General features: G+C 41.1%; 21 protein-coding genes, 1 long non-coding RNA gene and 1 pseudogene across 36 annotated transcripts; 14 read left to right on the top strand and 9 right to left on the bottom strand.

Annotated features, from left to right (window-relative positions):
* The first annotated feature begins 648 nt into the window (after positions 1-648).
* LOC135645939 (uncharacterized) lies at positions 649-3,853 on the top strand. 10 transcript variants are annotated; one of them, XM_065164870.1, is made up of 6 exons: positions 652-832; positions 998-1,084; positions 1,312-1,488; positions 2,452-2,550; positions 2,640-2,882; positions 3,196-3,853. In XM_065164870.1, the coding sequence occupies exons 2-6, from the start codon at positions 1,016-1,018 to the stop codon at positions 3,652-3,654; spliced, it is 1,047 nt and encodes a 348-aa protein (XP_065020942.1). In that variant the 5' UTR covers positions 652-832; positions 998-1,015; the 3' UTR covers positions 3,655-3,853. The 10 variants fall into 10 exon arrangements, with proteins under 10 accessions (XP_065020947.1, XP_065020944.1, XP_065020946.1 ...); XM_065164869.1 differs by having other exon boundaries at positions 652-905; XM_065164867.1 differs by having other exon boundaries at positions 653-832; positions 987-1,084.
* A 613-nt stretch (positions 3,854-4,466) lies between these two features.
* LOC103994393 (pyruvate kinase, cytosolic isozyme-like) lies at positions 4,467-10,032 on the bottom strand (annotated as a pseudogene).
* A 5,711-nt stretch (positions 10,033-15,743) lies between these two features.
* LOC135645941 (WUSCHEL-related homeobox 11-like) lies at positions 15,744-17,341 on the bottom strand. Its single transcript, XM_065164876.1, has 3 exons — positions 16,740-17,341; positions 16,123-16,298; positions 15,744-15,975 (listed from the first exon to the last, which is right to left on the bottom strand). Exons 1-3 carry the CDS (start codon positions 17,269-17,271, stop codon positions 15,958-15,960), a joined length of 726 nt encoding a protein of 241 aa, XP_065020948.1. The 5' UTR covers positions 17,272-17,341; the 3' UTR covers positions 15,744-15,957.
* An 8,045-nt stretch (positions 17,342-25,386) lies between these two features.
* LOC135644717 (L-ascorbate oxidase homolog) lies at positions 25,387-27,575 on the top strand. The gene is made up of 3 exons (XM_065162576.1): positions 25,387-25,768; positions 25,849-26,946; positions 27,036-27,575. The coding sequence occupies exons 1-3, from the start codon at positions 25,527-25,529 to the stop codon at positions 27,331-27,333; spliced, it is 1,638 nt and encodes a 545-aa protein (XP_065018648.1). The 5' UTR covers positions 25,387-25,526; the 3' UTR covers positions 27,334-27,575.
* Positions 27,576-31,256: 3,681 nt separating this feature from the next.
* LOC103994094 (probable calcium-binding protein CML32) lies at positions 31,257-32,037 on the bottom strand. Its single transcript, XM_009414384.3, has one exon. It carries the CDS (start codon positions 31,987-31,989, stop codon positions 31,432-31,434), a length of 558 nt encoding a protein of 185 aa, XP_009412659.2. The 5' UTR covers positions 31,990-32,037; the 3' UTR covers positions 31,257-31,431.
* Positions 32,038-32,938: 901 nt separating this feature from the next.
* Positions 32,939-35,431, bottom strand: LOC135646205 (uncharacterized). Its single transcript, XM_065165491.1, has 8 exons — positions 34,787-35,431; positions 34,614-34,690; positions 34,281-34,449; positions 34,064-34,152; positions 33,780-33,944; positions 33,539-33,619; positions 33,254-33,357; positions 32,939-33,047 (listed from the first exon to the last, which is right to left on the bottom strand). The coding sequence occupies exons 1-8, from the start codon at positions 35,358-35,360 to the stop codon at positions 32,939-32,941; spliced, it is 1,368 nt and encodes a 455-aa protein (XP_065021563.1). The 5' UTR covers positions 35,361-35,431.
* Positions 35,432-37,617: 2,186 nt separating this feature from the next.
* LOC103994095 (large ribosomal subunit protein uL16) lies at positions 37,618-40,343 on the bottom strand. The gene is made up of 4 exons (XM_009414385.3): positions 40,201-40,343; positions 38,850-39,351; positions 38,513-38,594; positions 37,618-37,891 (listed from the first exon to the last, which is right to left on the bottom strand). Exons 1-4 carry the CDS (start codon positions 40,208-40,210, stop codon positions 37,808-37,810), a joined length of 678 nt encoding a protein of 225 aa, XP_009412660.1. The 5' UTR covers positions 40,211-40,343; the 3' UTR covers positions 37,618-37,807.
* Positions 40,344-40,518: 175 nt separating this feature from the next.
* Positions 40,519-43,682, bottom strand: LOC135645314 (nucleoporin alm1-like). The gene is made up of 3 exons (XM_065163583.1): positions 43,163-43,682; positions 42,483-42,617; positions 40,519-42,380 (listed from the first exon to the last, which is right to left on the bottom strand). The coding sequence occupies exons 1-3, from the start codon at positions 43,547-43,549 to the stop codon at positions 40,803-40,805; spliced, it is 2,100 nt and encodes a 699-aa protein (XP_065019655.1). The 5' UTR covers positions 43,550-43,682; the 3' UTR covers positions 40,519-40,802.
* On the top strand, positions 40,915-43,260 carry LOC135645315 (uncharacterized). The gene is made up of 4 exons (XR_010498733.1): positions 40,915-41,048; positions 41,284-42,798; positions 42,882-43,051; positions 43,126-43,260. It is a non-coding gene; the product is annotated as an uncharacterized LOC135645315 (long non-coding RNA).
* A 3,071-nt stretch (positions 43,683-46,753) lies between the features above and the next one.
* LOC135583529 (FHA domain-containing protein DDL-like) lies at positions 46,754-54,144 on the bottom strand. Of its 4 annotated transcripts, none has more exons than XM_065164943.1 (12): positions 53,986-54,144; positions 53,102-53,748; positions 52,219-52,886; positions 51,327-51,361; positions 51,050-51,116; positions 50,542-50,599; positions 50,239-50,331; positions 47,786-47,900; positions 47,664-47,711; positions 47,516-47,561; positions 47,319-47,389; positions 46,754-47,035 (listed from the first exon to the last, which is right to left on the bottom strand). In XM_065164943.1, the coding sequence occupies exons 3-12, from the start codon at positions 52,786-52,788 to the stop codon at positions 46,996-46,998; spliced, it is 1,143 nt and encodes a 380-aa protein (XP_065021015.1). In that variant the 5' UTR covers positions 52,789-52,886; positions 53,102-53,748; positions 53,986-54,144; the 3' UTR covers positions 46,754-46,995. The 4 variants fall into 4 exon arrangements, with proteins under 4 accessions (XP_065021015.1, XP_065021014.1, XP_065021012.1 ...); XM_065164942.1 differs by having other exon boundaries at positions 52,219-52,861; XM_065164940.1 differs by having other exon boundaries at positions 52,219-52,813.
* A 3,166-nt stretch (positions 54,145-57,310) lies between these two features.
* Positions 57,311-59,287, top strand: LOC135645924 (polyubiquitin). Its single transcript, XM_065164828.1, has 2 exons — positions 57,311-57,441; positions 57,942-59,287. The coding sequence occupies exon 2, from the start codon at positions 57,942-57,944 to the stop codon at positions 59,085-59,087; it is 1,146 nt and encodes a 381-aa protein (XP_065020900.1). The 5' UTR covers positions 57,311-57,441; the 3' UTR covers positions 59,088-59,287.
* Positions 59,288-59,855: 568 nt separating this feature from the next.
* LOC135645925 (uclacyanin 1-like) lies at positions 59,856-60,664 on the top strand. The gene is made up of 2 exons (XM_065164829.1): positions 59,856-60,085; positions 60,163-60,664. The coding sequence occupies exons 1-2, from the start codon at positions 59,935-59,937 to the stop codon at positions 60,525-60,527; spliced, it is 516 nt and encodes a 171-aa protein (XP_065020901.1). The 5' UTR covers positions 59,856-59,934; the 3' UTR covers positions 60,528-60,664.
* A 2,205-nt stretch (positions 60,665-62,869) lies between these two features.
* Positions 62,870-64,615, top strand: LOC135646266 (anthocyanidin reductase ((2S)-flavan-3-ol-forming)-like). The gene is made up of 6 exons (XM_065165622.1): positions 62,870-63,058; positions 63,130-63,296; positions 63,386-63,586; positions 63,660-63,819; positions 63,899-64,112; positions 64,194-64,615. Exons 1-6 carry the CDS (start codon positions 62,938-62,940, stop codon positions 64,384-64,386), a joined length of 1,056 nt encoding a protein of 351 aa, XP_065021694.1. The 5' UTR covers positions 62,870-62,937; the 3' UTR covers positions 64,387-64,615.
* Positions 64,616-65,109: 494 nt separating this feature from the next.
* Positions 65,110-71,722, top strand: LOC135644415 (mRNA cap guanine-N7 methyltransferase 1-like). Its single transcript, XM_065161960.1, has 13 exons — positions 65,110-65,263; positions 65,380-65,516; positions 66,010-66,078; positions 66,285-66,356; positions 67,176-67,277; positions 67,989-68,045; positions 68,255-68,393; positions 69,307-69,371; positions 69,500-69,550; positions 70,076-70,138; positions 71,003-71,126; positions 71,199-71,260; positions 71,324-71,722. The coding sequence occupies exons 1-13, from the start codon at positions 65,188-65,190 to the stop codon at positions 71,414-71,416; spliced, it is 1,110 nt and encodes a 369-aa protein (XP_065018032.1). The 5' UTR covers positions 65,110-65,187; the 3' UTR covers positions 71,417-71,722.
* A 2,651-nt stretch (positions 71,723-74,373) lies between these two features.
* LOC135644929 (calcium-binding protein PBP1-like) lies at positions 74,374-74,884 on the top strand. Its single transcript, XM_065162909.1, has one exon. The coding sequence runs from the start codon at positions 74,397-74,399 to the stop codon at positions 74,733-74,735; it is 339 nt and encodes a 112-aa protein (XP_065018981.1). The 5' UTR covers positions 74,374-74,396; the 3' UTR covers positions 74,736-74,884.
* Positions 74,885-75,137: 253 nt separating this feature from the next.
* On the top strand, positions 75,138-77,065 carry LOC103994107 (sugar transport protein MST8-like). The gene is made up of 4 exons (XM_009414399.3): positions 75,138-75,323; positions 75,419-75,741; positions 75,815-76,444; positions 76,516-77,065. The coding sequence occupies exons 1-4, from the start codon at positions 75,191-75,193 to the stop codon at positions 76,966-76,968; spliced, it is 1,539 nt and encodes a 512-aa protein (XP_009412674.2). The 5' UTR covers positions 75,138-75,190; the 3' UTR covers positions 76,969-77,065.
* A 224-nt stretch (positions 77,066-77,289) lies between these two features.
* LOC135645215 (histone deacetylase HDT2-like) lies at positions 77,290-80,787 on the bottom strand. Of its 2 annotated transcripts, none has more exons than XM_065163383.1 (10): positions 80,657-80,787; positions 79,266-79,336; positions 78,965-79,185; positions 78,815-78,831; positions 78,676-78,726; positions 78,403-78,578; positions 78,089-78,169; positions 77,841-77,949; positions 77,627-77,765; positions 77,290-77,543 (listed from the first exon to the last, which is right to left on the bottom strand). In XM_065163383.1, the coding sequence occupies exons 1-10, from the start codon at positions 80,667-80,669 to the stop codon at positions 77,480-77,482; spliced, it is 942 nt and encodes a 313-aa protein (XP_065019455.1). In that variant the 5' UTR covers positions 80,670-80,787; the 3' UTR covers positions 77,290-77,479. The 2 variants fall into 2 exon arrangements, with proteins under 2 accessions (XP_065019455.1, XP_065019456.1); XM_065163384.1 differs by having other exon boundaries at positions 78,676-78,714.
* Positions 80,788-90,267: 9,480 nt separating this feature from the next.
* On the top strand, positions 90,268-91,367 carry LOC103994108 (NAC domain-containing protein 90-like). The gene is made up of 3 exons (XM_009414400.3): positions 90,268-90,500; positions 90,583-90,881; positions 90,976-91,367. Exons 1-3 carry the CDS (start codon positions 90,344-90,346, stop codon positions 91,225-91,227), a joined length of 708 nt encoding a protein of 235 aa, XP_009412675.2. The 5' UTR covers positions 90,268-90,343; the 3' UTR covers positions 91,228-91,367.
* A 5,362-nt stretch (positions 91,368-96,729) lies between these two features.
* LOC103994109 (myb-related protein 306-like) lies at positions 96,730-97,998 on the top strand. The gene is made up of 3 exons (XM_009414401.3): positions 96,730-96,966; positions 97,058-97,187; positions 97,262-97,998. Exons 1-3 carry the CDS (start codon positions 96,834-96,836, stop codon positions 97,806-97,808), a joined length of 810 nt encoding a protein of 269 aa, XP_009412676.2. The 5' UTR covers positions 96,730-96,833; the 3' UTR covers positions 97,809-97,998.
* A 2,267-nt stretch (positions 97,999-100,265) lies between these two features.
* On the top strand, positions 100,266-101,245 carry LOC103994110 (sphinganine C4-monooxygenase 1). The gene is made up of 2 exons (XM_009414402.3): positions 100,266-100,508; positions 100,593-101,245. The coding sequence occupies exons 1-2, from the start codon at positions 100,287-100,289 to the stop codon at positions 101,136-101,138; spliced, it is 768 nt and encodes a 255-aa protein (XP_009412677.1). The 5' UTR covers positions 100,266-100,286; the 3' UTR covers positions 101,139-101,245.
* Positions 101,246-104,220: 2,975 nt separating this feature from the next.
* LOC103994111 (F-box/kelch-repeat protein SKIP11) lies at positions 104,221-106,936 on the bottom strand. 2 transcript variants are annotated; one of them, XM_009414403.3, is made up of 2 exons: positions 106,332-106,936; positions 104,221-106,180 (listed from the first exon to the last, which is right to left on the bottom strand). In XM_009414403.3, the coding sequence occupies exon 2, from the start codon at positions 105,709-105,711 to the stop codon at positions 104,437-104,439; it is 1,275 nt and encodes a 424-aa protein (XP_009412678.2). In that variant the 5' UTR covers positions 105,712-106,180; positions 106,332-106,936; the 3' UTR covers positions 104,221-104,436. The 2 variants fall into 2 exon arrangements, with proteins under 2 accessions (XP_009412678.2, XP_065020475.1); XM_065164403.1 differs by having other exon boundaries at positions 106,692-106,879.
* An 8,395-nt stretch (positions 106,937-115,331) lies between these two features.
* On the top strand, positions 115,332-120,024 carry LOC103994112 (transcription factor bHLH128). Its single transcript, XM_009414404.3, has 6 exons — positions 115,332-115,741; positions 118,268-118,605; positions 118,910-119,041; positions 119,272-119,337; positions 119,439-119,507; positions 119,792-120,024. The coding sequence occupies exons 1-6, from the start codon at positions 115,432-115,434 to the stop codon at positions 119,846-119,848; spliced, it is 972 nt and encodes a 323-aa protein (XP_009412679.1). The 5' UTR covers positions 115,332-115,431; the 3' UTR covers positions 119,849-120,024.
* Positions 120,025-120,137: 113 nt separating this feature from the next.
* LOC135645621 (uncharacterized) lies at positions 120,138-121,892 on the top strand. Its single transcript, XM_065164193.1, has 2 exons — positions 120,138-120,968; positions 121,046-121,892. Exons 1-2 carry the CDS (start codon positions 120,936-120,938, stop codon positions 121,757-121,759), a joined length of 747 nt encoding a protein of 248 aa, XP_065020265.1. The 5' UTR covers positions 120,138-120,935; the 3' UTR covers positions 121,760-121,892.
* Positions 121,893-121,896: the final 4 nt, after the last annotated feature.

Here is a 121,896-nt window from a genome sequence, read left to right as displayed (position 1 = left end):
TACCATGCGGCAGTTCAGTTCTCCACGCAACGCCAATGGCAATGTCAGACGCCATCAGAGGTACGGTCCTGCCCCTGCAGACAAGCACATCAGGTAACACTAAACTTACCTATAAATACCCCAAAGTTCTAAATGAAAGGGGAGGACACTTCTTCATACAAAAAAATCCCCTCCGCATCCACTGACTTGATTATCGGAGGGGTCGGGCCGAGCTTCCGACCCGACCTGTGTGCAGGTGCGAGAACGTGGTCGTCCCTTCCCGGTGCCGCGGCAAAAGCTTCCCTCCCGACGCGACATCCCGACCGGACCACCGCAATCGGCCACCGAGATATCTCGAGGGACGCTGCGCGAGATCCCCGCCATTCGGACTCCCGACCAAGTCGCGTCGGTCTCGAGGCCACGGCATAAAGTTGTTTACGGCATAAACTCAGGTTAATTATGATCGATAATAGTGAATACTAATTAAATTTGGGTTTTAATGTTCTTGCTATCGGGCATAATCGTGAGACAAAGTCTGGTAATACTATTACCCAAGTCGTTGGCGTGGGAAAGAAATGTCCACCAAGTTTCATGTAAATTAATGCCTTCCATAAAGCATATGATTTCCGGGAAATTATGGCCACCAGCCGGTCAAACACGCATGCGGACTCTCTCTCTCTCTCTCTCTCTCTCTCTCAATACTTTATCCACCCACCCAGTCTTCCAATTCTTCTTCTTCCTCTTCATCTTCCACCACACCACACCACACCACACCACATTTTCTTGTTGTCGGTGTAGATTCAACCTCCTGGCTTTATAGGGAGGGTGAGGAGAGACCAGAACAACTCAAGTGGTAATTATTTATATTCAGTCTCTTTCTTGGCGATCTTTTGCTGCTGCTGCTGCTGCTGCTTGATTTCTTACAGGTCGTCTCGCATGGGCTGTAGTGATGCAAATTCTTCGGAATTCGCTTCAGAAAAATCTCACTGTTTCTCCTCATCATTTAGTTGAGTTGCAGATCCTGTTTTATGCCGGGATGTACTCGAGAAGGTCCAAATCTAGCGGTGCCGAGAAATCCTTGTCGCATGAAGAGCAGCAAGCAAAGGTCATCATCATACTGTATCTACTCACTCAACAGATTCACTTCAATTTCGATCTAATATATATGTCTCCCAATTCCTCTCATAATACCTTTTGATGAGACGTAATCTATTAATTTACATTCTTACTTATTAACTGTTATTATATTCAAAGATTTTAAAGTTATTAGATGAGATCTATCTATCTATCTATCTATCTATTTATTTATAATTTCGATTTCCTTATGTTCAGATAAACGAAGTCCGTCGCGCGTTGGGTCCATTGGCAGATAAGCTGCCAAACTTGTGTTGGGATGGTTCGATACTGAGGTATCTCCGTGCGAGAAATTGGGATGCTGACAAGGCAACTAAAATGCTCAAGGAGACACTCAAGTGGAGATTGGAATATAAACCCGAATCCATTCGTTGGGTGTGCACTTCCACCATCTTTTTCTTTGTTTCCTTTTCCTTTTCTCCGAAAACAAGAAATTACCATTAGCTTTCAGAATGTGGAATCAATCAGTACATAGTTTTGACACCCCCATATCATATTAATATGACTAAATTCGACAATACTTTGACCTCATTGGCCACCAACCTCAAATTGTCTCTCAATGGTGGACACAAGATACCAAGTTCATCTCCTTTATCGAGTCGGAGCATAACCAGATGTTGACCATTTTACAAGTTCTTTCATCCACTCCATGGAGTCCGAGAGTCCGATGTGAGACTATCATGTATACAAGTTCATCTCATCCACTCCGTTGAGTCCGATCATAACCAGATGTTGACCATTTACAAGTTCATCCGCTCCACTGAGTCCGATGTTTCTGTCTGTCGCTAGTGCGGATCAGGCTAACATCATCATACATTGCCTTTTGATTTGTTTTCGAGAGGGCCGGCATTGCACTGGGCACATCTGTCACCGCCATCACTCTATTTAGTTGATTCTTGATTAGGTAAACCGGTACCTGCAAAAGAATTCATGAGAACCATCACAATCTATCATAACTTCACAAGCAGTAGGATTAAAAAGTGTTGTTATCTATGATACCGGTCTTCGAAGCTGGGCATGCATTGTTATTTACTGCTGCGACTTCTGTACAATGACTCGACAAAACTCTTGTGATCAAATAAGGTTTTGAAAGGAATTCTGTATCTACTGAATAATGTTGCTCCAAATATATACCTAACCTTGCAGAATATGAAGGCTTCTACAGGAACGAGAAGTGCAAGCAAAACTGGGTTATCAAGTTTATAATGCTATTTGAAAGTTTTGCTAAACCATAAGAGTCCGGAAAGATTATAATAACTAATCAAATACAAGTTTCTCATGTCCATATTAGTGTACTAAGGTCAGATCCTTGTTCACTTTCTTATCTTTATCATACAGGAAGATGTTGCCCATGAAGCTGAGACCGGAAAAATCTACAGAGCTAACTACCTTGACAAGTATGGAAGAACTATTCTCATTCTGAGACCTGGATTTCAGGTTCGACGCACAAAACATGCTGTTTCTAAGGCATTTAGTGCTAACAGTGGTTTTGATTGGTGACTCTTCTGCATTCTCAACTTGATCAGAATACAAGCTCAACCAAGGGGCAGATCAGATACCTGGTATACTGCATGGAGAATGCAATTCTAAACTTGGCAGCAGATCAAGAACAGATGGTTTGGCTTATAGATTTTCAGGGTTGGACCATGGCAAGTATAACGATCAAGGTGACCCGTGAAACAGCTCATGTTTTGCAGGATTATTACCCTGAAAGACTGGCTCTAGCAATCCTCCATAACCCCCCGAGGATCTTTGAGTCCTTCTGGAAGGTGCCATCTAATTTTCTGTCAATTCGATATTGTTGTTGTGTGATGCCAGCAACAAGTTTTATCAATTTTGAAGGACTCACACAAAAATTTCACATAACAAATGCCAAAGAATTGGTCTTCAAAATCAGGAATATGTTGATATGCATATAAACAGTCAATTGTTTATGCCATGCACATAATCTTAAATCATGTAGATAAGCAACTTGCTAAAAGAATTAACTACCAGATTGAACAGAGAGTCTGAGAGAGCTATATATACCTTCAGCTTAATGTGAGGCACAAAGCTTCATCTCATTGGTTTTGGATTTTGTAGGTGGTGAAGCCTTTTCTGGACCAGAAGACATACAAGAAGGTAAAATTTGTTTACTCTGATGACACCGACAGCCAGAAGATTATGACAGACATTTTTGACATAAATAGTCTGGAATCTGCATTTGGGGGACATAATCAAGTTGGATTTGATTTCAACAAGTATGGTGAACAAATGAAAGAGGATGATAAGAAAATGTCTGCTATCATAAACTCAGCTGGTTCCGTACTCTCCCAAGATCCATCCCTTGCGTCTATTCTCCAGCAACCAGAGCCATCTACATCTGAAGCTCTATCACAAGGCTCATCAGATTCATCTTCCTCGAGTGATCCAGAATCCACAAAGTCAGTTCATACCAAAAACTCAAAAGAAAATAAAGAGAAACTGAATCAAAATTATGACAGTGGATCTGCTAAATTAGATGTTCAACCTGAGCCGGTTAAAATGAGGGAGTCGGCCTAGTTGATGCAAAACCTATGTCATGAGGTTATGAAGCACATGTAGTAGTCTATGCCCGCAATGAAAATGTAACAGCTATTCTTGACGATGGCAGATAACTAGATACTAATGAGAATTTGCCTAAAATTGGGCTGACAAATGGATGGGTATCAATTTTATACCCTGAATTATGTTTTCTAGTATCAAATTATGCTTTTTTTCACCCTGCTATGGCCTTCAGACAGGATTTTGTTGACATAGAGAACAAGCCATATGGTAATACAGTAACACATGCTTCTTTGTGACAAGTCACAAACAATTTGCAGAAGATCTTTAACCCTAATGTAGGATTTCTCTGCAACAATGCCAGGGACCCCCAATAAGAAGTTTGGGAATCTTATTGCTTGGAAGTAATCACTTCATGTGTATTCTGTCACCTGACAGCAGTCTGAGCTGCAAAACTGGAGAATCACGCACCCAGGAAATATGATCACAGAAGAACATCTGGGGATGTACCCTTATCTTTCTAGACAGTAAGTAAAACAATGTATGATAAATCAGCTTTTTTTATTAACTCAAGAAGGTCTTGTCAAAAAGGGTGAAAGAGTATAACTGTATGTTGAAGCAAAGGGATGGATTGAGGTTTCATTCAATAGGCAATGCCAAATCTGAACCTTGGAATCGTGTTCAGAATCATTTGGATGGAAGAATTGTACAAGAATGGTGATGGAAAATCTCAGATCACAAAGGTGATGTAGGCGCAGAAGTGTACCTTACTTTTGTCATTGCTGCCTGTGGGCCTGTGGCTCGATTGATCTTTCTCTTCATGTTTCAGGATCCTGGAGAGACAAGTATCTGAAATCAGATCAATATCAAGGCACACTTAGATGCAGAATGGAGATAAATTGCAGACAGAATTTAATAAGACCAAACAGAATGAATTTAAGGTAGCAGTCATTTGATGTGATTAATGATACTCAAACCCTAGATTTGTCTTTATTTTCAAGCTATACACAAGAGTGGAAACTTGTTGCAACAAAAGAGAAGACAAGACAGATGTGGCAAAAGCAGATGAGCATGAGAGGGTAGAGGGAAAGCTTTCTGACAACCACATGTATCACAGCAGATATCATTAAGTTGTGACAGAAATTTGAATAAAGCGCATACTTCACCAGTATATGGCTGCATTATACCAACTTCAACTGTTCACAGTAGAAGATGCAAGACAAAAGAGAGAAGCTCTTCCAAAACAAAATACTCAAAAACTCCATCCTCCTGAAGACTCCATGAATCCCAACCCAAACAACAAAATTCCTATAATCACTTTCCTGAAAAATAACCTGTACTTTAGTGAGATAACATATTAAAGACAAAGTCCATAAAGTTGAAATAGAGACTTGGGTACTAATTAGCAAAAATGCCTCCAGAAGAGGTCTTAGGTGGTACAATAAAATTGTCGCCTTTGATCATTGAACTGTCAGGATCTTGATTACAGATGCAACTCCAACTCTATGCAGTGCCACAACCGATTCTCCAGGTTTGCATAGGCCAGCTGCTTTTGCATGCTGAATAGCAAATTCAATGGCTTCGTCGGTGGACTCGGTGTCTGAGGACTTTGCTGTCGCACAGCTTAAAACTGGAATCAATCCTCTAAATATAAGGCTGTGCCTTGCAGGAGCCTCGTCGCTGCAGAACCAATCAAGGAATCTGTCTTCAATTCTGGTACCACTACTGACAATATTGGCATCGCTGGCATGTACTTTGCCACTAGTTTTGCGGTGCTTCCCCCTCTCGTCAGGACCAAGATGAGAGATGCCTTGGCAGAGTTGGCAGTTCGAACAGCTGATGATGCAAGGCTCTCTATAGGGCTCATAGGAACCAGTGCTGTTGCCAGGATTCCTTTAAAGACAGCTCCATAGTCCGAATAAGACTCTGCTTCCAGGCATATCTGAGCCATTGTCTGAACTGCTAGCTCCGGGTAAGCACCTGCAGCTGTTTCACCACTAAGCATCACACAGTCGGTGCCATCAAGAACTGTATTAGCAACATCAGTTGCTTCTGCTCGAGTGGGCCGAGGAGATTTAATCATCGATTCCAACATCTGAGTTGCGGTTACAACAGGTTTTCCTTTCATATTGCACTTGAAAATCATCACCTTTAGGGAGTAAAATATCTTCTCAATGGGAATTTCCATTCCTAAATCTCCCCGTGCCACCATGAAAGCATCTGAATTTGCAAGAATATCATCAAAGTTGGCTACCACCATGAAAACATCTGAATTTGCAAGAATATCATTAAAGTTGGCTACCCCTTCTTGACTCTCAACCTGCAAATATTTATAGTGAATAAGACTTTGGTCTCTACAAAAACAAGTCAATTTAGGCACATCAACATACCTTCGACATCAGCACGATTGACTTGGCATGTTTTCCAAGAACCTTTCTGACCTCCACAAGATCAGAACCTTTGCATACAAAGGTGTTGTGGCAAACAACTTTGAGCCGTTGCATCGGGGCCGACACGGTTCGATTCGGGTCCGGACGACGGGGATCTCCCTGGAGCATTCCTCGAGCCTGCTGGGATGGTCGGAGGCAATGGTCCGATCGAGACAGTGTAGCCATCTCCTCCGGGCAGGAACTCCTCGCCTGCGCGTCCGACGGGGACCTTCGACTTCGCACCTGCACAAAGGTCGGGCCGGGGTGCTCGACCCGACCCCTCCGACGATCAAGTCCGATGATAGTAGAGGGGGTTTCAGATAAAGAAATGTTTTTGTGTGTCTTTCCCTCTCTCTGATGAATGAGATGATATTTATAAGGAAGCTTACTGCTTTCTGAACTACCCGCTTGCAGGGGGCAGGATGATAGCGTCTGAAGCTTGGGTTGGTATGACGTGAAGAACGAAACTTGAGCAGAGTGTTTAATGTGCCTCGATCGACATTCCGATCTGCATTAACCATGTGCTATCACGTCGATCGAGACGTGTCTCGGGGAGCATGGAGCCAAGGAGCACGACACAGGCAGGCTGCGCAGGCGTGTTTTGGTAAGGATGGAGCCAAGGAGCACGACGAATGCGGGCTGGCAACGCAGGCGTGTCTTGGGGAGCATGGAGCCAAGGAGCACGATGCAAGCAGGCTGGCCGCGCAGGCGTATCTCGGGAAGCATGGAGCAAAGGAGCATGACGCAGGCGGGTTGGCCACGTAGGTGTGATCTCAGGAAGCATGGAGCCGAGGAGCACGACGCAAGCGGACTGACCGCACAGGTGTGATCTCAAAAAGCATAGAGCCGAGGAGCACAACGCAGGCAGGCTGATCGCGCAGGTGTGTCTCGAGGAAAATGGAGTCGAGGAGCCGAGGAGCATAATGCAGGCAGGCTAGCCACGCAGGTGTGATCTCAGGAAGCATGGAGCCGAGGAACACGACGCAGGCGGGCTAACCGCGCAAGTGTGATCTCGGGGAGCATGGAGCCGAGGAGCACGACGCAGGCGGGCTAGCCACGTAGGTATCTCGGGGAGCATGGAGCCGAGGAGCACGACGCAAGCGGGTTGACCGCGCAGGTGTGTCTCGAGAAGCATGGAGCTGAGGAGCACGACGCAGGCGGGCTAACCGCGCAGGTGTGTCTCAGGAAGCATGGAGCTGAGGAGCACGACGCAGGCGGGCTGACCGCGCAGGTGTGTCTCGGGGAGCATGAGGCCGAGGAGCACGACGCAGGCGGGCAGGCCGCGCAGGTGTGGTCTCGGGCATCATGCAACCAAGGAGCACGACGCAGGCGGGCAGGCCGCACAGGTGTGGTCTCGGGCATCATGCAGCCGAAGAGCACGACGCAGGCGGGCAGGCCGCACAGGTGTGATCTCGGGCATCACGCAACCGAGCACGACGCAGGCGAACAGGTCACGCAGGCGTGGTCTCGGGCATCATGGTCGAGGTGTATGGCTCGGGCGACAGGTCGCCCGAAGAGGGGCTCGACAGTTTATGACCGAGAGATATGGCGAAGGTCGAGGGACACAACTCAGGCGGACAAGCCACCCTGAGGTGGACTCGACAGTCTACGACCGAAGGACACGACTCAGGCGGGCAGGCCGCGATGAGGTGGACTCGGGCAATCTACGACCGAGGGACACGACTCAGGCGGGCAGGCCGCGCTGAGGTGGACTCGGGCAGTCTATGGCCGAGGGACATGGCTCGACCAGATAGGCCACCCTGAGAGGGAATCAGCAATCTAGGACTGAGGGATATAACAAAGGACGAGGGACACGACTCAAGCGGGTATGCCGTCCTGAGGTGGACTCGACAGTCTACGACCGAGGGACACGACTCAGGCGAGCAGGCCGCGCTAAGGTGGCCTCGGGCAATCTACTATCGAGGAATATGGCAAAGGCCGAGGATCACGACTCAGGCGGGCAGGCCGCGCTGAGGTGGACTCGGGCAGTCTATGGCCGAGGGACATGGCTCGGGCCGAGAGGCCGCCCTAGCCCTAAGGGGGGCTCGACAGTCTCCTCCGGGAAGAAACTCCTCGCCTGCGCATCCGACGAGGACCTTCGGCTTCGCACCTGCACAAAGGTCGGGCCGAGATGCTCGGCCCGACCCCTCCGACGATCAAATCAGATGATAGTGGAGAGGGTTTCAGATAAAGAAGTGTTTTTATGTCCTTCCCTCTCTCTGATGAACGAGAGGATATTTATAGGGAAGCTTACAGCTTCCTGAGCTCAGGCTGGTAGTGTCTGACGATTGACGCTGGGGTTGGCGTGATGTGAAGAACGAAGCTTGAGCAAGGTGTTTAATGTGCCTTGATCGACGTTTCGATCTGCATTGATCAAGTGCTGTCGCGTCGATCAATGCATGAGGCGTCATCTGACGTAGTCTTATCATAATTACTATCCTCATCAAAAGGATAGGGCAATTTTGTTTGGGATGCCCCATTTCATGATATCCTCCTTGTCCTACTCTGTTAGAGTTGGAAGATCGACGATAACACCGGGAAGATTGACATTTTTCCTCTCACCAAGGACTGCAGAATTCTCGCAGCGGCAGCGAACCAGTCCTGACTCCTTGTCGCAAGCAAGCACCGTAAGTGTAATAGTCCCGTCAGCACATAAAATGGCACTGTTTGGCTTCAAATCCTCTGCTAGCTTTTTTAGCTCATTGATATCATGTTTTCATCACCATTTATGCTGTAATCTGCAGTGACAGTGATTTCTTCGCCCTTTTGTAGATGGATAGGTTTGCCATCTTTCAAAAACCCAGTCCGGATCTCAGGGCCCTGTGAGCAATAAAAGAAAAAAGGGAGTCTAAGATAAGAATTCCATGACATTTGCACAAGGATGGAACACAGTAAACAAATAAGATCAAGTGTTCAGATCATTAACGAGTCCCTGATGACATTACAAAAGAAATTAATGTCCACACAAATTCCCAAAAAGTATAGTTTAATCTATAGAGTGCAATTTTCTGTTCGGTATCAGTTTGACAAACTCTTTCATATTAAATTGCCGAAGTTGTTATTTTCTGTTGCTGTCAATTTCTTATCTATATCACATCATGTACTCCTCTTGCATCCCAAATCACACCTGAGTTTTCTCTTTGATTCTTCAAATGTTAGGGCATGTCAAATCACACACGGAACAACAAAGCATCCTCTAGGCGTTCAAAATTTAAAGATCATAGATATACAGACATGGCCTCAAAATAAATAAATGCCTGGAAATATCACCACACAATGTGATCTAAGCATATCAACATTCCAGCAAAATTAATTCACACGGTCTCACAATGCCTAAACTTCATCAAATAATAGAATTGATTATTGAGATTTCTGCAATAGCAAATGGCAAGGTAGTGTGGATAAACCGAATAAACATATACCTGACGAAATCAACATCAAAAACCAAAAATAAATTAAAAGGCCAAATTTCCGATTGAAAACCACGACATCTGAAACCGTAAAAGATCACCGGAAGGTGAGATATTAACATCGTAAACCCATCTTAGGAATCCAAAATTTCTTAAACGAGAAGATGGATATAGGAAAGAAACCAGTCCGAGGAAGTGCGCCGGAAGAAAAAGGCTCGAGGACAAGAGACCTTCGTGTCGAGCATGACAGCGCAGAGGATTCCGGTCTTGTCCATCGCGGCGCGGAGGTTGTCTAGGGTTTCCTGATGGTAAGCGTGGGAACCGTGGGAGAAGTTGAACCTGGCCACATTCATCCCCGCCATCAGAAACCTCTCAATCATCTCCTCGGACCTCGAAGCCGGGCCCAAGGTGCACACGATCTTAGTCTTCGGTCTTCTCCTCGACGCCTCCGCCATTCCCGATAAAGCTCCCACAGGTCCAACCCTCCCGTCGAGAAGAATCGCAGAGACCGGATCGGAAAGATGGGTCAGCGTAGTCGACGAGCACCAATGAAGCCGACGTCGTGGCGGCGAAATGAAGAGTTAACTTCCGTCGGCAATTTAAAGGCGGGGAGGCGTTATGCTTCTCCTGCGGAGGAAAATAAGAGCGTTGGTGGTTCGCCCTGATTGGTAGAGAGGTCCCATCGGCCGGAAGAGGACAAAGATACGTCACCTACACATTTGCTTATGCCTCTCGAGTATACCTGTCTCTCGATTCGGCAAAGCAGCGGCATCACACCGCGTCCCATCACGACGCAGGTAGTCGAACGTGTCGCGAAACTTCTCCACCCTACGCATTTGTTTCTCACGGTCGTCGTACCTATCTATGAGTGGGAGAAGCAGTGGCCCCACACTGGACCCCACATAGTTAACTCAATCATGACGCAGGTAGGCCAGCGGGTACGGCAGGATGGCAAAAGCGTCGTCCTAGGTGGACAGAGAGACCTAAGGTTGGGGGTGTAAATAAATAAATAAAATAAAATATTTTAAAATCAAAAGATAAAAGTTATTTTATTTTATTCAAGAAATAATTTGTACCATTTTCTTATTCGCTGAAGAAACTTAATTATAAATATATATATATATATATATATATATATATATATTGTGTTAGAAAAAAATGATGAGAAAAGATGATTATTAAATATTATATATATATATGGCTTTCAAATCTCTTGCTTAAACTATATGTTGGTTGTGTAGGTGAATACAGCAGGAGTAGTGCAATAACCGAAGAAGACCCATGGCTTTAGTCTTCTTCCACAGTAGGGCAAGTCTCGTCCGACAAGACCTCCTGTGTTGAGAGGTTGTCAATGTCCGATTCAACGGCAAGATACACACGGCATTCTATCGTTTCTGTCAGCTCAGATCAGCTTTAACTCAGGATCTTACCATCCCACGGTTTGCAAAGAACCTGGGGCGGATGTTTCTTTCGAGGAAGGGTTTTGCGTCAATCACCTTGGCCCTCGTGACAAGCACATTTAATGGAGAACAGGTCGTCGCCTCCGGTGGAAACCACTAACGAAGCAGGAGCCAAAGAACAAGTGTAGAACAAGGAGGTGCTTAGAATACTGGATCCATCATCTTTTGCTCGTGGATCACTTGAGTATTCATCAACCACACAGCTCCTGCTCCTCCTGCCCTGACGAGTTGATCTGTAAATGTTTCTTTAAGGATCAATTGAGGTTCTTTCTATTCTGTCATATTCTAACACAGGATTACAGAAAGATACAGCACATTTTTGGCACCAAGGAGGATGTGGAAATGAGATGGACTTTTGGACTCCAACCCAAGTTTCTACCTCCTCTTTTTTCTTTGGTTAACTATGGAACAAGTTTGTATTGTACTCAACTCATTACATTCTTATTCAAGGCATGAATGAAGCATTTCAGTCTCCCAGTGTGTATCAAAATGATGTGTGTATCGTGATTGATATAATGAAGTAGTATCCTTAATTTCTTTCTCCAACTCACTAAAAATGAAATCTTCAATAAAGAAAAGCTGCATATGAATGGCAAAATTGAATACAAAATGAAAGAAGGAAGCATTTATCCTGTAAATTTCAACTAAATTTCAACTAAAGGACACGAGAACAACATAAGCATACATTGGCATGCACATCAAACTCAAGACGCAAGCATCTAATATGCAAATGCTGAAAGTGGTGACAAGCTGACATGAAACTCCCATGAGAAGGTACTCGAGAAACCATGCTTTCTGTGTACAGAATAAGGGGAAGAAATGAAGCATGTAGATTTGCTAGCTTGCAACAAGCTTTAAGCTTCTGGGTTTGTTTACTGAAGGAAATTATATGGAACTAAAAGTTTCTATTAAAGTGTTCAAGGGATGTGTTCATCTGCTGTATGATTCCATGAGGTAATTCTTGAGTTTGCTTCTGTCTCCCTCATGTTTCTATGATGACAATATTGTGCATGGAAAGATGTGTCTGTGCATGTTAGGTGATCCAGAATTAACACACAAGTTCATGTGGTGTTATATATATAGGAGTTGCAACATTCTCATCTGCAAAAATGAATGAGGAAGAACATTAAACAACTTCAATAGACACTCTATATTCTGCCAAAAAGGCAATGAATTCCTCATTTATTCCCCCTGAAAACCATGATCGAAACAAGTGCAAAGCAACAGTCAGTTTCTATCACAAAGGTGTTTGCATAAAATGATGATGATAGTTCAGAATGATGAACTCTCAGTACACAGTCTGCTTCTCCTTAAGCTTCAAACTCGGGACCTCATCATGTATTCTCAATCAATTTTCTGAACCCATTCTTCTTCTCCGAACTACAACTGAACTCACACTAAGTAGGCCTCGTAACCTGTCAAGAAACAAATATTACGTAAAACTCCATTGGCCTCTAGGTTTTCATGATATCTATAGATTTCTTACGTATGAAGAGAACAGAGAGGAAGAGAGAGAGAGAGAGACTAGAATTACTCACTAAGAAATAACTTTCACCCATCTGCAGGCTCTACATGAGAATTCCATGCTCATTGACAGGTAGCACCTCTCCAGAAGAATGAACAAGCATCACATTGTGACCAAACATGGCTCTGAGATCTATAGGCCCACTCGGAACCTCGTTAAGGACGCCATTGATGAATACGATCACTGTTCCTGCAGTTATGCATTTCATGGTCCAAATGAGTTGAAATATTGTCAAAATTACAACTCAATATATCCTATATTCACATTTATGAGAGACAACATTCATTTTAAGCTAAAATGATGCTGATTACTCGAAGACTACAATTACTTGATCTAGGGTTAGTGCATTAATATTACTAGACAAAACTTTAATCTATCCAAAACATTTCCGGTAGAACAAGAATCTCGTATTGCTCGAAAGGTTCAAATGATGGAAGTTTAATGTTCAGATCTAGGGGTGAAATAAACTGAAGAAACTAAACGTTGATCTCAGTCGATCAATCCACTTAGACGTCTCGGCAAAAAGAGTAGAAGGCCTGAAAACTCCCAGTGGAGGTTTGTTTCAGCTGCGGAAAGCACCACCACGTTAATATATGCGAGAGACCACTTAGCCATGCACTAACATCCTGAGTGCTCTCCATGAATCCCATCTGACGACAGATCGAGAAGAGATCATCGGCACTATCATCGATCATAAAGTTAGAGGAGGAAGAAGAAGCAAAAGAAGAGCATGAAAACAATCCTGCTTCTCCTCCGGCAGAGTTACTAGATGACGTGCTCGACGAGGTGGGCGGCGTCGAAGCACGTGGAACTCCACTGCTGACTTGCTGCCCGGCCATAAGGCTCGCCTGCAACTGGCGCTGGCGGCGGCGGGACCTCGACCGCCTGTTCTGGAACCAGTAGAAGACATTGGCGTCACCCACGGAGCCGAACTGCTCGAGGAGCTTGCGGACGAGAGAGAGAGAGAGAGAACATCACCCTCTTGTATCGCTTGTCGCCGCCTGCAATGCACCGCTCCACGCGTCCGTCACCCCTTCCCTTCCCCCCCCTGAGAGTTCCGACAAAACAACCCCCCCCCCCCCCCTCCTCTGCATTCTTTGTCGCCGCCCCGACAGATCGAATGGCACCGCTCCACGCATCCATCACCCCTTCCCTCCCGCTCCATGGCATTATTAAATTATATATATATATATATATATATATATATATGGCTTTCAAATCTCTTGCTTAAACTATATGCTGGTTTTGTAGGTGAATACAGCAGTAGTGCAATAACCGAAGAAGACCCATGGCTTTAGTCTTCTTCCACAGTAGGGCAAGTCTCGTCCGACAAGACCTCCTGAGTTGAGAGGTTGTCAATGTCCGATTCAACGCCAAGATACACACGGCATTCTATCGTTTCTGTCAGCTCAGATCAGCTTTAACTCAGGATCTTACCATCCCACGGTTTGCAAAGAACCTGGGGCGGATGCTTCTTTCGAGGAAGGGTTTTGCGTCAATCACCTTGGCCCTCGTGACAGGCACATTTAATGGAGAACAGGTCGTCGCCTCCGGTGGAAACCACTAACGAAGCAGGAGCCAAAGAACAAGTGTAGAACAAGGAGATGCTTAGAATACTGGATCCATCATCTTTTGCTCGTGGATCACTTGAGTAGTCATCAAGCATACTACTCCGAGTGCTCCTCCTGCTAAGGTGCCACGGCTTCATTGGAGATCTAAAATAAAGATTAAAGTGTGTATGTACTTGCAATGTCTGAAGAGTTGATCTGTAAATGTTTCATTAAAGATCAATTGAGGTTCTTTCTATTCTGTCATGTTCTAACACAGGATTACAGAAAGAAATAGCACATTTTTGGCACCAAGGAGGATGCGGAAATGAGATGGACTTTTGGACTCCAACCCAAGTTTCTACGTCCTCTTTTTTCTTTGGTTAACTATGGAACAAGTTTGTATTGTACTCAACTCATTACATTCTTATTCAAGGCATGAATGAAGCATTTCAGTCTTCCAGTGTGTATCAAAATGATGTGTGTATCGTGATTGATATAATGAAGTAGGATCCTTAATTTCTTTCTCCAACTCACTAAAAATGAAATCTTCAATAAAGAAAAGCTGCATATGAATAGCAAAAGTGAATACAAAATGAAAGAAGGAAGCATTTATCCTGTAAATTTCAACTAAATCACTCTCCACTCTCCTCTGCATGTATATATGCGAGCGTCAAAGGACTCAAAGAACAACATAAGCATACATTGGCATGCTGCACATCAAACTCAAGACGCAAGCATCTAATATGCAAATGCTGAAAGTGGTGACAAGCTGACATGAAACTCCCATGAGAAGGTACTCGAGAAACAATGCTTTCTGTGTACAGAATAAGGGGAAGAAATGAAGCATGTAGATTTGCTAGCTTGCAACAAGCTTTAAGCTTCTGTGTTTGTTTACTGAAGGAAATTACATGGAACTAAAAGTTTCTATTAAAATGTTTAAGGGATGTTGTTAGTGTTAACAACTTTAAGCCGGGTCGTCGGGGCCAACTCAGCTTGGTTCGGGTCGAAATGGGCGGGGATCTCCCTGGAGTCTCCGGAGACCGCTTGAGGTAGCCGGCTCGACTTAGCGCGGTCACGTCGGGGTTGCGTCTGCTTTCGGGACTCCGCTCCTGGGCGTTATGGGGAAGCGTTTCGCCTTCCCACCTGCATACAGGTTGGGTCGGTAGCTCCACCCAACCCCTCCAATGATCAAGTTAGTGTATAGTCGTCGGGGGTTTTTTCCTCCCCTCCGTTTAGAACACGAGGGTATTTATAGGAAAGCTTACTATTTTCTGATGCGCCCGCATGCAGGGGACATGCTCGTATTCTTGGTAGCGTCTGACACTGGTGTAGGTGTGGTGTAAGGGATCGAGTATGAGTATGACGTTAATATGTCTCGACCGGCATTTTGAGTTCGTGTTGACCAGGTACCGTGAGGCATCATCTGGGTGGCTGACGTTAGTCGGGTCACAAGGCCATTATTGCCCGTATCAGATGTGTTCATCTGCCCTATGATTCCATGAGGTAATTCTTGAGTTTGCTTCTGTCTCCTCATGTTTCTATGATGACAATATTGTGCATGGAAAGATGTGTCTGTGCATGTTAGGTGATCCAGAATTAACACACAAGTTCATGTGGTGTGATATATATATATATAGGACAACATTCTCATCTGCAAAAATGAATGAGGAAGAACATTAAACAACTTCAATAGACACTCTATATTCTGCCAAAAGGGCAATGAATTCCTCATTTATTCCCCCTGAAAACCATGATCGAAACAAGTGCAAAGCAACAGTCAGTTTCTGTCACAAAGGTGTTTGCATAAAATGATGATGATAGTTCAGAATGATGAACTCTCAGCACACAGTCTGCTTCTCCTTAAGCTTCAAACTCTGGACCTCATCATGTATTCTCATTCAATTTTCTGAACCCATTCTTCTTCTCCGAACTACAACTGAACTCACACTAAGTAGGCCTCGTAACCTGTCAAGAAACAAATATTACGTAAAACTTCATTGGCCTCTAGGTTTTCATGATATCTATAGATTTCTTACGTATGAAGAGATCAGAGAGGAAGAGAGAGAGAGAGAGAGAGAGAGAGAGAGAGAGAGAGAGACTAGAATTACTCACTAAGAAATAACTTTCACCCATCTGCAGGCTCTGCATGAGAATTCCATGCTCATTGACAGGTAGCACCTCTCCAGAAGAATGAACAAGCATCACATTGTGACCAAACATGGCTCTGAGATCTATAGGCCCACTCGGAACCTCGTTAAGGACGCCATTGATGAATACGATCACTGTTCCTGCAGTTACGCATTTCATGGTCCAAATGAGTTGAAATATTGTCAAAATTACAACTCAATATATCCTATATTCACATTTATGAGAGACAACATTCATTTTAAGCTAAAATGGTGCTGATTACTCAAAGACTACAATTACTTGATCTATGGTTAGTGCATTAATATTACTAGACAAAACTTTAATCTGTCCAAAACATTTCCGGTAGAACAAGAATCTCTCGTATTGCTCCAAAGGTTCAAAGCTTAGATGGATGTTTAATGTTCAGCTCCAGGGGTGAAATAAACTGAAGAAACTAAACGTTGATCACAGTCGATCAATCCAACTTAGACGTCTCGGCAAAAAGAGTAGAAGGCCTGAAAACTTCCAGAGGAGGTTTGTTTCAGCCGCGGAAAGCACAACCACGTTAATATATGCGAGAGACCGCTTAGCCATGCACTAACCGGGTTGGTAGTGTAGCTGCGAGATATCCTGAGTGCTCTCCATGAATCCCATCTGACGACAGATCGAGAAGAGATCATCGGCACTATCATCGATCATAAAGTTAGAGGAGGAAGGAGAAGCAAAAGAAGAGCATGAAAACAATCCTGCTTCTCCTCCGGCAGAGTTACTAGATGACGTGTTCGACGAGGTGGGCGGCGTCGAAGCACGTGGAACTCCACTGCTGACTTGTTGCCCGGCCATAAGGCTCGCCTGCAACTGGCGCTGGCGGCGGCGGGACCTCGACCGCCTGTTCTGGAACCAGTAGAAGACATTGGCGTCACCCACGGAGCCGAACTGCTCGAGGAGCTTGCGGATCCTCACGGTCTCGCCTTTTGGAGGGTTTACCATGCCACTGTTGAAGATAGACTCCAGTATAAGGATTTGCTCGGGCTTCGGAGTCCATCGGGTGCGCACAGGCTCGGTGACAGTGCCGTCAGGAACAGATCTCCGAAGGTTGGGGCTGTTGTTGTGGCACTGGTTGTGATCATCCATGGCTGATGTGGCTTCTGGTTGCAGCAAGGAGGAAGAAGATGAGAGAAGAGGTTACATGTACCTGGACAACCAACAATGAACGGCTTGCTTGTGTACATACTTATGTCGAGTTATTTATAGGTGCAACCAGTTGAGGTCACACTTGTTTAAGCTAAGATCTATCAAATCTCTTTTTTATGATTTATAATATGATAAAAGATCATGGATATCGTTCGGATAATGACTCGTTTGTAGCTTTGCTTCAGTGGTATAAGAAACAGGGTAAACAAAGATCATGGTAAATCGAATTATATCCAGAGTAGGTGGGAATGGTTGCAAGCCATGTACTAAGCATCTCCTGCAACGCAAACAAGCTACAGAAGCAAGACGCGGTGGGGTGGGGGAATGGAAACTAGGGTTTGGCATTTGTTACATCAGGGGAAGCACTTTCCACGCCCCAAGGAGTGGTCAAAGGGTGGCACCCCCCCTTGATTCATTAGGGCTGACGTAGCATGCAGCACAACAGAGGAGAAGAAGCCTGAGGCAAAAGGAAAAAAGACATGCAAACTGCGCATTAATATAGGATGTTGGTGAAGGCTTTGTCCGAGCTCGGCTGGTGTTTGACCTTTTGTCATGGCAGAAACCGACGCCGCGGGGACTGCGGAGGGAGGCTGGCTTCAGTTTTGGGATCTTTAATTGCCTCTGTCTCCTTCCTCGGCCACCGGAGGGCCACTATAACTTCTCTTTAGCATCAAAAGTGAACCAGCACCTACTCGATCGATTGCTTGTGGTTCTGCATTTTGACTGTCAGTTCACTGATTGTTCTCGAGTAACTGAAGCTCGTACTTGTCTTGCTTTCTCCAAGAGAGCAGTGAATGGTTTCGGTCGATCAAACTCGGACACAATTCCGACTCAAGCAACTCTTCATTGATTGGTACCTTGTGATTGTGCATACGCGAGGAGTATCAGAAGGCCAGGCAAAACCCACAGAGGTCATTACTGTAGTAGTGATGATGCCTGGAAGAACTCCTGGTCGGACATCATCGATGTTTTCTGTCATCGGGAAAGTGCTCCTGTGAAAGCTCGGGATCTGCATCGCCATCGTAGCTCTGACTACTTCAGTAAGTTGTGGCACAAACTAATCTTGGTGGGTGGGGAACCCACAGCTCCAGTAAGTAATCCGAGCTACGACATGATGTGAAGGTTGCCTTGTACCTTAAAACCATTCACTTTGGTTGCACTAAAGGTGGCCATCTTCACCACCATGGCTGGATTGATCTTAGTGCTTCACCACGAAGGAACCATAAACTTCATCAACACCAACCAAACAACACCTTTTCCTAATTCCCCTTTAAAAATCCTTGCCAGCACATATCACACAAGCAGAATGATTAACACGTTGGGTTTGGTTAGAATAATAGGGTGGAGTTGAAGATGCTGAATGATTGAGTTGTGTAATGATAAGAGTTCCATGTTATTGTGCTTCCCTGTCCTTTTCCTTTTCCCCCTCAAATAGGGAAGCCTGAGTTCCAATCGAGGGAAAGTTTGGTGCAATCCCCTTGTAAAGTGATTCGAGCTGCAGCCTTCTCCAAAGCCAAACATTTATCATGGCATGTGCCCCGAAAGCCATGCTAAGGGTTTCCGGTGGGTGTCTCTCAACAACTATCCCCGTTAGATCATTCAAAAAGGGGATTTATGCAGACACATCTTCCCTCCTCGTGCATCGACTCCATCTGTCATGTCGGCAGCGGACCGTACGTTCCATCTGAATCCTAGGTTCTTGTTCTTGGCTTTCGAGAAGAAAAAGAAGAAGAGAGAGGCGTCCTTATTCTTAATCGAGTAAGCCAGTTAGAGAATGAAACAACAGGGGTGTGAGAGTTGCTCTCCTATTTGAGCTATCAAACCAATTGATTAGCTCGCCCTAATGGAGAACCAGAAGACTCCTACAGCTTATCCCTTTCAAACCTTGTTGGCTTTGATCAACCTTATTTAGCTCAGTTCTTGCTTTGGTTAGGGCGATGGATGAGACTCCACGTTTCATGGAAGGTTGGGGGAGCAGTCGACCAGTGCTGACTCCTCCACGACATGCATGCCCCCATTAGATTTAGCTTGTAGGAACTGAGGCTTGGGAAGGTGTTTCCGCCATGCCAACACCAGTAGCCAACACCCTGGGTTTACTTCCGAGAGACGATGCATGTCTGTCTCGCCATTGCGTGACCGATGTGACGCTCGTGGTCTCATGGCGCGTTAGATTTGTTTACGAGGCCGATGCATGTCCCCCCTCACCATTGCCTGACAGATGTGACGCTGCTGGTCTCGTCAAATGTCCTCCCGTTTCTTGTGAGAGAGAGAGAGAGAGAGAGGCGATCAAGTACATGCGTGCAGTGACTAAAATTCTGCCGTGCGAGACATCGGATCGAACATGGATATCGGATGACACCAAATTAATGGGTCGGGTTGGATCGATCGAGATGTATTCTGCGTTTGATTAAGGATTGGGACACATCCGGTATCCAATTGTCCACAGCCCAACCAAAATTAGACTCGAATGCTCATCGCATTGGATCACTACGTGTGTTTGGCTAAATCTGATGAGACTTTGGGTCTATAGTATCATCATCACCATCTTTGATGTTCTCTCCCACCGCGAAGGGTTGAGAGGGCAATTACTTTCCCCATGCAAGAATAAAGTCAATTCGATCACAAAGGCAATGCCCCGCGCCACCCGATGTGCTACAATCTCATGAATGCCGAGTACAACCACAACCTCATGGAGAAGATGCACGCTTTACTTCATGACATAGTTGGAGAACACAAGACTACACTGAAAACAGCCGCAGTTGTTGACTGAACGAAAGTAGCAGCTCATTCGAAGACTTTCTTTTGTGCTCCACCCAGTTAAACCGATACAGCAAACGATATCTACGGAGACATAGAGGCTGCTAGTTTTGTCATCACTGTCACGAGTACACAAGAGTCAAAATAAGGTTTGGAACGTCTCCCTTTCAGACTGGACAGTCTCCGTTGCTGTAGCATACTTCTCAGAACAAGAAAAGAAATGGAATCATGATTAGGGTAGGTAGTTCACGACTATTTCCTGATAATAAAATATCGAACATGGCTATTACCCACACAAGCGGCTACTTTTGTTGTCTCCTGAAGTGGTTGCAAGCTGCAAGAACAAGAAGCAACAGGTCTTAGAAGCTAAATGATGATGCTTGTGCTTGAGAACAACTTATGATTTCAGCATCTGAACTGAAGAAACACTTTGTAGAGGAAGTTAATTCAAATACAATCACAAATCAACATGACGGCAACCGGACATCGGTAGATTATGAGCGAGATGAGACGAACATCAAGCATATGCATGGAGAACTGGTATTTCAGCATATACGAGCAAACTATGAATTGCTGAACTTTGTAAATACACTGTAGAACAAAGCACACATGAACCTATATTCTCCTCAGGGAAAAACATCAAAAATGAAAAAAAGTAATGATGTTGGTGTTCATAGGAGAAGATAGCGGAAACATCATTAATCGTGCAGATGTTTGATCACTCCACTATAATTATTCCTTGTTCTTCCATCCTACAGAAAAGCGTTGACTTATATTTTCTTCTTTCATCTCATTGTAAAGCTTTAGTTAAGTCTGGTGAAGATCCACACCAGCAAGCATCCACGTCATCGGGGTGCAGCTTCCACGTCAGTGTCATACCTTATTCTTTCATCCTGTAGAAAAGTTTTGATTGTATTTTCTTCTTTCATCCCAAGGCAAAGCTTTAGTTGATTCTGATGAAGATCCACGCTCACAAGCATCCACCTCAACATACATATCAAAGCTACATCATCGGTCAAACTTGTTCATGGCGACAGCTTCCAACTTCACTATTGTTGAATTTGATAGGAATAAAGGATAGAGAAATCAAACAGATGAAGAGTAAGACAAGCTTAAATATTCTATATTTCTCTCTAAAAAAAAAATGTTTACAATTTCAGAAACTTTCTATCTTTCATGACATAATATATAATGTTTATATGGTCTCCAAAGATACATTACATTAATTGTATTCAAAATGAATCATTCTCTTTCAAGAAACTCTTTCAAGAACTAATAACCAATTTGACTTGTCACATTTAATCTATTTTTTTTTCTTGATGCAATGAATCTCTCTCTTGATGAAATTAATCTCTTTATGACACTTGAACAAGTTTAATTCCAACAACCATCGTATCTTGCAAAGATCCATCGCAGGTGGTCTTGCATGGTCGTGAAGCAAGTTGATGCAGAACAACTCGTATGCACATCCTACTCGTGTCCTGTCAGGTCAAATTAAGTTGTGGTTATGTCTAGGTTTCAGCTTTTCTAACATTTCCATGATTTTGTATTGTTTCATCTTCCTACTGTAATTAAAAGGGTCCAGATATGCTGTATCTTGATCGGGTTTCTCCATCTGTTTTCATGGAATAGATTAGGTAAATGTCAGCCTAATTTAAGTCATACCAAGGTTGCTGTGTGCCTAGATATGTGTTCACTTATCGTTGGCTAATTAGACGATCTATTTAGTTCAAAACTAAAGTTTCCTTGGAAGAATTCATAATCGAACGGATTGAGAAAAATAGATTGCAACAAAGACTAAGTTTTTGAAGGATGAACTAATGTTGAACCCAGAAAAGAGTGTGATCTATAATCTTGGACAAAAGTTAGCTATTGAAGGAAAAGACAGAGGCAGAAAAAAGAACCTCATTTAAGAGGAGTAACAATTCAGACAAGCTCATGAAAACGTTTCGATGTTTCCGGCAATTGTATGGTACGATAAAGAAAAAGAGGCAATCTAATTGATCGAATGTGGTGCGACTCGACAATAATGTGATTTGTATTAAGCATTGACACATCAGGTGCAAATAAAAGCTAGTAAGATGAAGACAGGTCGTAGAGTAAGCGATAGTACTCTGCCATGGCGATTTCTCTTTCAGAAAACATCGGGACGTCCAACAAGACTCCACCTTTCCTTCTAAAAGAACAAAGAAATTATATTAGCCTCCTTAAACCAAACTGATTCAACTCCAATTCGATCAGTTGTTCCTTCCTGCATCTCGAATCAAGAAACGCCGTCCAAAACCCTATTCCGGCAACCGGGTATCTAAATAGGAGGACGAATGAATTACCGAGGGGCATCCAAGTGTTGGGCCTTCTTGGATCGTCGAATGGCATCCGCCGCCTACAAGATCCCCTCGCGGGTCGGTGATCCACCCCAAGCCGGATTCCCGCCACGAGGGGGGCGGGCACGCGCCACCCGTCCCGTTTCTCTTCGCAGCCTGCTCCGGAAGAAGCTCCTTCGCGGCGACCGCCGGCTGGGGTTCCTTCGTCGTCCCTCCTCGCCGAGCGCGCGACGTCGCCCTTGCGAAGGATCCTACAAACCTTAAAAACCCGGCCGAATCCAGCACAGGTTTTCGGGTACGGATCCACAAATATAGATCCGATAAACAGAGTTTTAAGCTTCTTCTTCATTACTTACAATTAATTTATTAGTTATATGATCATAAAATCTAAAACTTTTTATCTCATTTTTATACCATACATATATTCATTTAATACTTTTATCATCAAGTTTGTTTGTTTTTTTATATAGTATACCCTACAAATAGAATCTTTATTTTTAATCTTAGACAAATCTTTACCATATTTTTTTAATTTAATAATTTTTGTCCATTATAATTATAATGATCATATCTTTTATCTCATAAAGTCGATTAATCAATAACAGTAGTGAGTGTAAGTAAGAAAAAAATCCAAAAATAATAAGAGAAATATTTTATTTTTTGTCATTCTCACGATTGTTATCAAATTTTAATTTTTTATCATAAATAAAAAAAATTATCATAAAAAATAACATAATATCCTTTTCTTATAAGTTACCCTATACTAATAAGATTTTATTTTAGACCATGAATAAATATTATTTCATAAATAATTTTTTTACTAGATTTGATATTTATAGTAATCGTTCATTTTTCTTCCGCTTGAACATCATTGTCATTTCTCACTTATATTATAGATTTGATTAAATCATCAAGTCTTTAGAATAAAGTTTTTTCCTATGCCATATGATTACTGCATCCACTATCAAAAAAACTAAATAGATTTAAAATATTCATTATAAAATGTAATAAAAAAATATTTTCTTCCTCTTTTTTTCATTATTGTTTTCTTCATGATAATTTATTTAATTTTTGTTTTAATAATATTTTTCAAGATAGTCATTTTTTTACAATGTTAACAAAGAGAAACATTTGGATTTTTAATTTTGTACTAGTAATATTTTTCAATATATCTAATTTTTTTATAATAAAAATATTGATTAATTTCTTTATTACCTTCATTATAGTTCCTTTGACCCTTGTTTAATTGGTCTCATCCCCTACCTCAAGCTTTAGATCATCCACAGCCTCTACTATTTGATCCCTTAAAATCTGATTTCTAATTTTTTTTTTTATTATTCTTCTAATCTATCTTTGAGCGAAGTTTCATTTGAAGATTTATTCATTTTTTGTTTATGAACAAAAAAGAGCTTATTAATTCATCAATAGAAAATATATTTATATCTTTAGCTTCTATAATAGTACATATCATATCAAATTTTGAAGGTAAACTTCATAAAATATTTTTTAATACTATTTGTTCTTTTAAATTTTCACCACAAGATTTCAGTTCGTTCATAAAAAAAAAGATTTTTGAGAAAAAAACTAGTGATAGATTTAGAATCTTTCATCATAAGAGTTTTAAAATCATGTCAAAGAATTTTAAGCTTTAATTTTTTTTTTTATCTTATCTATGCTTTAAAAAATATATTTTTTAATATTTTTTAGGCCTTTATTAATGTTTATACTGACATGATTCGAAAAAATAAAGATTCATCTATTGCTTATTATACCACATAGAGAGTTGTTGTATCTTTTTGTATATTTTCATTCCTTTGATCTTTAGTAATATTATGATCATACATATTATACTCAACAAAATTATTTTCTATCTAATAACATAAATCTTATAAAATAAATAGAATTCTTAGTTTAATGATCTAAAAGTGATAATTTGAAGATAGGAAGAAGTTGATTAGAAACACTTGCTCCACGTTTTTTTTTTTCTCTATTTTCTTTTAGTATTTTTTTCTTTCTTAATCGGTGTACATAAGGACTGATGAGTACTTTCCAATTTGTAATGATTTTGATTTATTCAAAAAATACATATTTATATTAGTCAAAAGATAAAGTATAAAATTTTTAAACAATAAAATAATCTATCATAACCCAATAAATCTCCTTATCCTCATCTATTTATTTTTATTTAATCTAATTTAAATTATTTAAATCAATCTTATCATATGTGACTAAGTAAATAGATAATTTTTTGTATTTATTTGGAGGTTAAATTTCTTCATGCATACTCTCAAAGTTTGCATACTCCTCCTCAAAAGTAGTAGAATAGCAATAAAGTCTTTGCATTCGGAAGTCATATATAAAGTATATGTTGACAAGATCATGAGATATATATATATATATATATATATATATATATATATATATATATATATATATATATATATATATATATATATATATATATATATATATATAACGATGATGATGATGATGATAATAACAATAATAATAATAATAATTGTTATTATTATTGGATCAACCGAATAGTCTTTCTTCCGGGTCCATGGGCGTTCAGATCCGACATGCGTGGAGCATTCTAATGCGGATCGGGTTTGCAGATCTGACATGCATCGAGCCTTCCAATCCGGATCGGGTTTGCGGATGGAGGCCGTGAAGTCAGCCTAACAAGTCAACGGCAGCCTCAGGGGAAGTCGCACACGGAGCGAACGCGGGCAATCTATAACTAGTTGGTCCGAAACATCGCATGGAATCCGTCTCCGGGAGCTCCCCGGCCTTCACGCTCTCTCCTCGCTTCCTCCTCCTGCGCTCGTAGAACAGGAACAGTTCGAGTGGCAGCACGCGATGCCCGGAGGAAGTTGCGAGCGAAGAAGACGCAACCTCTCCTTCTCTTTATAAAGGCCTCCCGGCCGAAGCCAATACAGAACACGAAAGCCAAACCTCCCCGCCCCCCCCGTGCCTCCTCGTCTTCCGCCCTCTCACCAAATGGACTGGTGAAGGTCTCATCCCTCGTTGAGATCGAGCAACAAGTTGCTCACTCGCAGAACAGAGAGAAAGAGAGGGTGGGAGATCGAGTAATAATAAGCAGGAAGGACGATGTCGAGCATTGCGCTCTTCGTGTTCCTCTCACTTCTTGGCCTGTCCTCGGTTGGCGCCGAAGACCCGTACCTCTTCTTTACGTGGAACGTCACCTACGGCACTATCAGCCCTCTCGGCGTCCCTCAGCAGGGCATCCTCATCAATGGCCAGTTCCCCGGACCCAACATCAACTCCACCACCAACAACAATATCGTCCTTAATGTCTTCAACAACCTGGATGAGCCCTTCCTCTTGACATGGTTTGTCCCCTGTTCTCGTGCATGTCTAATCTCGATCGGTAGTCTCGATAAGCAGTTCACGTTCTTCACTATCTGCGCAGGAACGGAATCCAGCAGAGGAAGAACTCGTGGCAGGAGGGCATGCCGGGAACCAACTGCCCCATCCCTCCGGGCAAGAACTTTACCTACCACTTCCAAGTGAAGGACCAGATCGGGAGCTTCTTCTACTTCCCCTCGATGGGCATGCACCGGGCCGCCGGGGCCTTCGGCGGCCTCCGTATCAACAGCCGCCTCCTCATCCCTGTGCCCTTCGCCGACCCGGCGGACGATTACACGGTCCTCATCAGCGACTGGTACACCAAGAGCCACAAGGCCCTAGCGGGGCTTCTCGACGCCGGCCGCAGCATCGGCAACCCTGCCGGGGTCCTCATCAATGGACTCACCGGCAAGGACAATGCGCCGCTCTTCACCATGGAGGCCGGGAAGACGTACCGTTACCGCATCTGCAACGTCGGCTTGAAGGTGTCCCTCAACTTCCGGATTCAGTCTCACCTGATGAAGCTGGTGGAGATGGACGGATCGCACACCGTGCAGAACGACTACGAGTCCCTGGACGTCCACGTCGGGCAGTGCCTCTCCGTGCTCGTCACGGCCAACCAGGAGGCCAAGGACTACTACATGGTCGCCTCCACGCGCTTCACCAAGTACTCGCTATCCGCCACCGGCATCATCCGTTACGCCGGCTCCGTCGTCCCACCGTCGCCCGAGCTGCCGAAGGCACCCGTCGGCTGGGCCTGGTCGTTCAACCAGTGGCGGTCGTTACGATGGAACCTCACGGCCAGCGCCGCCCGGCCCAACCCCCAGGGCTCCTACCACTACGGAGGCATCAACATCACCCGAACCATTAGGCTCGCCAGCTCCGTGGGGCTCGTCAACGGCAAGCGCCGCTTCGCTCTTAACGGCGTGTCGCATGTGGATCCCCCCACACCGCTCAAGCTTGCCGAGTACTACGGCATCGCCGACAAGGTGTTCAAGTACGACAGCATCAGCGACGATCCACCGGAAACCAACGCCCCCATCACGGTCGCACCGAACGTCTTGAACGCCACCTACAGGGACTACATCGAGATCATCCTCGAGAACCCCGAGAGGAGCATCCAGTGCTACCATTTGGACGGCTACTCCTTCTTCGCCGTCGGGTAAACCAATCCTACCTTCCACACCGAAGCTTGTTCTCTTACGGCCAAGTGGCAGCCAATGAACTCGGTGAATGGCTTGTCGCCTGCAGGATGGGGCACGGGAAGTGGACGCCGGCGAGCCGGAGGACCTACAACCTGCTGGACGCGGTGAGCCGGCACACAATTCAGGTGTACCCGAGGTCGTGGTCGGCGATCATGCTTACGTTCGACAACGCCGGGATGTGGAGCTTGCGGTCCGAGATGTGGGAGAGGCACTACCTGGGTCAGCAGCTCTACGTCAGCGTGGTGTCTCCAGCGAGGTCCCTGAGGGATGAGTACAACATGCCCGACAACGCGCTGCTCTGCGGCGACGTCGCCAGCCTCCCGAAGCCGCCATCCTACGTCTAATGTGTGATAAGGGCCCGGAATAACCTCGTATACATATGTAATATGTAATGATGTACAGCAATCCAAGCAAGAGGCAGGGGGGGGATGAATGATGAAGCAAAACACCCGAGAGATCGAATGACTGCTCCGACTGCTGTTGCTGCCTTTTCTAATGCTACATCAGCAGCAGGACTCCTGTATTGTTCTCAGGTTATGATGTATAAGTGGATTGCTATTTTACCAAAGGATCTTGATTCTTTTTACCGATGGTATTTCTCAGAAAATGATAGCTTTGCCAGCAGATGATGTTCTTCGGATTGATGACAAGAGTGGTTGCCTATTCATAAGAATTTTTCGCAAACCGGTCTTCATGTCAAATAGTAATGCTTCTACCCTTTTGTATAAAAAAAAAAGATATCTAATAAAAGATTATGATAAAAATAAATATCAAATAGAATGATATTTTTGTATTCCTTACCTCCTCAATCAATTTATGATTTAAAAATTAATCATAGATTTAAATAATTGATTTGATTAAATAATTTGAGCATATGATTGAGAGAAATCTTTTTTTTCAAAATCTATATAAATATTCATTAATTTTATAAATAAAATAATTGTTTTTATCAATAAGTTCTTCTATTTTACATGGTATCATATCCCTATTGCTTCAAGCAAGAAAGATTTTTTTTTCGGATAAAAAAGTTATTATTCATACTCTCAACTGCCTAATAGACATATAAATTATTAGCGTTAGTCATTCAAGTTTGTGACTCACCGATGTTGAAGAACTGTATGATAAGTTGATTGATTATGAAATATATTTAAAATAAGAAAAGAGAATGATAAGATCAACTATCACAACTTAATTCTGTAAAACAAAAATTAAAAAATAAAAACTTCAACAAGGGACTGAACAATATACCACGGACAAATGAGTAACACGTAGAGCTATCATCCTTCCTTCGTAATCCTATAATCATGGCGACAATCTTAATCAAATAACCTAGGAAATAACTTCAACTATAATTATCAATAGCTTTGACATCCCAACAATAGCAATCAATATAAAATCATATAGTGACAAAATTGGACATATAGCAAAAGTTTATTAATCTCGACCCAAACATTCTTCTGCACCCAATTGGCTTCAATCAAACATCATGACTATATCGATTACTTATCGAAACAATTGGATTGTTGACTCTAGTATTTCTTATTATATCACTTTTGATTTGATTTGTAAAACTTATATATCCACAATGACTATAAAGATAATGATAATAGAATCCTTATTACTCACATTGGTTCCATATTACTTAATTCATATACCAATATTTTTACACTAAATGAAACTTTATATGCACCTCATATTAAAAAAAATCTTGTTTCTGTTTTTCGATTCTGTAAATAAAATAATATCTCTATTGAGTTCTATCCTGACTTATTTCTAATTAAGGGTTTAAATACAAAAACATTCTTGGTCCGAGATCAAAATAAATATAATATCTACGAGTGGTTGTTGGTTTTACAAATCACTCAACCAATCGCTCTTACCTCAGTTGCTGCTCATATCGATGTGTGACATCATCCTTTATTCAACAACAATTACTTTCTCGTTACTTTTTTTCGACTTTCAAATCAAGTATAATTGTAACTACCTTTTGGAGCATCTTTTATATCATACTCCAAACCATTTCAAATTATCTATATTAATGTCTAAGGCCTTACACCACCTACCTCCTTTAATAATTTTATATTTTATATTATTTTATATACTAACTTACTAAATATACATAGTTATACCTTCTAAAACATAAACGTGAAGTTATCATAGTCTTTACTCATTTTAGAAAGATGATCGAGAACTTCTTCCAATCTATCATTAAAATAGTTTATTCTAATAGAGAAAGTGAATACTAAATTCTAATAATTTACCTCTTATTCAGTATACAATATCACAAGTCATCACTCACACTTACTTCAACTAGTTAGCTCTACCAAATCAAAGTATCAACATTTAGTTGAAACTAATGTCACCCTTTTATACCAAGTCTTCGTACCAATAACCTTTTGGTCAACAACCTTTACAGTCTATCTTATTAGTCGTATGCTCACCCCAATCGTACAACACTACTCACTATTTGAAAAACTATTTCGTAAAATCTTAAACTTTCAAAAACTTAAAGTATTTGGTTGTTTATGTTATCTCTAACTGTGCTCCTACGCCTTACACAAGTTAACATCAAGATTTAAACTTTGTATCTTCATTGGATACTTTCTTGACTATAATCCTATTTTTACATCACATCATACTATTTTTGTTGAATCCACCTGAAGGTTACTGAACCCACAACCATCACTCTAAGTTCAAAAATCTCTAAACTCGCATAAAGTCATGTGTGAAAAATATAATGCTCTACTTCATAATATCATATAAATTATTATATTATTTCATTACCCATAAAATATCATCAAGTATAAGTGAATCTTTTGAATTAAGTAGAATCCAGATTGATCTATTGCTAGATACAAAGCATATCTAGTAGCTAAAGGGTTTTACCAACAACCAAGTATTTCACCAACAACCAAATATTGATTTCACAAGAATATTCAATCTAATTATAAAACCAATAATAATCTAACTCATCCAAGAGACCCTAACCGAAGATATCTTTATGCAGTAACCTCTTGGCTTCATCCACCATCAAGATTCAAGCCATGTTTATAAACTATGAAGAACTATTTATGGACTTCACTAAACTCAAAGAGCTTAGTATATTGAAATTAGCTCATTTTTTACGTTAGTCAAATCTAAATCTGACACCTCCTTATTTTTACAATAACAAAAGAGAATAACTATATATCTACTAGGTAATAAACCCATTGAAATCTAAATCTGACATTGTCATCATAGGTAATAAACCCATTGAGATCAAGAATTCCTTAATCAATTAACATATCGATTCTGCATCAAAGATCTATCAACTTTATACTATTTTTTGGGAGCGGAAACAACTTTCATATCTTCTAAATTTTTTCTATCTAAAAAAAGTTACATTCAAAATATATTATCAAATATGAATACGAAGTCGCTATCACACTCTTTATTACTAATTCACTTAAATTATATGATGTCAATCATATTACGAATCTCACATAATACCGACTAGTACTTAGCTCCTTACACTATTTATCTTTCATACATCTAAATATTTAATTTATAGTTAATAAATAATTATAATTTATATATCGACTCTCTATTAAGCATTAGTCTGCACTAAAATGCATCATGCATTATCTCAAAGTAACTTTTAATCATGGACTTTGTCTTTGTAAACACTCATCATTTCATCTCTATGTTTCCGTTGATACTGATCAAGCAAGCAACACTTAAGGTAGAATTTCTATATCAGTCTTTATTATCTACCTTGAAACAAATTTAATCAATTAAACTTCTAAAAAACATAATATAGTCATAAGATCTATAATTGAAGCTTAATATTATATCATCGTCACCGTCGCTATAGAACTCAACTGGAGCACCAATCTACTATATAAACTTGACATCACCTCCAAATCCATTTCTACACTATATTATAATAATATCGGTACCACTTATCTATGCACATAAAATATAACATCATCGGCTTTTATTTTATTAAAGCTCAAATAGTTAGATATTAACTATACGTTTCTTTTAACTTTAGACCAAACTAAAAGTCTCCGTCACAAAGCCCCTCGCTGATATTTCAATTGCATCGTATACAGACCTCAATCAAAAAACTCACTCCTCCTAAATCCATAAGTTCTATTCTACATTCCTCTCCCCATCAAAACAATGGGACTCTAATCCTCACCTCACTTAAACCCTACTTTATTCTGACGTTGATTCGGAATAATAATATTAACTCGAACTTAGATATTTGTTAAGTCTATAAAGCTGATGGATGAATTAGGAACATTAATATTAGGAGGATTACAGATCTACGACATCAGACCTCATCATTGCCGTTGGATTCTAATCCAATGGTCTTGATGCGAGAGGAGAGATTACTTATCAATTACAAAGAAGAATAAAAACGGAGGGAGGAGAAGAGGTGCATCATGTGCCGTTGGTCAGGCGCCCCTGACGGTGATGCCCTGCATCATATGCTTGAACTCCCCGAAGTCCACCCGGCCGTCGGAATCCTGATCGACGGAGCAGATCATCTCTTGCACCCGCACGATGCTCCGCCCCTCCACCAGCCCCAGCTTGACGAGCACAGCCTGCAGCTCCGACGCGGAGATGAAGCCGTCCCCGTCCTCGTCGAACACCCGAAACGCCTCCCTCATGTCCTCCTCTCCCTCCCCGTGCGTCTCGCCGATGGCGTCCGAGGCGCCGAAGAGGGAGTCGCCGAGGTCGCGGTGGAGGGTTTCGAACTCCTCGAAAGCGAGACCGGCGCGGCCGGGCTGGATGTAGGCGGCGACGGTGGGCCGGAGCTCGTCGGGGCTGGCGCCGAGGCCGAGGCGATCGAGGGCGAGTGCCAGCTCCTCGACGGTGATCTCCCCGTCGCCGTTGTGGTCGAAGAGGTCGAAGACGCGGCGGAGGCGAAGGGCGTTGAGGCTCTCGGAACGAAGCCGGAAGGACGTCGACGGCCGGCCGAGGGTCTGCGTCGGTTTGGCCCCTTCCTCCATGGCTACTTCGCGGAAGATTACGGTGGGATGAGTCTTGGGGAAATGGCGACGGATCACTATAAATAGAACGAAAACCATGGAAATGCCGCCAGTGGCGGCGGCCGAAACAGGACTTAGCGGAAATAGAACGAAAACCATGGATTACACGTAACACGATGCTGGTGATTCTTTCTCCACGGAGAAAAAGTCGCTTCTTGGTTAGCATCATTTTTCTTCCTTCTTCAGTGTGGGTGGTTGACCAAGCAATCCAACGTCGGCGGCTTGCCCAACTTTTTGACATTTGACTATTTCTATCCCAATTCTTCTAGAGACGACAATTTCTTCCCCAACTCTTTCTAGAAACTAACTATATCTGCGTGCGGTTGACCGGCCGTTGGCATCCTTTATTAAGCATGCGGATGGATGTCCAAATCTACGATTGCTGCTTACAGTGTGCATTATGTATGTAAAGTCTACCATTATCACTTGAGATATTTACTTCCTTCAGGAATGACCATTTGTAAGTTCAAAAGTCCAATAGCTACATCAGCTTTTCACATAATTATCATCAAAAAAATATTATCAGATAATTATTAGACGAATCATATTTTATGAATCCGAGTGTTAAATAGAAAAATTATATATAATTTATCTAAAATAATAAAAAAATATTTATATTCATGAATAACTAAGTATCATTTAAGATGATACGAATATATGCTTAAAAAAATTACATGAAGATGATTAGTGTTAGTAATATGAAGATAGATTGAGAAACATCTAAAAAAAACTTAATAAATAAATAAATAAATATATATTTAAATACTCAAAATATAATTACATGATGATAAAAAATCCATATATATATATATATATATATATCTCTCTCTCTCCTACCCTTGTAAAATTCTCTGCAGTTGGCACATATACACCCATTACAATGATATGGGTAGCTTGTCGAGGTTCAGAGTTAGAACAGCTGATAGAGCAAGCTTGTGGAGCCATCCGCGTACGATCGGAGGGCTGCCGGTCGTCTAATCTGTGCCCTGCAAATGGGGCACGTTCGTTCTCTCTCAAACCTGAAATAAAAAGTGTGACATCAAGTCAACATCCATTACTTCTACAAAGCACTTGTGAGAAAGAGAGAGAGAGAGAGAAGGCCATAGATTTGTTGAAGACCAAGCATAGCTCGTAAGTATGTACATCTCTACCTCAGGAAGCATTTGTACAGGACAATAGCATGGTAAGGAAGGTGATCGATCATAGGACGTGGAGGTATTATTACCATTGAAAGATGCAGTCTTCGCAGAATACGTGTTCGCAGTGAAGCACGACGGGAGCACGCATTCTGTCGAGGCAAATGGCACAAAGATCGCCGGCTTCGTTTACCTGCGTAAGTTCCAGGACATGTAAATGCATTGTCTTATGGGGGCATGCATGCATGCCGGAATCGATGTCTCCAAATGAGAACAACATGAACCAATTCGTGGTAATGAAGCATTTGGAAAAGAACGAATCGCAAATACACAAACAGCACTTTCAGATGGTTGAGAGAAGTTAATATTATTACCTGTTCGGTTGTCGCATACGACCCCCCATCGTCTCCTTCGCTTCTTGATAGTGCCTTCAACGCAGCAAAGAATAGCTGAACCTGAAATCATTGACTTGATCGTATGAAACAAGGCCTGAGCCTCGGAATAAAGGTAACATAAGCTAGCTTGCCGGGATTTGCACCACCCTAAGTTGCATCAGTGAGACCAGAAAGCTCACCCTGTGAGCTCTTCCCACAAACAAAGAGAAGAAGAACGTACTTTCTCTGAAGCCGATGCCAGCTTGAAGATGAGGTAGAGCCCAGCGATGAGGTATGAAAAGCTGATTTCATGGTCCTTGTTCAGGAAGAACCGATACCAAACGGGAGATGGCAACCAAAACCGATACAGCAGTAGGAAGTACTCGACGACCGTCAATATCTTCCCCTGGTGAAGAAGAGAAAAGCGACCGTCAGTATTCTTTCTCTATGGGATAGCCGATGGTGTTTTCTGCAGACACTATTCGTACAATACTAGATGACGGGTGATGAAGCAAGCCACATTACCTGCATACGATGATCGTTGCTTCTACTGCTTGTGTAACGCATCAAGACCATACACTTCACAGCCATGGCAACTTGTCGCACCATCGTGTCTAAAAGGTGAACACCAAGAGAAGTCAACCCCCGCCCACTATAAGCCCTTATCCCTACTTCCTACATCCCATAAGCACATTGATGAAAGCCATGAAAACATAATGGAGGAGGAGGAGGAGGAGGGTACCATTGACCAGGATGATGAACAAGGCACGCCAAAAGGCCAGAGTTCCTTTTGGGGAAATCATGACCAGCGGGTATAGAAGATCATCGTTCCTGTGCCACCAGTACACTCCGTATACATGAATTATGAAGGCCAGCGTGATCCCAGCAAGCACGTATACTTTTCGCCCCCCCTGCACACAACAGTTCCTCATGCATGGGTTCGACCTTCGAATGTCGAGTTTCTTATTCTTAACGTAAAGCATTTCATGAGCTTATTGTTAATGCATTGATATGACCCAAATAGATCGAATACTCTTGAGGAGCGTCCCAAGCAAAATACATTAGAATAGCAAACCTCTAAAGCAGTTTGTGCCCTCACGATGTCATTGGATTTGACCATCACCGCAGCGATCCAGATTGGGCCGAAGAGATCTGTCAGGTCCCATGCAAAACACAACATTAGATAGAGAACGAGGAAAAGTTCTTGTTGGTCTGATGGTTCAGACTATCAAAAGCAACCACACATACCTCGAAAATGTTGTCTGATGAAGACTATCAAAAGCAACAGCGAGAATGGCAGCACGCGTTCGATCCACCTCGCTAAATCCTGTACCTCGGATCTCTGGATTAGTATGTTCATAAAATTATCTGCTGTGTCATTGAACTCACCCTCGGTGCTCATGCTACCAGAGGACGAGGCAGACGTCGGCATAGAGGAAGATGACATAGCCGCCTGTCGTGCCACACCATCACTTCCCGACGAAGAACCAACCATCGGGCTCGAAACACCATCAGAACTTCGCGAACCCGCACTCCGCCCGTCCGGAGAGTCCGACCAGACCATCCCTATCGAGTGGTCATCGCCGCTGCTCGTAGAGGTGGTGGACTCATCGATCCTGCCGGAATAATGGCCTCGTAGCTGACCTCTGACGGAGCTATCGCTCTCCGAACGGCCCGGCCTCGCCAACGAGGCTCCCAGGCGCTCCAGAGTGGCCGAAAGCGGCGACTCGATGAAACGGGCGGGCGGGAAGACAAGGCGGTACCTGCTCGAGGTGGAGGCCTCGCTTCCGTTGCCATCAGAGCTTTCATGGGAGCTCTGCATTCCCGGAACCCAAAATCGGACCCCGAAGATCCTCAACAGGCGACGGCGACCTCGAAGAAATCGGGGTTCCGATGAACCCGGACGGGATTTCGGGTGACGCTAACCTCGATCTAGCGCGACGGGGGGAGGACAGAGATCTTCATAGGACGACGACGACGAAGTAAAGAAGGGAGTCGGTGATGTCATGTCGTGATATGATTGATTGAAACCGCACATATGGAGTTCATGAATCGATAATGAGAATTGGAGGTTGGTTTTATTATGATTCATAAAATAAATAAATACATCTCATACTTAAAAGATTTTTCTTAAATCATTTACGTTCTTCCTTCCATATACATAAAATCCAAAAATGATCGATGAATGCTCAACTCGAAAAATAATGAAATGACCTAACGAGAAGGGGAAGAAATATTTAATGAATGGTAAATAATAATGTGTTGAATAAATAATTACCATATATATATATATATATATATATATATATATATATGAAAATTCAATTATATTATACATGAACATAGATAGTATCAACAAAAATTTAAAAAGGGACTATAAATTTATGAATTATTTAATAATATCATAAATATGTAATACATTGATTATTGTATCATCCGATATAGTATAGAGCGAATGTATGTACTGGTTCATCGATTAACTATATAGTACATGAACCAATCTATTTTGGATAGTATGCACGTAAATGTAGGTATATCGACCAGCATACCTATATATAGTTTGATACGGTTAAAACTCGAGCGCAATCGATTGATAAAGGTCTAAAACGATCTTATCGTTATGGGTTGAAAATTATTAATTTATCAACATAATATGTTGTGTGAGCAATTTGGGTCTAACAAATATTTTGTAAGATACCTAATCTCATTATTTATTTTGGTGATAGAAAAAGATATATAAAAATGATATTATTTTGCTCTAATCTTAAAGTTTAGATACCTAATCCAACATTTCAACTTGCTTCTTTATAAGTCATTCAAAATCAACTAACTTCTTTCTAAGAAGGATCATGCAACAAAGTAATTTCATGATGGATTTCAAAAATAATAATATCAACTCTTCATCTTTACAACCTAAAATGTTTATTAATTTATAATATATATAAATTTTATTCTTATTTAAATATAATTATGTACCAAGAAATTATGAGAAAACCACTAAATTAGGATTTTTTTTTTTCTGATCAGAGACTAATACAATCAATTAGCACAAGACAATATTCTTTGATATAATCATATATTATCATCATAGTATGAGCCAATGTTCTTTAATATAATCATACATCATCATCGATAGTGATTAAGTTCAAACTCTCAAAATAACTCAATTCCGTCGATGAATGAGGGAGAGGAATCATGCTACGAGATGTAGTATTGTCTCTTATCTAGTATTGCTGCAAGATTTGTCTTGGAGATGCATCTCTTTATTCAACTCCCTCAATAAATAATGGAGAGGATACTCAAAAGGCTTGAATAATAATAATAATAATAATAATAATAGTACTTTCAGTAAGAATTCATATGTAAAAAGTGAATGTTTATCGAGAGGGATAAACAAAAAAAAAAAAACAAAAGGAAAGGAAAAGTAAGAGGAGAAAGAAAGAAAAAAAAAAAAAATACTTTTGGTAAGAATTTGTATGTATGTAGAAGGTCAATTTTTATCAAGAGCGATAAAGAGGAGGAGAAAAATAAGGAAAATGGAGTATCTGTGATTTTTGTTTCTTGTTCCTATATCTCTATCGATTCTATTTTCTTTGAAAAAAATCTTATACATGAATGAGTTCTTTGTTTTGGACACAAAAACATTGATATCCCATAAGATCGCATAATGTATTATATGATAATATTATAAATAATAATAATATATATACTATCATGTTGGTTATGGATGTTATTCTATCTATGTATCGATAGGATCAGCAGGGTGATTTTCTATGAGAATTAATAGACCATAGACGTATATCCAATATGATTTCCTATTTACCGACGACGCCGATGAGGAGGAGGAGGATGTACACATCGGTTAGGCAAAGGCGGTGGAAGATTTTATCGCTTTACATTTAATCCTTGGAATATTTAATTCATGATGTCTTCTGTCCCATCGCAGAAATTGTTTCATGATCAACGTAGAATCCCGCATTTATACGGAACATAGAAACCAACCATTGAGGTTGTGACAAACAGAATACCGTCTTTAGCTTTATCTAAGATAGATTTCGATCACAGCAAAACTCCAATAATTTACTTAATAGGCACGGAAACCCAAGTTGAACTGTCATAGAATAACAGATACAAGAAGTGCTCAATGTCAGTGAGAACATAATAATAAACCAGCTGAACGAAACATACTCTCCATATAGACCTACACTCTCACGCAAGCATCCTTCATATTAAGCACACACAGTATATAAGCTAAGAGGCGCTGACAATCTAAGAAGCTTCTGCAGCTGCTGCAGGAGGTAAGAAAGCTCTTCCAGGTTGCCGGCGAGCAAGCGGCCCATGCCATCCGAGTAGCTGCATCACCAGAGATCAATGCAAACATTATTTCGGATAAAACATATCATGAATAAATTTTGCCCAACGCACAAAAATCTTTCTCCAATATTATGCAAGTCCAAAGGAGAATGACATTCAAAGGTAACACACACAAAATTATACACATGTCCAGCCAGTGTTATCAATTGTCAAAATGGGTTTGATGTCGAACAGATGTCAGACCACCCAGCCAGCCAACTTTTGCCGATCCAGATGAAAGTTGCAAACCGCATTTGTTGTCTCAGACCAACTCACTAGAGAATCAATCTTGAACCCACTTTCAACAAGGACCAAACAAAAACCAGCCTGAAGCCTCAGTCCAAGATACACAAGGACATAAAGAGAAATTGATTTCTGCTCGATAGTTAACTATACCTTAAGCAATTATACTTCATATTTCATATGGTCGTGGAGGAACGACAAATGCATGAGACAAATAAGTTTGGCAAATGAGTTATATAGACAAACAACACAAAATGTGATTGGTGTGTCAGTTGGCATGTCTGACCAAAGAGAACTACAAATGGCGATAATGTTACAAAGGTCACAGGAGCCAATGCAGTCTAGCTATTGCCAGCTAATCTGAGAAATGCAACATACCTTGGCATTGACACCATCTGAGCCGATTCTGTTCTCAGTCTTCAACTTCATATAGTCGGCTCGGGTAAATTTAGTAAAGCCCCTGATATGTACTTGGATGTCAGAATCCATGAAAGCATATGTTGCATATGAGTTCAAAGAATAGGAAATGAGAAACAAAGTCCTAAAGTAAATGTCACATATAATGAAAATTCCAACACTCAGACCTAGATCTATGCATTTCAATACCAAGTGATCCCAATAGAAAAAAATAGTTTGACATTGGGTCCGAAAAATGTTATAGAGCATAGATGCATTAGTTTGCATAGTAATTTTAACTGAGCAGTTTCCGACATACCACTTTCCACTGACAATTATCTTCTGACGGCCAGGGAACTTGAATTTGGCACGCCGTAAGGCTTCTTGTGCATTGTTGCTATTGTTATCCTTGCAACGAACAGACAGAAGAACCTGACCAATGTTCACTCTGGCACATGTTCCTTGTGGTTTCCCAAAGGCACCTCTCATCCCGGTCTGGAGCCTATCAGCTCCAGCACAGGAAAGCATCTTATTAATACGCAGAACATGGAATGGATGCACCCTGACTCTCAAGTGGAAAGCATCCTTCCCAGCAAACTTTGTCATATACTTGTTGCACGCAATGCGTGCAGCTTCAAGAGCCTCACTAGATACATTCTCCTTCTCCCAGCTAACCAGGTGAACACAGAAGGGAAACTCATCAACTCCTTTCTTCTTCATTCCAACATCATAGATCCTGATCTTAGGGTCCGGAACACCACGGCAGTATCTTGACTTTGGATATGGCTTATTCTTAATCTGACGATAACATCTTGCAGGACCTGTATGGACAACCATCAAAGCAAATCATATTACAACCCAAGTAAGAAAAATCTCAAAAAAAAAAAGTTGTATTTCTGAAGGAACATAGGTATAACAATTAGATGCTTAAGCTCTCCGTACCAACAAGTCTACATATGGTAAATATGACAACCAATTTCTTTGATAAAAACCATTCATCTATAGAATCGTCATTGCAAGTTCAAATGTTTGTCTCTATAATTAAAAAGAAGCTCGACTCAAAAAACAAATACACTAATTATACCTTTTTTGCTATTTTGAACTCTGCAACCTATAAAATGACAACAACCATGGTCCGTAAAATATGATGTTCAAAATCAATGAATTAGGTCAACCCTAGGAAAGCACATGCTTTCATCAAAATGTAAAATTTGTGATTCCATCAAGACAATAAGAAACTTGGAATCTATGATCCATTCCACCGATTTTTCTTGACAGGCCACGATGTATTAAGGCGGAAAATAACAAACAGACTACGATCCTACACGAAAATTGAAACGGACGATACATTTAGCAAGAAATATGCGCAATGTTATACAACAGCCATAATCAAATCTAAATTAAAAGCTAATACGAAAAAAAAAGGATAAGAAACGATCATAATCATCATAAAAATGAGCATCTATAAGCAGAATGGATGGAAACCACAAACAAGGGGATACAATAAATTAACATATTAGAACCAATAAAATCGATTCAACTACACTTAAGCAAATCCCAAATAGCGCATTCCATCTACTTCGATTCACTTGGATCGAAGTAACATGCAGCAACGTTCGACAAAATCGACCCCGAAATAGAGACTAGAAGGAAGAAAAAGATCGACTTACGTCTCCCCATTGTCGCGCCGGAGGCCAGGAAGCAATCACAAGAAACCCTTGAGCACCGAAATGAAGGCCTCTCTACCTCTATATATATACACACAGAGGTCCGAACGCGGAAACCCTAGACACGAGAACCGTGGACCAAAGGCCGCCTCAATTGATGGCCGGCTTAGTTGGGCCGCTTCGATCCCGCATGGCTGGTAGCCTGGACTAGAGGCGGTCCGGTTTGAACAGGGCAGTCAAATCGTTGACCCGAGATGGCGTACACGGTTCTCCGACGGGTCCGTTGCTTCGCGGTTGGGATTCAGACGTGTGTGCATGCGTCACCCCCACGTGGCGAATCACGTGTTTCAGATACAGCTCGACGCCGCCTTTTCACATGTTGATGACAGTCGTCGCGTGGGGCCCTTCTGCTCCTTCTCTCACCCTTTCATATCGACATCGGAAGTCAACGCTTCGCAAGCCGAGAAATTTCAACGGGAGTAGCAGACAGAAATGCGTTATTACAAGTTCTAAACGAAGCTTGACTTTGCGACCGAGGCAAAGACTCTGCAGCAGAGTTTGACTCAACAATCAACAGCGGAGAACATAAACACTCTTCGAATATGTTACATCTTCTGCTTTAGGACATGACGCAGCTGAATCTTTTGGCTCCCCATCCTTGCCTCCATCAGCTTTGCCTTTAAACTGTGCCTCTGATTGCTTCGTGGCCGTTCGGTGCACCCTTTTGCCGGACTCGAACCAGCTCCTCCCGGTCCGATACCGGGAGACAAAGTGTCATCGGAGACCTTATTACCATTTGACAGCCTTCCGGTTGTGTGCTCGATCGAGAGTTTCTCGCATACCTCATCATGGTACGAGGCTAGACTTCCATTAGACAACCTGCCTGGTTTCACCTCATCAGATGTTCTCAAGAGGTCGTCAACGATATCGTGCGCTGACGATCTCCAAAGCTTGCACATCGAAGATGCCATCACCTTTCTTGATTTTGCATTTGCAGAGGAGACCTCAATGGTTTCTTGGTTTACCTTGTCTTGTCTGTTCTCCTTCGACTCTGTTTCGCTCACCGAAGCATAGCTTTCTTTGCAGCAATCATCGACGGATGGTTCGATCCCAACATGCGAGTTGCTCGAACCTCGCTCCTCGGCGTGACTCACTTTCTCCCGGTCACTATCATCTTCTACATCATCCTTGCTATCTACCGACTCATGTGCGTTCTGCTCCGGGGGATGCTCCAGAAAGGCATCTGTCTCTGGACTCGCGGTGTCATGGCTTTCAGGGCTACGACCAGAGCAAGGTTCGATGTCTCTCTCATGGGTTTCTTGGTTTGGTTGGAGTTCTTCGAAGACAGCATGGATGTCTTCCGAAGCAGGTGGCGGCTGGTAAGAGAATTCTTCCATCCCTTCAGTATTTGCCAGGTCCACTTGTTCTTTAAGCAGCTCTGCCTCTCGCACTGATGCAAAGTCGGAGTGTGCAGCTGCGCTCGTAGACAAAAATGCTTCCAACTCCGCTCGCAGTTCCCTCAGCTGTGAATATTTCTCCTCGAGAATCAGCTTTGCCTCGATTAACTTCATCTGAACCCTTTCCTCGCGCCATACCTCTGCCATTTGCAGCATCTTCTTGTCGTCTTCAGCTTCTTCTCGTATCTTCAATGCTTCCATCTTCAGCGTTCCGATCTCAGCTTTGTCTTCCCCGATCTCCTTCGCAAGCTCATCACAGACCTCCTCGACAAGCTCGCGAGCTCGGCGTTCTTTCCCACAGTCACGCAGGAGCTGCTTCGCGGTTAGTTTGGCTTCAGCAAGCTCATCGATCAGCCTGGCACGAACGATCTCTGCTTTTTGTCGCTTTTTCCTCTCTCTGTGGAGATCAGCCTTCGTCGCCTCGATCATAGCCCTGACCTTCTCGTGCTCCCTGCTTCGCCATGACGCTTTCTCCTCGGCAACCCTTTTCAAGAATCGATCCAGCTCTTTCTTTGCTGACCTCCGTTCGGTCTCGAGTTCAATGATGCGGGCACGAGCTCTTTCGAGCTCGGTCCGAAGGGAATTAACGAGTGTATCTGTGTTCAATTCCTGAGCTTCAAGAAGCTTCAGTTGACCATAGAACCGGAAGACCTCCTCCGATGTCATCGAGCTCTCAGGATCCCATTTAGTTGCATTCTCCGTTACAGAATTGGGAAATCCAGCGAGCTGTTTTACATGGATGACACAAACAAAAATCATATCTCCGGAAAAAACAAGAAACCGAGAGAAGGGTTAGGAATTCGACCAGTCTAAAGAACGAAGATATACCTTAAGAACATTGCCATATTTGGGACTTAGAACTGAGACTGGACCGACAGATCCATTCTTTTTATTCTTATTAGCATGCAGGTCAGCGCCAAGGGGATTACAAAGCAGCCGATCTCGTTGATGCTGAGGAACAGACTGCACAGTCAAAAAGAGAGAAGCAGAACAGAGAACATCAAACATTTTTCAAGCATGCGAAGTGCAGTATAACATGTTGAAGATTAAAAGCAAGCATCACTGTTAATGGACCTGCACCTTCCAACCTTCAATCAAATTCATGGCCAAGCCAACTTTACGACCTAGACTCTTCGAAGCTAATGTGCATCGAGTCATTTCCTAAGAGCTTAAGCTTTTTGGATCTATGTTAACCTGATCAAAGCGTTTGTCATCGAATCATTGCAGATTTGACGAAAATAGCAAGAATCGAAGAACAAATTGGTACACGAAAGACCCCCCAACCCCTTCAAGCATCAAGAATGGTAGCAAACCCTTTTCTTCTCCGTCTGAGGGGATCCTGAAAAGATGCTAAAGATCGGAGGTTTTTGAACGGAATGAGCAAGAAAAAGAAAAAGGTAGACTTTTGAGACAAGTAGTATGGCATCAATATGTGAGCCTCTACCAAGAATCAAGCCACCATCCACTGCAGAAAAAGGAGCTCTAGTGGAATCTTGATCCTGCCATACCTCGAGACCAGGAGGAGGTCGTCGGCTGCCATTGCCATCACGCAGAGGCTGCAGGTGCCAGATCCCAGCCACGAGCTTCCTCGCCGACATGCGCGGAGGCCCAGCTCCGGGGCGGACATCGCCGACCTCGTTGACGGGCTTCGGCGGGGGGGCTTCCTGTAACTTCCACCGAAGAAATGGGGTGCCGGGGCCACTCCTCCTCCCGCCGGCTGCGGTGCCGCCCTTTCTTAGGCCAGTCCGGACAGCGGCGCCGCGGAACTCGCGGTTGCGGACGCGGCAGCCGGGGTGGGGCTTCCGTGCCTGGCGAAGACCAGAGTCGGGTGGCGACGGCAGGGCTTTGCTAGGTAGACTCCTCGGGAGGCCGTCGGCAGCGGCGGAGGTCGGCATTGTCACAAGCACGTCACTCCGATCGCATCAGAGAGAGAGAGAGAGAGAGAGAAGAATGATTCGGCGATGCGACGGCGCTGTTGGAAACGCCTATCCAAATATACACATGAATTCTTGGAGCGAAATTACTCGATTGCCCAAATTGCCAATAAAATTAGAAAATTGCATTATAAATGCTAAAATTGCTCCCAAATGTCTAATTGTAAATATGTCACATAAAGTAAATATGTCATGTCCATCAACACCGTATACTAAGAAATATTTGGTCATTATTCGAGCTTAAAGATACGTTGATGGATTTCGATATCATCTACCATAAAAAATATGAGTATTAAGTGTGAAGGCCACACTACAATAGAGGGCTATTTATGGAATTAGATAGATCTCCCCGTTCGTGTGTACGTGTCGGGCTGGAATTCTCCGTGACAGCTGTTTTCTGTAGCGGGTGTCGGGTTTAAAATGGCGTCGGGGGGAGCGGGAAGAGGAATCCGAGGTGGAGGCAGGTGCGTGGCCACGTCGTCACGTGCCACCGAGCTACGCGACGTCATGCGCGCGGGACCCACGCTCCGCCGAGAAACGTACGCACGAGACACACCTAATTTAGCTGTTGCCGAGAGGACCATCGTGAACCCTAAGATGGGTCCCACTGTCGGCCCAATAGGAAGGCAGGGGTGCGGGATGCGTGGTTTGTCGCGTCAATGGTACTGGAGAACTCCAAAATAGGAGGGATATTTCGTACCAACGTCAGCATGGTCAACCGCATCCTGTTTGCTTGGAGGAGTTATGGTCAAGGGAGTTGATTTCAAGAGGCCAATTACTTGGCATTAAACACGTTAACAATGTGTTGTTTCGTTGCTAGGCATCCATCGAATACGTACCGTCAAGGTTCGTTCTCTACCAAGGTGAATTCAAACTTCCACCAGGAGAAATCAACGTAACTTGTGTTTTGATTCCTTGCATTCACGACACGATCGAGGCTTCCCGTCAACCTCCAGCAGCCTCCGGTCCATATCCAACGGCGGCCAAACTCACCGCAAAAGTTGAAGGGGTTAATATACCCACGTTGGTCGTCATGGAGGCTATGAGCAGTTGTGACTCTTTCTTCTTCTCGGTCTGAGATCTTATCCGAGAAAGCTTCAATTCTTCCCCTCCTATATAGTACTTGACATGCAACGCGAGAAGTTAGAACCGAGCGAACTGAGCAAACGAAGAAGAAGAAGAAAGATGGGGAATTGCCTTAACCACCAACCTGGAATGACATGGGTCGACGAGGAGGGTTGGGACACGATGGGTTCCGGCAGTCCTCGGCGCGACGATCGAGTGGCGAAGACGGCATTAGAGAAGCTCAGACAAAAGTCATTACTGAGACGGGAGAATGGAGGTGCATCTTCTTCCCTGGTTAAGATCAAGATCACGAAGAAGCAGTGGGAGGAACTGATGTCCCGAGCTGACATGCAGGGAGTGGATGTCCACCGAGTGCTAAGCCGTATCATGGGCAGAAGTCGATCATATGTCGAGGGCCGAGGACGGCAATGGAGACCGAGCCTGCGGAGCATACCGGAAGATGCCGAGTCCGAGGTCAACAATATTGGTTCCAGATAAAACTTCATCACCATGCAAATATATGTATAGACACATTATTCTTTCTCGTTCAAGTTTCTTTTCTTCTTCTTCTTCTTCTTCTTCTTCTTCTTCTTTTGGCAACAAGAAAGGTCTGTCGATGTTGTTCATTAGCAGCTTTTGTATATCTAATGCTGCTGCCATGCATTTTGTATCTTCACATAAAAGAAAAAAACATACTTACTGCATCTCATGAGCTTGAGCTGCGTACTAAGAAAATTTCTGTGGAAGGATGTGACTAGGCTTCGGAAGATGACAAGAGATGATGAGCAAATAAGATGGAAGTAAAATAATCCATAAACACTCAAAACCACAAGAAACTCATGCATGAGCAAAATGGGTGCAGAAGATATTGGTCTCGTCGCTGTCCATCAATGAATGCTATGTATAAATCCAGGAACTAAAAGTGGAAGAAACAAAAAGTAGTAGAGATTCGAGGACTGGGAGCACAGGAAGCTGCAGGGTCCTTGGACACCATGAAAGAAGCATGCGAAGAGAGCAGGAGGCGGCTACGTTTCCCATGAACGACCGACGGGACTTCATGGCAAAATCAACTCTGTGATAAATATAAATTATCACAAGAAATTAATGATTCTACAAGATTTTTAATGAAAGGTATCACAAGAAATTAATGATCCTACAAGATTTTTAATATAAATATAAATTAATGATCCTACACGATAGCTTTCCGTAATCTCTCTCTCGCGCGCGCGCATGAAGAAGGTGGCCATACAAGTAATAAATAGGGAGGAGAAAGACCAAGTCAGGGCCCCACCATGGATTTGCCCGCATAGGATAAGGGAGGGGGGGGGGGGGGGGAGTGTTGTTCCGAATAAGAAGAATCTTATCGAAAAGAGTAGGACAAGTGTGGAGCGATAAGAGCATCAGCAGGAGGTTGACCTGGAAATGATATGACACCCAACGGGGTTGGGGTTGGGGTTGGGGTTGCGGTGAAAGATGTATCCGCCTGATAGGGTGCGCAAACTCGGACGTATCCCGAGGAGAACCAGCGACCAACAAGAAAGGTTGACAACTACCGGACGCCGTCATCCACCGTCGCTGAATGAAGTCGGAGCACTGCACACCCGAGAGGGCCGTTTCTTGAATGGGGCCCCCACCCCCACACATCTGGGGTTCGTTCCGATTCCGATCGGGGGATGGACTTGTTATTGTATCCTAGAGATTAATAAAGGCAGATATGTGAGTCCGCTTAAAGATGGGTCGACAGCCTAAACAAGAGGTGGTCTACATGAGTTGGGGTCGAGTGCATTCATGAATATTGCTGACCCATAACCGTGCCAAGGTAAATATGGAACCGATGCTGTTGTGTACTTAGCCACGGATTTAAAGAGTGGATGGAAGGAGAATTGCGATCCTAAGAAAATGGGAGTCCCAATTAGAGACCGAGTGGTCGGCCCCTGCCCTTTGATGCCGCTTAAGGACATTTACAAAAACAAACAAAACCTCTCTTTAGCCGAAGAGCAAGAAAAAAGATACGAGATTGAAAATGTGAAATTTTTCTAACCACGTTGCGACTTACAGAGGAGGGCATTGGAGAAGCACAGTCGGCATCATTTCCTCTCATGTATAAAATTAGCTCATCTGAAGATCTTGGAATGATCACAATAGTGCACATTAAAAGCATTATGAATTTTGCAAACCCAATATGGTTTAAGCCACCACTAAGACCAAAACAGAAGCATTTGGGTGCTCTAAACTAGTTGTTCACCACATGCAGCAACTTCGACTACTTCTTGGAATATCCTTTGCGTGCAGTCAACACATGCTTGTCTTGGGAATTTGCCTTCCAACCCGAGAGAGAGCACTCACCCGGCTGAGTTCTCACGTAACAATACATATTCCCGGCTGCATACACAGATCAGCACATTTTAGATAATGATCAGAAGTAGATCCATTTTTGGTATTTGGGTCTAACAATCAAGCACACTTGCAATAAAATAAAATTTGCAACACAAGTCCGACAACATGTGTACATCTAGTGATCATTGTTTTGAGCTTATAGTGCATAAAGAACTAACAAGATTAACATCAACATTTAATAATTGGACGTCTTAAATGAGTTCAATGCTTCCACAGAGAAAGGAATGCATGCATGTCCTAATAAACTCTTGCAAAACCAAAGTTATACCTGCTATTACCAAACTTAATTGTATCCTTCTCAAAAAGTTCATAATACCGTTGCGGCTCAATGCGATTATCCTGCACAAGACACCAAATTAACAGAGAGAGAGAGAGAGAGAGAGAGAGAGAGAGAGAGAGAGTTTTGGACTTGGTTATGTAGGTTTTGAACAAATGAGAAAAGCTAAAGTAGTGGCAAATTCTTACATTTATAAAAGTCCCATTTGTACTCCCAAGGTCCATCAGATAAGGCCTAATAGTTTACACATCCAATGATCAAAAATATTATCAGCAATGAATCAAGTGTCAAAAGATGCAGCTAGTAAAAGCCAAACTATTTTTTTCACCATATTACCTTACTTCTTTTGATATTAAACCATCTGGTTCCTCCTTCTCTACAAGCCTGAAAAGAGAAACTATGTGGATTCAAGAGATCTCATGGCATCATCGACTAATACAATCAAGCAAAAATCTAACCTATACTGAATAACAGCATGCTGTTTGCTACAAGATGGATGATCTGTTGGAATGTCTGACACTCTCCTTTCTCTACCAAAAAGGTAGCAACTTTGTCGGTGCAAATAAAGAGGCTCTGTTGATCAGACAACTCCTTAGCAATTTATGTTCAACAGAATAGCACTACGAACTAAACAAATTTAACAAACCATAAGTCTAGAACATGAACCCAAATTATAAATATTGCTAAAAAGCAAAGATAACAAGTCTTTTCAAACTTCCAAGGCCTCCAGGACTAGGCAATAAGTATTATAAACAACAGAAGTTACAGTAAAATAAAGGCAGTTTATATGCACAAACAGTAGCAACAGCATATTAAACAAGGAACATGACTAGACAATCATAAGACTTAAAACCTTTTGAATGGTCAATCCAACCTTGAGAACAGTTGACTTTCATATTACATTCTCGTTTTGTTAGAGTATCGTAAGAGACTTCTGTGGCTCAGATTTCATGGATGAAAATTACATTCAACAAAGAAATTGTCTTTTCATTTGACTTTTAGAACAATAAGTGGACGGTTTTAACAAGTTATGGCTGCAGCAACATGATGCCACAATTGAAATGGAGCAAAGAATAGCAGAAACAATGGGGAATAGATGAGATGAGTCACATGGTCTTACTTGGAGATTGGATTGTGTGCACTTAACGGTTGAAAATGGTTTGAAGCATGGTAAGTAATTGAATTTGCCAGCAGTGTGAAAGGACAAACATAGGATCTTTGAGAATGTGAATTTAGATATTCAAATATTTTTCTGGAAAAAATACTTTAAAGGCCAAAGATTGATTCAGAGCAGCTTATATCTGGTTTCATAACTCAGATCCACTGATTATCCATAATGAAACAAACATACCATATGTTGCTTTTACATCCTAGATATATCTCACATACACTTCAAGATTAACTTGGAACTTGCACTACCATGTCCTGACACTTCATGCACTTCTCCCAATTGTTTGAACCACTGCTCAAGAAACCCCTCAAGAGTACTACTAGAGTTTCATACTTATATTAGAATAATCATTTCTCTGATCAAATTCAAATTCAGTAACAATAGTAGTGCTTAGAAAAACTCATCTTATGCTTTCACGTACCAAACAAGCAATTTCAACCATCACGATCAAATTTTACACATAGATCTGCCAGTAATTACAATAGGCACTCGTCTAGGTGCTTGGGTGAGGCGAGGCCCGAGCACCTCGCTTCATTTCCAGGCGACGTGCTTCAAAGTGGCATCGCCTGGGCGCTCGCCCGAGCCCAGGCGCTTCAAGCGAGCGCTTGGGTTAAACCAGGCGACCAAACCAACTAAATCACCGATATCAAACTCCCTCTCGCGATTTCCTCGACTTCCCCAACCCTAACACTCTACGATTTTGCCACCGAGATTTCTCCTCCACTATCGCTGCTCTCTGCTGTCGCTGCTCACCGCTACTGTCGCTACTCGCCGATGCCTCAATCGCCGCTCGTCGTTGCTGTCGTCGCTCACCACTGTTGTCGCCGCTCCCGCTCCAGCTGTCGCCTGCTACCGCTGTCGTTGCCTCAACAACCTCGGTCTTCTCACACTTTTCTCACTACACTGTTAACAATATATTAACAGTATACTACTAACTATATACTAATAATAGTATTTTTTTATTTATTAGATTAATAATATATTATTTTAATTTTAATATTATTAATTTTTTATTTATTTAAAATTATTATTAGGTTTCAAAATAAATGACAAATGTACAGAGCAACTCAATAGATTTGATGTAAAATTTAATTGTTTTGATTTTTAAGACTTTTTATTAATGTGACATTGTGATTTTATACCCGATTTTTTTAATTTAATAGCATATTTTTTATTTAAATAATTATATTTATTAATTATATTATATATTTTTTTATATTTTAACGCATCGCTTCGCTCGAGCAAGCGCCTAGCGCCTCGAGCGTTTTTGGGCCTTGGTGCCTTTTAGCGCTTAGCGCTTTTTAAATCACTGAGATATGCTACTACTGCTTTCTTGGAAGTAGGCAAATGAATAAAGTAAGATCATAAAACGTCAGAATAACTACCCTCAGTTAATTCAAGGATTCAACAACAATTGTTGCATCAATATTTTTTTTCTCAACAAGGTTCCAGTGTCCATCAAAACAACTTGCTCAAAAAAACAAAGAATAGACAAGCCAGTATAATTGAGAATGAAACTAAAAGGCAGCATAATGTTCCAAGGGTAAGAGGAAACGTCACAAAAAAATTCAAAGAATTAAAATATGTCTTCCAGACTTGAACTAATAAAATAGTCAATCATTGCTTTGGAAACTAGATCGATAAATTTCATTTAACTGAAAAACACAGATGGATAATCATGCACATTCCTGTCGAAGTGAGCATTAGATTCATAAGTAGATTGATATAAACTGAAATTACCATTGAGCACTTCCCCAGCCTTGAAAACATATAATCTCCATCTTACATCTGGCTTGCGAGCATCTGACGGTTCACTGAATAGCAAAGTTACACCTAACATTCAAAAAGAGATTGATAAATATGTATGTAGAATAGAATGTGAGTTAGCATTCATTAGCCTAAATACACTAAGGAAATAGTTGATGCAGGCAAACATCTCATTTTATGTTTTCAAGAAAAAAGATGAAGGCATAATTTTTGGGGATCCAAATCAAAATTCGAGAATTTAAGTTTAAATGAGATATCAGTCTAACAATGAAATACCTCTAACTCGATTAGTCTCCTCAGCAAGCTTCCCGGACAGCTCAAATGATGGTTTTTGCTACATTAAAAAAACATAATTAAACATGTAAATGATAAAGCACTGGGAAAAATGCACAGGATTAGCAACCACTATGATACCGGGCATGGGGACATGTGACAGAAAAAAGTGCGAGATAAAAAATAATTGACAGTGAATATTTCCCATAAGGGTGTCATCAAACTACATGGAGAAAAATCAACAGTCAACAACAGCGAGAAAACATCTACTTGCATGAGAAAATAAGATGGGCTAGAACTTATCACAGACCCCCCAAATCCAGAACCAGATAAAATTAATAAAACAAGTTTATGTTCATATTGCAGCAAGTTTATCTTCTTATCACGACAAGCCTTGTCTGATGAAAGTAATGTCCTCTAGAGTTCGCCAAGGTACAGGTTAATCCAAAGTACCGCAGACTAACGCACTATATGAAGTAGCATGAATATGACTGCATATGAAGATGATGACCTTTTCTTTCACTTCCAGGGCCTGCTCAGCTGCCTTCATCTTTGCAACTGAATCATTTTCATCTCCCCTGCAAGAAAACTTTTTTCCCTGAGTCAAGTGCCAAAACTGTGGATGCTCTGTGTGGTGGAACAAATATCGGGTATTCACTATTAAGCCAATCCATGTATGAAGCTATAACCAATAACTCAAGAAAAATAATTAATCAATCTCCCGACAAATACAAACAATAAAGACATTGAGGTAGAGGGAGGTTTCATCAGTTGAACTAGACACTGACCATTCGTATTCTGCCGTCTTCGGTTTTATCCCCACCTGAAATGAAATGGCTAAGAACATAAAGTGTGGGTATTGGAAAGACATTTCTATACTGATTTATAAATAAATGAAATAACATAAACTAAGTATCATGATTTATGAACTGACTTTTAAATAATCTATAAAAATGAGTAGCATAAATCTATAATATAGATAACATAAGGGCATTAGCAAAGGGAAAAAATAAGTGTCATAAGAAAGCCTTAGTTCAGTTCCATTAAGATACATCGAATGTGATGAATCTCTCAAAAATATTACAGGACAGGGGCCCAAATAGACATAAGAATGATATATGATTGAAGAATCCTTGTTAAATGTGAGTGTCCAATATGTTGTCAGGTCCATAGTGCAATGATAGTTGAACTCAAGAGACTAAAAACATGGTTTGCATGAAGTACAAGAGGCCACCATTAACTGCAAATTGTGCTATACAAAAAGAAGAAATAATTAGAATGCAACCTTGCTGTACTTCATCCAAAACTCTTAAAAGGAAAGGGTAATTTACAGTCTGTAAATCTAAAGACTACAAAATATGGACAATTGCATACAACCAATGTTTATAGCATGAACCAAGCAATTAAACATAAATTTAGCATTCCAGATACACTGCACTGGTCCTAAGAACTACTGCAGATATCGCCTTCATGCTGGGCATCATTAAATACCAACATCATCATAGCCAGAAGTATACGATTGTTAACTCATCATGTCAACAGTCTTGAGATTCAAAAGTATGTGGTATCCAGTTAATAAGAATGGAACCAACTAGTGCATATAGCAACTCAATAGGGTAAATAACAAGGCTGGCAGTTAAAAACAAAAATGAAGAACAAGGAGCAGATATCACCAGGCACCTCATCACGTGCCCCAGCCTTGGGAGGTCTGGTAGGGGAGCGGGAACCGTATCTGCTCCTATGGCTTCGTCCCTCTGGGGAATCTGAATGATCACGCCTTGAAGATTTTGATGGAACACTATCATTCTTCTCTTTCGATGATTTACTATCCCTTGAAATATCATTGATCTCCCCTCGTTCTTTGTACCTCCCCTTATCATGATCTTCCCTGCCTGAATGCCTCCTGAGCTCTCTATCTGCTAACTTCTCAGACTCCCGTTCAGCATGAACTCGTTTTAAGCGCTTGGTTCGTGGTGATGGTGAGCGTGGGGCACTACCCTTGACCGGTGAATGCTGCCGCTCACGTTTAGGCGACCTAGCGCGATCGTGCACGTTTTCTTTGACCGGAGAGCGAGCCCTATTAGTTCTAGCCGGTGACCTAGCTCTAGGAGAGCTCTTCCGAGGAGCAGGCGATCTTTCTCTTCGAGGAGAGGTCCTCCTACGAGGGGAACGACGATCTCTAACGGGAGAACTAGACCTATCAGATGAGACCCGCCGTTTATGTTCCCGACGTTCCACTGCTGGAGCCATCGTTGCCACATAGAAGCCACAACTCCTGTCAAGATATTGGTCCGAGCTGAAGATCCTTTAAGCCCACAAATCCCTGTTTAAACCGCACGAACAAAACCCTAATCGAAAACCATCGAACGAGAAAAAAAAGCAAGAGAAACTTCAGAAACATGAAGCCATGAAAGTCATGCTCGCATCTTCACTGTACTACTCCGCAACCAGTTGGGTGAAACCAAAGAAAGAGAACCAACGTTGCGGCAATCCGAAATGGGAGCAAGAGAGGGAAAACATCAGCAATGGACAAGAACAGGGGGATCTCAGAAAGAAGACTCACTTGCAAGCCGCGGGAGTGGGAGAGGACGAAACCCTAGACGACGAGGAAGTGTCGGGCTCGGAGAAGGGTCGCCATGGGAGAAGGCGGTCGAAGCTCCTGCAACAAAATGGATCGGCGAAGGATGAGGTTAAAACGGCGAGAAATCGGGGGGTGGTGATCCGTACGATAAATAAGTCGGATCCCTAAGTATTTGGGCCGTATCCGAAGCCCAAAACTCTTGCCCACTAAGGAACGAACAACGAGAACGTGCACCACAAATTCTTCCCTTACGGCCTACACTTGCATTGATAACATGGGGTCCAGATGGGGCCCATCTCGGCCATCCAATGAGACTGAGCGGGCATTCTTACGAGGAAGAATGGGTTTATACATATATGAACACCAAAACAAAACTATCAATATATGACTAGTAATACAATTCAAAATGATTAATTAGTATTTTTCTAATACAAATTGCAGGTGAATTGTCTCTCCAAAAATAGCAAACTAATTATCTTGCCAAGTTGGCTAAAGCGTGAGCTAAAAAGTGATATTGGCGTCGGATGATGATTGATCAAGAGGCCCCTGAGACTTCGAACCACTCAATGCACGTTGTCCGGCACAGTGAGCCTGTCCTTTATGGCGTCCTTCGTCGACATCCCGTTGAGCTGCAGCAAAACTATGGTCGGTGAATGAAGAGAAGAAAGAAGAAAGAAACCACATCTGAATCCTAAAATGAAGTTATCGGAGTAACAAGAAGCGAACTTTAATCGATCCGACAAGAATCAGAAACTGCAAAACTAATATCCCTACATCTGCGATCCAAAATTTAGTAAAAGAATCGATTGAATCCAAGACACGAGAAGACGAAGAGGAGTCAATCAGGGGAGCTCCTGCCGCCGTACCTGTTTCAGAGAGGCCGCTCACCGCCACGGATCTGCCGCAGAGAGCTGCAGCTCCGCCTACAGGTACCCACCCGAGCTCGCCGTTGGCCGCTTAGAGGAAGGCAGCGAAGGGAAATCGCGGAAACAGCCGAAACAAATAATTAGGGCTTCTATTTGAGTGGTTTTTTTTTTCTTTCTTAATGTTCTTTTACGAATTCATTCCAACAATGTTCAAAATGACATATTTGCCCTTATCATGGTTTATTATCGATTACAGTAACTAATTTGATTAAGAAAATAAATATCTAAATACCTCTGATTTTTTGTGATAAAAATGATTTTTTTTCAAAAAATAATGTACTTTAGATTTTTAATTAATGAAAATTTATGATATAGTATACTCACATGTTTTTAGATTTTACAAGGATATGCGTATGTGTGATTGTGTGTGTTATGGCTATGAAGTTATTTATATTTAAAATATATAGAGAGAAAAATATGAATATGAATATAAATATAAATATAAATCAACTCGCTGCTCAACTAAAATTATTATTATTATTAAATTTATAAATTTCTAAAAGCAAATTGCTTGAGGAGAAAAAGGATAATTCAAATAAGCGTAAAATATCTTTGAAAAATACAGGACGTCAATATCCAATTTTATTATTGCATAACCTTTATTATTATTTTTCAAAAAAAGAAAAAGAGAAGGAAGCACCAAGAAAATTCACTTACAAAATCTTCAAATTTATTTTTGGCCCTGCTATAGTTTTATTAATATAATATCAAAGATTATCCAAGATAAAGATAAGTTATGCATTAACATTATTCTTACTCCTAATGTGTTTCCTAACCTCTACATATATATATTAGTTGGATATATCTCTCCATGACAGATTCTAATACACTTCACAATATCTTTGCTGCAGATGCAAGAATGATCTCTTGTTTTCTGAAAGAAAAGATGAGACCCCATCTTGTTTTCATTTATGATAACAATACAAGGAACAGGAAAATCTCACATTCAAAAAAGACTTAGAACAAAACAAGATTAAATTGAAACAAAGAAACAAGCAGCAACACAAGAGCACACTAACAAGAAAATACCAATTGCAAAAGCCAGTAGAGGATGATCAAATTGGAGAAGAGCACCAAAAGAGAATGAAGCACCAAGAAAATTCACTTACAAAACCTTGAAATTTATTTTTGGCGCTGCTATGGTTTTATTAATGTAATATCAAGATTATCCAAGATAAAGACAAGTTTTGTATTAACATTATTCTTACTCCTAATTTGACAGAAGCAAACCTTAGGTCTCTGTGTTTCCTAACCTCTACATACATATTGGTTGGATATATCTCTTCATGACAGATTCTAATACACTAGAGTTGCCTCAAGTTCATAATATTTTTGCTGCAGTTGCAGAATGATCTCTTATTTTTTTTATGATAAGAATACAAGGAAAATCTCACATTCAAAAAAGACTTAGAACAAAACAAGATTAAATTGAAATGAAGATTCAACCAGCAACACAAGAGCACACTAACAAGAAAATACCAATTGCAAAAGCCAGTAGAGGATGATCAAAACAGAGAAGAGCATCAAAGTATTAAATAACACAGAAATCTCAGCCATGACAGAACCCAGCAGCAAAACTAGTGTTCGATTATGATGCATTAGCACATCAACTTCAATAGAAACATCCTCAAAGTGCCAAGGAAATATAGCAATTATCTTACTCTTATGCAATTGTCCTTTCTATGTTAAAGGCCCAATATATCAGCACAGATATCACCTAATAAAAATTATCTTAAGTATAAACTACAACATCTGCTAAATCTACTGCTTTAAGTAATTCATACAGGAGCTACAGAAGTTGACTCTCCTCCTATCAAGTCAATTCTGCTCATTTTACATACGTATGGTTCTCAACATGCATTCCATATCTTCCCTGATGCAACCAATTCAATCACTTCTTCTTATTCTGTAATGAATACTATCATCAACAAACGTGACATTCTGTAAAACAAGTTTGGCTCTAATTAAGCCAACAGCTACAAATGTAATATACTTTTTCTATATAAAATGTTGCAAGCAATATAATAAAATATAAAAACAGTAAATTAGATATAACCAGATTTTGATAAAGAAACTAATAAGATTGCATTAAATCGAAAACGAGATGTAGAAATAAGAACAACCCAAAAGAAGATGTAGTTAAGGCTTATTCTTTTTCTTGGGATCCCTCTTTTGTATTTATCAAAAGAGTGATTTTTCTGTACTTTGATTATGACTTGTTAGACCAATTAGCTTATATTTTTTATCAAGAGATTAGACCCCATATCTTCAATTATGACTCAATGTCCGACTCGAGTAAAGAGAAAGAAGATATCCTTATATTCCATATGTTTTCTCCCACTCTTACCGATAAGCAAAGAGCCAAATCCATCTTATAATTAAGAATGAAAAGAGCTTTGTAGACATATAAAAAGAGGCCTCTTTGTACCTTATACTCATCCATGATAAAGACATCAGAATGGTTCCTGCTGTTGTGGTGATGGTTTTTAGCCCCAAAATTAAAGTCAATTAAATAAACAGTGGTCGGAACGTGGTATCGCCCACAGATACACATGAGATACGATTGCATTTAGTTTTTGAGGAAAAGAAAGAACTTTTGAATTCTGACAAACAGTTGGCAGATAAGGTTTATAACAGTGACCTGTTCCTTGCTTTGTCCACGGCCAATGTCAGGCGCGTTTGCGTAGACGCGCCTTTGCGGGGGATGTACGTGGACACAGAAAAAGAAAACCGAGAAAGACCATATTGATAACCCAAGTCATTTTGACAAACACGTACCAGGCACACTTGAGAAGCTCAGATCACCGATGGATCCTTCGTCGCGAATCGCAGCGACTCGAACAAGCGATCAAAACGAAGCAAGCGTAAAGACAGACGAGGATTCATACCTAGGGAAAACTCCGCGAAGCAGCCGACGAAAAGCCTGCTGGGAATCAAACGCCCTCATCGTCAAGCAACGTCGGCTAGCCGATACCTACTCCGCGTCCACCTCAAATGTTGCCGTCATCCCGGGGTGAAGTTTCGGAACTTGTACAGTGGCTTAAACGGGGCCTACCTTCTTCTTGGTTGGATAAAACGCGTGGGGCCCAATTAGGTCACCCACCCACGAATAAGAAGAAGAAGCTTCTCGATTAGGAAAAGTGGGTATGGGTTGTTGAAGCGTCAGCTTAAATTTAGATGGCCTGCCGAAAATGACGGAACCGTGTGTCCTACGTCTGCTATATCATCCGTCCAAGTGTGCGGTGGCGATACGAAGAATCGTCTGCGGTAACAATACCGGGGGCTGTTCTTACACAAGGAAATTGCTATAAAGGAGGCTCCCGGGCGCCCAAATTCGGTCGCAGTTATTCTCAGCTACCGAAGAAGCTTTGCGAGTTCCCTTTTTCCTCACCCAAGGTATATTTTCTTCTTTACTCGCTTTTAATTTTGGGTAAATTTTCTTTTTTTTTTCTTCTTTTTCTTTGAGTATTGTTCATGTATTCTCAGGTTTTGATATGCTGATCGTTTCTTTCCTGATATTTAACTGTTCTCGTCGACAAGATTTTTCGTTTCCTTGTAATTTCTTTCATGGATCTGGTCATCGATCTTGAAACGTCTAGATGTATCTTTGGATCGATCCCCCTGTGTATCTGTTCTACAAGATTTTTCGTTTCCTTGTAATTTCTTTTACGGATCTGGTCATCGATCTTGAAACTTCGAGACGTGTCTTTGGATCGACCCCCCTGTGCATCTGATCTATGAAACTTGGTTTATCCCTTGTTGATTTTGAGAGGTCGCTTTGTTTTCGTTCGATTTCGTGTTATTCTTACATGATGTTGGGTTGTCTGTTTGATCTATGTCGGTCTTAATCTATTTTATTCGGTCGGATGCTGATTCCTCTTTTGTGTTATATTCAGATGCAGATCTTCGTGAAAACCCTCACTGGCAAGACCATCACCCTAGAGGTTGAATCCTCCGACACCATCGACAATGTCAAGGCCAAGATCCAAGACAAGGAGGGGATCCCCCCCGACCAGCAGAGGCTCATCTTCGCTGGTAAGCAGCTCGAAGACGGCCGCACCTTGGCCGACTATAACATTCAGAAGGAGTCCACCCTCCACCTCGTGCTCCGCCTACGTGGTGGTATGCAGATCTTTGTGAAGACTCTCACCGGCAAGACCATCACCCTCGAGGTCGAGAGCTCGGACACGATCGACAACGTTAAGGCCAAGATCCAGGACAAGGAGGGCATCCCTCCGGACCAACAGAGGCTCATCTTCGCTGGTAAGCAGCTCGAAGACGGCCGCACCTTGGCCGACTATAACATTCAGAAGGAGTCCACCCTCCACCTCGTGCTCCGCCTACGTGGTGGTATGCAGATCTTTGTGAAGACTCTCACCGGCAAGACCATCACCCTCGAGGTCGAGAGCTCGGACACGATCGACAACGTTAAGGCCAAGATCCAGGACAAGGAGGGCATCCCTCCGGACCAACAGAGGCTGATCTTCGCCGGCAAGCAGCTCGAGGATGGCCGCACCTTGGCCGACTATAACATTCAGAAGGAGTCCACCCTCCACCTCGTGCTCCGCCTACGTGGTGGTATGCAGATCTTTGTGAAGACTCTCACCGGCAAGACCATCACCCTCGAGGTCGAGAGCTCGGACACGATCGACAACGTTAAGGCCAAGATCCAGGACAAGGAGGGCATCCCTCCGGACCAGCAGAGGCTGATCTTCGCCGGCAAGCAGCTCGAGGATGGCCGCACCTTGGCCGACTATAACATTCAGAAGGAGTCCACCCTTCATCTGGTGCTGAGACTCAGGGGAGGTATGCAGATCTTCGTCAAGACCCTCACTGGAAAGACCATCACCCTGGAGGTTGAGAGCTCTGACACGATCGACAACGTTAAGGCAAAGATCCAGGACAAGGAGGGTATTCCACCGGACCAGCAGAGGCTTATCTTTGCTGGCAAGCAGCTCGAGGACGGTCGCACCCTGGCCGATTACAATATTCAGAAGGAGTCCACTCTTCACCTGGTGCTCCGCCTCCGTGGTGGCCAGTGAGCTAATGCCCTGCTCATCCGCCGCCGCCGCTGCTGCATTGTCCTGGAGTCTCGAGTGATCCGTGTCTGTTGGTCTGCATTGGGTTCGAGTCTGTTCCAAGTGTTCTTATGTCGATGTTCGACTTCATGTCTCTGTGTTCGGTGTTTGTCGTCGGTTCAATAATAAACTACTGTCACGATATGCGACGCCACTTATGCTAATATGACAGGCTTCGATGCTTTCAATAATTTATGATGCAATTCATGATTGCCCATATATGGTTGTTCTCAGTTTTCTTGGTAGCAATCTTACTCGATTATGTCGGGCTTGGTAGCAATGTTCAAAACTTATAATTTGGCTCTGTGGTCAAAGTCTAACTGATCAGTATCAATTTGTCCTAGCTGTGTGCCACATTTTTCGGATCTAACTGAGGCCCTGTCTCATCACATAACATAAAAAGAACGATGAAACCTCACCTTCCTTGTTCAATCAGCTCCTCTGGCCACGTTGGCAACAAACATTCATCTCAACAAAACTTTCTGGTGAGGTGATTTCATATACCATCTTGCATTGGAGTTGCCGATTGATCTGCCTGTCTCATCAGCAGTAACATGCGCAGTGGTTGCGCGAACACGCATAAACAACAAATCATCAGTTCCGCCATCTGTGACACAGTTTGGAGGGTCATACTCCAGATCGACGACTCTGCACCGGTCATGGAAGTTCGCCATAAACACGTCCATGACAACCACAAGGCCGAAGGCTACCTACCGCCACCAAAGTCTTCTCAGAACCTTCCCTCTTCCCTTGAGCTCTATTTAATTCCCTCCTTTGCTGCCTTCCCTTCCATCCATCTCCTTCCACAAAGATGGCCATTCCGAGAGCCATAGTAGCAGTTGCAGTCATGGCAGCCATCGCTGGGCTTGCAAACGCCACGAACTTCGACGTCAGCTGGGATCTCAGCACGAACTACACACGGTGGGTTTCCGACAAGACTTTTCGCGCCGGCGACACCTTAAGTGAGTTCTCCTCCTCACCTTGTCTCCCTCTTCACTGCACGAGCCGCAGCTCGTTGATCGCTCGTCGCCCATTGCAGCGTTCAGCTACACGTCGAGCCACGACGTGGTAGAGGTCAGGAGCTCCGCCTACGCCACCTGCAACGCGACCAGTCCGGTGTCGAAGAGCGCCACGGGCAACACCCTCGTGGCTCTAGGCGCCCCCGGAAAGCGGTACTTCATTTGTGGGATCGCCGGCCACTGCAGCAGGGGCATGAAGATCGAGATCGACGTGGTAACCGCGAGCTCACCGCCTCCCGGAGCCTCTCCCTCGCCCAGCGTCTCTCCGGCTGCTCCGACACCGCCGGCTTCGTCCCCGCCCGCCCCTAGCACCGCGCCACCCAGCAGGACTCGCACGACGGCGAAGGTTGCTCTGGGAGTCGTGCTGATGGTCTTGGCCCTCTGATCACAGTTACTTTCTTTGATTAATTTCCTCTTGGATATTACTCTACAACTCGATCATGCTTTCATTCCCGAGGCATTACATTGGGTATTTGTGTTTCTTGCAATCCCAGAGAAATAAAGAAGCTTATTTTCCCTTCATTTTTACGATCCATGCCGAGTGGTGCCATTTGCATGTAGATGATGTAGTTGAATCAGAACAATGTGAAGGCAACGCTAAGGAGCATGGTTTGACCAACCTCCCTCTTCTTCGACGTGCTTGCCACTACCTTATTCTATTCTACACCGGGATGCAATCAAAAGTCAAGTCAGATATACTACGGAGGATCAACGATGAGTGGATCGAATCTAACATCCGCAGGAGTTGACCTTATCAGACAAACTATACGATGAAATCAAACTTTGATCGTCCAACGAGCAATTTCTTTGGAGGCAGATGTGTCTCTCGGAGTGCTTACTTTGATCCGATCTATAACTTGAAATAGTTCAAGTGCACCTAAGTTTCTAGCAATCATACACCACGATAGCTAAAGAGCTATGATTGAAGATTGAAGTTAGGAAAATTATTCTAATCATTTTATTAATGAAAATTTGTTGAAGTAATTAGAATAGCACTTTGATTTCCTTAAAACGTTACAAATTAATAAGCTTGATAAGTTGAAAGGAAAAACAAAGATTTTTGAGTTTTGAACGCTTAGATAAGTTTCAAAGTTAATACAATAACTTAAAAACAAAATACTCATCGGTATTGAAAGTTGAATGTACTTCTGAATTGTATTCCTTACAAAGAGAATTAGCTTTGTTTATATGATACAAAGACTAAGTATAAAGAAAATGAATATATTAAATGATATTCATATTCTTAATATAGGAATCTAGATTACTCATGAATGTAGATTACTTTCTATTTATTAAAATAGCATTCATCTTCACCATCCACCAAGAATTAGTTGATGTTTTATTCTAGTTTTTTGATCTTGTATATCGTGCTTGCTCTTAAAGCATGATAAACGAATAATCCGACTCTGATACTATTTGTTAGAAGGATTAGTAGGTTACGGAGTCATACAATATAGATGAGTTGGCAAAAAAAAAAAGCTAAAACAAACACAAGTGATTTAACATAATTAGGATTAGACACAAATGACATTCATACGTCTACTAAGAGAAGAAAAAATCTAATAAAAACCTTGAACCGTATAGCGACAAGGGAGTCATGATGACTTCCCCAAAGAAAATCCAAAAAATTATCCAAATATAACAAAATAAAAAAATATAGTAGTACTCTTGTTGACCAAAGTTGACATGTTGACCGATCAACTTTGTCTTCTCTGCGGTTGCTGCCAAGAGCACGGTGGCTGACCAGCGACGAAGCTCGACGATCGGATGTCAAAGACAAGGAGGATAAGAAGCTTTGGTCGGATTCGGGTAGAGAAGTGGGACTTCACATAGCCTTTTCACGTCTTCTTCCTTCGTCACATCTTCTCCTCTCTATCTTCTGTCGTTCCTCCAAAGCTCCATTTATACGAGCGAGGGAAGGCGGAGGGCTCACTGCAGCATCGCGGGCGACGGCACGTAGGTTGAATCGGTTCTGTGAAGAGCAGCCCGTCCGATTGACCGAGCATGACGGATCGGTCCCACTCCACCAAAATTTGAAAGCTTGACTGGTAGCTCAGTCTACCGATGGGGAATCCAAACTATTTGAGTACCCCGAAGGAGCTTTTGTAGGTTACTTGATGAGATTAAAAGTGGTGTTCTGGAAGAGATCAAAAGAAAAAAGATGATGTCTTCCCCTTACCGAACATCTTTTTGATAGGTTCTTTTAGGAAAGTTCGATAGAGGTCCATCTTGTATTGCATATCATAGAGCATCCTCTTTCTTCGTATCTCATCATTTCTCATATCATAGACCATACTTTCCCATACTCTCTTAAGATTATTCTCAAAAGTCCATGATCTTAATAAACTAAATTCAATAGAACCTCAATATCCCATCAAAGTGATGAATTAAACACTCGTCTAAGAATTCATGTGGATGTCCAGTGTACCAGACAAATTTGTCTGACAGTAGCCTGGACAAGGGGTCATTTCTCCGGCTAACGTTCCTGCATAGTGTTACATTTTCACGTTGTTACCTGCCACCGAGTTCATCAAATGACTGGATTCATGGATTATGACCGGAGCAATATGGATTAGAGTTCCAATTTAGAGGCCCTGTCGAGTCGGAAATAACTCTTGGTGTTGTGGGGGTGACGAAGAAGCAGCCTTTGAACGGTGGTTAAGCTTTACTGTGGCTTCGTTGGTGAACACCCAACGTGATGATCTACCTGCACTTCCTGCGTCGTATTTAACGCCGTGCGAGTGGCCGAGAGGTGCACTGTGAGCCAGGATACAGCACTCGAAGAAGCGATCGAGATGGCGAGCCAGGAACAGAAGACTGCCTGCGTCACCGGCGGCAATGGGTTCATCGCGTCGACGCTCGTCAAGCAGTTGCTGGAGAAGGGCTACGCTGTCAACGTCACCGTCAGGGATCCAGGTTTCGTCTATGGTGACCACAGCATCCGACATGGCCGCCCCAGTGTGTGACCGTTTGTCTTGTTGGTGCAGAGAATGCGTCCAAGGTTTGTCGCCTGAAGCAGCTGCGGAGTCTCGGCAGGTTGACCATTTTCCGAGCGGATCTGTCGGAGGAGGGCAGCTTCGATGCGGCGGTGAGCGGCTGCCACTACGTCTTCCTCGTCGCAGCTCCGGTGAACATGGCGGCCGAGGACGCTGAGGTCGGCCCTCAACCACTCGATCACGAGACTGCTGCGTGTCTTTTTGCTGCTCATCAGTTCTTTATCTCTTCTTCTGATTTCGATGACAGAATGAGCTGATCAAACCGGCGATCCAAGGAACCCTGAACTTGTTGAGATCGTGCGTCAAGGCCAAGACGGTCGAGCGCGTCGTCCTGACGTCGTCGGCGGCCAGCGTCTCCATCAACGAGCTCAAAGGAACTGGTATGGTGTTGGATGAGGAGGCCTGGTCGGACCTCACATACTTAACGTCCAAGAAACCCCCTAGTTGGGTAAGCCATCGCGAGTTGCACGAACCTTGCTCGTTCTCAACTCACGGTAACAAGCAGCAGCACCACCGTGCAGGGATATGCGGTCTCCAAGGTGCTGGCGGAGAAGGAAGCATCCAAGTTTGCACTAGAGAACGGCATAGATCTCGTGACGATGATCCCAGCCCTGACGATCGGCCCTGCGCTGGGGGCAGAGGTTAATCTGAGCTTAATGCTCGGCGTGTCTTTGCTATCAGGTAAGGAAGAGCGAAGTGGAAGAGACGGTGAATCGAAGAAACTGATATGAGAACTCGGCCTTAATTTTGGTGTCCACAGGCAACGAAGAGCTGATCGATGGCTTCAGAATCATGCAAACCCTCTCCGGTTCCATCTCGTTCACCCACGTCGAGGACATTTGCAGGGCTCACATCTTTGTTGCGGAGACCGAATCGGCTTCCGGCCGCTACATCTGCTGCTCCATCAACACGAGTCTCCCGGAGCTTGCCAAGTTCCTCTCAGAACGATACCCTCGGTACAACGTCCCTACAGAGTAAGCAAAACTCTGCTGCAGTTACTGCAATCAAAAGCATATTCTTGAAATCCAATTGCTAACTCACGAAATCAATCGCAGCTTCTCTGACTTGCCCGAGAAGCCCAAGCTGATGCTGTCTTCGGAGAAGCTCATCAAAGCTGGTTTTGAGTTCAAGTACAAGCAACTGGAAGACATCTACGACGATACTGTTCAGTTTGCAGAGGCTGTAGGACTGCTGCAGCCGAAGTCGAAAGGTTCTCATCATCAAACCACAACTGGGAAGGGAGCATGAGAGGTTTGCGTAGTACCTCGAGAGGCATCTTTCTTTAGGGTACTCAAATAAAAGCCATGCTTGCTATGGTAGATGTGGTTTTTCCCTCCGAACCAGGCAGTGTTTGTCTTCTTCCATTGCCATGTTCTCGAGATGAACCTCGGCGGTGAGAATACCGTAAGCAGCAAGGCATGTTGTTGTCACTCCTATTATGCTATACAGTGAAGCTTGCCTGAAATTTCAATTTCAATTAATTAACGAGCATACTACTACCCGATTAATGGATAAGATTAAAATTGACTTATAAAGGTCTGAGTATTATATTACTATTAATTTTAGTCTAAATATTTTGATTAGTGATTTAGATAGACTAACTAACTTAAACCTTCAAATCTAAGTTTTTTTCAAAATTTTTTTTTTTGTTTGCGCTTTTCTCTCATTTTCGTATGAATTGAATCATATGATAAACATGTCCATTAGATCGGATATCGGTTATAATATTCTTTTACCATGTTATAGTGTTTTCTTGTAACTCGATACAAAAACACTATAAACAAATTATTTAGATTTATTGCTATACCTAATATAAGAACCATAAGTATTTTTCTAATAATTTTTCAACTATAGTGTTTCGTAATATGATTATAGTATTTTTTAAAATATGTCAAAAACACCTTAACAATTTATCCATGTATATATATATATATAATATATATATATATATCCACAATATTTGGAGGGTTAATATGGAAATTATCGATGTATATCTACCGCTGCACTCTGCCTTCGACCTCTCAAATCTCCCAATTTTGAAGCGGAAGCATGAAGCGGGGGTACGACGAAACCCCCTCCACTTCCTTCGGCCCGCCTAAATCCAAGCTCAGACTCGATTCCTACGGTAGTCCCACGCAAGATTTGACTTGCCCCCTTGTGTTTCCCCCGCCCGATTGTATTCGCCGTCATCCGCCCCGGAAATTAGGGTTCTTGATTGGGTTTTGGACACTCGTTTTACAGGTGAATCCCGTGCTGTGGAGGATAAGAGCTTCGAGAATGCCCGAAGAGTGGCGGATCATTACAGTGCGAGGTCAAATCAGACGCTGGAGGAGCGCGAGGCGAGCCCCATCATCCAGTTGAAGAAGCTTAACAATTGGGTGCGCTGTGACTTGCTTTTGCCATTTTTTCACATCTATCTGGTGGAACGCTGTCGCGGTCGTTTCCTTGTGGTTGATGGTGTTCTTGTTCCACATTCGTCTTTGGTCCATTGGATTAGGATTGGGCTTTAGGGTTGTTTCTATCACTCTTCTGAATGTACGTATCTTAGCATCTGGATTTGATTGGTTGATGCTCTTGTTCATCGACCAGCAGATTGCTGATTTGATACTGGTTGTCGAAGAAGGAATGCATTTTCTTAGAAAGTAATATTTCTACTTAGAAGTCATGTTTTTAGCATCTTCTCGGGGCCAACATTGTGTTAAATTGATTATAAGGCAAATGATGTTTTTGAGCATTTGTTCTGATGGGCGGTTCAGTTATGATAATATCTTCTTGGCAGCTGCCTTTTCCTGATTGACTTCTTCATGTTGATCCTCAATATTATTGTTTGTCTCCCGTGACTGATATTTTTTGTCCATATTTGTTGCACAGATTAAAAGTGTCCTCATTCAGCTGTATGCTCGCCCAAAAGATGCTGTTCTTGATATTGCTTGTGGGAAGGTTAGTAGCATGAATGTTTGGGACAGTTACTGTATCTATACCATGCTACCTATCAGTAGTCCACAAATGCTCCGCTTGTTCACATTTTGTGTATTCACTATTTATCCGGCTTATTGCTGGTTGCTCAGCTTCTTTGGGTGTTGCTGTCATGCTAACTATTCAATGTTCTGTATCCTAGTTCATGTTAACCTTTGTTGCCCTTTTAGGGTGGTGACTTGATCAAATGGGACAAAGCAAGAATTGGATATTACGTGGGGGTGGATATAGCAGAGGGCTCTGTAAGTGCCTCCATATTGATTTCATGATAATAATTCGATAATAATTCTCCATGCTTCATTGGTACAATATCCTATTCTCTAAGGTAATGAGTTATCTTATACTGTAGTTCCTCAGGTATTCTACAGAAAATATGCATCTTAATACTCATGCCATTTGCATCCAAGTTCTTTTACAGCAGTTGAAAATGAATTGCTGATTAAAATGTTAATTGTCATTCTGTGTTCAAAGAATATAATTTGGTGCTTGCTTGAGAGGGGGATTGTGCAAGGACACAGGAGAGGATAAAGATTTGAGATGATATCTTATTGGAAGAATCATGCCTCGGTTGTATTTGTCCAGACTTTAACTTTTGAATCCCAATTGAGAATCAGCTCCGCTAGTCTATTTTGTTCAGACTCAGACATTTAAGTCCCAATTGATGATCAGCACCATTTATCATGGCTTCTTTCTTGCCATGTCGCTCACTGAGGAAATGGCACCACATAAACTGGAAGACATGCCTCCCAATGTTCCTTCTTGTCATTCCTAAATAAATTTTTCATTCTCCACTCCCTTTATCATTCATTATCTTTTGTCTAAAATGACTTACCTTGCTGTTATGGCATGTTTATTGTCTTCTTTAGACATGTCTGAACCATGTATACGATATTTTTTTCAATTGTTGGATAGTGCTACCCTTAAATTTCCATAGGCCAGCCATCTTTTTGCAGTCATGCGCAACAGAAACCATACGACATATGCGATGCCGTTTAGCTCTTGCATATTTTGGTTAAGTTTCAGATAATAATATTTTTAATATTTCTCTGAGATGCATACAGATACGAGACTGTCAGACTCGATATAATGGAGATTTAGACCAGCAACAACGCAGGAAGAAGTTCAGTTTCCCTGCACGCCTAATTTGTGCTGATTGTTATGAGGTAATGAAGTTTCTACCCTCATCATTAGTTGAAGTATGAAAGCTTGAGATAAGGTGCTTTCTCTCCTTTTATTTTGGCATCTGACTAGTAGGATGGAGGTTAGATTAATTTTTGGTTTTCTAGTGAATTATCTTCTATATGATTTTCTTGTGATGCGGCTGCTGCATAAGTATTTTTTTGACAAAAAGGGTCATGTATTACTGAACTTCAGAGACATCCAGTAGATATCCTCATTCCCCAAAATAAGATACACTGTGAACCCAACTAAGGCTGGCCTCCCTATGTGTTACAGTTATAGGTTCTGTCAATTTATCTGAACCCCACAACATTCACCCTGTTGGCAAGATGTCTAATAACACAAATTACGGCTTAAGAGTCCATGGAGTCCCTTGTACACCATTTACACTGTTATTTATATCTAAAGCATCCGACTGGACTTCGATACTCTCAAGCCGGAGTTGATGAGCCTTCTTCATTCCTTCTAACAGTGTTTGAAACTGAGCCATCTACTATTGCATCAGTATATTACCAGTACTTCGTTCTCTTATACTAGCAGTTGCTTGCAAAATTTATCAAGCTTGGATTATTTTTTGTCTGGTACTCATATGTTATATATTGATTCTATATATACTATGGGCTTCTAATGTATAATATTCAGAACTAGTACTTCATGATGCCCAGCTGTGACTTTTGTTGTCTTCTTGATTTCAGGTTCGCTTAGACAAGTATTTGTGTGATGATGCACCATTTGATATTTGCAGCTGCCAGGTGACTAGTTTGATGCATTTAGAGCTGCATGAGTTTTCTTCAAGAAATCTGGACTATAGTCTTATAGATATTTCAATATTTCTGATTTTAACCAATTGTGCTATGAGTTATTTGTAGCATATTACTCATAACAGAAAGTAAACTTGAAACTTCCTATGTGAGAATAAGTTGCTTAGATGATTATTAAATGGTTTTATGAACTATGTCAGTTTGCTTTACACTACTCATGGTCAACTGAAGCACGTGCAAGGAAAGCATTGGCGAATGTATCTGCATTGCTTCGGCCTGGAGGAACTTTTATTGGGACAATGCCTGATGCAAATGTGATTATCAAAAGGCTCAGGGAAGGTATTCAGATTTTAGCACCTTATTTCAATTTGTTTGGAAATTCCTAATTTTTCATGTTACTTCGTTATTTGTAATGTTTCTATAGCAGAGTAGTTTTACTTATTTCATTTTGTTCTGCTGTAATGGTGAATAAGATTTTGTTGGAAATGCTAATGAGACCTGCTTGGCTGATGCTTGAACTTAGTTTTTTCAACTGTTTTGGCTAAAAGAATACTTATTAATCAACTAATGTAATACCTTCTGAAAATTTATTCTAATCAGTCCCTCTTCGTTTAAGATATGAAAGAAGTTTTTTATTGAATTCATTTGGAATAGGAATTTGATTAATCTGTAATATTTGCATCGAGAAGATTCATATATAGTAATGTGAGTTACAACTTTTATCTATGGGGAAGGATATGTAATGGGATCATTAAGCATTTGGATGGTGCTATGCAGCCTGCTCATGTGTCGACGTGTACAACTAAGTTCATTCTGAAAGAAAATTTTGAAGACACACTTCCCTTCTTTCATTTATCACAAATTAATTTCATCTTATAACCATTACAGAAGCAAATATGTAGAGTGTTTTAACAAATTAACTGTCTTCTTGAAGTACAAGATCATTTGGTATATATATATATATATATATATATATATATATATATATACACACACACATATATATATGCATGTATATATATGTATATCTGTATATATATATATATATATATATACATATATATACATGTATGTATATATACACCCAAAAAGATGTTGGAGGTTGCACATAAGAGAGCACAGATGCCATTCTAATTTCACATTATGGCTTTTTTATGTTTCTCTTCTGTCCTTGTGTCCATAGTAGTAAATCATATATGGTATAACTTTCTTGGATCTTCCATTTATGGTTTATCTCTTGCTTTGCAATCAGCTGAAGGATTAGAATTTGGGAACAGTGTTTATTGGATATGCTTTGATGAAGAATATTCTTCCAAGGTTAGCTAGCTCTTACTCTTTATCTCCAATCCTTTATTGATTGCTTTTCTAATATTCAGTTATTCATTAAGTATATTATCTTTTAACAAGTGTTAGTAGTAACAATTGAACACTTTGACATGGCTCAGAAATTCAAACCATCTTGCCCATTTGGAGTCAAGTACAAGTTCCATTTAGAGGTAAGGAAAAGGCCAGGATTTTCTCTATGTTCTACCCCACTTTCAGTAAATTCTTTGTTTATGGCTTTCTGCTACATTGTGCATCTGTAGTTGACAACCAAACCAAGCATCTAACTCTAAAGTCCTTTGACTGTGTTATAAGGCATTATGTTATCTTCTGTTATTATTATGCAATGACACCTTTGTTTAGAAGTGCTTCTATGAGTTCTGTTTCTCTGAAATTATAAACTTGGATTGAATTAGTTTGACTTCTTTTGCAACTAATTGTTTTATGACTAATAGGTTTCACCTTTCAGTTAATTCTTTTGAGTCATTGGTGTATATAAAAGCACAACCAAATGTTGGCATATTACTCTAGTTCAGTTAAATAATGCGATTTAAGATGTATGGTCAAGCCATCTTAAAAAAACGTATGGTCAAGCTGTGCTATTAGTTATTTTCAGACTTTCTGTTCATTTGATGTTTCAGTTTGCAAGCTTTTGCTGCAAATTGCTCATGTACCTGACTGAATTAAGTGCCATGCAGGATGCTGTTGATTGTCCTGAGTGGATTGTTCCATTTCATGTCTTCAAGTGCCTAGCAGAAGAGGTACTGGTTGAAACTCCTTTCAGAACTTGGTTTTCTGTTGGATAATATACTCTGTTGAGTTTATTTAATGTATGTCATATGATCCAGTTAATTTGTTTTTGCAATTTGTTTCTGGTCATGATTAAATTGGCAATGACTTCTATTTCTATGACTTCGATTATTTCGGAATAGGAGTCACTAGTGCATTTTGTTTAATGTTTGTTTGCATATGCCAAATTTACATCATTTATATGCGTATTAAGTTGTCAGCATTTAACAAAAAGTAACCTGTGAACATGTGCTGTATATTTGACATATCTATTTTAATTTGGCCTGTGAACATGTACTGTATATTTGACATATCCTCATCCTGAAGTTACACCTACCACATAGGTCTTGTTAATTTAACCTGATAATACCGTAGTTGATTACTTCATTTTTGTTAGTTACATAAAATGACTCATCTATTTTGTAACTTGTTCTACATGGCACCTTTTGTTTATGTGTAACCAACCTAGACTTTCCGCAAGAAATATTCCCCCTTGTTTTATGTTGATGAATGAGCGAAGTGGGACCACGGTGGCAAGGACCAGCGAGCAGGTGAGATTATGGCTCCATTTGCATGCATGTCTGCACAATCAGTCCATAATTTTTCTTTCCATGTCTAAAGTACAATGTAAAATTATGTCTTTAAAATTCATTATTCAGCTATTTTTTGGTTCTCAACCGACGAGTGCTGACAATGTTTTGTTCAACCATGTTTGTCTTGTTGTGTTAACATCTGTTTTTGGACATTCATGATCTTCTATGACACCACCTATAACAAACATAGTTTTGTTCTTTGCAACTGATTCTCAAATTCTTTAGTTTCTTTTTGTTGCACAGTATGATCTGGAGCTCATTTTTGTGAAAAACTCACATGAGTTTGTTAATGAGTTTTTAAAAAAGCCTGAGTTTGTTGACCTCATGCGAAGACTCGGTGCTCTAGGCGATGGAAATCAGGATCAAAGTAAGATCTTTTATTCTATGAACTTATTAGACCTCATGCTGATGTCCCTTTCCTAAACATTGAAACATGCAGGCACATTATCTCAGGACGAGTGGGATGTGGCGTACCTCTACTTGGCGTTTGTGTTGAGAAAGGTAACCAACAATGTTTACTTTTGGTTCGAATTGGATCACATTATTAGGGTGATTCTTTTGCAGAGAGGTCAGCCAAGTTCAAGTCGGAGGAACAGCAACATCAATAAAGGGAAAATGCACATATCAGAGGATGACATTGAGTTCATCAGTAGCTGAGTTTTCTTTTGTTTTGGTTAAGATGGTGCTCCAGTCCGCGCTATCATACAAAGAGCGTTGGGGTCTACATGACAGTACTCATGGAGCTAACAAATAATAAAGCAAGCAGGATAAGATTTATACAAATGGGTTTGGCTAAAATCTGTTTCCTAGTGCAAGTTAGATAAATTGATGAAAATTTCTTTCTGGTGTACTAGCAGACTGATTACTTGTTTATTTTTTGTTACAAAGAAAAAATTAGCATCTTACTTGTTCCAATGACTGATTGTACCAGAGTTTGCTAACAGTTGGATCTGTCTTCTTAAATTGCAGTAGCTCCTCAAGTAGATAGATCTTCACTTGTCTACTTGCAAAGGATGATCATGAAGCTCTTGTGAGTTAAGGAAATATATTTTGTTGGCATCTTCCATTTTTCCTTCTTTGCAGCAAGCTCTTGTGATAGGACCGAACACAACCTACAATGATCACAAGGTCTGCATCTGGTCCTTTTTCATCTAATTTGATCAATCATTTTGATTGACAACCTGTCTAAGTGCCCCACATCAATTATGATCATGACTCTGTCAAAGAACAGAGTATATATTTCTACCCAATCGGTTAATGTGGTTGTTGACCACTCGCATGCTACTATTTTGTATTTTTGATCTTTCGTGACCAACTATTTCTCAAAGAGAAATAATCTTTGAGATTGTTTTGTGAGACTCATCTATCATAGAATAATGTTGCTAGGTCAAAAAGTAATTTCTCAAGATCCATTGGTAGATCACATCGTAGGAATTAGACATTTCGAGATTTCATTGCCGACTTTTTCTGTCCCAATCGTGTGGCTATCGAAATGTCTACTCCTGATGATGAGTTGGAATCCACATGATCGATGCGATGCGATGCGAGCTCGAGGAAAACTTACTTGATTGAAACGCAAGTGGTCGAGGTTGCGACGCGCTCTCTGCAAGCAGTGCCCAGCTGTTGTTGCACATCGAGACGGATAGAACTCATCGGATGAGAGTTTGGTCTCCAAAACTTAAGCTTGCATCTTCTGCAGACGAAAATGACTGCATTGAGTTGCCTCTCTGTAGTCGTCGAGACAACAGTTTGGAGTACTACTACCCATGCACAGCCCCTGTTGCAGCTTCTGCATCAACTGCTACGTGCATCGGAGGACCCATTCATTACACAGTGGTTCATGCGTGATGGATGGTGAGATGTGACAGCACGGTTAATAATAAGCTATTTGGTCATGGAAGTAGTAACATACACACAGATTGATGGATAGGGTACAGCCACCGGATTCAGGAATCGTAAGCTAATGATCAGATACCATTCTTTCATCTTATCTCAATTATGCAGACATCGAGTTGAGACAAGAAGGAAATGCCGAATTCCCTTTCTTTGTGACACAGTTCGTTCCTATGTCTTTGCATCTCCATCATCTTGTTTCTGTTTTCTGACATTTCCAAATGCTAAATCCAGTTGTATTCTCATGTCATTGACAGAGACACTGCGATCGCTTTCTCTCGTGACCTCGAATCTACTCGGATCGCTCACCGATAATCGCCGAAGGCCACCAGTCGTTCCACTGTCCTCTTCCACGACGTGAAGAACAACCCTGCTGATTCCCACTTTATATAAGGCCACCACTCCAAGATTCTAAGAGCCACCCGATCAGTAGTTTTGAGCTCCCTTTGCCATCCATGGTTCGATCGCTTCTGCTCTTCTTCTTCGTTCTTGAGCTCTTTCTCGGTCAGGCAGCGGCTCGGCTGACGCCGGCGGAGACACCGTCCTCTAGCGTGAGTCCAGATGGAGGAGAGCCGGGGCTACTTTCGCCGGCGGCGCTTCGGCTCGCGCAGCACCACCGTACGTCGGATAAGTCGATCGCAGGAGCTGAAGTTATTCTCGGAGGGTTTGCTACTGTAGTCTTCGGTACCATCTTCGCTAATATTCGGGTCACCAGGAAGAGAAGCTCCGATAACAAAGCCTGAGCTGCACACAACAATGATTTTTCGTATATATATACAGAGAGAGAGAGAGAGAGAGAAGAGAGGGAACTTCTGCAGTGATGTGGTTGAGTAGATCTTTTTGTGTTCTTTCAATGGAAACTTTTAGAGAGAGAGAGAGAGAGAGAGAGAGAGAGAGAGAGAGAGAGAGAGAGAGAGAGAGATTCTGTTCATTATGGTATTATCTTTTTCTTGAACTATGAAAGCATTGTGAGATGACCAGATCCTTTTTCTTATCAATCATTCCCAGATCTGAACCACGCAGTCTCTTGGTTTTAGCTCGCCAGCTATATATGAGGGGTACATCTATGAGAGAAAGGCCACATCCTCCATGGTTGGCTGGGAAGAACAAGTGCACAGCATCTGTCTTTGTATGTGTCTGCAATTACTCAAACGATCGATGTCTACGTGCATTCTTCCTCATGAAAGCTGTTTCTTTGCACAGTGAACATCATACAGCTAAAACTGGACCCCCATCTTTGGAAACCTCACCATCTTTAATGATGGAAGACGTCATATTCTCATACCATTTCTCGTATTCTCTGTACATATTACAGAACACACATTAGAATTTACTCGCCATTGCATCCTACAAGCACAGCATCCAAGACTAGTAGACGTATGATGATATATGCTGCCACATCGCTGCTACCCTCTGCCTATATTGTTTTCTTGGCGATACATATGTACGAGGAGGAACGAGCTGCTGACGCGTCATGCAGTCATTGGATGACTAGTCACGTGGGAACCATTTCGGAGACTTGAAAGTCAACCCCGGGGATGAGCTTCTCGTGGTTCATGCCGTGTCTTAAGGTCGCATTCACGTAGGTGCGGTTTCCAGGAAGACGACATGCATGGCCTCCTTTAGCTCCTCGTGATCCAGCCAAACCAGCCATGCACCCGCCTTCCAAAAGCTTGCGTCTTGCTCACGGTGCCTTATTTAGCAGGCAACCATGGCAGCTTCCTTCCCTGTAGAAAGCAAGAACATGGCTGATCATGAGGATCCAGATAGCTTCCAGGACTTCCTTCCGACGATGGCGGCGCGGCTGGGGACGGAGGGGCTGATCGAGGAACTGTGCAAGGGGTTCCGGCTGCTGATGGATCCAGCGAAGCGGGTGATCACCGTCGAGAGCCTGAAGAGGAACTCGGCGGCGATGGGGGTGGCGGGGCTCGGCGACGAGGACCTTGTGGAGATGGTGAGGAAGGGGGACCTGAACGGGGACGGAGCCTTGGACCAGATGGAGTTCTGCGTGCTCATGTTCAGGTTGAGCCCCGAGCTCATGGAAGGCCGTGAGGGAAGCTCTCGAGACGTTCAAGTCCCTTGATGAGCCCAGTGCTTAACGCTTCTCCTCCTAGTCGAGGAGCTCAGTGTGTGTAATTTATATGTGTGTGCTCATAATCTCTCATCAGACTCAATGTTTTATGACAAGGAACAGAAAATTAATAATTAGATAATAAAATACGTGTTTTTGAATATTGAATTCTTTATGTTCGATTTTGCAATGCTGTCTTGCGATCAGCAAATCTAAAATTTCAAATGAGATGGGAGTTTTATGTTCCCAATGAATCCGTAAGAATCTCGAACGTCTGTGTTTGTTGTGATTTCTGTTTTAGAAAGATCACACTATCTTATCCTATACATCTCATCAAATCTAACTGGAGAATCTCTATATATACACTACGAATTCATGTGTCTTTGACATCAAGCTTCCTCCCCCTATCCTCTCTCCTCCTCCTTCCCACCTTGTTAGTGCCAACAGAAACCTCTGGTTTCGAAACAATGGCGGGCGGTGCAGTGATGGCGCCTGGTGCGTCGAAGGCTTACCCCGGGAAGATGACTCTCTACGTCTTCGTCACCTGCCTCGTGGCCTCCTCTGGTGGCCTCATCTTTGGTTACGATATTGGAATCTCCGGTAACATCTCGTTCATCCCTCGATGTATTGACTCTGCATCGCTTCCAATCTAGCGTAACGACTTGCATCTTCTTCTTCTTCTTCCTCGAGGACAGGGGGGATCACGTCGATGGATACGTTCCTGCAGAAATTCTTCCCCAAGGTGTACTATAAGGAGAAGCATACACTGAGCACGAACCAGTACTGCGAGTTCGACAGCCAGCTCCTGACGACCTTCACGTCTTCGCTCTACCTGGCCGCGTTGGTCGCCTCCTTCTTCGCCTCCGCCGTAACGAGGGCCTTCGGAAGAAGGATCTCCATGTTGGGCGGAGGAATCATCTTCCTTGGTGGCGCCGCAATCAATGGCGGCGCTAAGGACGTGGCTATGCTTATCATAGGTCGCATCCTTCTTGGTATTGGCGTTGGATTCGCCAGCCAGGTATGCTTTCTTGATCGATCAAACTAATAATGAATCTGTTCTGCTCTGATCTTGCTACTACTTGGTGGAACAGTCCGTTCCGCTCTACCTCTCGGAGATGGCTCCGGCAAAGCTCCGCGGCATGCTCAACATTGCCTTCCAGCTTATGATCACCATTGGCATCTTCATCGCCAACGTGGTGAACTATGCCACCAACAAGATCGAGGGCGGGTGGGGTTGGCGCCTCGGCCTGGGTCTTGCCGCCGTACCAGCCATCATCATCACCGTCGGCTCCCTCTTCCTCCCCGACACCCCCAACTCGCTGATCGAGCGTGGCCACAACGAGCAAGCCATGTCCATGCTTCGAAAGATCCGTGGAACCGATGACATCAAAGCCGAGTACGACGACCTCGTCGTGGCCAGCGAAGACTCCCAACTCGTCAAGCATCCATGGAGCACCCTGTTGCAGAGAAAATACAGGCCGCAGCTGTGCATGTCCTTATTAATCCCCACCTTCCAGCAGCTCACTGGCATCAACGTCGTCATGTTCTACGCTCCCGTCTTGTTCAAGACCCTCGGTTTCGGCGACGACGCCTCCTTGATGTCCGCCGTCATCACGGGATTGGTCAACGTCGTTGCCACTTTCGTTTCGATCATCACCGTTGACAAAGTTGGCCGCCGTGCTCTCTTTCTCCAGGGTGGTGTTCAGATGGTGATCTCTCAGGTGAGGCAACCTTGTTTTCGAGCTACCTGTGATCAGCCTTGTGATACTTACATGGCGGTGTTGTGGATCAGATCCTTGTGGGCACTTTGATCGGGATCAAGTTCGGCGCAAACGGGCAGGGAGAGATAACGAAGACGTACGCCGTCTTGGTGGTTGTCTGCATCTGCGTCTTCGTCACAGCCTTCGCCTGGTCTTGGGGTCCCCTGGGATGGCTGGTGCCCAGTGAGATCTTCCCGCTGGAGATCAGATCAGCCGCGCAAAGTATCAATGTGTCGGTGAACATGTTGTTCACCTTCGTGGTGGCCCAGATCTTCCTGCCATTGCTCTGCCACCTCAAGTTTGGGCTCTTCTACTTCTTTGCTGCATGGGAGGTGGCCATGACCATCTTCATCGCCTTGTTCCTTCCCGAGACCAAGAACATGCCGATCGAAGAGATGACTCTGGTGTGGAAGGAGCATTGGTTCTGGTCCAGATTCGTCAACAATGATACCGACATGGAGGCGGCACGAAGAAACCGAGGGTAATCCATCCATCAATCCATCGAGCAATGTTCGCATCTGTCTTTGCTTTTGAGTCAACAGCGTTCTTAGGGTTTGCAGTCCGGTTTAGTTAAGTCATCATCCGCCGCAATAACTTGTATCTAGTGGAGATTTGCTTTCGTTCAATAATCTTATAAACTTGATGACAATGTTTTTGTGTTTTGGCAAATTTCCTATTTGACCTTTTCTTAGATACGGTATCATCTTTACTCACGCATGTCTTTCAAAGTGAATTCGATTATAGTCGAGCACTCATCTCCAAATTCTACCATTATAGACCAAACAATAGTTATAACTCCCATCAGGCACTTAAACACACAACATTAGACTTTAAAAATACTTGAAAATTTTCAAAATATTACACTCATTTAACGCCAAAGTCCAAAAGTTTGTTAAAGCCCAAAACACCATATGATAATGAAATCCATCACTTCCCATGGTTCATCTCCAAGCCGCATCCTCATGCTGCATGCATGCTTCTTGTTGAAAAGAAGCCTCATTTGGCACTGCCGTGCTTTGCTTTTGTATGAGCTTGGAGACCATTGTCAGAGTTGAATTTCCTAGAGCGAATTATTGGAATTATATGCTTGGTCATATCTGTCAAGTAGATCCTGGAGGAATGTTAGAAGAATTAGAAACATACTTGCCACATGACTTGCAATTGATTGAGCCGGCGGATTTAGGAGTCTGCTGTTTGGACTTGTCATTGGTAGCAGGTGTTTTTCCGCTTCGTTTTGCAGGGTTAGGGGTAGCGGGTTGGCCATCGTTCTTACCAGCACCACCTGCGAGCTCATTTTTGGTTACGTACAAGATAGAACGATAGATAGATAAGATATAGCGAATGAGCCAAGTTTTACCTTTTTTCTGACTCCCTCCTGATCCTTGAGACACTCTTAACTTTGCTTTCTTTTCTGAAACAGGAGTTTTTAAGGCAGAACCAGCTGGTCTTTTATTAGAAGGCTCAGCCTGCAGCTCAGGCAATGAAGATTTCATTTTTTCCATGGTTACAAGAATTCCAGCCAAATAACTAACCCGATGAATAGGCAAAGAATATGTTTCACCCAAATTACTGATGACTAAATAAATTTGCAAAAGATTTATTTACCTTTTTAACGGTAGCTTCATCCTCATCAGAGCTTTCATCCTCATCTTCACTATCGTCTTCAGCATCAGCTTTGGCCGTATCCTGAAAAAGGAAGTATCAAGCAAACAGTACAAAAAATACTTATCGACAGCCCTAAAATAAAATATTATAAAATATTTTTCTTCACTTGAAATTTGCCAACAAAATGCAAAGTACCTACAGTAGTAAGACACCAAACAAACAGAACAGGCAGAACAAATAAATCTCCTCTAACATACTGGGTCAAACAAACTTATCAAAGGAGATTATAATGTTTTGACAGTCGACGCACAGACCTCATCATCATCGGATTCATCTTCCTCGGACTCTTCATCATCTTCATCGTCCTCCTTATTTGCCTTTTGCTTATCGGCCTTCTTCAGTTCGGCTACTTTAGGCTTTACCTTGGCAGAAGCGACATTTGGCTTTCCTGCTGTGGACTTGGGTTGCTCATCCTTTACATTAGTCTTGCCTGAAAATTTAAAAAGAAACACCATCAAAACCATTGAGATATGGAACACAAACGAAATTAATATAAAAGAACTTAAGAAGCAAACTCAAAATCACACCATTTACAATATGCTCAAGTTGAATATCTTCATCAGCATCTGAGTCACTCTCTAGAAGTCAAACAGAGTAGCAAATGCTTTTGTTAGGAGACATAAAATGGTGAAAAATACAACTGAGATTAGCATAACAAGTCGTTACCATCAAAATCAGGAAATGTGGGCCAACAATCAAAATCCAAGTCAAGGAAATCAATAGCAGCAAGAATATGTTTACAAAGTGCAAGACATATGAGCATTGGACTGAAGTAGTAGGTATATTAGCTTCCCAAGGGAAAATAAAAAAGGATATTCATCTCCCCCCAATGCAACAGTTCTGTAGCCGCATAAGTAGACACTTGCATTCTTTGAGTTGTGAGATATCTCAAATTCTTTCTCAAATACCAAATCATATTGAATTTGAGCACATTTGTCTGCAGAGAGTGTTCCAAGTACTAACTTTTGGTTGTTAAACTTCACATAGATCAATATGTTCTCATTTCCCTTGTCCTTCTTAGTCTCACCTAACGAAGCCTGCATAATAGTAGATAATACTTAGCAGAATCGCTTAATAGTACTGAGAACTATACACCAATATGTGGCCATGGAAAAACCTGAGAAAGATGCAGATATTTATCCTCTCCAGGATCAACCTTGACAGTCTCTTCAGGCTTAATCTCCACACCTGAAAATTTGCAGCAAAATTAGATGAATGAAAACAATGCTACAGGTAGAAACATCGAGAAAATATAAGGTAGGATCTTTTTTAAAGGGGGGAACTTATAACAACTTAATAGCCAAGGCAGCATACAAGTCACAACTCACCAATGTTAGACTAAGAACAAAAATTTGCACAAAATGATAAACATGATTAATAATGGAAATGGAACAAGAACGTTGGCTGAATTGAAAAAAAAGCTAGGACTTGAAGAGAATATCATAAAAAACCAAAGGGGATTCAGAGAACAATAATCATTCAAGTTCTAGCCAAGAAACTTTTAGCTGAGTTTATTCTTTTTTTTTTTTTCCACTGACGCTAAAGGTGGTGGCAACACTCAGAATATTTATGGTATAAAAATAAAACAATTATGAACCTATCATGACATCAAGAAAGTTCATAAAAAGTAGGTTCCGCATTGGTTTCACCAGTACATTCACAGTGCACTATCCAGCCAGATGTAACTAGTTGCTGCCAAGTGCTTGTGACTGCTTATCGCAAATAGAACACCAACTTTTTTTATTAAACAAACGAAAAAAAGAGAGGAAGAAACACCTTATAATCCCCCATCACGAAACTAAAGATAAGAACCTCCCTCATTTTCCCTCCAGTATCCAAGGGACACTACCATTTCATTAGGTATATACAACACAAAAATGTGACTGTAAACTATCTTTTGTAACCAATTTACAATAACCCACTGCAAGACTAAACTGCACGAGATACATAAACGTCGACCATGTAACGGATCCTATCACATTGCTATCGATCATCACTGAGAATGTTCCCGGAAAAAAGCTATATTCTTGAGCGGATTCATCAGAAATGCTTTATGATGTATCTTTGATGCATATAGCTTTCCCGTGCGGACCTCTTTCTGCGTTCATTCGAAGCATCACATAATTCGTCGAAGTCCACCGCCAAGAGTGACATGCAGAAAATACGGACCTCGAGTATGAACGAGAGACTATTTCACAGTATCAAGATGCGAAAATCTGGAAGAATAGTTCATGGTGCTTCAGAATAGGTGGTGAAAGCAACTATCTGGGACGCAATGCCACAAAACAAGATACAAAAAACAGAGAAATGAACACAACATGATGAATAAGAACCCAAAAACCCAAGATGCTCGCAGATAATCTCATGAACTACAAGGTCATCAACGGTTACGAGGCAAAATGAGCGGTCGGAGGGCAGATATCCAAATCCATAGTCGAACAGATGGACCAAATCGAGAGAGAAGAGGGACGGATACAACAAGAAGGAAGGGAAGTCGAGGCAGATTACCCCAGAACTCCATGGCGATGGGAAACGGGGATGCCGGGAAGAGAGGGGCGCGCGAAGCAACTGGCGAGTGGAGTGACGATTTAGGGTTTTGCGGGATCCACGAGTCATTTTAAAGCCGGGGAGAAGACCCATCGAAGCTTTCGGGCGCACATCTCTGCCGTTGATTGCTCGATCACGGAGGGCGTGTGTGAGAATGACTCACCGTTTGACCTGGCTCGCTTAAATCACATGTACGTCGCCTACGTGGCAATCATTTTCATATTTATTCCTTTAATTTTATATACCAAAAAAAGAGTGAGATAAGCTCTTAAGAAAACAGATGTGGGTTAAAAAATGCAGAGGGCTTATATGTTAAATACTGCCCGATTCCACGGATTAATTGCAGAGAAGTCCTTCGCATTACCATTTTGTTACCTTTTTCCCCCATCGATTTCCGTTGCCACAAGTCGTCGTCAATCGTCGCGCATTTCCTCCGCTTCTCCTATGGAGTCTTGGCGGGGAGGGCCGGGGTTCCGCCGGATCTCCCCGAACCCTAGCGATCGGCGGTGCTTCCTGCCGTTCCCTCGACATGGAGGGTTTGGCGGACGATCACCGCGGCGTGGGAGATGGATCTCGACGCTAGCATCGGCCGGCTCCTCCTCGACTCCACCGAAGATCTCCGTCTGTCCGGCGCCGTCGAGGAGGACGCGACCTCGATTGATGTTGTGAGCCACGTGGACCATTTCCTCCGGGAGGATCTGGAAATGCCCCTGGAGCGACTGGCGGGTAAGCATCTTTTTCGTTGTTGGCGCGTTCCCCCTGATTCTTGAATCGAGCTCTCTTGTTCGGGTTTGTGTTGTTGAAATCGTGAATGATCGTCTGCTTAGATTGTCCATTCATCTGCCTTTGAAGGAAGGAATGCCATACAATCAGGATTTTGAAAAGAAAAGAAGATCTTCTTTTAACTAAAACTAGATATTATTTTGTGCAGCCTTTTCTATGGCATCATAGATTTAAGCATGATCAATATCTTTTTCCTTTTTATCTTTGGAAGTGCTTTATGTGATTTCCCTTTTTGAAGTTCTAATTTTTGTCAGAAAAACAATATGTTGATGCCGCTGACTCGTGGCAGATTACCACTAAGCTTTAGTTTTTTCCCCCCTGTAAGTCTTCATTCTGAAAGTCGTTTGGCATGGTATACATTTTACTCGTCTGTGAATCCTTCTTGCAAGAGCAATGATTGGGCACTGTCTAAAGTCAATTTAACTGTTGCTGTAGTACAGTATTATCTCCTGTCTTATATCGTATATTCAATCATGGAATGGCTAATAATGTTCCAGAGTAGGCTTTAATTTTTATTTTATGCACTGTGTTGCATATGCTTATAACTTGATCATTTGGGTATGCTACCTGTTTTCAGATGGATGCAAAAATTAGATACTGGGGTTGGACTCAATAGTGGCCTTTACACCATGCAGCCATTATTTTCCCCAGTTGTTAATTACAACACAGAGTTTCCGCAGCTTGAATCAGGTCACAAAGCTCAAATTCCTGTGGACCTCCAAACTTGGTCTATACTCTCACGTACATGGACTTTAGCTATTGCCTTCAGCACCTACTGCAGTCAACTATGGCCCTTTGGAAGTTCATGATCACTCCACATCAGTCTATGTGTACTCATCTTGATATTCGGTGCCTCCATATCCTGGAATGTCTTTCCCTCATCCTAATTTACACATTCAAACTTCTGTGCAGGTTTTCTTCCTCTTTCTTTTGTCTTCTTTTTCTTTTTTCGTTAATTCAATGTGGTATTTGCTCTCTCTTCATCTATATCAATATCTATATATGTGCACACCGTATACTGCAAGGGCATGTGCTTGCCACATAAGTTGTGAACTACTCTTGTTTCTAATACCATTAATGGACTGTCATGATGATATGTCAGGATAAATCTTCAACACATTTTTAGAAATGATATGTTAGAAGAATTCTCCTATGATGTCTTGAATGAAAAGAGCTAGATTTCATCAATGGTGAACGCTTTACATTCCGTAAGAATGAAAGGAAATAAAATCAAGATTTTGATCACCATCTGATTTTTCATTTTATTGTTTCCCTGTAGCATGAACAAAAAGTTTAAACTTGATGGTGAGGATTTCATTTTTCCATGTTTGTTTTGCACTGAATTGCGGAACTAAAAATACAAAGAAGCAACTGGAACTCCACAAAGTTGCTCTCTCATTATTGGTTTCAAACTTGCAGAAAATCGGAAAGTTCCCCCTCGAATGTAGAGGTCGCTGGGACATATGCTTGAACCCAATTGCTGAATTTAGACTTGCGGTAAGTCATTGTTTTTGGTGGCTTTAGGTCTTATTGGTCCCTTCTATCTATATTTGATGATCCTCTCAACTCATTTGCAGCATCCCAACGCAAGGTTTGAATTGGACTTGCCTGCACCCGTCGTTAGGAGCTCCGAGCTCGATAATACGTTGCCACAATTCCTAGAATCAAAGGCTTCCTGGCTAGACCATCAGGCGAATGGGAAAGAGGTGGTGAATGTCATGGTTCAAACTTAGTAGTTCCTTTCTTTCTCAGTTTTGTTGATCATATTCTTGATCTTTGCACTGCCTGAAGGATCTTGCTTACGATATTCTGTTCCTTTTAGCCGATGACTTTGTCTGTACATATTATCGAACAGTTTTGCTTTCTCTTATGGTTTTAAGGTTCTTGATGCTGGTCACAAGCCCAAATGGTGAAATAATCACGAGAGAACAAAAGCAGCAGAGGAGCCACCAGGTTGTTCCTTCCAGCTAGATTTTGATAACACTGAATCCTAACATCCCTTTTGAAAAAAGAGTCAGTTGTAGAGCATCTTCTTCGCAGGCATACCGAAGACAGAAAGAGGAAGAGATGTTGACGGTGTCGGAATCGTCATCAGCTTGGAATAAAGTGGCATGACCTTCAGAGCACTTCATTCTTTATCAAGCTACCTCTTCGTGCGCTCCAAGGTAATCCAGACATGAATAAAATCGAGAAACATGGAATAAATGGGTTAGAATAAGGAATTTAGACATGCAAATGATATGGATATTAGTTCAAACACGACTTCTGATATTACAGTGGTTAAAGATCTCAAGAAAAACAACTCTTCTCCACACAAAGCATTGCACAACCCAACTCAGCTTTTGTCTGTAGTTACAGGAAGAGAGGCAACGACTGCTAGTAAACAAGAATGGCAGCTGAGAAAGCAGTTGCAGTAAGCATGACGGGAAAGGGGATGCTGTGGCTGCTTGCAGCATTGTGTCGATGGTTGTGACCCCCGCCGTCGTTCCTTGGGTGGCCTGCTGCTGCAGCTCCAAGAATCGGAATCACTGCTCCGGTACCTGAATCAGCTGCGGTACCTGAATCGCCACCTCCGTGCCCTTGGCCACCGCTGCTGCCACCACCGTGCCCTTGGCCACCGCTGCTGCCACCACCACGACGGGATAATCTGCTTCCTCTGCCACCACCTCCTGTCTCTGCCGCTGCCGCTGCCGCTGCAAAGTTTCAAGGTATTGTAATCCTTCATGGTACCCGAATAAAGCTCTTAACAATCCTGAATTCTCATCTGAATTAAATCTTATAGCCAAATGTTTGCCACATCTTCCTATGAGAACATCCACAACACATTTGCAATCATCGACTCCACAAGCCCCAAGAAGAATGTAGAGGCAAGAAACAACCAAAGAAAGCCTATGCGTCAAGCAAACTACCGAAGTCGATGGGTTCGCCGGACTGCAGCTGGCAGACAAAATAGGTGACGAGGAGGAAGAGAAGTCGAGGCTTCATCTTTTCCATTGCTGCCACTGTGAAGATCTTTCACTGTTCTTCTTTAGACAGGAGATGATGATAATAACATAAAGAAATGGACGCCGCCACCGCCTCTCTACACCCAGAAACCACGATTCCCACGCCACTTCGTCCAGGCTTTGTACCTTCCACACGTCGTAAAGGTGACGCCTTTTCCTCTGTGATTGAGAGAGAGAGGATGAACGATTGAGGTCATGAGTGGATTGGTGTACGATAGAGAAAATTCTTGCTCAACTTATTGTATCAAACCGTGGATTCATTGCGTGTTGATTAAAGTTCATCCTCCCAGCTGCTCAGCCACCTCAACCCAGAGGCATCCTTCGGATCTTTGTTTATTTGTCTTCTGTTTTTTTATCTTGACGCTGATGAATTTAAAACCTTTTTTTCTTCGATTAATACAACAAAATCCACATTGTATTAATTTCTATTAGTCAGTAATTGGGTGATTCGCCTAAAAAAAAAATCTACATTTTAATTCTTTAATTGATAATCTCTTTTATAGTTTTTTTAAAACAGTGTCTCTAATTTGAAAGATATCCTAATTGTTTCTTATGAATTTTTTCATCCGTTATAATATTTTTAACTTATTATATTTTTGGATTATCGCAATAAAAATCACTATAAAATCTATTTAAAAATATGATAAATCAAAACACAATGAATAAAATCAAAACATAGTGAAAACTGTATGATATTATTTGAAGTATTTATAATAGTTTAAGAATAACATCACTCAAATACAAAAAAAAATAAAAAATTAACTTGTTCACAATGAAAATACTATAAAATATATTCAAAAACATTGTAAATGATCCAAATGAACTCCTAACTTCAATCAAACCAATCTCAAGCCTAAAAATAATCAAATCAATGAGGCATAATATTACAAACGAGCAATCATAATCAAAGAGGTATAATATGACGTCACCTATAGGGGTTTTTCAATAGCATTTTAATATTTTTAGTATCTCAATAAAAAAATATAAACACTATAAAAAATATTACAAATGAGCCAAATAAAAAAAACACTATAATAGTTTAAAATCGATAATTAAAAATAAGTAAGATAATTTGATAAGAAAATTTTCAAGAAATATTTTAATATTATGTAAATTAAAATACTATTTAAGAAAATACAAAAAAAATAATATTAAAAATATTTTCTAGGAAAATTGCCCTTACTAATTCATCCTTGGCAACTAATAATTTCTAAGGCTGTGTTATATGGCTGGGCAAAATTTGCATCTTTACAACATCATCGTACTTGAATTCGGATATACTTGTGCTGGTAGAGCATCACATGCATAGCAAAAAAATAAAACATAAATCGATTTCTAAAAATATATTTATATTGAATCGCGTACGATGATTAAGAGCCAAAAACTTGTGAAACCAAAAACTATGTAAGATTTGTGAGACGCTCTCACTTAGGGGAGATCGTATATCTCCAAAACTATAGATCCAAGTCCATGGATAAACGAGCTCTCGCAAGCTCCTCTCTAGCGATAATCCACATGATGGATGAAGCGATGACACACCTCCTCGCGTAAGGTATTCTTTCCTCGCTTTTGCGTACCACTACGCAAACAGGGGCAGTAGCAAAGGGGTGGCTCTCCTGTTGTCCTCTCATGCCAGAGAGGGGATAGATCGTTGGAGGAAGAAGGGGGAGGTTAGCGAGCTGGTGGCTAAAAGGGTTCAGCCTTGTAACCCTTTTAGTCCCATGTCCCTTTTATAGAGAGCCCTTTTTGTTAACCCTAATTGATCTTGCCCTGTTGAGTATTAGATCTCTATCAAATTATCCCTAACTTAATGAAAATTGGATCTCTATTCAATTATCTACTCTAAGCTTTTATTGGGTCTCACCCAATGAATCCAATAAAACAGGAACTTATTAGATATCACATATTCAATCCTTTATTCGTCACATCAACCAGTCATGCACCATATGTGTATGACTCTCTAAGCCTAATATTATGCTAGTCATGAGTCATTCTTGTCAGAACTTCTTCTAGCTCAGTGAATTATTATCTTCATAATAATATACTTAACTTATCGACTGTAGACGTACTAGGATACTACGCTATAATCCCGAGACGATATAGGAGAATCTAATCCTTTAGACCTATACATCCTCAGTTACTATGTACCTTTAGTCCCTCATCTATCTAATATCCCAGAAATCGTATACTGGGTATGGTGTTGTTAGGCTCATACGGTTTCTACTTGAGTCTCACTTTAATCGGATTCTCTTAGAAAACTCTTTTTCTCCCAATCCGAATGACCTTGGTCAATGATTTGTTTGAGCAAGAACATAAAATATTCCTCTCATGATACTGAGAGTAGATGATCCTCTATCGACACTCAATAGTACTCGAAAGGTTAGCTACAACTCCCGATGATCGGTTGTGCTAAATCTAGAACTTTCAAACCTATAAGTTTGATATCAAAGAGTGGAGTACTCAAATAGGACATTCTTGGTATCTCAAGTCTAAAGACCAGGTATACCATTGGGACGATGAAATTATTATTTGACAATGAGGTATCATCGGCCATTCAGTGTTCCGTGAGCAGATCAATCAGTGAACTCATTTTCCATTAAGCACTTGCACTATAGCCCTAGTGTCTCCACACGAGCAACTATGAGACTAGTCGCCTCTATCATATGGACAAATATACAACATACCAGTTTGTCCGGTTATCTAGATGTCCTTCTCGAGTAATCTTTGACCAGAATTATTTGGGGTTTGTATTTAAAGGTGAATCGGTCTCATTATCATGATCTCATCATAATGTGTTTCTCATTGCATAGATTCATGGATATCATAATATATTTATACAACAATCAATATAAAATGATAAATTATCATAATAATAATAAGCAAAAGGACTACATATCATTTCACACGTGTCATCACTCACGTGATTGGCTTGCAGGGCACATATAACTAGTATTTTCAACCAACGACCAGAAGAACTATGAAGACTTTAGGCCCATCATAAAGGCTTGGATGACCAGGGGTGAGCATTAGGAACTCCCTGAATCTCACTAGCAAACTAGGTGACAAAGTGGGAAAGGGGCTCATCCTCCATTTGCCTTAGTCCAAGCAGCACCATCACCGAGAGTTTTGGGTGCACATTTGCTAGAAAATGAAGCTCAAACTCCTTTGCTAGCTGGGCAAAGGATGACATCGAGAGAGGCTTTAGGCGGTTGTACCATTCCTAAGCTGGCCCTCTCAACGTGGTTGAGAACGCGCAGTACATCAAAACGTCTGATGTGCTATATAGTACCATCTAAGCTTAGAAGGCGACCATGTACTCTCCCAAATCAGAACTGCCATCAAAAGCCTATTGCATCGGGAGGTGAAAATTGTTCAGGAGGGGCTCCTCCTGGATATCCTGGATGAAGGGGGAGTTGCATGAAACCCCTGTTGACTGTTGAAACTCTTAATGTACCTCGTTGAGGCACTAGTTCACCGCAATTGTCCCCTGAGCGAGTCATCCATTGAATCCACCGACTAAGTTTTTGACTCAAGAAAGGTTGAGGTGGCTTGGTGGAGCAAGGGAGCACTGCACTCCATCATTGGGGAGCATGAATCTCCGAGTTGCCCCTTGACTGATTGGTCGCGGTTCAATCGGAGTAGCCCCAAGGTGTGTGGGAACAAGTGATAGCTAGACAGCTGACCATGGTTGCAGAATGGACGCCATCTGTTAGGCCAATTGGGGCAGGAGAGGAGCGATGGCTTGCATTATCTCAGCAAGTGCTTGCACTTGGTGAGTGAGGTTTAGGAAGGCCTCAATGAGGACCACGAAATGTCCCACGTTGGCTCCTGGACGGGAGAGCCCAAGGTCTTTAAATAGGTGACAGTAGTGCCCCAGGGTCTAGGCCAAGGTGGAGTTGTCTACTTATGAGAGGGTGGGTAGTTGCCCTCGTTGGCCAAAGGCATTATGTGTGGGTGGAGGAGTCTCATCGCTGGAGCGCTTATTGAGTTGATTATCTTGCGACATTCGATCCTCCTTCTAGCGTCAAAAAATATTATGTACCTTTTTTCTTTGTTTTGAAAGTTGGTATGACTTGGTCTAGTCCCGAAAGCGCAAAGTCATCTAAGTGGTTCCTCGAGGGGAAGATGGATGTGGGAGCAAGGTCGGGCTAGGGAGGTCGGCTTCGAGGTGCTGACCAAGCCTTCAAGGACGTCTCGAGGTGAAGTCGAGTCTCACTCGATCTATGTTGGAGGCCTATATAATAGGTTGGCGTCAGGAGGGGATTCCCATCTCGACCACTCTAATGGCTAAGTTAGTAAGTGAAGAAATGTTAAAAATCGATCCCCTTTCTCGGGATAGAGAATCGATATTTATTGCCCGTATCTCTTATGATGTGGTTGCACGAGCGATCGACCCATATGGCTAAGTTTGTGATGCGGCACCGACTCGTATAGTTTGTGCGACGTGAAACCGGGAAGAAGGGCGCCACCTATCAGGTCGGTTTCCTTCCGTGTTAGCTAGATGTCTAAGTTGTGTTTCACGTCCCCTCAACGGTGGCTGTCAATTGGTAACCCGTGATTGGTACAAAAATATTTCCGATCACAGCTCCACCGGGATCGATCTACATCAACATGGACATGGTTGGGAGTGCCGAGCACGCTTAACCTCGCCACCATCTCCATGGGAAAGAGACAAAGGCAGAGCAGGTCATGGCGTGTGTGCGTCAAGCAGATCCATCCATCTCTGGGCTGCCGCGTTAACGTCCCATCATGCGGATGTGATTGATTAATGTCCGCCTCAACCAAAACCCAACCATCGTCGATCGCGCGTTGACATGCCATGCCAGCGAGAAGAAGAAGAAGGCAGCGTTGAAGCGATCAACACACGCGGTTGTCGAAAACCAAGCGCGATGGAGCATCCACTCCCTCTCCTCTTTCCCCCTCCAATCAATCGGACGCTTTATGCTCTTTTCTTATACTTCGCTCATGCGTGACTTTATCCATCACTCACCAAAACCAAACCTATGTATCATTAAAGGTTGACTGTTCTCGACCTAAAATCTGAGCTTTATGGATTAATTTGGTGTGGAACAGGATGTGTTTCATCATCAAATCAAGGAGGCTATGTTAAGAAACAACATTTCCTTCCTACCAAATAATTATTTCCTTCTATGCATCCATGCACAAAATTTACATGCCTCGACGTGCATGCAATCTTAAAGAATAATATAAAAAATTTTAAAATAATAAATATAAGATTTATATGATTCGAGAAAATTAATTTATTTTTCTCTTGAGTTGACTTTTTTTTTTCTCTCATCCTCTCAATATCTTCTTTTTAAAATATTTTTCTCATGTCACATATCATATTTGACTATTGTTTTAAAGAAGTAGAATTTTCTTTTGTTGAATTCGACGGCCAGTCCAAAGTACTCCAGAAATGAGACACAACTACAAATTCTTGTACAAGTGAAACAAAGGATAGTGTCAAAGATCCCATAAAAGACACATCGGGCATAAAATCATTCCAGTACTTCAGACAATAGATTCTTCAAGGTAAAGGTTGACTTGCCATGCCAGTGTTGAACACGTAATAGACACAGAATCGTACTAGATTTGTCTACAGGAAATTGAGGATGAATTTGACCCAGTCATGCCACTTGCTCTCTGTCACCCTTAGTTTCCACAAAGCCCCACCATGCTATCTGACTTCCACAGCAGCTGCCCCACCACTACTACTCTTTTTACTGTCCTGCATCCAAATCCTCCTATGTGTATATATATGGATTACACCATCCCCAATGGAAAGCACCTGCAGAGCAGCATAGTGTTCCAGAGCTGAAGTTGAAGCACTGGAGGCATTTGAGCCCGCAGCAGAGAGATGAGCAGTTTCCCGCCGGGGTATCGTTTCTACCCAACCGAAGAAGAATTGATCGGTTTCTATCTTCGGAACAAGCTGGAGCACCGCGGAGAAGACGTGATGGAGCAGGTCGTCCCCGTGGCTCATGTGCACCGCTTCGATCCATGGCAGCTTCCTCGTAAGCACATCGCCCTCCTTCTCCTACTCCGTCGGCTTCTTGTTCATTTGCATATCCATGGCTGATGTATCGTGACCTGCAGCGATATCGGGAGAGCCATGCAGGCGAGACGAGGAACAATGGTTCTTCTTCTGCCCGAGGCAGGAGAGAGAGGCCCACGGAGGGCGACCGACCCGTATCACGGCGTCGGGGTACTGGAAGGCCACCGGTTCTCCCACCCTCGTGTACTCCTCCATGAACCGCGTCATGGGTAAGAAGAGGACCATGGTCTTCTACCGGGGAAGGGCTCCCAATGGAACCAAGACCCAATGGAAGATGAACGAGTATCGAGCACTTGAGGAAAGTGCGGCCTCCACCATTCACTCGAGTGCAGCACAGACGGTAATCATTACCTCCATAATGGTGTTATTCTACGAGCATGCAGCCTATCCACTTCAACCTTCTTCTTCTTCTTCTTCTTCTTCTTCTTCTGCAGTTTCGCAGCGAGTTCACCTTGTGCCGTATACACACCAAGTCAGGCTCCAGCAGATCATTCGATCGACGTCCTTCTGAAGCCGTCGCAGCGGCTAATACAGACGCACAGAAACCGGTTTCAGCAAAGAGGTCTTTATCTCACGATAGCACTTCCTCCGACGGCAATGGCTCCCAGCGGGCCCTGCGACGACGAGGAGAGGATGATGCGAGGCTGGACAACGACAACTCCGAGCTGTTGCAAGACTGGTTCTGATGGCACACAACTGCGAGCTGTTCAAGAATTATTAGCTCGTTGAAGAAAAACAAAAAAATCAAAAAGAGAAATGTATTATAGATTAACTATCAAAAGTATATATCAAAAAATTAATATAATATTAATATATTTAGACAAAATTTTATAAAAAAATATATCGAAAAATCGATGTAAGATTAACGTGGCTTGACAAATCTTTTCTGCATTAATGGAGACAACTATATTTTTCAATATATAGGATCAATTATAAGATCCATGCGTTATCTCTGCTACAATTTTCCTTGTTTATCTCTCACATAAACCTAAAAAATATCCTCTTTAAAATCCCTATAGATTGTCTTTAGGAGCATACAAAATGCTTATCTCACTCTCATCAAAATAATCTTCATTCGCTAAGGAGTTTTAATTTAATTAGGACTCTACCAACTATTTTAAATCTAATTAGGACTCCTAAAAATACTTATGGACAATAATAATCTTGACCTCGATGAGTATTTTTTTTACTTTGTACCTTTTGTAGAAATTAAATCATTAGCTTGAAGAATTCACCATATCTATACAAATTGAATCAATTCATAGTCCATCACGTGATTCTAATAAGTTTGTCGGTGTATCTTATGTAATTGGAATCGAATCAGTGGCACCACTTTATTTATTCTAAAGAGAGACATTCATATCACCGTCATACCATAAGAAGGATTTTTCTTTCATAATCATCTACATCCTTGAAACCATAAATATCACCAATTATTTTCTACATCGCAAATGAAGCTCGTTGTGATAGATACTTATCATCCCCCATGTACAATTTATTTTTAACCCTTTGAAGTATTTATTATATTTTCTTCTGAACGATACAACCTTTGATGTAATCTTCTTTTCATTAGGACCATGCAACCCTGAGTAACTTTTAGAATTTCACTTCTAGCCTTATAGCCATAACCTTAAGTTATATCCTCTAAAGTATGCATTGCTCTATCAACTATTTTATTCTTCACTTTATTAACACCCATGACCACCACCATCGATTTATCACCCAAATATAACTTAATTGTCATCTTGTCATTTAGTGAATCAAAATAATTCTTCTAAGAATAAATATAAAAAATATAAGTAAGATCTAAAAACTAACTTTTCTGAAAAGATAAAAGAGTACTTATCGGTCTCTTCTTCCCTTTTTTTTTTTTCCCAAAGAGTTCTACTTGATAAGTTCATACTCTTTACCTTTACAATGCTAAACCTAAAACGTGACTCTAGATCTCGACCTTTCATATTAAGATCTACCCCTATCAAAAGAGTGATAGAGTGAAATTATCTTTTATCGTAGAGTGAAATTATTTCTTTCATCAAAATTTTTCATAGTAAAACCGGTAAATACAACTGATGAAATCTTTATTAAATCCCTAATCATTAAATTTTTTTTAGCTATGATGCCACTTTGTTGGGTGGAAGAGAAAGAAACCAAAAATCAAAACCAAAAGAGTGATTCACCATAGATTAATAATCAAAAGAACATATCAAAAAATCAACATAAGATTAATATGGTTTGATAAAATTAAATTATTTAATATATAAGATTAATTATAAGATTATTGAGTTATCTCGAATTTTCTTTTTCACCTTTCACATAAATCTCAAGAATTCTTTCAACTATATCTACAAAATTCATATATCGTCCTTACAAGCATTCAAAATGTTTTATCTTTTCTTTAATTAAAACTTTGATATATTTATAGGAGTCAAGTTTTAATAATCAATATATATTCATGGAAACCAATTTTAAGGTGAGAAAGACCGAGAGATCGAGAGTCTACCTAAGGGAGAAGAACCAAATATTGGACTTTGACTATTGTTTTCTGATTGACTAACCATGGAAACTTGTAACATCACGTTGTTGTCAACACAGCTCAAGTGCAGCTGCCATTGTTTGTTTTGTTTTGCATTGTCTCTGTTTTGTTACCGTGTCATACTATTTGAGAAAGTGAATGACACTTTAATGGCCCTGCGGATGACAACCTGTCAGGATTGATAAGTAACTTGGAGTCCTAAGTAGACTTTGAAAATACTCTAAATTAAATTCAATTTTTATGATTTAAAAATATAATTTATATTAAGGATTTAAGTAAAAATAATAATATTAAGAAATTTAATATTTATTCTATAAAGTTTTTTTAGTAGATCTAGAAAAGATAAAAAAAAATACTTTTTAAATTTATATGAGAAGGTGTAGCTTAGGCATGAGTTAACTTATATGATAATGATTTCTTATATTAGATTTTCTCGTAGAATAAAAATTTTAATTTTCTTCGTGGATAATATAGATGAAAGTCATCCAATTATGTAAGATTTTACATCTCTTTTTTTGATGTATTATTTATTTATTAATTTTTGAACCATCTCTTAGTTAAAGTGTCCTAATGGATCTATATTAAAAGTATACATTTTCGTAATATTTTGATCGGTCTCTCATTATAAATGGGCAAGACTAAGATTGAATTATAAGTGTTCGATAAATGTACAACTATCAATTTCAACTTAAATATTTTGATTAATAGTTTGGGTTAAACAAAGTTGATAGGTCAATTAAGCCCATCAGACCTGAATCATGATAGTTTGATAGAGTTAGGAGACTCGTCACGATGTAGAGCTATTAATGGGCTACACCTCACATGTACTATGCTAAGATTTGATATGGGCTATGTTGAGCCTTGACGAGGACGACCAGCTTTGAGAAAAAAAAATTATAACACCCTAATTAATCACACATCGGAAGTGAATAAAACTAAGATCGATATATAAGTATTTAATACATTTATTATTATTAACTTTAGTATAAGTATTTTGATTATTGGTTTAAGCTAAATGAAGTCGATAAGTCAATTAACCCATCAAACTTGAGTCATGACATTTTTCTAGAATATATAAATTAACTTTGATTTGATGCAAGAATTAAACCAAACCTAAGTCATACTACAAGCTACATATTGGTGTTATTGCCTGGATGCTATTAATTATGGGGTCGACACGGCTTGAGTCGATCCCGAAGGCCTAAACTCGTCCTAGGGGCCCACAAGGGTCACAAGGAGTTGCTTATTTGTTAGAGGCGGATTTGATGTCATCTCGAGGTGTGCTTTAGTCTCGTCGTGATCCATGCACAAGCGGTCGATGTTAAGATGATGTTCTCGATCTGATCCCTCCTATGGTAAAGTTAGTTGGGAGATAAAAAATGATAGAGATGTCTTCCTCTTAGGCTTTGAGGGTTAACTTTTATACTTAAGTGGTCAATGAAGTGAGATTGACTACTGGTTAGAGTGCCCCTTACATCCTCTAGGAGCTCATTTATGTCAACGATTAGTAGGCACATTTCTCTGTGGATGGCATTAGGGAAGAACAACTATAAGGGAGTCATTTGTTAAAATTGGAGTCTATTTCGGATGAGTAAGGGATGGTCCTTTACATTAGACATTTGAAAAAAGGGAAAATGGAACTAAGCCATGTCGCCTAGTATTAGTGTCCTCTACTGCTGAGAGCATAGGCTTTCTCGAAATCATGATTGATAAGAGGTGACAAGTCACTTACGATGAGTAACCCGAAAAGGGGAGGAGAGATAGGCCTTATTGTTGGGGATCAATGCACCATACGACTAACTCGTGTGGCCCTATCGGAGATCGAGGTGGGTAGGGTGAGTGGATCATGCTCTTGTTAACACCCACTCGGGGCGTGAATTCTTCCACCCATGTCATCACCTAGGCGGTAATATATGAAGGGATGAGTTGATAGTATAATACTTATGTTATTACTTTCCCTATCAAATGGAAAAAAAATATTAAAGCTGGATGAGATATAATAGGATATAGACACATTTGCTATATATATATATATATATATATATATATATATATATATATATTTTGATCCCAACAGTGACATGAACTGTGATGTAACATTATATTTAATTAAATTAAATTGGTGGGCTCTATGTGGAGAGAAAAGTCAAACGAATGAATGTAGATTGGGACGAGATGAGAGTTCAGATCCAAAATATGTAGCACGCGAATCAAATTCAATGATTCTTAATGCTAATTACTCAAGTAACAATCTTATCATGTGAGATATAATTCCCTGGTAAATGCATGTAGCTAAAAATCAGCTTGTGGCATCGCGTGCTAATAAAAATGAAATAAAAGAATTGAGATGGCACCCTTTTTCCGCCCTAATATTGTGCATTGGTGAAGCCATAACACACGTCGCATGATATAAGCTCATGTTTCAACCCTGCAATTGCAGTGACTGAGACGACCTCATCAGTTCTGCGCGCTGGGAAGTAAGAACAAGCTCTCTCGATTCATTGACTTTGCTTGCGCAGCTTGATGGAACTGTGAATCGAAAGCTTTCGCCATCCATCACCGAGGCCAAAGAGTACATCTTTTGTACGCCTCGTGACTCCCGTGAACACAGCTGAGGAGCCGCCTCTCAGCCGAGCAGCCTTGAGAGGTTGCTCTCATGAACTCATTCATTGGGACTTCAGGCGGGCGCAAAGCCATCCAAAAGTCAAATGGCGTTGAATATTGCTGGCGTTTGATAGATGCCTTGCTGCTTCATGATCTGTCCATCCCTGTCACATCAACACCACTTTTAAGTTCTTAGCTTGAGCTTCAAGTAAACTGATTCACACAAGCAAGAGATGATTCCATAGCTCATCATCTGATCCTTATGCATGTTGACCTGCGAATAGGAGAAGTAGTGAAGAGTCATGTGGCCTGGGAGTTCTAACAACATCAGATATGAACACTTGTTTCAGCATCTGTCGTACTCTACCGCCCAACATCCATCATCAACATGATGCAGTCCGCGTGCATGACTACTTAGTCTCCAATATATTTAGGTTTATTTTCGCGTGTCGAGTTTAATTCAGCTCGCACGGACCTCTTCCCGACAGCTTAAGCTTTGTGTCTGCTATATAGGACAATTCCGTCTAATTAATCTCATGCCCAATAGCACAGACAACTTACACAGCTCAATCAGTTCTCTGTTGTATTGATGGAAACGATGTGTTCTGTGACTCAGTTTTATAGCTTCTTTAAACAAAAGAAGAGAAGGGGTTGAAGCCATTAACTTGATTTTGACTCGTGCGTTGACTTGCGCTCTTGCTTCGTCGCGGAGATGGGTCAGGGAAGTGTCAGTGGAGACTCACCACATCTCTGTTCCTGCGCTATCAAACAGAGTTATCCTAAAGAAGAGAGAGGTATCTGAATGCTGCATAGTCGTCGAAGTCCGAGCTCTATACGTTAGCAGAAGCTACAGCTTCATCCAAGCAAGAAGAGAGGTCGGGTTAGGGCTCTTCCCGGCGCGACCACATTGAATACACGCGGTTCCTCACGTTGACTTTTGTGGATGCGGCCTCCGAGTTAATGCATCTCTTCTTCTGACACGCTTCATGCAGCCGAAAGCTTTGGTTTGCGAGGGTCAGCGGGTCTGTTGTGTATATATATATACCCGTGGGAAGCTCGGGAAAGATAGACTTGGACGCTGGTCTTTGCTTTCTGAGATCGGAGAAAACTGGACCTTCTCTCTGTGATCTTGTTCTCTCTCGCTTTGTGTCAGAGATGGGAAGACCACCGTGCTGCGACAAAGATGGCGTGAAGAAAGGACCTTGGACACCAGAGGAGGACATAGTGTTGGTGTCCTACATCCAAGAACATGGTCCAGGGAACTGGAGAGCTGTTCCTACCAACACTGGTGAGCCTTCTTGTCCTTTTGGTGTCTGTCCACCTAAAAGATCGATCCATGGCAGCTTTACTCAGATCAGTCTCCTTAATTTCCTTGGCAGGCTTAATGAGATGCAGCAAGAGCTGCAGGCTCAGGTGGACAAACTACCTTCGGCCGGGAATCAAGCGTGGCAACTTCACTGATCAGGAGGAGAAGCTTATAATCCACCTCCAAGCTCTTCTAGGCAACAGGTAAAGCCCAAAAGATCTCTGTTGTGTCCTTTGAAGCCTGAACGTAACCATAAACCGGCGTTATCTGAACGCAGATGGGCAGCTATCGCTTCTTATCTACCAGCGAGGACGGACAACGACATCAAGAATTACTGGAACACGCATCTGAAGAAGAAGCTCGAAGGCGGCGCCGATTGCCAGAAGAGCAGCGGCAGGCAACAAAGCTACCGCTCCATCTCCAAAGGCCAGTGGGAACGGTGTCTCCAGACCGACATCCACGTGGCGAAGCGAGCTCTGTGCGAGGCTTTGTCCATAGAGGAGTGTGATGGACGCAGCTCCATCACCAGGCCTTCGGTCTACGCGTCGAGCACCGAGAACATATCTCGGCTTCTCGAAGGATGGGGCATCGCTCCGGCGAGTTCAGCGTCCAGCCAGGGAAGCGCGAGCACTTCCCGCTGCATCACGTCGTCGCTGGAGCCGCTAGAGTCGCTGTTCGGACTCGGAGATTCAGCGCGGGAGTCGTCGTCGTCCGAGCCACCCTTCTCGTTGCTGGAGTCATGGCTGCTTGACGTCGAGAGCGTCGGAAACGGGCAAGAGAGCTTTCTCGACGTAGCAATCGATGGCACAGGCGAAATGTTCTGAGAGGGCGAGCTTTTACGACCTCGATCTCCTTCGATAGACCTTCTACTGATGACACTAATTCTTCTGATGTTTTGATCGGAAACAGAGTTTGTTTGGTAGCCAAAGGTGTAAATTTGCTTTGCTCTGAGCAGCAAATCTCCAATGTTTGTCTCTCCTAAGTTTCAGGAAATAAACACTATTGATTGTCCTAAATTTCTTTCGACAGATTAGAGATTAACATAAATCACAACTGCTGTTTCATCTTGATAGGAGATGTGGATGCAGTTTTTTTCTCCGTGTTCAGAAGCTTGAGACAATGTCCATGTCCATACTTTGAGGTGATAATTAGCACCGTGCATGATCAATGTCCATACTTTGAGGTGATCACCTCTGTTCGAGATCTCATTGTCAGAGTGTGGAGTGGGGTGTCCCAAACTAAGACCAAATTGGATTGTCTAACTGGGTTTGATGATGACTCTTCAGCAACTGATGAGTTGTCCCATTACATAGATTAATTGCACTTCTAGAAGAGCAACAAGTAATTATACTCCCCTCAAATAACCCTTTCTTAATCAGCAAGGCATACATATTAGGAAAAAAAATAGTCCAAAGAATATTCCATAAAAAATACAAATTCAGAAAAATAATTGATATTGTTTGACACTCTTTGTCTATTTTCCTTTAGTCAATCTAAAACTCAAGCCTACTGTGTATGGGACACAGTCACGCATAAACCACGAACACAATATAACTCTAAATCTTAACAATGTAAGAGTGAGATTTTGAAATAACGAAGAAGTAAATGCTGTGTCTTGAACAAAAAAAAGAGAGATAAATCATGGGATTGTGTTTCTGGATGGTGAATCAATCATCCTGTGCGGATTGGTTGCTGCAACTTTACAGCCCTTGGAGAAGATGTTACAACTATTTAGGAGGGAGGAAGACAAAAAGATCTAGGTAAAGATCAGTCTTGGAAATAAGTGGGTCTTAAATGCAACACATGTGAAGTGTCTTGTACTTTTTCTTCCTCCTCTATTCTACGCACAACTGCAGTTGGTTGATCTTTACCAGCCACCCAAATCCAGAACTGTCAAAGCAAAAGCATGGAAGGAACTCTCATGGATGCCATGATACCATGGTGGGCCTTCTTCCTCTGAAGTATCAATAATATCAAGCGACTTGAATGCTTGCTGTACAGAAGCTATCACTCCATTGAATGCAGTGAGATCTTACACCCAACACCACATGTGAGTGGCCTCGCTGTTATGAGCTAAGAGGAAGATAAGGTGGCATATAGCAGACTTCAATTGGGAGGCAATGCATTTAGTGTGCCACGCATGGGATCCATGGGGTGAAGCAGCTGCTCCATTGCCTACTCGCACTGTTATCGGAAAGGAAGCTTCATTGAAAGAGACAGCAACAGGTGCTTCTCTTTATGGCCGTGCATGGTGTTGTTTCCATCATGAATGACTGAGGGCTTTTAAGCTGCATGCAATCTTCACCCCTTCAATGCATGTCTGAACTCTCGACGCCATTGTTACTGCTGCTGCTGCTGTAAAGCATCATGCACGTCAGATCTCAAGGCCCACCAGTCGTTAGCTCATAGAGCCCATTAGAAATGGGACCCACAGCCGAACCACGAATCATACCGTGGAGATTTGGTCAATAGCCCGGGTGACCGACGTACCCTTCACGCTGCGTACAATACACGAGTCGATGTAGTCGACTGGGTTGACGCTGAGGCACAGCCTAAATTGATCGAGTCAAACAAGAAACGTGACTCCATATTCCTGAAAGGTCAATGGTCAAACAGTCGGTAGATGTGGCAGATTACTGATATCACCGACGTTTTCTGCCTTTCTCTTAAATAAATATTTGACCATTTTTTATTTACAATCTCATTTTAATATTTTTTAGTATTTTTAAAAAATTATTATTCATAATTTCCTTTTTACTATCGACGATTCTCTTAATATTAACAATTTAAAATAATAATAAATTATTTTATTTATTTATAATCTCAGAATTATCGATTTCATTTTTTTATTTATTTCCCATAACATCTTATTTCATCCTCAAAATTATATTTTATTATTATTTTATATAATTATATTAAGTAAAGGTCTGGCAATATCAATCTCCTTCTCTAATCTTCACCGTAAAGTCGAGGGGTATGAGATCTAAGTCGAGATCAATATGCTGAAACTATGACGAATTGTGCCAGCCAGTTGACTATCGAGCTCATGCAATTATGATCCCAAGGGTCAACGGTCCTAATGTTTGAGGCATTGGGTCACTAAACGTGAGCAGCTTGACTTCGTCCGTTCATGAATTCTTGCGTTCATGCAGCGTCCAAGCCACGCAAGAGCAGTCAAACCTCTGTGCCTGTCATCTGCCGGCTTTGGAGACTATCTGCTGAAGTCAATTCCCCCTATAAGAAGGAAACCAATCCTTGGTCATGGCACAGCAATAACTCATTCAGTTTCTCAATCTGCCGCCATGGCTTTCGCTGCGTCGGATGAGTTGTTGGGCACGTTCGTCCCCGTTGCAGTCTACTGGGTGTACTCCGGCATCTACGTCTTGCTCGGCGATCTCGAGAACTACAGACTGCACACCAAAGCCGAAGAGAACGCGAAGAACATCGTCTCCAAATGGACCGTCGTCAAAGGCGTCCTCCTTCAGCAGGCATTCCAGATCGCCGTTTCCCTTCTCCTGTTCACCGTAATCACTATTCTCCTCACCGTTCTCATCTCCCATCGTCGTACGCACTGCATGGACAGAACTGACCGATCTCGTTGTGTGCAGGTCATCAAGGACGAAAGCGGAGCAGCAAGGCCTCAACCCTCAGTGCCGGTGATCATCGCCCAGTTCATCGTCGCCATGTTTGTGCTGGACACATGGCAGTACTTCATGCACAGGTACATGCACGTCAACAAGTTCCTGTACAAGCACGTCCACTCCAAACACCACACCCTCGTCGTCCCCTACGCCTTCGGCGCGCTGTACAACCATCCGCTGGAGGGGCTACTGCTCGACACCATCGGCGGAGCGCTCGCCTTCCTCGTCTCCGGCATGACGCCGCGGACCGGCATCTTCTTCTTCTCCTTCGCCACAGTGAAGACCGTCGACGACCACTGCGGGCTGTGGCTGCCGGGGAACCTGCTCCACGTGTTCTTCAGCAACAACAGCGCCTACCATGACGTCCACCATCAGCTCTACGGCAGCAAGTACAACTTCTCGCAGCCCTTCTTCGTGATGTGGGACAAGATTCTGGGGACCTACATGCCCTACTCGCTCGAGAGGAGGAAGGAGGGAGGTTTCGAAGCCCGGCCAATCAAACTCAAGAGCTGATGAATCATCGATGCCTTCCTTGGATTCCAACTAAAACATTTGTTTTGTATTCTACTTATATATTGCAGCGATTGCTGATAAATAAGAAACGTCTTTTCTTGTAATAACATTTATACATTGTGGAAACCCAACATAAACTATTTAGGATGATTACTCTCAACTGTATCCCTATGAACGAGGGTCGATGTTTCCGTGCATCGTACAATGGGACTGAGACATCAAAAGGCCATCGGTAAATCGAACGGCCTAGATCGAGGGAATGGTGGGATCCGCCATCCCAGAAAACGTACGTACGTACGTGCGTGCATGGAAAAGCTTGCCAATTTTCGACGACGTGCGTGGCCGCCATGTTTGCACTTTCCGAGCATCAGGTGCTGTCTCTGATACTGCTACGTATACTGCTCTGAACTGTACCTGCGTGTTCTAAGATGGTCCAGTCACTGAGCCTTTCTCCTCCCGCTGCACGCGCACGGGGCACCCAAACCAAGGACCTTACCACTGTACCTTGTGGATGTAACACAGCAAATACATGTCGGAACGTAGAACAAAAAACACTCGAGGACACCTTTTTTTTTCTTTTTGATATTTTACTGATAAGATAACTAAATCAGATACCTATTTGCATCGTATCGATCGCTGCAATCGATCTAATTTTTAATATTTTTAGTAGAATTATAATGTTCTTGACACCCTACCGAATCGATTCAATTATAATATTTTTACACCGAAGAATTCATAAACATATTAGATTATTTTCTTACGAGGATTCGAGAATGATTAATGTTTATAGTACAAAAAGAAGATTGTTTTGGTGATTTAAATCATGATGTACTGTTTTGCTACACTGAACTCAGATGGGACATCCTTTGTCTCCACAAAGTTCCAAAGTTACCAGTGAAAAAAGGTTACTGCATTCATCCATGCAATTCATTCATACCTTGATCTTCCAATTTAAGCTTTAACTGCAAAATTAGAAGCAACAGATGGACAATACAGCATTTGGTATTGCAAAAACTTCAAGAGAACATCAAGTAAAAGAATAGATGAGGTTAGGAAAAGATTAGCATTTAGAAGAATGCAAAATGACATTTGGAAATGGAAATTGTCAACAGAGAGAATCTTGCAGAGGAAGTGTGCATTCTAAACATATTAAGAAGTCAATGTCAATCCAAATTGGAATCAAGTAAAATAAACACAAGCAACAACAAATGTATAATTAGATTATGTATGTGACACATGCATGCTCACCAAGAGCTTTCTTTTGCCTGTGGGTAGAGTAAATTACAAGCTTCAGATACTATCTCATGCAGAAATTTATCCTTGTGATTTGCACAATAGGAATATGGATTTGCATAGGTCTGCTAATGATTACTTAAGACAGCTAACGTCGAAGTATAATGCATGAGATGCCAACCACATCAAATTTATCTGCAAAGTTTCGTGTTTCTTAAATCATTAAGCAAACATGACTGCTAATTACTGTGCCTACATTCCACATTGCTATTCCATTTACATGCTTCTCCATTTCTATTATGGAATTTCAATCTAACAAAATCACACAAATCTACAACTTCATAAATCTAAGATAAGATGAAAAACTCAGGTGCAGACAAATTACAGGATCAAAGAAGTTAATAGAGTTATGACAAGTTTACCAAAAGATAGAATATAAAGTTCAAAATCACTGGGTTTATGAACACTGCAGATAATTATCAAACAAAAGCAAATTTTGCAAAAAACATCGTAAACCATTTTTAGATAAATATAATCACAGATAAACAAACCTACAGAAAAGTGAGTACTTCCATGACCAAGAATGTTTAGGGCAGACTTTAGAAGTTGTTTCTTGAGATAACAAATTTCATCTGTTTATGGGTTCAAGCAGAGCTGATATGTACAAATGGAATGTCAGTTAATGGCTGATGTCAAACAAATGATGATAAAGTTGCAAAGGGTTAAAAAAATTAGCTCAGTGATAAAAATAGTAACTCAAATTGATGCTACAGACACATTGGGTCATGGGAAAGGGTTGGCAAGAGAAAAGGAAGAAGCATCTTCAAAAGTGGAAAACCTGTAAAAAGGAGATGCAAGTATGTGCTTTTGGAATCTGACAAGCAGTCATCCATGGTGAAATTGTTTGTCGCTTCTGTGAACCATGCGAAGATACACATGTATCATGCATGAAGTAGTAGTCAGAAGAGAGATATGGAGATAAAAAAACAAAGATTAAATTATCATATCAAAGCATTCTATTAATTATATAAAGATATACAAGGAAACAATTCTACAAATATGTCGGTTCGTTATTTCAGGCAATTGCTAAGATTAATAAGCTCCAGGGCTCTAGTGGCACTACATATCCTAAGATTGCATCGATACACATGAAGAAGTAATGTAATAATATATTTGACATACTTAATTTAGTTTCTTAAACAAGACAGGGAAACAGATTCGAGTGTGACTATCTCAAAGACAAAATGCAGTTACTAATATGTTAGATTCTGCAGTTTCAAAGAACCAACTCAGTTGCCAAATTATGTCTAGTCTGTAATTTGATCACTTTTTCGATCACTCGTAACTCAATTGTGGCACGTCAAACTTGACACCATTTTTTTTTTCAAATTTCAGAACAGAAACAAAGCAAAGATCAGAGGCTTGATTGCTGATTTTGACCCATCAGTGCATCTATTTGATAAAAATGGGAGATTAACAACATATGTGACTTTCTAGCACTAGATAAGAACAGAGGTTTTACAAGTTCCAATGGATCATGGTGATGCAGTAATGGTCAATTACAATGAAAGAATAGTGGCATCAGCATTCTGTTTATACAAAAGTTATTGTTCGATGCAAAGAAGATAGAAACAGTTTGCTAGCCATAAAATACCAAAGACCATAAGAATTCTGTTATTTTCGTCAAGCCAAAAGCCGTCACTTGGAACCATTTAACCATACTATATGAAATCAAAAAAGAACCCCATCTCAGATCAAAAGAAATCTAAAAAAATAACAGCATCAAATTATTAATCTGACATTCTCATGCATGATCCTATATCTTAAAATGACTAAAATGGTTTCAAAATTAAAACAAATGGAAGGAGTAATGACTGAATATAAAAATGACAAAATCAGGGATTACATTGATGACAGAACTCTGTTGAACTATCATTTCAGTTGAAATTTCAGAAAAGGGAAGAAACAACTGCAGAATTAGCATTTTATGCTACATACTCTTACAAGCCAGTGCCATGCATTCTTCTTGCAAGAAGTACAGTATGGTCACCATGAATTAGAGAAATCAGCAGCCCATCACGGCACAGTTATAAACAAAGCTACCCGAATGCTTGCTAGCAATCATGTCCCACTCAGGTGGCCCTCCATTTGGAACCCAAGAATTTAGCTCGATCATTCCTCCATGACATCCTCGCTGGCCACCAATTACTATTAGCTGCTCACCACATGCTCGGAATGCAAGACCCCAACCATTCATCGAGACAGATCTCTCGGGCAACTTTCCCAATGTTACCCATGTGTTATTCTCCTTGTTGTACTTCAACACCACCTTATTGGCATAATGAGCTGCATAAAGCTCATTGTTCACGACGGCAACGAGTGGAGGTGCACCACTCGCACCATTGAGACCAGCGGACATGTCTGGAATTAACCGCCATGAGCATCGCTTCAGATCATACTCCTCCCCACATGTCAACACCTTGTTATCACTATCTATTCCGCCAATTACATAAAACTTTCCATCCATGAATACCCCCGAACACATCTTCCGTGCTCTACTCATATTAGGCAACGTCTCCCAGGTTTGAGTCTCCGAATTGTAGAGTTCTGCGGTGCTCAAAATAGTGCGACCATGGGTGCCACCGGCTACAATAGCTTTCCCATCAAGACTAGCAGATCCAAATAAACATCTAGGTGAATTCATTACAACTCCAGATGACCAAGAATTCGTCAGAATGCTGTATCTCTGTACGATGTATGAGTTCAACTCCTGGCCAAAAACAAGAAGCTCGGTGCCCACGGCAAGCGACTCCTTATCTGAGAGCATGAAGTTTTCGGTAGGACTACCGGGCATCTTTGGAACCCTAATCCAATGTCCACGGTAGGGATCGTATGCCTCCCATTCGAGGGCGCTGCATGAGAAATAGACCCAATGCTCGGTGACTCCCAGCTGGCGGCGCGCCTGGTAGACCTCTCCGCTCCGAATTAACGAGCGGAAGACATGGTTGACAGATGCAACAGCACCGTAATTGGACCGAGAGAGATGCAGAAGACAGTTAATGATTATATCCCCGGTGAGCCGGTTGAAGTTGTTGGAACCATTAGAATCATCAAGAGGCCGCTTCGTACCTTGGGTATCAGAGGTATTGGATTGCTGCAGTGACTTCTTCCTCTTAGCTCGATTCTCTACTTCTTCTTCTTCTTCCAATTCCTCATCTAGTAGGCGTTTCTTGCTGTCCAAGGACTCGTGGAAATGGCATGCCAAGAAACTCCAATTGGATTCTTGCTCAGAGGTGCTTTCGAACACCCTGGAGATCAAATAAGGGCGGTCTTCCAACATAGCTCCAAATCACGAACCAAACAAGAAACCCTAATATTTCGAACAGGGAACGACTTGAGATCCCTATTTACCCTTACAAGGTATAATCCATACCCGAAACAGGACTAGGACTAAAATTAAACCCCTTCCAACCGGTAAAGAGGCAATTTTTGTTTGTGCTATTCCACTGAAACGAGATCCAGAATCGATGCTTAAAAATCGAATGCATGGATCGGCATAAAACCCACAAGGGTCGGATCTCTGGCTCTCTTCTGCTATGCTAAAGAGCCAAAATCGACGAATCATCGACCCGCATGACGAAAAATGCAATCCACCAATCTCATCGGACCGACTTCATGAATCTTCTATCAGAAGATTAGAAAAGAAATCAAGAACCCGATCCAAAAATTCAGCCCATCGAACGAAGATCCCAGATGAAAGACACAAACTTTACTCGCTAGCTCGTTTCTTCTCCGTCGGACCTGACCCCCTGCGACCAATTGCAAAAGATATACCGCTTCTTTAGCATCCTTCAACCGAGACAAAACTCATTTTCTATCGACCGAGGGAAAAACTACACAGCAAAGAGGGGGACAGGAGATGGAGATCTCAAACAGGGAGAAGGAAAGACGGGAACTTACGATTGGTTTTGGGGAAGGAAGCATATGAAGTGGAGAAAAAAGAGGAAAGAAGGCCCCTTCGGGAACTAAACCACTCTCTTTATTCTTCTCAGAACAAACAACCACCCACCCTCCCTCCTCTCTCTTCTTCTTCTTCTTCCCAATCTCCCCTTCTCCCAACCCACTCTTCGGCCTTTTTATTTCCGAGTTCTTTTTGTTTTTGTTTTTGAGTCAATAAATTCTCTCAATAAAAATGTGTGAATTTTCCAGATGATGGTGGGTCCCACACGGAAACCGAACCCTCCTCCATCAACATTTGCCACAGCATGATCAATAAATACTTACGAAGACCGACAGAAACAATTCTGATCCAAATCTCACCATTGGCACAGAAGAGTTCACGGCGCTGCTTGTTGTTCTCTTCCCTCTGCCTCTGAGAACAGTGGCAGTCAGATGGTGCAGCTCCGGGTCTCATCCGCTTCCCTTGGCATTGAAGAAGCCAATGGGGGGCTCTTCCGCCACCAGATCTGGTGGGTGCACGCGGTGAAAGATCAAAAAGCTTCAGGGAGAAAAAGGAGGCGGAGGAGGAGGAGGAGGAGGGAGGGGGGTTGGAGGTGACGCGACTTTGCTGCACTAAAGTTAGGCCACTTGCAGAATAGCTAAGCGATCGATCGGTGTCACACTCCCGATTGCATTGTTTACCCAAACTCTTACCCTTCTTTCTCCTTTGCTTTGGTGCCACCGACCCATATCCCGCGTGCGCGAGCATGATTGGTGCAGCCAGCGTGGCACGAGGGACGCGGATCCATGATGGGCCTAATTGGGCCTGTTGGGCCCCTGCCGGAGGATCACATCAGTCAATGAGACAGGTTGGTAAGCTGTCAAATCTTACGAATTGGATGCGTGCCGATTTGTTTTTATCCTTTTAAGATATTATTATTATTATTATTATTATTATTATTATACTATTTTAAATATGATTATATATATATATAATATTTTCTCATACGATAAATTTCTATTATTTTATGGAAAAAAGGGAACACTTGTTTAAAGAAACATTGAACCATGTAAATTATGACCATAGTAGTTGAGATCATAAAACAAGCACAAGAATCAGCACTTGTTCATCAATCATCCATCGACGCATTGTGGAGAATACAATGGCATCGAAGATGCATCAGCACCTAAACCACTAGCAAAGAAGAGCTGCAGTGGTCACAGCTTCTGTTCTCCATGAAAAGGCCGGTCAACCAGAAGAGAGAATGAATGAAGATGACAAGCTATCTTAGAACAGGTTCATGCATGCTTATCTTTCACGATGACATGACATGGCTTGGATTAGGACCGCTCAAATCTGAGTGGGCCTGATCGATCGAAACCCTATCTGTTCTTTCCTTGATGAACGTTGACAGCCGGAGAATTCGTAAGATTGTTCCTTTCCCATCTAGGTGATTAGGTGATTAGTGTTCAAGTGATTGATAGAACCAATCTCTTTGCTCCAGGTTGAAGATTGTGTATATTGATCTTTTATGGTAAGATTATTTCTTTATGATTAGGTTATCGTAGTTTTTATTATGAAAATAGTCTCTTTAGGATGACATATATTAATTTTGATATAATCTCATCGTGAACTTAACATTATGAAATTAATGTAACACAATATGTTTTTTATTATCATATTTGGAAGTGATAAATAAGTTTAGAGGATGCGATACAAGCGTCGTAACTCGAGGGTAAAAAAGATTCATATTTAATCCAATCCTACAATAGTCTATATCAAACGTCCACTAAAATTCATTCGATAGTTTAGCTAATATTTGTATTCTTTACGTACGTAAAAAAACCTAAAGCAATCGTAATTTTATAATTATCATTTTAATAAAAAAAATTATTTAGAGATATATTTTTATCATTTTTTAAAATACTGACATGACATACATGATAAATCCGATTAATTAAAAATAATAATATTTTTTTTTACTAGTTGAACTCTACGCAACAACCGAAGAACTCAAAACCATCAAATCAAACATGGAATAGAATAAGCTTTTTTTTTGTTGACATTGTTGCACTCAAAAAAATTATAATAAAAAGTAAAGTCTCATAAAGTCGGCATCAATTGAGTTACTATCTCGAGGAATATGATCCTTTGGTCCTGTCAATCATGTCAAGGTTTTGTTGGAGGATCTAATTCCCAAATTGATTGATGAGCTGCAACCTTGTGAGCATCATGCCACTAATTCACACCCAAAGCAAAGTCAATTCAAAAGGTTTGATATGCAACCCTCCTTTTTTGTTTTTTTCTTTTCTTTTTAAGATGTCATTTTTATTTTTTAATATATGTCTTTCTCTTGATTGTATATTATATCAAAAATTCGATCATGCAAGATAAAATTTTCATTTTTAACTCTAACATTTACCCTTATTTTTTTTCCTCGAAAAATCGAAAGAAAGTAGATGAAAGATGAATGTGGGGAAGACAGAAGAAACCAGTGATCTAAGCAATGACATCAAGAATCGACACATATTTTTCTTATTTGACTTCTCTAATCCCTTCACATCACCAACCAAGAAAGAAAAAACAACACTTGCGTGCAAGTAATTATTATCATTCTTTTAGATGAAACTTAGATGTCACCATGACAAACTAAATCACCAAGAACAAGAAGACAAAGAGGATGAGTAGTAGGAGGTTTCTCACACTTCCTTGGGTCAATTTTTGAGGAAGAGGAGAGAGAGAGAGAGAGAGAGAGAGAGAGAGAGAGAGAGTAGCCTTGATCATTAATGAACAAAGTCAATCTCTTGCTTCCAACCTTAGTTTGATCATTAATATGCTGTCATTATTTATTAATGATGAGAACATAAGGTAAGATAATTCTCTTTTTCTTTTTCTAAAAAAAATAATATTATGTGTACGCATAACTATCATACCTCACTCAGCTTTGGTTGTCAAATTATGTCTATTACATTAATGGAGGGATGGCCACTAAATAAAGGAAGCAAAGTCATGGCGAAGAATAAGAAGTCAAAGAGTCGTGCCTATGCATCTAAATCAATAATGGCGCACACCTAATTAATTTTTTTTGATGGAGACACCTAAACCATTGACCACTGTTAATGTGATAACAAAGTGGACAATATATATATATATATATATATATATATATATATATATATATATATATATATATAAAGTTTTTTTTGCTACACATCTATAGTTTTTAAGTGTGCAAATATAATTATATAGATTTTTTTGGTTATTGAGCTCTATAAGATAATATTTTTTAGTTAAATAGATAGATAATGTTAATACGTGAATGTTTTATTTCTATGTGGTTTACACATCATCTTCGGTTAGTCAACATGTTATTATTATTGAACTAACATATCATCTTTCACTTAGTCAATATGTCAACCCTTATATGATTGATGTGTCAGTTGCGTGATTAAAAATGCTAACTCAGTCGAGCATTACCCCCACGTCTTTCGAGTTTGATGTTACGTCATCACGATAACGATCATAGTAAGTGCATTACCATCCTGATATTTAATCACGATCTCAAATATAATTATCTCATATATTAACTATAAAAGATCCCTCAAGCATGCTTTTAGGTATCTAAAATATTTCGGTACTCTTGCCCTCATATAGATTCGATACACTTGACTAAATCATTTAAATTTAAACTAACTTAAGTATCAAAAATATTTTATCGAGTATATCCCAATGTATTTTCAAAAAGTTTCATTTGAATATCTCTTTTTTGGATCCTATGAACAAAGTTTATATATATATAAAGTTTTTTGCTACACATCTTTAGTTTTTAAGTATGAAAATATAATTATATATATATATATATATTTGGTTATTGAGCTCTATAAGATAATATTTTTTAGTTAAATAGATAGATAATGTTGATACGAGAATTATGACATGTGAATATTTTATGTCCATATGGTTTACACATCATCTTCGATCAGTCAACATGTCATTATTGCTGAACTAATATGTCATCTTTTATCTAGTCAGTTGCGTGAGTAAAAATGCTAACTTAGTCGAACATCACCCCCACGTCTTTCGAGTTTGATGTTACGTGATCACGATAACAACCATAGTAAGTGCATTACCATCCTATATTTAATCACGATCTCAAATATAATTATCTCATATATTAACTATAAAAGATCCCTCAAGTATGTTTTTAGGTATCTAAAATATTTCAGTACTAAATCATTTAAATTTAAACTAACTCAAGCATTGAAAAGATGATTTTGTCGAGTATATCTTAATGCATTTTCAAAGAGTTTCACTTGAATTTCTCTTTTTCCGACCTTATGTCACTTAAAGACCGACATGAAGTACGATCTCAATTTTGAATCGATATTCACTTCGAACACTCAAAATATGATTTAATAAATATATTTATTTTATTTTTAAATTATTTATATCACTCATAGAAGTCACTAATGTCATCGGTATATATCTAATAAATGTTTATTACCAATTAATTTGAATTGAAAACTCTAGTAATTTGATGTATCTAAAACTCCTTAAATCTTTACTCATATTATTTTATCTAGAGTTAAAATGGATTACATTAAAACAAGATTAGATCTACATAATAGCCATAAAATATAATAGACCTTAATGTTAATTGTACTCTTTACATCATTATTCGTGCAATCATCCAAAGGATACATTGGGATGGTAGGAATTGTCAGAACTAAGAATTATTTTTATTTTTCCACCAAATAAATAATATTATATAAACTCATAGTATCTATCATAGATACATTGGTTAATTTAGATTGCTGGAAACAATAACTTGTAGCTTTGTTTGTATGATCAGAGAAAAGTTATGAACTCTCCTAAAACACAGACATTGACAGCATAAGCTCACATGGATCTTGTTTTTTAGCAGAGAAACCCATGGATAGATAGATCAACATGGAAACAGTGAAAAAGGATTTCATAGCTGTTGGATAATTCAGCACAAGTATGTGATTTTTTTCTTCCAATTTCTTCTCATCGAAGTGTGTTCACAACTTCAAAACTTGAAGAGAGAATCAAATGCAACAATAGAAGTAGAAATCAAAGCAGTGAGAACGAGTGCTGGCAGCATTGGTTATGTTTATTTCATCACGTATAAGCCACAAATGAATCCAAGTATTAGCAGTCCATGCAACACCTCTAACCTTTGCCTCATGTCCAATTCCTCAGTACTTCATACGTCAAAAGGTTTATGGATCAGCTATCTCACTAAACTGGATTGTGAACGAATAGTATTAAGCCCAACCTACCATTGGACATGAATTGCATGGGTTATAATATCCCAAAGTTTAATGCTTTTTCTCTCATCGGAAAGTTTGATCGTAACGCTTATCTGATTCAATGATCACAAATGGGTCCATCTATATTTTCTGGTAACACAGAATGGTTAACCTCGTTATGATTGTGTCAAGATGCCACCAAAATGGTCACTGGGAAAAATAGGATTCAGAAGAGGAAGAGAATCCAAAGATCATATTCCCAACGATGGAGCATGTCCTCCTCCTTACCCGACCAAGTGATCTTTGACTTCAGAACAGCTGAGCTACTCTTGGTTCCTATGATATCAAACAAAGGGAACGGAAGCAACAATAATATGACAGGAACAATCTACATCAAAAGCAGTTCATCCTAAACCATTTTGCTGTTGAAGGTTAGCAACATCATACTGTTCTAATCCAAGATACAAAAAAGGCTAACAAAAATCTCAAATTTTAATGGCAATGGCATCTCTAGTGAGACGATTCATCTTAGCAATATGCTAAAGCTGAATCTCTTTCTTATAGATCGAGGGTTAGAACTCTTGTTATTCTATAGTGTTGTATTATCTTAAGAGAGAGGGAGAAGCGAAATAGTTGGGTTGCAAATTGGAACTTTTTTTGAGTATCTTTATCGATTTGATTCAGTTTAGAGTAATTAATAATTATATTTTGAACCCAAGTCAGAAACATATGCTAAAAGTTGGTTACTTGATTACACTTCATTAAAGGTAAAAAAGGAAAGATCAAAGAACAATATCTTAGACCTTTATTTGGACCAATCACAAGCCAAACAAGTGTTGCTATGAGCTTGCATGTACCATGCATGCACTACCAAATATCACCATCTTTGTCATGATGCAATCCCAACATCTTACAAGCCAAACCAAAGAAGTTTCCTTAAACTTATATATGTTATATATGTGTAAGAATATAGATTGTTTTTTATAGCACTAAGGTGCTGTTGATAGTTCGTGTATCATTACACATCTTATTTTATAGGGGGAGAGGTGGCCCAATCCTTAGGGTTTAAGGACTTATCTTATGGCACGTATAATTAATACTTTTCTTATAGGACTGTTGTACCGCCTTAGTTGGTGACTATCCCTATTTGTGTATGGGCTGTTCTGTCCTAATTTGAATTAGGACTTGGAATAAGGTGAATGAATTGTTAGAAGGGTTTGGATTAAAGTGAATGAATTGTTAGAATTTGGACTTTGATTGACTATACAAGACTTAATTCTTTAAAAAGCTTTTGAATATAGATCAATCAAACTAGTTGAATAGTGTTTAGATGGTCCTCGACTATGGCTCTCCCAATTAGATAATTTACATCATATTGAATCTTGCTTTGAAGCTTCTTCTCTTTCCATCTTAAGTATTGTGGCTGGCCATGCTATCTACGCATACCATTTTGACGATGTTCTCCTTGTTGTCGAGGAAAATTTCATGTGCTTCTACTTATCGTCAAAACTCAATGATTTATTCTTACACAAATTGGTCCTTTCCTTAGTTAAGGTAGTGCTACTTCTTGTATCTTTCTTTAAGATAAACATGATTAGTCCCTTTCATCATTATTGATTTGAAATTAGACTTGTCATCATATAAGCATATGTTTAATTAACTTGAGTCATGCAAGCATCACCCTATCCTCATTGTTAGTCATATAGATCAAAACAAATATCAAGTTAATCTATTAATGAGTGTAATATCTCATCATTGATCGAGTTATCATATGAGGATATGTCGATGTGAGCCTCAATATGAAGGGGTCTAGTTTTTACTGTAATATTTTGCTTAACAAAATATTCTTCGTAGTTGTGCATCTCAAAGAGATTTTTATTGTGACGTTCCTTGCTTAGTCATCCTTTGTTGTAGAATAATTGGTTTGGGCTTGTATCTAGCCCATCATGATCTCCATATAATGGGCTAGTTCTCCCATTTGAGTAGTGGTTAAGATAAATGAATTATTGAAATTTGAGCTTCACATAATCCATTAAATTGATTAAATAATATTAAGATCGTTTATCAAATAGGATATTAAAAAATATCACATTGTATTTCTAATTAAAAGAATCAATAAGGAAAATTCATCCTCGTGATATCATATTAATTATATTACTTGATCTTTTACCAAATTTTAAGATGTGAAATTTATTTTTTCTTATCAGGAAACAAAAAAAGTGCTCAACTATACACACAAAATATTTTCGTTCAAATTTAGGTTTGGATATCTAATCGACTTTCAGAGCTAATTTTTCTTTTTTTACTAGAACATGTGTTCTAGAATTTTGTTAAAAGTATAATTATTTGCGTTAAGCCATCGAGATAATAATATTGAAAGAAATAGTTTAAGAAAGGAAGGGAAAGATGACTGACGCCACAGAAGTTAATCTTCTTCTTTATTTTGGAGTCTTTAAAATCCCCTCTCCCACTAAAATCATCAGATTACTATGATATTTAATAATAACTTAATAGATAATTTAAAACTTTATATTATTATAATATTTAATAATAATTTAATAAATAATTTAAAATTAATTGATGAAGACAACCGAATTATTACATTCATTAGTGATAAAGAAAATATGATTGAAAAATTAATTTTAAATTAATAATTTATTGGAATATAGCTAATTATAAATTCAAAATATCTACTGAATCATCGATCGATCGATAGATCAAAGTATATTTTAATTAAAATTTATTTAGTAAAAATATTAATTATAAAGATCGTGAGATTTATATTATGTATTATGACATTTGAATTAATTGATTACGAACATGGTGCAAACCCAAATAAAAAATTAAGTATTATACGAGTATTTTTATTTGAGGAAAGAAGGACAAATACATGATTCAAACTCTTAATATATTCTATGATAAATAGTTTGATCGGATGACTATTAATCTCAAAAGCTTAATCCAATAAAAGCATTTATGGGATACCATGCAAAATTAGTATATTTTATCAAATATATTATAATTTCATGATATTCCTAACATTCATAATTTAATTTTTAGAATTATAAATAATCTAATGCAGAAAGTATATACGTTTGAATAAATTATAAATAAGAAACATATAGAATTCTTTTATTTGAACAATAAAAAGGTAAAAAAAAAAAAATACATATTAATTTTTTATCATTGCCATGACATAAGACCTTACGTCATCTCACATGTGGGTGACGGATGGATGACTCAACCTAATAATATCTAGAAATTAATTAAGCATGACTTTAGATATTCCGACAGCATCTTAATTTTTTATTTATTTATTTATATCTAAAAGCTTAAGCTTTTGGATGAAAGTAAGATTTTGATTTTACAATCCTAACCTAAACTCAAAAAATAAAAATATTATAATAATATTTTAATGGTCATTTTGATGTCCCCAACATTGCCATGGCTGTGAGCATGTGATCTCCCCCCAAAACACACGTCATTAAACACTTAATTATTGCTGTTAAGCCCCCATTACCCAAATCAAGATTCCTATTAGCCCTCACATCCTTCACATGGAAGGCAATCTATATAGAATGAGGAACGCCCCCGTCCCCTGATTACCTACCCACGGAAAGGAACAGCCAACCAAAAGCCCATGTTGGTTGGGCCCCACTTCAAAGTGTTTAGACATAACCGGTGTTCTTTGGGTTCGTTCCGGCGTACAAATAAGCCTCCCTTTGCTCGCGTTGCTTCGCTCATTGCTTCTGCTACTGCTACTGCTACTGCTGCAGCTTCTTCTTCTTCAGCGAAGCGCAAGCGAAAGGCGGCGTTTTGATCGCTTTGCTTGCTTCGATTGCGCGAGATGAACCGATCGCCGACGGACGGGAACGAGCTGGAGGCGTCGGGGCTCGGGCTTTCCCGGTACGGCTCGGATCCCGGGTCGCTGCTCGCCGGGGTCGCGTCGGAAGGGGGGGGGATCAGCCGGTTCGCGCCCGCCGGGGAGGACTCTTCGTCGAGCTGCCGCGGCTCGGACCGGGGGCCGCGGGGACCGTACGAGCCGGATGAGGTCCACGCGGCAGTGGATCTCGCCGCGAAGGTCGGCGGCGGGCCGGCCTTGGTCCGCCACAGTAGCTCGCCCGCGGGGTTCTTCTCTCGTCTCTTAATGGATCACGGTTCGCATCCTCTCCCCCCCCCCCCTTCTCTCTCCCGCTCTCCTTCCTCCCTCCCCGTTTCCATTTAGTGGCGAGCCGGGCCGGGAGTCCGTTTCCCTGTCACCGGAAACCGCCGTCTCGATGCAGAGATGCGGGAAGGAAAGAGTGGTCTGAAGACGGCGTTCCGTTGCATCGTGACGGCGCCGTCTCTGCCGCTGCGGTTGGTTTTAGTGAGGCCGAGGTTGACCGGCCGTGCAGGTTGAATGAACTCGATCTACGTAGGCTACATGGCTGGGGATGGGCAGTAAACTTCGTCAATGGCGACATGATAACGATGGCAATGAAGGCACGGTAGTCGTAGACAACTCAGGAAAAATGAGAACAAGGTTGCGGTAGGGGGGCTACTTGTTTTGGGGCCCCAGCAAGGCGACATGGTTAGGTTCATTTGCCCCATCAATGGATCATTTGATTCTGTCATCACCCTGTTATGCTTGCTAAGCTTTTCCTCCTTTTATTGCTTCTGTCACACAAGAACAAGGTGGCAAATTGCATCACTATTATGTTACAGGGATCTGAAAACGATAATTAATGATTAAAAGAACATCCCGGTAGACTCAGTTTATAGTTGTAAATAAATGAAAAGGTTGTTTTCGTGACCGATCCTCAAGATCACAATGGATAAAATTATGGTATCAGAGCTCAGCCTCCATTAAATAAATCGAGTTGCTTGTGATGATCATCTTGGACTAGTTAATTATGATGCATAGCGCATATTTGTTTGATCACGAAAATTTGTAGTGGTAATAGAATGCAGATGTCATTTTGAAGTTATATGACTAGGGAGACAACTATGACATCGGGTGAAAGGCCACTGGGAGCATGAAACCTTAGTGTGATGTTTCGAACCCTCCACCTGAGGTAAGAGATCCCAGATACACATCGCCAAATTATCTGGTTGGATATATAGTTTAATATGAAATAAGATACATGTAATGTGGAAGGTTTTTAAGCCGTGGATGTAATTTAACTTCTTGTCCCATGCTTACAATTAACTCTTGAGTTTCAAGTTAGCAATATCTGAGTGCTTCGAGTAGTAAATGCATGTTCAGAAGTGTCACTTGATAGGGAATGTTGTGATAGATGATGCTCACTAAAAAAAGTGCAAAGAGGCATACTTACTCTTCTTGTATGGTGAAGTTTAAAAACCTATAATTTCGTAAAGCTCTGTATGATCAATGATCCTTTTCTTCATCTTTTGTTTATTAGATGATGTTTGGTAGCAAACATGTAATGAGATATTCCTGGTATTCCATTATGATTTAATAGTTCATATGATTTTTCTGCGCAACCGTGCATATCTATCAAAAGTGTACTTAGTGAGTTAGTGTTCGACCTGATTTCATTCTAGATAATGCACATTTCATTGAACCCATGAAATCTATGTTTGAGCACAGTCGCATATTAGGGATGATGGTTAACTTTTCCGAATAGTTGTACATTTTCATTTAGCAAGCATTTACTATTTGATTTTTTGTTCAACCTCTGAAGTTGATTAATGTCTGTGGCTATATCTTTTTAAAAGTTGGATTGTTTGGTTTTTCTTGTTGAAATTTTGCATCTTCCTTTCGAATGTCAAATCAATATGGATATCTTGACACATCTAACTTTGCTGCTATTCTTGTATCGAAACATGGATTTGCATATGGAAAATTAATATGGATGTGTTGATATTCAAAATCTTGAAATAACAGAATACGATAGGGTGCAGGTAGATCAACTAAAATGAATTATACAATGCCATAGAACATTAAGCTTGCCATTTGTTTATGACAAATAATCTGTAGTGTTAGGACAGTTTGTTTCCTTGGTAGATGGTAACAACTAAATGCCATTGCTAACCTATTTATTCATCATGAAGGAAAGTTGTTTTTACTATAGGTCTTCAAGAATGCAGAAAAAACACCAAGAGCTTTTCATATTGAGCTTAGATCATTTTGTGGACTTCATTGATCGCAGTTTGATGCTTAATATAAGTAGCATAAAATTCCATCTCTTAAAGTATCAGGGAATCGATATTCAAGAAAAAGCAAAGTTTATTTCTCTCAAATATCTCAAAGTATGCTATTTTTGTAATTATTTAATGAATAGAATGCCTTGAGGAATTATGTGACACATCTAACAAGTACCCTAAGAGCAACATGTCAGGCAAGGACCCAACATGGATTAGTAATTCATGCTTCGTAGTGTGCCCACAAGGAAAAATCTGTATTCACAGTTCATTCTTTTCAGAGGATATGGTGCATTTCTTGTTTCCAAGTAAAGACTCCAGTTTGTGTTAATTACTCATAAAGAGGTTTAATTGCTTTTTTAGCTTGTTTTTAAGCAAGTGTGACGAGAATCATATCGAGCTTTGATGAATTATTTCATTTTGGACTTTCAGCAATTGCATGGGAAGGAAAATGTTAGCGATGCTTCTATATGTAGGAGGCTTACAATTCTAAGGATCTCTTAGAATTCATCATTAACTGATTTATCTTTAACTCATAGGTCTATCTTCCCCTAGTGGAATTGGAAGTTACTCTCGGACCGGCAATGGTGGTGCGCACACAGTGGCAAGTAGAAGGTTGAGGTCCCAGTGGAGCTTTTCAAGGAAGGACACACTCTCACATATCTCTGAAATGAGCATTCCAGAGATAGGAGAGGATGTCGACTGTGACAGCAGCTCAGACGAGGCAACCGCACATGTCGAACAATCTTTTATCTCTGGCAATTTTCAGTTAAGCTCATGGGATGATAGCAATTCAATCATGTTTTCTGCTCCTCACAAGCGAACTAAAGGCAACAACGGGGATATACTCACTAGTTTGAGTAACACCGACTCTCAGGTATACTGAAATGCATGAGCTTTTGTCAAGGCAGTGTTTCAGGCTAAGAAAACATATATACACAACAATGCCAGTTATAGAAATCAGTCTTTCCATTTGGTTTTAGTAGAATATGCATCAGGTAGAGACCAAAAGGACATCTTTCTTGGTAGCAGAAAGTAAAAAAGTGTAGTTGTCAATGGTTATTCAATGCACATTCTTCAATGTGGAGCCAGCTTATTTTAACTTTCTCAGTTCTATGGACGTGTGATGTCTGTTAAAAATTTCTTCAACACTTATTCAGTATATATTTCATTGATTTCAGTTTAACCTATCAAAGAATTCATTAGAGGTGTCAAGCATCGAGAAGTACCTCCAGCTTCAGCAAGACTCGGTCCCTTGTAGAGTACGAGCCAAGCGTGGCTGTGCAACCCATCCCCGAAGCATTGCTGAGAGGGTTAGCTCATACTTATCCAAATACCTAATTCTTTTTCTCCATGACTACAACTGTGCTCTTCGTAAATTTAACATGAGTTGATCAGCTACAAACTTGGTAGAGAAATCACAAAAGAGCATCTATGTTGTCTTTGTTCATCTAGTCCACCATCCAGTATCTTCTTTTCTCCAGTTCATGCGGTTGGTAGTTGCATTGGTGCACAGTTTCAATGTTTTTGTTTCTCCTGATAGGAAAGGAGAACAAGAATTAGCAAAAGATTGCAGAAGCTGCACAATCTTGTGCCCAATATGGACAAGGTAATAGAAATTTGGACACCTTTAAGGTGAAGTAAAACTCATGTTACCACCTTCTATAACAGGCAGACTACTGATTGTTCGAGCTGTTTGATGTTTTACAGCAAACAAGCACATCAGATATGTTAGAGTTGGCAATACAGTACATCAAAGAACTGCAAAGCCAAGTCCAGGTGTGCCTCCAGTGATATTAAATCGATTGTACTCAGACTTATTTCTTATCGAAACAAAGTGCACTCATATTCAATGATTGCATTAGAAGCACTTGCATCAGATATTTCAGTCTTAATTTAAGTGAATAAACAGTTCAACTAGGTTTCTGAAGATCATTAAGAATCTAACTTGGTATGACACCATGCTGAATGTGGCATATTCGCTTGTTTAATCACCACACGAAACCAATAAGCTGACAAAATTATACACAAATCTCCTCTCCTGACATCATTTGCTTTTGCAGAAACTTAAACAAGAACAAGAAGATTGCATATGCACAAGCAGGCAAGAGAAGGCTTGAAACTCTCTCTCATTCTTGTGTATATAACATGATGGTTTGCTGTTATTGTTGTTTCATTAAGATCAGAAGAATGGTCTTTAATCTTTTGTGTTTGCAAGAGCATGTAAAAGAGGTTTGTAGTTGTTCCTATATTTTTTCTTGATCATCTTATAAATTAGGGATTGAAATTGTGCGAATCTGATGCATTTCACTTTGTTGATGATGTTATCAACCTTAGCTATGCATGTCATGATCAGCAGAACTTCCCTACCTAAATAGCACTTCTGTTTCTCCAACTTAAGATATTACACACTATGACAATAAATTATATTTTATGATAAAAATATACAAGAAATACTTATGCACTTGAAGTGTCTTGATAAGCCTATAAAAAAATCAAAAAAGTTCACCGTAAATGCATTTATAAAAGGATTCATATATCTTGAATAAATAATGAAAATTATTTTTATTTTTCAATGCTCAAATGATCTTATCCATAAATTGCATCGGTTTGATTCTTGAATTTTTTTCGATGCCAAAAATTCAAATTAATGTTTGAATGAAGAATATTTTGTATAACACCAATTCTTTGCCACCATTATTATCTAAAGAATCATTAAAACTATTTAATTTTTTATTTATAATTTTATGTCACTAAAAATAATCATTTCACCAACTAATTTCGTAGATTTCATATGTTCATATCATTTTAGATTATATTTTCTCATTTTATTTTATTTTTTTAATTTTGTATATAATTAATATAATATTATATAAAAAAAATTAGAAAAAAATAGCAATGAATGGTATAAATATTATAGACAAAGCTTTACGCACCGTGTCATCGAGCTGCGGCCCCCACCTGTCAACGCAGACGTGTCGCGCAGGCAGAGGAGGAAAAGGAGGTGGGGCCGGGGGCACCGCTTCCGCAACATCTGTAGTGCTTTAAGACGACCTTCCCCCACAAAAGAAGCCACACCACAGCCTCCGACTCTCCCGATCTGTTTCCCACCCAGTCTTCCCTACGCCAATGTCTTTGTTTCCTCCTATTTGATCGAGTTCGATTCAAGTTCTTCCTGGTCGTAACAGAGAGCAACGATTGCTTGTAATGGAGATCGGAGAGGAGCCTAATAATTCCTTGGTAATTAAGCTTGTATAGGCTGTTCTCCCATCTTGTTGCTTCCATGAATCCTTATTGCTTCGTCATCTAATTTACAGAGTTCATCAGAGGAATCCGCCATGACCGGAGGCAGGCCGCGATTACTGCATAGCTCCGGCACTTCACTCGTCTCCATCGCCCGCAAGTCCTACGGACGAATCGAAGAACTCGATGGCTACGTGGGTTTGCTAGCTCGACTGGTGGCCTTCATGGCGGGCCCCTTCGTGCGCCCGGTGGAGCGGCGATGGCTGTCTTGGCTCTCCTTCCTCGACTGCATAATACTGACGACGGAGAAGATATTGGTGTTCATCTTCCCGCCGCTCGAACCAGTCTTCACGAAGATTGATGAGCTTGCCCCCCTTGTCGATTCTCTTCCCGAGAAGTTCGATGGCGTGATCGATCAACTACTGCTGGTGATGTCCGGATCGAGCAATGAGGAGGAGGAACGGGATGAAGAACAGGAAACGAAACAGAGGAGTAGATGCGAAGGTGACCATGAATGGAAGAGGGCCAAGGAGGAGGTGCCGGAGGAGGAGGATATGAGGGAGGTGGAGAAGAGTTGTGAGGAGATCCTGGGGGCCCTGAAGAAGATCGGAATGGTGGAGGAAGGAGGTAATGCTGATAGAGATCATGATCGAGGAAAAGGTGCAGCAGGGAGGATGAAGGGAGCTGGTGGTGCTGAGCCACAGAAGGAGAATTCTGATCTGATGATGGGGGATGCCATGCTAGAGTTGTTTGATGAAGGGTGGCATCAGAAACGTCTGACAGGATAAAAATGCCAATAAGAGAGCTGTTAATATCATCAATTTTTTTTTTTTTTTTGTCTTGTAGTCAATTAGAAAGATACAATTATGTTCTTTATGAAGCTTGAACTTTTGATGCATTATATCATTACGTGAAATGGATCTCC

Source organism: Musa acuminata, chromosome BXJ3-8 (genome assembly GCF_036884655.1).
Source record: "Musa acuminata AAA Group cultivar baxijiao chromosome BXJ3-8, Cavendish_Baxijiao_AAA, whole genome shotgun sequence".
NCBI classification, from domain to species: domain Eukaryota; kingdom Viridiplantae; phylum Streptophyta; class Magnoliopsida; order Zingiberales; family Musaceae; genus Musa; species Musa acuminata.
This window is presented reverse-complemented; position numbering and strand designations above follow the sequence as displayed.

Excerpts from the sequence above, each read along its gene's own strand:
- LOC135645939 (XM_065164866.1), top strand. The coding sequence starts at position 929 with ATGCAAATTCTTCGGAATTCGCTTCAGAAAAATCTCACTGTTTCTCCT. Across the intron at positions 1,085-1,311 it reads ATGAAGAGCAGCAAGCAAAG|ATAAACGAAGTCCGTCGCGC; the intron begins GTCATCATCATA and ends CCTTATGTTCAG. Across the intron at positions 2,883-3,195 it reads TCTTTGAGTCCTTCTGGAAG|GTGGTGAAGCCTTTTCTGGA; the intron begins GTGCCATCTAAT and ends TGGATTTTGTAG.
- LOC135645941 (XM_065164876.1), bottom strand. The coding sequence starts at position 17,271 with ATGGATGATCACAACCAGTGCCACAACAACAGCCCCAACCTTCGGAGA. Across the intron at positions 16,299-16,739 it reads GCAGCTACACTACCAACCCG|GAACAGTGATCGTATTCATC; the intron begins GTTAGTGCATGG and ends GCGTAACTGCAG.
- LOC135644717 (XM_065162576.1), top strand. The coding sequence starts at position 25,527 with ATGTCGAGCATTGCGCTCTTCGTGTTCCTCTCACTTCTTGGCCTGTCC. Across the intron at positions 25,769-25,848 it reads GAGCCCTTCCTCTTGACATG|GAACGGAATCCAGCAGAGGA; the intron begins GTTTGTCCCCTG and ends CTATCTGCGCAG. Across the intron at positions 26,947-27,035 it reads TACTCCTTCTTCGCCGTCGG|GATGGGGCACGGGAAGTGGA; the intron begins GTAAACCAATCC and ends TGTCGCCTGCAG.
- LOC103994094 (XM_009414384.3), bottom strand. The coding sequence starts at position 31,989 with ATGGAGGAAGGGGCCAAACCGACGCAGACCCTCGGCCGGCCGTCGACG.
- LOC135646205 (XM_065165491.1), bottom strand. The coding sequence starts at position 35,360 with ATGCAGAGCTCCCATGAAAGCTCTGATGGCAACGGAAGCGAGGCCTCC. Across the intron at positions 34,691-34,786 it reads CATCAGACAACATTTTCGAG|ATCTCTTCGGCCCAATCTGG; the intron begins GTATGTGTGGTT and ends GGGACCTGACAG. Across the intron at positions 33,620-33,779 it reads TGGCATCGGCTTCAGAGAAA|GTTCAGCTATTCTTTGCTGC; the intron begins GTACGTTCTTCT and ends CAATGATTTCAG.
- LOC103994095 (XM_009414385.3), bottom strand. Across the intron at positions 38,595-38,849 it reads ATAATTGTCAGTGGAAAGTG|GGGCTTTACTAAATTTACCC; the intron begins GTATGTCGGAAA and ends AGTACATATCAG. Across the intron at positions 37,892-38,512 it reads CAGATGGTGTCAATGCCAAG|CTACTCGGATGGCATGGGCC; the intron begins GTATGTTGCATT and ends CTGGTGATGCAG.
- LOC135645314 (XM_065163583.1), bottom strand. The coding sequence starts at position 43,549 with ATGCCGACCTCCGCCGCTGCCGACGGCCTCCCGAGGAGTCTACCTAGC. Across the intron at positions 42,618-43,162 it reads GACCTCCTCCTGGTCTCGAG|TCTGTTCCTCAGCATCAACG; the intron begins GTATGGCAGGAT and ends TTGACTGTGCAG. Across the intron at positions 42,381-42,482 it reads AATATGGCAATGTTCTTAAG|CTCGCTGGATTTCCCAATTC; the intron begins GTATATCTTCGT and ends CATGTAAAACAG.
- LOC135583529 (XM_065164943.1), bottom strand. The coding sequence starts at position 52,788 with ATGGCTCCAGCAGTGGAACGTCGGGAACATAAACGGCGGGTCTCATCT. Across the intron at positions 51,117-51,326 it reads AAGACGGCAGAATACGAATG|GGGAGATGAAAATGATTCAG; the intron begins GTCAGTGTCTAG and ends GTTTTCTTGCAG. Across the intron at positions 50,332-50,541 it reads GGAGACTAATCGAGTTAGAG|GTGTAACTTTGCTATTCAGT; the intron begins GTATTTCATTGT and ends TTTGAATGTTAG.
- LOC135645924 (XM_065164828.1), top strand. The coding sequence starts at position 57,942 with ATGCAGATCTTCGTGAAAACCCTCACTGGCAAGACCATCACCCTAGAG.
- LOC135645925 (XM_065164829.1), top strand. The coding sequence starts at position 59,935 with ATGGCCATTCCGAGAGCCATAGTAGCAGTTGCAGTCATGGCAGCCATC. Across the intron at positions 60,086-60,162 it reads TCGCGCCGGCGACACCTTAA|CGTTCAGCTACACGTCGAGC; the intron begins GTGAGTTCTCCT and ends CGCCCATTGCAG.
- LOC135646266 (XM_065165622.1), top strand. The coding sequence starts at position 62,938 with ATGGCGAGCCAGGAACAGAAGACTGCCTGCGTCACCGGCGGCAATGGG. Across the intron at positions 63,059-63,129 it reads CGTCACCGTCAGGGATCCAG|AGAATGCGTCCAAGGTTTGT; the intron begins GTTTCGTCTATG and ends TTGTTGGTGCAG. Across the intron at positions 63,820-63,898 it reads CGGCGTGTCTTTGCTATCAG|GCAACGAAGAGCTGATCGAT; the intron begins GTAAGGAAGAGC and ends TGGTGTCCACAG.
- LOC135644415 (XM_065161960.1), top strand. The coding sequence starts at position 65,188 with ATGAAGCGGGGGTACGACGAAACCCCCTCCACTTCCTTCGGCCCGCCT. Across the intron at positions 66,079-66,284 it reads TTGATATTGCTTGTGGGAAG|GGTGGTGACTTGATCAAATG; the intron begins GTTAGTAGCATG and ends TTGCCCTTTTAG. Across the intron at positions 66,357-67,175 it reads TGGATATAGCAGAGGGCTCT|ATACGAGACTGTCAGACTCG; the intron begins GTAAGTGCCTCC and ends AGATGCATACAG.
- LOC135644929 (XM_065162909.1), top strand. The coding sequence starts at position 74,397 with ATGGCTGATCATGAGGATCCAGATAGCTTCCAGGACTTCCTTCCGACG.
- LOC103994107 (XM_009414399.3), top strand. The coding sequence starts at position 75,191 with ATGGCGGGCGGTGCAGTGATGGCGCCTGGTGCGTCGAAGGCTTACCCC. Across the intron at positions 75,324-75,418 it reads TTACGATATTGGAATCTCCG|GGGGGATCACGTCGATGGAT; the intron begins GTAACATCTCGT and ends CCTCGAGGACAG. Across the intron at positions 76,445-76,515 it reads TTCAGATGGTGATCTCTCAG|ATCCTTGTGGGCACTTTGAT; the intron begins GTGAGGCAACCT and ends GTTGTGGATCAG.
- LOC135645215 (XM_065163383.1), bottom strand. Across the intron at positions 79,186-79,265 it reads AATATCTGCATCTTTCTCAG|GCTTCGTTAGGTGAGACTAA; the intron begins GTTTTTCCATGG and ends ACTATTATGCAG. Across the intron at positions 77,950-78,088 it reads ATGAAGCTACCGTTAAAAAG|GCTGAGCCTTCTAATAAAAG; the intron begins GTAAATAAATCT and ends CCTGAGCTGCAG.
- LOC103994108 (XM_009414400.3), top strand. The coding sequence starts at position 90,344 with ATGAGCAGTTTCCCGCCGGGGTATCGTTTCTACCCAACCGAAGAAGAA. Across the intron at positions 90,501-90,582 it reads CGATCCATGGCAGCTTCCTC|CGATATCGGGAGAGCCATGC; the intron begins GTAAGCACATCG and ends CGTGACCTGCAG. Across the intron at positions 90,882-90,975 it reads ACTCGAGTGCAGCACAGACG|TTTCGCAGCGAGTTCACCTT; the intron begins GTAATCATTACC and ends CTTCTTCTGCAG.
- LOC103994109 (XM_009414401.3), top strand. The coding sequence starts at position 96,834 with ATGGGAAGACCACCGTGCTGCGACAAAGATGGCGTGAAGAAAGGACCT. Across the intron at positions 96,967-97,057 it reads AGCTGTTCCTACCAACACTG|GCTTAATGAGATGCAGCAAG; the intron begins GTGAGCCTTCTT and ends TTTCCTTGGCAG. Across the intron at positions 97,188-97,261 it reads CAAGCTCTTCTAGGCAACAG|ATGGGCAGCTATCGCTTCTT; the intron begins GTAAAGCCCAAA and ends ATCTGAACGCAG.
- LOC103994110 (XM_009414402.3), top strand. The coding sequence starts at position 100,287 with ATGGCTTTCGCTGCGTCGGATGAGTTGTTGGGCACGTTCGTCCCCGTT. Across the intron at positions 100,509-100,592 it reads TTTCCCTTCTCCTGTTCACC|GTCATCAAGGACGAAAGCGG; the intron begins GTAATCACTATT and ends CGTTGTGTGCAG.
- LOC103994111 (XM_009414403.3), bottom strand. The coding sequence starts at position 105,711 with ATGTTGGAAGACCGCCCTTATTTGATCTCCAGGGTGTTCGAAAGCACC.
- LOC103994112 (XM_009414404.3), top strand. The coding sequence starts at position 115,432 with ATGAACCGATCGCCGACGGACGGGAACGAGCTGGAGGCGTCGGGGCTC. Across the intron at positions 118,606-118,909 it reads TGAGTAACACCGACTCTCAG|TTTAACCTATCAAAGAATTC; the intron begins GTATACTGAAAT and ends CATTGATTTCAG. Across the intron at positions 119,338-119,438 it reads TTGTGCCCAATATGGACAAG|CAAACAAGCACATCAGATAT; the intron begins GTAATAGAAATT and ends GATGTTTTACAG.
- LOC135645621 (XM_065164193.1), top strand. The coding sequence starts at position 120,936 with ATGGAGATCGGAGAGGAGCCTAATAATTCCTTG. Across the intron at positions 120,969-121,045 it reads AGGAGCCTAATAATTCCTTG|AGTTCATCAGAGGAATCCGC; the intron begins GTAATTAAGCTT and ends TCTAATTTACAG.